This window comes from Larimichthys crocea, chromosome XIII, assembly GCF_000972845.2.
Source record: "Larimichthys crocea isolate SSNF chromosome XIII, L_crocea_2.0, whole genome shotgun sequence".
NCBI classification, from domain to species: domain Eukaryota; kingdom Metazoa; phylum Chordata; class Actinopteri; family Sciaenidae; genus Larimichthys; species Larimichthys crocea.
This window is the reverse complement of record NC_040023.1, coordinates 8514389-8634061: the sequence shown is the minus strand read 5'-3', so window position 1 is coordinate 8634061 and position 119673 is coordinate 8514389. Positions and strand designations below refer to the sequence as shown.

Here is a 119673-nt window from a genome sequence, read left to right as displayed (position 1 = left end):
CATGAAGAATGTGCTCAAACTTTGTGTGACATTTAAAGCCCAAATGCACTGAATGGTTCTGACACGTTAAATTGTGTAACTTATTTTTATTATTACGTAAACTCACAAAATAGTCAAACAAGTCCTGATGAAATTTCAAATTGAGCGGTCATGGAAGACAACTTTTAACAAACATGGAAATACCTATTGAGATACTGATATAATTAACAATGTGTCCTCCGTGAATCGAAATCACTTCTGGTGTGTTTCTGGCTTTATTTGTCGGGTTCACACGCTGTCTACGTTGTTATGCTTTGTCTGAAAAGTCAGCCACGTGTAGCATTGTCAACCTTTTAAAGATTTATGTATTACAACGTATAACGTACGTTTGGTGTATAAGTGTGTGAAACAAAAAGTATATTTTCTATATTCTGTGTGAATTACTGCATTGGAAAAGCTGTGAAAAAAAATAACTTTCTCAACCACAGTAATTCACGCTGCACTTTAAGAACGTATTTATTTATTTATGTATTATTTATTTGTTCGACTTCACTGGAAAAATATTGATCTTGACAAGTGATTCAAGTGATTTCTACTGAAGTGTTACATTCATTTGTAGTGACTCCCGCCTTGTTTTGACATTTATCACTTGACTTTAAAGATTTAAGCCTGGTGTGATGTTAAAGGGCTTGTTAAGATGAATATTTCTTACAGATTATGGTATGACTTTGTTGTGTAGTGCTGTGTTTGTGGATGATAGTGACGTGCTGTGTTTTGCACTGGGGTAGGTGTGTGGCACACTCCCGTCATGGTTCAGTGTTGTATTCAGCCTCTCCTGCAGGGTCTTGCTTCTAAGCTTTCACTGCTCCTTCACTATGGCACTGGACTAAAACCTACTAACACTGAACGTAACCAAACCTGCGTCAAACTAGGATTCAAAACACTTTCTAGTACTCAGCTTGCCCAGTCAGGGTTTTGCGTTTTGTGATATCACAATTTCAAATACCTCAGAGATTTGTACTCGGTGTAATGAAGAGGTCTCAGAGGTAAAAGTAAAGAAACAAATTTAAAATTGAAGTCACACCTCTATTCATTCAATCATCCAAAGTTAAAAACTTGACTTTACGGTGCCGACACCAGGGTCCAATCACACCTACAGCTTGTTTTCTCTGCTTCAAACAATTGGGGAAAAGCTACTATGACTTATTTGTTGGTAAAACTTTACAAAGTTGAAATTTAAGTCTTGATCTATTGCTGTTCGGTAGAGATTTGATGTCTTTATAGTTTGGACAAGTCAAGAAAACCCCCCATCCGGCCATATAAGCCAAACTAACTTAATACTGCAGAGTTGTTGTTGTTGGTGTGACTACACCCTAAAAGACGAGCTGGATTCAGCATTTTATCACGAAAAGTACGTGAAAGGATTTGAAGCAAACACGTGGACCCAGGTGCACACTGCTCCTCACCATAGCCATCTACATTATGCACAACTTAAAAAAGCCTCCACTCACTGTACAAACATAGGAGAGTATAAGTATTCATTTGTAAATATGTATTTTCTAAAAGAGTACTATTTATATGTTGACTTGCACGGTCATATGTGTGTGTTGGGATTTATTTTTTTTCCTTTGGGGTGCATGTGTTGATTTTAATTTGCTCGTCTCCTCTCTTTGGTTTTCATTGTGTCTTTTCTCTGTGCTTTTATCTGTGTGCCTGCTCAGATCACACTCAGAGCTGTTCATAGTAGTGTTGTCATTCCTTTTCTGCAGAATAACCAAACTACCGTCTAATAAACCAGGTCAAAAAATGTCACACAGGCTGGAAGAGAAAGTCCTTAACACGCTTTGGCTGCTGTGATCTTTGTCGGTCCTGATGTGTGTTCTAATCGTGTAAATAAATGTACTGACTGTACCGTATGTTTGAGTATCACGTACTGTAAGTCTGCTCTTCGTGCCTCTCTGCATTTACAGACTGTTATCCGACATGTTTGTGAGAAAGCTTCCCACTGCTTCTGTCTGCACGATGAAATCACTCCCTCCTTCACGTAATGATACGCACTCATCGGCTTGATGTGTCACATAACTGTTCTTCACACACCTGAAAGTCATATAAAGTGCAGGAGGAGCCGGTAATTAAGATGTTTAGGGAGTCGGATGACGTTGTTAATGAGTTTCTGCTGATGGAAATGAAGTGAACACATGACACATGTTGTAGCTTTAGTGTGCTCCTTCAGCATTTCTCTGTGCCACACCAGTGATGCACCCCGACTGTTTCTGTTTGTGTTTGTACTGTACATACCAGATATAACGTTGTTAAATAAAATATTCATCATGTAACAACACATGGTGCCAATGTTGACTCAAAGTTTGTTGTCTTTAAAGGAAGTTTCCCCAAACCCTGAGACACCTCAGTCCAAGCAAAGATAATGATAATCGTTCGAGTATCTCAGCGTCTGTGGCACCAGTCTTTAGCTTTTTTAATCCATCTCTCACTATTTAAATTGGATTTAAAGGACATTTTGCTCTCAAACTGCCCATAATCATGATCATATCTACAGTAAATTAGTATTCAAGTATAATCATCATCTATCAAAGTCTAATTGCTGCCAATACAAGTATGGTCTGTGTGTGTGTCTGTCAGTCTGTGTATTGCAGTATAGGTGTATTTGTGCTGACATTGTATTGTCTAAAGGCAAAGAGGTAGAACCTTTATTTTGAAGGTGAAAGGAACATTACATAACTTTTGCATCATAAAATAAAAGATTTTAAATTATTTTGACGCTCCATTGACTTCTAGTCAGGTAAACGGTGTCTCTGTCATTCCCACTCTGTGCCACGTACTTCTATTTCTATTTCTACACTAGCTTTGTGCTCCGGGTGCGATCACCTGCAACGCTTATGGTGAAACTGTCAGTGTTGTGCCAGAACAGGAGCAATGGGGCAATGTAAGTTGGGCTCTGCAGCCTCTAAAGCAGTGGTTCTTAACCTTGTTGGAGGTACCGAACCCCACCAGTTTCATATGCTCATTCACCGAACCCTTCTTTAGTAAAAAATAAAATATGATTTTTTTACTGGTGCACAAAATGAACCGTGCATTAACATCACCTTGTTCAAATAACAAAACTAACACAGTGCATGAACTCACAACAACTTACCTCAGTGTGACTTCTGCTGTTGCCTTTGAGAGACCAGTTCAGATATGCGTGGCTTCACCTTGGCAAGTGCCAGTCTCATGTCATTTTCACAGCAAAGTCTGTTCCTTTTCTTAGTTTTTATGTCCAGCATCCTCGAAAACGATTGCTCACAAAGATATGTTGTAACAAATGGTATAAAAAAATTCCAGGGCGGAGGCTCCACCGAACCCCTGAGACCGACTCCCCGAACCCCTAGGGTTCGATCGAACCCAGGTTAAGAACCACTGTTCTAAAGGCAAAGAGGTAGAACCTTTATTTTGAAGGTGAAAGCAACATTACATAAGTTTTGCATCATAAAATAAAAGATTTTAAATTATTTTGATGCTCTATTGACTTCTAGTCAGGTAAACAGTGTCTCTGTCATTCCCACTTCTATTTCTACACTAGCTTTGTGCTCCGGGTACGATCACCTGCAACGCTTATGGTGAAACTGTCAGTGTCGTGCCAGAACAGGAGCAATGGGGCAATGTAAATCGGGCTCTGCAGCTTCTAAAGACATAATGACAGAGGCGAAAAGAAAAGGAGAGATAAATAATTTATTCTGTGCAATGTTGCAACAATAAATAAATATAATAACACACCAGATATATATATATATATATATTTAATCCATAAAATCACATTTTGTCAGCATGTTTTAAAGTTTGAATTGTGTTGAAAAAATAAAAAACATGGTGTGCATATTAAAGTGGAATGGGTCATGAAGACCCTGCATGGCTCGGATGGGCTCGGATCGGCTCGGCCGTGGTCTGACCCAGTCCGATCCGGGGGAAGGTGTCCCCCTCTCTGCGTGCTGCTTGCTCCGTCATCCCGTCGCGCCGGAAAAGGCAGAGCAGGAGAAAAAGGAGGCGTTGCCCTCCAAACAACACATCAGCTGCAAATTTATGCAAAACAGAGAAACAGAGAAACAGTGAGAGCTGCTGAAGCTGAAGCTGAAGCTGAAGCTGCTGCTGCACAACACGGAGCAACAACTGCACGACCCGGAGGCCTGCTCCGCCGCTCCGACACGTTTTGCAGCGGGCAGCCGGTGCAGAGGAGGAGGGAAGGCTGAGAAACCCGGCCCCGGTGACGGTAAGGACGGACCGAGAGATCCCGTTAAACGAGCCCTGCAGACAGCAGCGGGTAGCGGGCTGCTGGGAGGAGTAGCCTCCGGTGGATCCAGTGTTAACTGGTCTGAAACATGGAGGCTTAGCTCTGTGTCTGTGCCTCAGATGGTTGGAGGCTGGTGGAGGAGGCTGCACACACACACTGCACACACACACACACACACACTGCACACACACACTGCACACACACACTGCACACTGTCCGTGCTGGGACAGTGTGCAGTGTGTGTGTGTGTGCAGGGGATGGAGGTATTACTGCAGGGTTGAATGCATATAATCTGAGATCCATTGCAAAGTTAAACTTGAATAAAAAATAAAAGAGTTGATGATATTAATTATGAGCAGGACCTCTGACCACGTTTGGTGTTTTTAAAGGAGCAGTGTGTAATATTTAGGAGCATGAATATTCAGCATGTGTTCTTATTAGTTTTGAGTTATTCACATCTGCAGAGTTCAGCATGTTGCACCTCGCTTTTTTGCTTTACTGTTTGTTTTTGTGGTCGCTGTATGGATATATGCATGGAAAGGGACACGGAGTGAGGCGAGGGTGTTCAGTTGGTTTCGATGTGCAATCTCGATTAGGCACTAAATCCTGCACACTAAAAAAAATAACATGAATAAATGTCTTGGATTTGTCTGATTATTTCATATGTAACACCCTTCACTTTGTTTATTTCATATGTTCAATAACCCCGTGTCTCAGACATTTACCGTGTATGTACATTTAAGAGGAAAAAAAAGAGATAAAATGGAAAGAAAATCCAGAGAAATTATTTTTTTTTTTCTGCGTATGTATTCATATTTGTTCTTTTCAGAAGCTTGGTTGTAACTCCAGACTTTTGTTCTCATGCAGTTTTTAAAAATGTGGATTTAAAAATCACTTTTGGCTTATCCGAGAAATTTTAATATTGGTGTATACATCAGTTTTTGTTGACACTGTCACAGAGGTATTCGTTTTACCTGGACTGCATTACATAGAGAGGTGTGTCCAATATTTTGGCCACCTTATTTACATACATGTTTGAAGCATAAAACATCTTTCAATATAATGCGCTCCTGCACAACAACAGCACGCACTAAGACCTGGATAATAAACCCTTATGACGCTGAGCTGCTGTTGTTGGAGCACATTGGTTTGTACAAGTGTACCTAACGAAGAGGCCTGTCTGTGTACGTCCGCCAGAAATAAATAAATAAATGACTATTAATAAATTCCAGTGCAAAAATCAGTTTGAGGTCGTTAGAAAATGTAGCGATTACGTACGTGCACGGTGTGTTCTTCCGCTCAGAAATTCTTTAGCAATCAAATGTGGGAAATCTTTATTAAAAATGTTTCTTTACTGAATGTGTCCATTTAAAAAAAAACAAGATATTGGCATTCATCCCCGTCAGTTTCGAACCGTCAGAGTCAGAAGTTGGAACTTCAGTACGAGTTGTTTGTTTGTCTGTTGTGTAATCCAGCATCAGTCATCACACCCCTGCAGCTACTGTTTGACTGATATATGGGAGATGATGTCAGTATCTGTTCTGTTTAGTGGATATCGTGCGAGTTATTGTAAAACATCTTTGATATTATGGAGAGCAGTTATCAGTCCCGGTATTTGTGCAAAGATTAATAACTGCGTCCTCTAATGCACACATACATACAAACAGGATCAAAAGTATGCAACGTGCATTTGTAATGCGCCTTATTAAAAACATTTGTTTTACAGGCTGCAGACTGTATTCATCCCATGTGAATTTATTGACATTTCTTTTATGTTCTCTGTGAATTTTCACACACAAATGTCACAAATCTTCTTGAATGAATATTGCTACTTCTGGAGAAATCAGGCTCTTCTGTTTTTATTATTGACAGTTGTCAGGAGCAGATGTAAATCTCTCTCTTTAGACATGCTGCAAAGACGTTTAAATTGTCTTTTCCTCTTTTATTAATTCATTCTTCAGTTATGCTTTTCATTTGTAATTTATCTCTTTTATTTAAAACCCCTTCTTCGCCCATGTACGACGGGTAACGGCCTATTAAATTTATTACATTTCCAGTGAAGATTACTGTCTCAGTTCTGAGTTCATTATTAAAAGTATCCTGGATCATTGCATATCTTTATCACGAGTGGCCGACGTACTGAAAGTGAATATTTTCAGGCTCTGCAGACTTACTCTGTCTACTGATGGAGAACTTTAGTGTCAGTTGTCTGTGTGACGCTGAAATATTGTGACGTGATGTCAAACAAACGGTCAAATTTAACGATGCTGAACGTGTCAGAAGAAAATGTCAGTCCCGGCACTGTATCAGTCATTGTTCAAATCACCACCCAGTGATGCATTGAGTCAGTGTTGTGCAGCGTCTCGGCTCAGAGGAGGACGGTGTTTGTCAAGAGCTGTGACGGGCCGTTTTTCATCAGCTGCTCTCTCACAGGGAAACTATAGAAGTAAGTGTGTGTGTGTGTGTGTGTGTGTGTGTGTTTGACTGATGGACGCCTACTCTTGTCTCCTCAGCAGCCATGGAGACGGATGGAGAGCAGAACCAGCAGGCGGCCTCGACCAATGGGAGCACTGCATCTGGGACGAGCTCCCGCCCCTCCCCGATGAATTCAATGTCTCTGTATGAAAGACAAGCCGTGCAGGTAGGTGTGTGTGTGTGTGTGTGTGTGTGTGTGTGTGTGTGTGTGTGTGTGTGTGTGTGTGTGTGTGTGTGTGTGTGTGGAAAGGGTGGTCCCCACAAGTGTTGCTCAGAAACTGGGTCCCCATGAAATATGGAAACCAGTATGTGTGTGTGTGCGTGTGTGTGTGTGTGTGTGTGTTCAATCATTCAGTCCAGATTTTTTTTTTTTCCTCCTGACAACATCATCATTGTCAAAAGGTGTCTAAAATATTAAATATTTCAGTTCAGTTAAACTTTATTGTCCCCGACTGGGGAAATTTGCTTTGGGCAGTCAGTGCTTTTTGCCGTGCAGCAACAGTAACAATAAATACAACAAGAGTGATAGACACACAATAACAACACAAGCCAACTCACAATAGAGTTTATTATCCTTTGAGTTTTGGCTCAATCAAACACCTCAATAATCATTTTTACTGTTTATTTATTAGGAAGACACTTCATTGTCCCTGAAAGTTTCTGTCCCCTGTGGTCACAAATTAAAACAATCATAACAATAAATTTATTTATTCCAAGAAGGCGAGTGTGCAAAACATAAAATAATAAAGTCTGTTATTTCTTGTGAAGTGAAGCCAATGCAGAAGTGCCAAAAGCTGCAGTTCCTCTTGTCGTCCACTTGAGGCTGGCTCCAGAAGTGAGTCAGTCTCCATAAGTCCCCATGTTCAAATGTCCAACTTCACAGCAGAAATAAACATGTTTACAGCCTGGTACAAAAAACAGTTTTGGTCTCTGTAGCTAATTTCCCCGTTCATGACAACTGTACTGAGGGTGAATTTATATACAACTCACCTGTTCACATTATATTAAGACTTAAAGTTATGCAGGATTAAGAGCGTGGCCTGAACATGTAAAGTAAAGTCCAACATTTTCTTTTTTCTTTGTGCCCGTCTCGTTTCAGTCTCAGACACGCACCAAGCTGTGCACGCCTTTCACTCAGAGGATCATGGTTCAGGAGCAGAAATGAGGATTATCAGTTTAAAAAAATCACTGGAACATTCAACAAGAACACAAATATGCTGCCTGCCTGGGATTAGATGGCACGTAACTGTGTGATCAAGGTCTCGATTGAACAATATGAGACTTAAATCTACTTCCAAAGAAAATTCTTATTATTTCTAGTCCTGAAATCTGTTTTAGGTAAAAAAAACAAAAACAGAGTTTGGATTGTCGCTGAAGTGTGAACGCAGCTTGTTAGCGTGTCTAAGCGAGATCAGGAGGACGCGCTTGTTTGTCTTTTATATTTCTGATTCACGTGGTGGGCAGAAAAGCGATGCATGGAGGTGAAGAGAGAGAGAGAGAGATGGAGTCGTGGCTCTGTGTGATTTTCTCAGGCTTCTGTCACCCTGCACAGCCCATCTGTCTTTGTCACCCTGCACACACTAATCCAGCCCGCCGCGCTCGCTTTCATCCCTCGACTTATTACTGTACGAGCCTCTGCTCATACATCAGGCAGCTGGCAGGAGGCTTTACTCCACTTTGCGTCCCTCCCTCTCTGCTTCCTTCTGTCCTCGTTCCTCTCGCCTCTCTTCATTTTTCATGCCGCTGCACTTCTTCATTCTGTCCTCCTGTCATCGACTCCGTCTCCCCTCTTCATCCTCCCGCTCTCGTCCTGTCTCTCCTTCTTGTACTTCTTTCTCTCTCTCTGTTTGATTTGTTGCCCCTTCATTTGTTTTTTTTTTTATTCACCTCCTCTCTTCTCCTCCTCTTTTTTTCCGCCTCCCTCCAGGCCCTGCAGGCGTTACAGAGGCAGCCAAACGCAGCTCAGTACTTCCAGCAGCTGATGCTGCAGCAGCAGATCAGCAACGCACAGCTGCAGAACCTGGCAGCCGTGCAACAGGTAAAGGTGTGTGCATGTCATGCTGTTCAAAGTTTTGCCTCCTTCTATGTCGAAATACTGTATCAGGTCCATTTTCATGACGCTGCATCAACAATAACGGAAGATAAGTATGCACAAAACAAACAAAGAGCTACATGCACGTTGGAGTTGTGCATAAAGGAATGTGATTTATTCTGACAGTCTTTGTAAACATCCTCTTCTCTCCTTCCTCTTCCTCTTCCTCTCAGGCTACTCTGGCTGCCAGCCGTCAATCAAGTCCTTCCAGCAGCAGCTCTTCTCAGACCACCAGCACCACCGCCGTACGTCCTGTCAGATACATGCTGTGAATTTAGTTTCAAGTAACGCATTAATACAACCTTGTTATCATTCGATAGGCCATCGTAACATCTGGATCAGGGTCGACAACCAGCAGCCGTCCTATGGGCGCCTCGGCAACGTCCACAATCAGCCAATCTGTGCTGCTGAGCGGGACGGCGGGGGGGCAGGGACAAATGTACCTGAGGGTGAGCGTCACTGTAGCTTTAAGAAAGACCGCATCATGTTTTTATACCGTCTGTGTGTTTGATGTCGTTTCCTGTCGTCCTGCAGGTCAACCGCTCGCTGAGGGCGCCCATCTCCTCACAGCTCATCTTTATGCCCGGCAACACAGCAACCGCTGCCGTGGCGACCGTCACCCAGCAGCCACAGGCTCAGCAACAGCAACAACAGGAAGTGACTCCGACTTCCTCTGCTAGCAGCCAATCGGATAACGACCAGGTGTGTGAGATGACGGATTGTGAGGAGCGGTTCACGTCACGCGGTGCCGATTCTTTGCCACGTTTATGTATTTGTTCTTTCTCTCCAGGTGCAGAACCTGGCCATGCGAGGTGTGTCCGGTACCAAAGGTGTTGGTGTTAAGACTGAAGCCCCAGAGAGGAGCGACTCAGGTAGGGACGCCTGAAACCGACATGTTGTAAATAGGCAACAGGCTTAATCGTGATCTGAATTTATTAACTTTTATTAAAAATTAATTAATTATTAATTAATAATTATTAGTTATTAAAGGTGTAATAAAAAGTTCATTAACGGTGAATTAAATAAAAACTGTCGCTTGTATTAATGAACCCACAGAGAATTGTCATTTCTCTTTTAGCGTCTTTCAGCTCATTGTTTTGGTGGTTGGACTTTCACTGTACTTTAATCTGCCTGGCAACAAGCAGCAGACAGACAAACTTACCGGAACTTAAACTTAAACCTAAACTTACCTGTTTAGCTGGTGAACATAATGGCCAGATATTTTTCTCAGGAGTTGGTGGAGAACCAAATGGAGCTAGATGGAGGTGTGCGTATTTGTTTTGATTTATATTATATATGATCAACATCTGGCGAATCAAGAACTTTGCCGACAGCCAAACATCAAGCAAGGTCGACAGCACAGGACATTTATTTCACAAAGTTCTCACTAACGACTAAAAGTTAGTCCCAGATTGACTCACTCTGTTGTCCTCTTCAGTCTCTTCACCTCTGCCATGCTCTGCCTCTGTTTGGCCCGGTTATGTTGCCCAGCTCCAGGTTCTGGTATCCATATACCAGCATCGCTCGCCCACTCCCGCCCCAGGCTTGAAAACCTCCTGTTTATTGACACTAACACTCCCCTGGTGCACTGAGCTCACAGTCCAAGTATCACGACTAACAAACCCCAAAGTTACATAGTGCGAGAGCAGGCGTGCAGGGTGCAGAGCAGGTTTAGTATCACAGTGATTTACACTCTGTGATTTTATGGTGGAAAAGTTACATAATCTTGCTTAAAATGTCGTAAACGTCTTTTTTTCCAGCTGCCTACTCACTGGTCCAGCCCTCCCACCAGTCAAACTCCCAGTCCCCCACCAAGCCAAACCAGCCTCAGCCACAGCCGCCCCACATCAAAATCCCCACGTACCCTCAGCCCACCAACCTCAAAGCCCACCCTTCCTCCTCTTCTGGTGCCTCCTCCTCGTCCTCCACCTCCTCCATCCCTCTCTCCCAGCTCTTACTTCATGGAACTCGGACTCTCGCTACAGGAACCACAGCTCCCACAGCAGCGCACACACTGGTCCTAACGTCCAGCGCGGCGTCCCAGCCCCACGGATACCCCGTCGGCACGGCGACCATCAAACCAGCGGTCAACGCTCAGACTCTGGTGGTGCAGCCCCTGCAGAAGACCTCACTCAGTGTGGAGAAATCCGGCCACGGCAATGGACCCATCCCCATCCAACCCAAAACTCTGCAGGGGCTCCGCCTGCCCCTTCAGCTGCCTTCCAGGAACCCTCCTCCCATCCTGCCCGCCCCGCCACCTGCCAGCGGCTCCACCCAGCCCCCTCAGCCGCCGCACATCCCGGTCCAGATCGTTGGGGCAAGGCAGAGCACACTTGGAAACACCCAGGCGCTGGCTCTGGCCCGGGGCAGCTGCTGCCAGGACGGAGCCGCCGTCCTGAGCAGCTCGTCCAGCCTGCTCACCATGGTGGCGTCCATCGCTTCCAGGGAGGGCGGAGTCGTGGGGCGAGGGGTGGGGCTAAAGACACTTCAGTCGCCCCAGGAGGCTCCTCCGTTGGCTCAGGTCTCTCAGGTGCATCCGCAGGCCAATCAAAGCTCTGGACAGAGTCAGAACGGACCGCTGGCTTCGAACTCGTCCTCCTCCCAGTCGCCCACCGTTTCCTCTCCTCCGGCCTCGATCCCTCGCGCCTCGCTCTCCCTCCCCTTGGCGGCTGAAGAGCAGAGGGGAGCATCTGCCGGTGTGACCACCAATGGAGACTCAACGGGAAGTCAGACGCCACAGGTCAGCCGATTGAAACAGCTCTTCATGCAGCCGTCCCGTTGTCTTCTCATCTGTTCGGCTGTTTTGACTTTGATTTTTGTCTTTTAGGGAAAGCAGCTGACCGGCTCCCTTAAAAGAAAATCCGACTCTAATTCAGCCAATGATGAAGATGGTCCCTCCCCTCCACGGCTCCAGCCAGTCAGAGATCACCCCTCGACACTCCTGACCATTCCCAACGAAGCAGGTAACACCATCGAGTTCTTGAAGGTGTGTGTGTGTAAGCAGACTCACTGCTGCTGCTTTTTAACTTCACTTCTCCGCCCTCGCTTCTCCACCAGGCTCTGCTGCTCCTCCCCCAGCCTCCTCCTCTCCCTCCCCGGTGCTGGCAGTGTCCCGCGGGGTGTGCGGCCAAGGGGAGCGAGCTCCACCCCCTCAAGCTGTGGTTAAACCGAACGTCCTCACACACCTCATAGAGGGCTTCGTCATCCAGGAAGGGGCAGAGCCTTTCCCTGTGAGTGCATGGGATTTGTAGTTTTTCTTTATCAAGCACAAGGCTCGCTGGTTTACTGGTCACCAACTGGTGTTTGTGTTCGATCCACAGGTATGTGGTTCGGTAAAGGACTCGACCGGTGAGGATTTAACTAACGACAGTCCGGACACTAACCAATCAGAGACCGTTACGACAGCGACAGGTAACAGCCAAACTGCTCTGAAAGTGACGCTGCCTTCCAGACAAGTCTGAGGGTGGAAAATTAAAAGTTATATATCTGAAATGAGACGTCGCACTAGATTTTACTTTGCAAAATATTATAAAACACAAATTAAACTCTGGTTTAAATCTTTAATTCACAGTCAGATGTGAAAATGGGCTGTGATGCCTCATTCCTGTCGAAGTACGTCGATTAAAAGTGCCACTGACAGGTTCAGATTATTTGAAGTGTCTGTCTCTGTAGGATAATGTTGTCAGACAGCTGCTGTATATCTATATGGAGATCACTCACAGCCTCCATGAGACATTAAGACATCAATTTAAACCTTGTACATCGTCGTTACATCGTAACTTCAAGTGGACAGATCTAAACTAAAAGTCTTTGTTAATCTTCCCGACAATCACCAACTCTGGTTTTTGTCAAAATAATTGTCTAATTCGGGGCGGTCGGTAGCGTAGTGGGTTAAGCGGCCGCCCCGTGTGTGGAGGTTATAGTCATCGCTGCAGCTGGCTCCGGTTCGAATCCCGCATCGGATGGCTAATTTACTGCGTGTCTCTCTGCCCCCTGCTTCCTGTCTCTCTTCAGCTGTACTATCAATAAAGGCATGAAATTAAAAAAATAAATAATAATAATAATAATAATTGTCTAATTCACTGAAGTAGATGAGAAAAAAGTAACTAATCTCAAAGCCAAACAATGTTCAGGGATCAAAACAAGGAGCCTTCACTCCTCTATGTTTTTACATGGGAAATAATTGTTTGCTGCTTTGTCAGTGTTCCAAATATCGTATCATATAACCTTTTAAAGTCAGAATAAAGTGTGAAACATGGTTACAGTTTCTCATATGGGTTGTTAAAACATTTACAATTATCATAATAAACAGAAACTGGATTTTTTTAGCAGCATATGCCTGAAATAATATCCTTGTTTGCTGGTTAACCTCGACATAACGTTTACATAACATGGACAGGATTTCACATTATGGAACAAAGCGACCCACGTTTGACCCCTTGTTTTTGTCCGAGCCTGCGAGCGTGGAATTTCCCACCTCTTGACTTTGACTTGAAGGCAGCATAACAACAACACGATGTGGAATGATGATGATGCAGTTTGAGTGTGTTGTGCAGTTCAGCTTTAATCACGTACCGACTCTCTTACATATTTATCGTCTGCTCTGTTCTTTTGTTTTTGTTTCTCTCTCCTCCAAACTCTCCCCTCAGTGCTGAAGTGTGAGTACTGTAAAAACTTTGCTCCTGCCAGCCAGTTCAGAGGCACCAAAAGGTTCTGCTCCATGTCTTGTGCCAAAAGGTACTTCAACATGCATGAAATATAATCTATGCAGCAGAAGCCACGTTAGAAATAAACCTCGCTGCGCTGCCGAGAGCTGCAGCCGCTGCAGCCTCGTCTCTCTCTCTGTTGAAAACAACAAATGATTACAACTTTCGCGATCGACGCGGTGCAGCGTTCTCTATTCTCACGTGGCTACAGCTGCATGTTTCACAGCATGTGTGTTTTCTGTTGTCACGTTTTAGTCGTATGTTTCCACTTTTCTCCACACAGACGGCATGTAAACGTGTGTTTTCATGTCAGATTTCAGTCCGGTTATTCAGTTTTTCTCCATATTAAAAAATAGTACGTTGTATTTATTGTGTTTCACGATGTAAACAATGCCCTGTCTGCATTGTTTGGACCAGTATGCTGTCAGCATATGATTTTTTTGAAACATTTTTCTGCTTCTGCTTTTGCATTTGTCCCTTTGCCCACTACATGCGTATGGATTATATACCGCGTATGGCGCAAAGAGACAAAAACTGTATGTGTTGCTCGTCTTGGCTTCAGTACCGTATATGTCACTCTTTGTCTACGATACAGTATGTATTGGTTCCCCAGGTACAACGTCAGCTTCAGGCAGCACTTCTGCATGCGGCAGGGTCAAGGTCAAGCTCACGCTCCGGATCAGGATCGGGGTCAAGGACACCTCTCCAACTCGGACGAGGAGGGAGGGATCGCCAGGCGACGGGTTCCCCGCAGGACTAGCTCAGAAATAGCCAGTGCCAAGATAGCAGGGAGACCCATACCTGTCAAGGTGAGCAGGGAGCGCGCGTGACACGCAGGGATCCAACAGATGCATCGTTTCTGTGTTGTTTTGAAGTTTTGAAAGAGCTGCAAGTGGGGAAATACTTCAGTTATCCTGCTCAGGGATGAATTCAACTTGCAACAAGGTGTATTACATGGCCAAAAGTAGGTGGACACCCATATGATTTTAATCACGGCCATTAATCTACCTCCACCCAGATTTTTGGTGTTCCAGTTCATCATGTTGGATGTAGGTTGACTTCAGGGCCAGTTACATCATCCACACTAAACTGGGAAAACTGAGGGTTTGTTCACAGGCATGTTGAAACAGGAAGTTAGGGCTGCAACTAACAATTTTTTTTATCGTTATCGGGAGTGAGTGAGGTGTTTGGGCCATAGAGTGGTGAAAAATGTGACGATGTCAATCTCAAATCTCAAAAAACAACTAAAGAAACCATAAAATATTCATATTTGAGAAGCTGAAATCAGAATATGATACTTTTGTTTTGTTCAAAAATGCCTTTAAAACAATGAACCGTTTACCAAAACAGTTAGCCATTAATCAACTAATCATTCGAGAGTGTTCCTCAAAATGTTGCAACAAGGTCAGAAGGACACTTTAGTGCATAGTGTGAAGTACAAAAACACATTATCATATAAAAACAGCCACTGAGGCTCTCGGCTGGGGATATTTTGAGGATCCATCAACAGCCATTCATGTTAATCCTGTCTGCCCCCTTGTGGCTGCATCTCGGCACCGCAGGCTCTACAACCAAAGCACATAACTAGAATCTCTTCTTCTCTCTGTGACGCTTCCAAACTGTTTTGGGTTTTTTATTTCAGTATTTAACTGAGGAACCACTGTGGGTTTTTTTAACGTCTCCTCCGCTTCTCCTCCCTCCCCACAGTGCCGCTCAGAGTCCAGCCATTCAGAGGAGGAGTCCAGCGGAGAGGACGATGAAGATGACCCCATGTCCCTCTCGCCCGCCTCCTCGGCCTCGTGCCACCAGCCGCCTCCTCCGCTCCCGACGGAGAGCTCGGCGCCCAGCTGCCTGCCCGCTAGCCCCGGCCAGTGGAGCGTGGAGGAAGTGTCACAGTTTATTTCCTCACTGCAAGGTTGGAAGATAATCTGCTTTAATCAATTAGTAAACAGTCAGACAGTTAATCAATTTTTCTAACCGATGAATCATTCATGTCTACATCTTACTGGTTTCACCTTCTTAGACGTAGATACCTGCTGTGTTTCTTTGTTGATGTCAGGAAATTGAATTTCTTTGGCTTTTTGGGTCAAGACAAGCCCAATTTGACTGTTTTCTGCTGTATTATAGACAAAATTAATCAACAAATGGAGAAAATAATCAGCAGATAATGGAAATAATGATTAGTTTCAGCGTCATTTCTTCTCTTTTTCCACTTTTACTTCCTATTTTGTCCTCCTTCCCCATTTTTCTTTATCCGTTTCTCTATTTATATCCCACTTTGTCCTCTCCGCAGGCTGCGAGGAGCTCGCCTCCCAGTTCCTGTCGCAGGAGATTGACGGACAGGCCCTGCTGCTGCTCAAGGAGGAGCATCTCATGTCCACCATGAACATCAAGCTCGGTCCTGCCCTCAAGATCTGCGCCCACATTAACAATCTGAGAGACTGACGTGTTTCCATTAAAAATCCACCGTGTTCAAAGTCAAGCCCCGGGCATTTACCCCGAAAAGCTCCTGGTCCAGTTGAGATATGGAACTGGTTCCAGAGCAGGTGAATGTATGAGGTACAGTTCATATTTTAGGGCTGCAGCACTTGAATCTGTTCGTTCACTCTTGGCCACATTTTCAAATGTAGTTCTTCTCGCACAGGAGTTTTGTTACAGTTCCTCTCAAACCTGTGACGTCTGTGAGTTTCAAACACCGCACACACGTTTTCTCTAAAACGCTCTTTCTGCGCAAACTCTGCTCTTGTAGTCAGACATTTTTATCAAGGGATTTCTTTTTACTTTTTAGATGCACAATTTTAGTCTTGCAAAATGCAGAAATTTGAGGTTTTGAATGTATTTTTTAGTGCTTGTGTAATCAGGGTTGGTACTTGCACAGGATTCCCACGTTTTTTCCGTACAAACAGGCTTTCACAGGTCGTTTTTTTGTTACATTTTTCTGCTGAAAACATTCAAAAGGAAAGACGAACACATTGCTTTTCATTCATTGTATCATATTGTACAGGAAAAGTTTTATTTTTGAAAGATCCGCCCACTTCTATGACTTTTTTCTCGTGTTTAAGAACAGCGTTGGTTCTCGTGTAGATTTCTCCTCAACTGATTTAAGCCACAATCAGCAAACCAAGAGAATTAGGGCAGAAATGCAGCAAAGAAACGAGCAGAATTTAGACTAAAATCAACCCAGTTATTATTTTCAAGACGTATTTTGTAAGGAAAGTGCGCAGGTGATGTAAAACTTACAAAATATGTCATGATCTGTTATTGAATGGTGGCACCTTTATTGTGAAAGCGTCCTGCTCTAACAGTTTACAGGGTACAGTTGAAGTACAGGGTACTGAATTAAACCTAAATCCCCAAAAAGGTTCAGAGAGCATTTCACATTTCAAGTGAGGCGATATTGCAAAAAATACTGATGTTGCGTCCAGTTTTCTCACGATGAGACGCGACTCCGAAACTCTTTTCACATTATGTTCACATTTGCTCAGGATCTCGAGGAGATCCAGTTTTTTTTAAGTTTTTTAACGGAGGACTTGCTCTTAAAAAAAACGACCGTAACCTGCAAAATCTGTGACTATTCGTCCTGTCTGAATTCTTTTTTCTTTTTGTCAAATGGTACAACCAGCTGCTCCTGGTCTTTACAGAAGTTACATGTGTGAGTGAAGGGTAACGTCACGGGCTTGATTTTGTGAAGTCGAAAATAAAAACAGATGAAGAATAATAAGAATTTTAAAAAAAGAAAGCGACGTGATAAAAGTGATGATAAGCTGTCGGTTTGAAGTGTCTTTAAGCTACGTTTGCAAACAAAAACCAGGACGTCCGTGAAGAAAAATGTGGACCTACGTTTAGGATGGATGGAGGGAAAACAAAACAAATCCTAGCTGTATGAATGAATGTGTGCGCGGATGAGAAAAACCTTAAACTATACTGTAATAAGTGTAAAAAATGCCTTTATATTTAAATGCACATTTGTTTGCTGGACTGCCTTGTTTGAGCTTTTTACCGTAGGAGTTTTTCTCATGTTCTCTCTCTGTGAACCTTGTGGCCTTTCTCACTAGTCTCTACGATAGGTTTAGATGAGGATTGTCTGTTTTTTAACTGCTTTTCATATCATTCCTTGTTTTATATATTAGTGCTTACTTTTTTACAATTTGTTATTTCAAGCAATGACATCCGTTGCCTTTCCCAAAAAGCGTGACTGAATAGTAGCTCCCTTGATCAAAGGAAACTTGCTGTCTTCCTCATAGCTTTGTCACATAGCGTGTTAACTTACCAACAGTATTTACCTTTCTAGCTAGAGATCTTTGGCTTTATTGTTAGTGACTGTGGCTATTACAGTAATTTTTTTTCTTTCAAGAAGGATAATAATCTTTGATAGCTGTGTGTTTATATGTCATAGTCGCCCCCAGGATTTTGGAGTGTTTTAAAAATCAGCATATTGTGAAACAAAAAAAAAAAAAAAAAAAAAGTGATGTGAGCCACAATTTCTTAGTCAAATCTGTGTAACGTTCGTTAACAAGCAGACTGTTTTTGTTCCCATCGTACTCGCACTTTTCTCACAAAGTAAGTAGATTTCTTTTTCTTTTGTTTCTTTTATTTTTATAAATAAGCTACTTCAGAATCAAAATGTGTTTGCTTGCAATAATCAGAAAAAAAACTGCAAAATCTTGGGAGGGACTGAGTTTGACGTGGAGAGGCTAATAATACTATCATGCAAATAAATAATCAAGGAACTGTTTTAAAAACTGTGACGCCCGTGTGTTTGTTTTACAAGGAACGGATGACTAACTCTAATATGTTTTTATGAGTTAAGTCATATTTTGATCATTTGCATTTTCATTGTGATGCGTACGGCATATTTAAAGCCAAATATTCGACAATGTAATAGAAGTGTGTTCATCGACAGGACTCACTTCTCTTCTCTGTGCTCCTCATGCTTTCCATCCTTACTGCCTGTTCTCTCTCTGATGCTGCAAAGTCAATTCAATCGTCACATTCTGACTTTACATCTCAGCCTGCGGGATGTCTGAGCTTTTCTGACCTGCAGAGCATCTCAGCAACGTTTCAGGCTTTTATCCAGTAAAGCATGGGGTGGCAATGAGCCAAGGAAAAGATGAAATGACTTAATTTCCCTGCAGATGAGATGCTTAAAGTGTTCTCTACCAGGAGAGGGGAGCATAATAATAATAAGAGAAGCTGAATTAGTGTCTGCTGAAGGTGTCTCAGACTGAGACGGAGCTGCAGAGCTGAGGAACTTGAAGGCTCTGTGGTACTGAATTGTGATGGAGGCCTGAAAGAAGATAAGGAAGGTTTCAGAGCAGCAGAGGTGACGTATAGGCAGAAGAGAAGTCTCTGTTAAAAGGCGTGATGAGATCTGCTCGGAGCAGGAAAAGCACTTTGTGGCGACTAAACGGAAAATGTATGAATCAGCAAAGAAACGCGGAGTCAGAGTGACATTAATGAGGAGGTGATATGTATTTAAACTGTCCTGCACTGCTCAAAGTCTTTTTATTTCTTTAGGTTATTTTAAGTGGTGTAAAATAATGGGAGGTTTCTTTCAGCAGGCTCCACTTTCAGCTTTGCAGTCTTTTAAAGTTCTGCATAATTAACATTAACGTGGCCTCTTTAAATGACAGGTGGGTGCACACGCTGTCCATTCTTTATAAGGTCAGTGATTATTTCATGAAGTGCAGGAAACATAGTTTTCTTTCTTTTTATATTAATCTCTTCGTGTCTTCAAACATATAAAGTGAATGTGCTTCACAAAAACAACAATGCATTGCAGTGTTCCAGTCTCTGTAGTGCATTAATCCTCAGCATACAGTCCTTCAGGTGAATTCTGAGGTAGCGTCAATGTAGTCCTGACTGATGGCACTCTCAGCCAATCAGAACACAGCATAGTTGTATGCCTCTCCATATCCCGCCTCCCTCAGGTACTTCTCGATGTCTAGTGGCTCAGGCACTCTGAGTACTGTCCTCCCATTGGCTGATTTCTCTCCCGCCTGAAGTTTTCCAATTAGCTCCGACACTGACAGACGCTGCTGCGGGTTCCAGCTGCAGCAGGACTTGATGATGGAGTATCTGCAGACCCGGGTAAAAAAAATATATATATATTATTATTATCTCTACCAAGTCTGGAAATATAGTCATTACAATATTTTACTCTTAGTTTATTTGATAAATGTTATTTTTAATGTGGGTTTAATTACATTTGAACTATTTCCAGCCAATTATTTGACACAATATCCAAGTTATTGACATTATTATCTAAATTTACTACCTTAAATTGACTAGTTGTCTAGGTAACATCAGCCAGCAGTTGATAATGTGACCTTAAGTTTATGTAAATTATAGTTTTAAAGTGTTTGTTAAAAGGAGAGCTATTATTTATCATTATTTGTGACGTCATATTTGTATTATATCCTTGATATTAACAGCTGAATACACACAGGTGTTTCCAATGATGCTAATGAAGGTCCAGTTCCATTTATTGCAGTGTGTGTGTCAGGTTTCTGATGATAACAAACAGACAGACACATGTTTTAAAGGGCTGCACACAGTTAGTCTGTGCTCTGTCTTACAGTGAGTTGGAGCAGGTGGCCGGCCTCTTGAGGTGCTTTCCTCTCTGTAGATGCTGAAGAAGTTCAGTCGCCATGAGCTGAGCAAATGGTGGGTCACCTGCACACATGGGAATATTTTCTATTACATTAAAGCCTCTTTCTTCTTTTTTTAAAAACAAATTAAGCTCTTACACAAAGTCACATACAATTTTTCTTAAATATATATTTAACTTTATAATGAACCCACTCCTGTTATATGAAGTATTCACCACCGTGGCTCTTAGTGTGTTGTAGTGTGCATATAATTTTCTATCCTTAGGTTACACAAGGTCACGTGTGGGCCTTGAGGTCCTCAGCAGTATTAGTTGTTTGGCTTTGGTTGGGAACAGTAGGTGCCAGTCTATCTCAACACTGTGGTGACCAGGGTCACAGAGACCTGTTGCTGTCTTCATAGACATAATAGATAGTTTGTTGTTGATGTTCCAATCTGCGTAAACAGACATCTGTGTCTCCAGACTAGAATATGTTGACAATAACACCTGCATGGGTAAAGACATTCTCTGTGACTAATTCTGGGCGTGTAGTATTTGTGGTGTTATCTTTGGGTTTAAAGTCGATCCACCAGGATGAGTTGGACAGAGACTGACTCAGGCACTTCTGATGAACTTTGACAGTGTCTCTAATTCTCCTTGGTCAAGCATCAATAAATAATACAGCATAAGACATCAGAGGCTCCTGAACACTTTCTTCCCTCCTGACCTCACCATTGACCTTTGACTTCAGCAACTTCTCCACAACAGTACTGAGTAAAATTCTCACATTTTGCTTAAACATTATGTATTCATTACATAAACAGCTCCTCTTGGAGGTAATTTCAAAAACACTCACCCAGTGTGACCATTTCAAAGAGCAGGATACCAAAGGACCACCTGTAAGAACAACAGGACATCATGTCAACTTAAAGGTAAAGGGTTAAACTATATGCAATGAGACTGTGTTTGTTTATCATTGTTGTGTTATGTATAACACACTTTATGTCTATTCTTCAAGATTTGGATGAAGCTTTGTGTTACAGGCAAGAAATTTGAATGAACTCAAACAAACATGACGGTGACTGTGAGTCAGGGTTATTCCAAACAGGAGAAGCAGGTGGACACTCACACATCGCTGCTCTTGCTGATGCCTCTCCTGCTCAGCACCTCGGGTGCCTGCCACTTCCTCAGCTCCATGTCCTCTGCTTCTCCCGGCGACCCGGGCCGTGTTCTCCTGCGGTAGGCCGAGCCCAGTCCCCACAGCTTCGCTGTCAGATCTCCACCGACCAGAACGCTGCGAGCTCCCACGTTGCCATGGATGCAGCCCTGAGCGTGCAGGTAATCCTGGAAGATGTTTCGGATAAAGACAGGGTTATCGGAGAAAAGCTGTATGAGAGCAGGGCAGACAGACTGTGAGATCAGCAGCAGGTAAACCAACCAGAGCAGAGGCCACTTGTCCTGCCATGATGAAGATCCTCTTCTCTGTCATGTCGCATGAAGACTCCAAACCAGAGTTATCCTTCAGTGAGAGGGGGAGAAAGAGAGAAAGGAAATATGTCATACTTATGCCTACTTATGTCAACCATTATCCTATTTAATATCTGTTGAACAGTATCCAGCATGGAATAAGATGATTTGTTTGTAGATGGCATTCAAATGTTTTAAAAATGTACCTGTCGACATCTCCACAGGAAGCCCAGCAGGTCCCTGTGCTGCAGCTCCTCCACAGCCATCATGACAGGCAGCTGCACTGAAACCACACCGAGCAGCGCGGGGAGGAACGGGTGCGGCCCCAGCCCTGACACGAAGGAGGCGAAACCCAAAAAGTGCTGCTTCTCCGCGCTGTTTGCCGTTTCTGAAGAAGAAGAGGTTAGACCACAGAATATCTTTGTTACTCTGATTTCACTGAGTTCATTTTTATAAGGATTTAAGCATATATATTTAAGTTATATTGTTTAGACAAGTCACAAAACAATCATCTCTAGTTTTTGAACTTGGAAAGTCACTGAAAAGTCTCTAGAGTCTGTAAACCAGCAATCAGGCAAATCCCAGTTGCTGAGGAGAGAGGAAAGTAAAACAGATCGAGACAGTCTTGAGACGACTTGTTGAAGGTCTCGTCCCGGAAATTAGAGAGACAAGACCACAGCTGAAGGGATGTCACGAAACGTATTAATTAACATACTTCTTGTTGTTGGCTTCAGATGCAGCCAATAACTTGAATGATCTCTAATTTAAAGTTCATGTCAACACCACACCCCGTCCTACTTCATTTGCACTCCAAGTGATTGAGAAGAAGCTGTGGCTGTCTGGGAGGAAATGACAAACCAAACTGGGTTTGGGTCCAAACTGGGTCCTGCAATGCAACTAAGGTGTCTGAGACTACATCGAACTTTCTCTGCTCTTTGTAAGGACGTGTTAGTGACACTAGTAGATAGCTGACGTTATCTTTAAGAGATGGGTCCTGTCACAGTCTTTCTCATGAGTCTTGACAACAACACTGATCTTGTACAGCTGGTTTACCTTTCAGCACCCTCAGGATGACGTCCTTGTCGTCCATGCGGGCTCTGTACAGGCTGACCGTGTCATTAGGCTTGATGGAGAAGGATAGTGGCAGGACGGTGACCTGGCTGAAGGTTTCATGCTGCCTCTCTGTGGTCGTCTGTGGAAATACTCCAGCCAGACTTGGCCTGACGTTCTGCCGCACTTGTTGAACTGCCATTGGCAGCTCTTCATGTTCCAGTGGGTTTATCCCTGGGGGAGCTATTGAGAGAGAGAGAGCCAGCGAGATCAGAGCAGAATAATCTTCATGGGTAGTTCTTCAGTGAAAAACATATGAAGAATAACGGGCACAAAGACGTATCCACGCGTGCTCACCATCTATGCCCTGTAGGTGTTGTCTGTGGCTGTGCCTTTGTGTATGTCTGCGCGATGAGCCGTTGTAGCGCTGAGGGACCGTGACCCGTGTCCGCCTGCGCGGAGGACAATACTTCTTTATGAACAGGAACACTAAGGTGACCACGGTGGCCACGAGGAGCAGTGTAGGGACAATGATCACCGCCTGCTCATGCTCCCTAACAACTGAGAGAGAAAGACACAAGTTAATGTGTAAATATAGGGTCCAGGTTAGATTTCATGAATGCCTAGCACGAGGTTGTTTGTGTGCAAAGTGACAAGTTGCTCTGATTCGAAAGACTAAACCCTCTTGTGAATTGTTTGCATGCGTTTAGAGAACAAAAATGTACACTCGGCCTGCAGGATTGTTTTCAGGACTCTGCGTGGGACGCTTCGATAGGATGAGTCTGTTGGCTGTTAAAAAGGTTGCACCTCGAGTGTTGACAGGATGTTCTGCCGTAACATTACATCATCCTCCATTTACACCAGTGTTGATAAGTTGATATATAGCTAGATGATATTGTAATTCAGGCAAGCATGTCAGTATTTGAGTGCAACTATCAGTATCCTCACTCTGTGTATTTTAAGATCTGTTTACTGCAATGACACAGGATAGGGCTGTCGATGAATATTCTTAATTTGATGATAAATGAGATTTTTGGAATAGAAAGCAGCACTGCAGCACTCAGTCAGCTGGGAGCGGTCCTTTACATTGAAAGCAAAGTTACAAAGGGAGCGTCACATTCATTGATTGACAATGACGTGCAGGTCAAGCCGAAACCAGCGCCGACAACAACCGTGACGGCAGAGAGTTCACAACAGAGCTCAGCTGCAGAGAGAGCGGCTTGTTCTCTGAGCTTCAGCTGTTTGTTTATCACAGGCTGCTGAACGTTTGTAATCTAATTCTTTTTATTCTATGTCTCTTGGTGTTGGTTCACCCTCTTGTTTCGAATGGTGAGAACCTGTGTTTGTTTGTTTTCCAGGTAACAAAGAATCAGGAACTTAACTATAACCTAATCATATATTTGGACACACTGTGATTTTATTTTTATATGTTTGTCCTCATTTATATATTACGTTGCTCAGCTTTTGTTCTGCTGCATTGTCAGCGTTGCACAATTAGGACGAAGGTGGACATGCCAGGATGAGTCACACGCTGACATTTAGAGGATCAGTGATTCACATGCTGCTGATTGTTTGAATATCAGCAGCAACAATTTTCCTGTTGGACCACTGAAACCATTTGTGTTGTGATAGAGGAAGTTATGTCTTTGATTTCATCGTTTATAATTATCTGTTTCCTCCACGTTGACGAACTCTGGGTGTGGTCCAGCACACCTAACCTTTATACAACATTACTACAATGCACGTTCAGATCAATCATTTCACACGCCTCGGTCTCGTTAGAGAGAAGAAGCTGGAATGTGAAGCCGCTGGTCTGTGTAAACCTCGTGGTCCGGTTTTGGCACATTCGTAGGTGTGGTGAGGAATATGTAGGGTTTGCAAAATATCATAAATCATTTGTTGTCATTCTCAGCAAAGACCTGCGTCTGCTCCACAAACGCTCAACACAAGTTCAACATTTCAGGCTGCTCACGCTCAGTCTTCTGTTTGCAGAGTTAAGACACCTTTTGATGTTAAACAAATATTTAACCGAACCCGTGAGGGTGAGTTTAAACTAATCTGAGTTTAAGCGAAACTTAAACTACGCTAACCCTCTGAGTGGTGTGTGTGTGTGTGTGTGTGTGTGTGTGTGTGTGTGTGTGGGGTATAAAACATGGACAGAGCTTCTGTGGAGTCACCCACAGGTTTCTGAGGAGCTCAGTGTGGCGGCTCTGACCGTCACTATCTTGGCATTGCCTGACTCGGTCTGGAAGTCCTGACTTATCCAAAAAAAAAATGGGCAAAGACGTGGTGTGTGGGTGGAGCTGAGGCGGGCTCAATGAAGACCGGTTACTGAAACCAACCGTCTGTGACAGCACCTACCTAACTTTAAGCCTTAATATAATTCGAACAGGTGAGTTATATAGAAATCCACTCATGAAGAAGGAAACCAGGCTGTGGACATGTTTGTTTCTGAGTTATAAATCAGCCTGTCAGTTTTGTATTTTCCGTATTTTTGAAGCACTTCACGGTCTCACAGCATACATGTCTCACATGCTTACATCTGTATGAACCAGAGCTTCTCCTCACAACGTTCTGGCACGGGGCTGGTTTTGAATCGTTCCAAAGTGCAGCTTTTAGTTTTTATGCCCCGAGCAGCTGGAATAATCTGCTGGAGGATCTGAGAGCAGCTGGAAGTGTTGTTCCAAATTTTTATATGCAACTTAAAACCGGCCTCTTGAGCCTGGCTTTAGATGTACTTTACTTTATCAGTATCATATTCTGCTGTAAAATTATCATGTTTTATCTGTTATTTTATTTTTATTAATAATATATTTATATTTTTCCTCTCAAAAGTTCTTCGGGCTTGTTTTGTCTTTTTAATCTTTAGTTTCTTTTGCTGATATTTAACTATCTTATCATATTTTATTATATTTTAATCCATTTAAGGTTTTAATGTAGTTTTTAAGTCGCTCTACACTTATTCTGTTTTATTCTTCAGTCTTCTATGAAGCACACTGAACTGCACTAACCTGTGTAAAAGTTGCTATACAGATAAAGTTTGATTGATTTGATATTAGAGGAAAGAAGGTATCCTGAACGTTCCAGTAACGTACAACAGATATCTTATCTTATCTTATCTGTAGCTTAAACATGCAAAATACTGATATGCTTGTTGAAAATCTAATTTAGGTCATTTATGTTCACAAAAACTCAGTACCAGTAACTGTGAGTCAGCAGCTGTTACTCCGTCTGAATCACACGTCATCTGACATTATCTGGAGGCTGGATGTTGCAACCTCGTCGTAGCCTGACAGCTTCATGGTTAAACAATAGAAATCATAATGATGTTATGAGTTAATTTCAGAGTTTAGAGTTAAGAGTTAACTTAAGTTTATTTGACCGCGGTGGCTTTGAATTAAAGTCTTCGTTTACTTCGGTTTTTTTGTTCATGTTATGTGAGAAAGTGATAAAGTAGGAAGAAAGAGATGAATGGAGAGACAGAGTAGTGGTTATGATGTATTAAGATGAGCCATTTTTCTATTTATTTTCTCTACAGGTAGAGGTTGTGGGGTAGATCTAACATAAGCTACCAAATACTAAAGTTTGTAGACAAAGCTCAGGAGGAGCATGAAGAAGGGAAGAGGAGTGAAACAACAAGGGAGAGGAGAGGAGAAGAAGTTAGAAAGTGTGAGAGATGATGAGGAGCAGTTGTCCTTACTGCAGAGGTTGTCGCCCGGCGTGCACGGATCATCCGTGGAGTTGGATGACATGCTGGAGGAGAAGAGAGGAGCACAGATGGATCAACATTACCTCTGCTCAGCAGCCACGCTAAATCCCCCGAGCTTAGACATCGAGGCATCGATAACTCCGGTAGCTGAACGGAGTTAAACTGCTTCAGGTTCAGTAAACAGCAGAGCACACGCCCAGGAGGATGATTAGTAATCAACTCTTAGAGAATAATGTAAATATTTACTATGGACTTCTTTTCTTTATCTCGACCCAACAGCAAATATGAAAAGGAGTGCTCGGCTCGGCTCGGCTTGTTTACTATGTGTAAAACTAATCTGCTATCAGTTACACAGATAATAGAGCAGCAGAGATCAGCGTTACCGTCGCTCAGGGCTGACCTGAAATCCATAAAAGCCATGAAAGGATAACCCGGCATTCAGCAGCCGGTTACACTTCTCAAATCACACAGACGCTACACCAGACGTATCTTATCTTTTAATATTTCCCAAGAACTTTAACTCATGTATTTATTCAGGTCATAGATCCTCGCATCAGTAGTGTTTGTTATTTGTTATTTGGTTGAGCTTCAGACAGTTTTGACATCTCTTTGTTTGTATTAATATAAAAAGCAGCTTTAAGGCAGCTCGTTGTTCTGTATTCTGCTTTTTCTGTTGAATCTAAATGAGTCTGAGCTCGTTTGGTGAAAGGCTTCTCTCTCTGCTTGTGACTATCAAAGAAAGACAGTAACTGTAAAGCAGAACATACATATACTGGTGGAAGTGAACACGACTGATGGAGAACTTCACAGTACAGGGGAAGTGAGTGTTTGTAGTGAGCTGGTAGGTTTCTGTTTCGCCGTGCTTCTATGCAAATATTCCCTAAGCACAGCTGACCCTCAGTTTGAGCGTGTTTCTCCGGTCTTTTCAACAACAACATATTTTACAGCACACACGCAAACCACGAGGTTAAAAAGAAAGACACCTATGCATTGTGAGATGAACTCGGCACGAATACTCTTGTCCTCCTTTCCATCTCATTTCTTTAACAAATGAACGAGTGATGTTTCTCTCCTCGGTCTGCTGGAACCAAAACACCGCTCGCCTGAGATTCACACGTTCACTGCAGTGTTTGTTCATCACAGGCAGCCTCCTCTCTGATCTTTGGCAGCTTCCAGTAAAATCCAGTCACTACTATCCATTAGTCCTTATACACACCTCATGGAGAGACAGAAATGAGGTCATGCCAGCAGATAATGAACCAGTGTTAAATGTTATCCACATAGGCAAATTATCGAGGCGCTCCGTGACACTGAGTAAGAAAATAAATATTGTTCAACCACAAACGGCAACAGAGAGACGACTTCCACATTCAAATCACGTTTGGTTGTAATATCAGTTTCTGGATTCACACATTTTAAAGCTGGGAATAACACTCTAACATTAAAACTGATGGTTTTATTTGGCCATGACTTGTTGAAATTCTGTGTCATGTACATCACTCCCTTACTCAACTAATCGCCTTGAAAAGGACTTGTAGAAATGAGCAGCTTTGTGCTGTCAGGTAAACAATGCCCTAAAAATCGTTCTCATACCTACCTCGTCCTTTTCCGTCAGCCAGAGAACTGTCAGGTTGTCAACACGACAGGTTGTTGTCGTGATGTAACGGCACTGGCATCAGACATTAGCTGCACAATACAGGTACTAAATGTGTTTGTGACTTTATCGGTCATGTGGTAATAATGCAACGTCATCCTCACCTCTCAGAGAATGGAAAAAATCTTATTATAGTGTTCTCTCTCTCTGTGTGTGTGTGTGTGTGTGTGACACACACACACACATGCATGCATGCATGCACACACACCCTTATGAAGTCACACCGGTATGTAGTAAGCATTTATAGGACGACACACACACACACTGACACTCTCGGTTAGGTTAGAGTGAGGAAGTCTGTCGCTGAACCTGTTTGCCTGCATAGTTACGTTACATTCACATGCAGTCATACTCGCCTGCATCAACAGACACCTGCATGCATAACAAAAGGCTGGGACACACACACACACACACACACACACACACACACACACACACACACACACACACACACCAGGAAAACTTCAATACGTGCTTAAAAACACACAGACACTCAAACAAACTGTGTGAATGCACACACAAACAAAATGTCAACACATTGCATGTGTCAGGCTTCACGTATGAAGTTACACACATCAATACCATCTACTCATACACACACATACAGTGGTTGGTTGTATTACATAATATAATATAATATAATATTACAGTGTATACACTGACTCTTGTTGGTGTGATATATACGTGTGTGTTTCAGTCAGACATCCACATTATTTAATTTCATTTAAATTACCTTTGTAATTAATCTTACCTGCCCAACTCTCTGGAACTGTTCAGGCATCAAAATCTTCGTTCTCCTCGTCTCCCAAACATGTCGCTTCCCGTCCCCGTCAGCCATGCACGTGTAACCTTTGGCTTCAAACTCGAGTCCACCTCCTCAGTTTTCATGTTTTTCGTTGTGAGTCTGTGGAGTATTTAGTTGTTTTGCTGTCAGCAGCACGGTGAGGTTCCTCACTTTGTGTGTGTGTGTGTCTCTTTCTCGTGCTCGCTCTTTCTCATGTTGGCCACACCCACCCCTCCAACTCTTTTTTCATTGTCACTCTTATCACCTGCACACACCTTGCAGTCAGTATTGTTTGCTCTGTGCATGTGTTTGTGTCTATGTGTGTTTGTGTGTGTGTGTGTGTGTGTGTCGAGTTTCCGGACAGCTGGCTGTATTTGTCAACCTGACAGACTAAGCGGAGGGGCACATGACACATCTTTCTGTCACGATGATGTGTTAATGTTGTCGTCTGTAATGGTTAAGGCGCGACATCAAACCAAAGAGCTTCTGCCCAAACGACTGAGCGTTCTCTTGTTTGCTGTGTCCAAAGGGCAAAGAGGAATTTCCCTGAAATAACAAAGATATTAACACAGTTGTAAATATATTTTTAGACACAGATATGTGATAACATTATATTCTGGCCTCAAAGTGGAGGGAAATGTTTAAATTAATTCAAATGTCGACCGTTTTCAGTTATTTCCCGTGTTCCTGCTGGCGAGATATCTAAGATCCATCTGATTTTATTTGAGCTGGAAGGTGTGACTGGCTCTGGTGTGAGTGCTGTACTGGTTAAAGTTAAATAATCATGACCTTTCACCTGCTGGGTCACCTCCACCCTCTTCCCTTTTAAAAAATTCACACTCTTGTGCTGACACACCCGCCGACACCGATAGCACTTTGGTCAGGTTTCACCATAGCCGCCATATTTTCCTTTATCCCTCTAGATCTAAAATGTTTTCACCGGGCTGATATGCTTCAACATTTACAGCGTTTGTGGTAGTGATGGGTGTAATCCGCCCAGCAAAGGTCACTGAAACTCTGATAGTTTCTCTGCTTTGAAACCCTTTCACCGTATTGTTATGTAAACTGGTTTAGCCACGGCAAAACAGAAACACATGTGACGATAACGGCTATGACGGAACAAATGTATCTTTCCTTTTTCTGAAGCATTTGGTGTTTTTAAATAATCCTCAGACAGATTTACTTCGCTCATTTATCTACCTTTACTATCACGGTAATATTAAGTCATATTAATGCATGTTTTGCCTTTTCCAACTCATGTGAAGTTGATTTATGTTCACTGCCTATAAGCAAGCAACTGCGTCCAATGAGTTAAGTCATGGGCCTTAGCACATCCAGGAATCTAGTAACAGCTTTTCTAACAGCTGGAATCATTTCTGGGCTGGAAACAAATGGAAATCCATTGGGTGATGTCAGGGACACACGTAGCACACTGAATCTGCTTCATGTTTAAACTATAAACCTTGAACTGAGCGTGCCCAGGAGTACCAAATTTTTCCATAATGGGAACTAAAAGCTGCTCTGTCTGGATTCCTAACAGCCAACCTTGAACATTTAAGCAGAAGTACCTGTTCTGCTGTTTACTTCAAGTGTAAACTCTGCACTTTCTGACAGGGACATGTGTCCTGATGTCTGTTAAGTCACCTGTCTTCTCTTCTTCTTAAGAACATATCCAGAGTTAAGGGCTTTATGTCCCAAACAGATCAGGAGAAGCTGATCCATGCTTTCATCTCCAGTAGACTTGACTACTGTAATGGCCTTTTGACTGGACTCCCCCAAAAAAGTATCAAACAGCTGCAGCTCATTCAGAACGCAGCAGCTCGAGTTTTGATCAGAGCACATCATCCCAGTTCTTAAGTCTTTACACTGGCTCCCAGTTAGCCACAGAATAGATTTTAAAGTTCTGCTACTAGTTTACAAATCACAACTGGAACAAACTACCAGCAGGACTGAAATCAGCCCCAACTCTGAGCACTTTTAAATCCAGGTTAAAAACTTTTCACGTGCTTATGGCAAAACTTTTAAAGAATTTTAAATCATAATCCAGTGATTCGTTTAATGTTTTAAATTGTTTTCAAATTTGCTGTTTTAATGATTTTAAATGACATTCTGATGTTTTTAATTATATTTTCTTCTCTTTTTAATTTTTTATTTCTATTTCTATTGCTTGTCTTAATGTCAAATGTTTTTCCTTGCCTCTGTAAAGCACTATGAATTGTGCTATACAAATAAACCTGCCTTGCCTTCTCACCTGCTGGCAGACTTGCACAGATGTTTACACTGTCGCTCAAATCCCATCCGCTCTCACACAGGTGCCCAGAACAGCCAGGAGGAGTTGCTGGTGCAACAACAGTGAAATTGTATCACTGGCTTCACATGCAAACCTTTAAGTTGTGTTTGATGGAGATCCTGGACAAGCCAGATTCAGGTTTCTGAAGCGTTTGCTGGTTGCCTCTTCCTCTCCACCTCCTCTGTGCCCCTCTTTGATGTTGAGCAATAACTATTTGGTGTCCAGTCATTTTTTTGAATCTTTTTCAACCAGTTTGTGTCATTTCATCTCTGTAGTCCACTGCTGACTTAACTTCACAGGGTGGACAGTGAGCTTGGGCCATGGAGGGGGTAACCCCAGCCGGAGCTAGTTTACACCATGTCTGAATATCTGTGTGAGAGAGTGAGTGTGTGTGTGTGTGTGTGTGTGTGCGCGAGCGTCCTGGCGTCCAGCGCGGTCCTGGTAATGCTGAGACAGACGGTGAGCGGGTGGGTTTATTTTTGGGTCAGTGACAGTGTGTCAATGGCCGCAGATGCGTCGGAAAGGAAGGCTCTGAGATACAAGCAAACCCTGGTCAGTGTCCCACTCTCGCCGCTCTTCTTCTTTCTGTCTCTGTTGCTCTCGCCGTCTTTCTCGGTCCATCTGTCCGTCTCTGCGTCAGACCTCACTGTTATTCCTCTGTTGTGTGTCGGCAGCTTCTTTGCCTGATCAGTCAAGTCATTCTTGCATGACGCACCTGTATTGGCAGTGATCTTGGCATGCACACTTCCACGTGCACACCGCACACACACAAGCAGTTGCTGCTTTCCCTGTTAGGCCACCTGTTCGATGCATCTTGTTCCTTAAGCCCTGATTGGTCTTAGCATATGTAGAAAGGACTTCTGTGATACGTAACATAATATGTTTGCATGTCTGTGTGTGTTCCCTTCATGAACATCTGTGTTCATCTGTGTGTGCATTCATATTTTTGCAACTTTGTGTGTGTGTGTTGAAGGTTGTTCATGTGTGTGTGTCAGAGAGGGGAAACCCGATCGTGCATTGGCAGTGGTGCTAATCTTCAGCATTCATGTTGTGACATGTATGTTTTCAGACACGGCGGCGTGAAGGGTGTCTCAGAACATCTGGAGGATTTTCCGTCATGGCTTTGGGAACATTCAAGCTTCTGTAACAGAACATCCCAGAGTTTCTTTCTTTGGGTTGTTTGTTACAGAACCTTGAATGTTCTCAGAGTTTTTTTTGGGCTGTGCATTGAGAGAAAGTGAGAGACTGTGTGAAACAGCAGCATGCTACAGAAACAAAATGGTAACAAACACAGACTCTTCCTCTGGCATTTCTAATGTTAAGTCTTTATTCGTTCACACAGTTATAATATCTTTCTAAAAGACATACAGTAGTAGAGCTAAATCGGGGCGCTGGTTAGCTCAGTGGGTAGAGTGTGTGCCCAGGGTTCGGCTCTTTGCTTCATGTCGTCTCTTCGCCTTTCTGTCCTTTTTTTTTTTAGCTGAATATGTCTGGGGGGAAAAAAAAGCTCAAAATTCCCCCAAAAACATCTTTAAAAAATAATAAAGCTAAATTAGATCAAACGTGTCGGGGAGGAGGTAAGCCGAGGGCGTGAAGTGTAATCATGAACAGAAGGATGGTTTCATTTCACAAAATATTAAAGGTGGGTTCCACCCTGAAATCCTCGAAGACTAATCCATACCTCTGCACAGCCCCTGCAGTGTTTATCTGCTGGTATGTGAGTGTCGGTGATCACGGTGACCTTACGGTGTAGAACTTAATGGCTGGTGTAACCCTACGCCTATGGGTAGTCCAGGAAGTGCAAAGTCATCTAACCTGTATGTGAGCGTGCTGTTGAAGGCTATGCGAGCCATGGTAACCACTCATGTTTATGCTGTCACTCATGTGAGGGTGTGTGTGTGTGTGTGTGTGTGTGTGTGTGTGTGTGTAATAATTGCTCCCTATACTGTGATCTGCTATAAAGACACTCTGTGTGTTGCTGCACAGTTGGCAGCCGTGTAGAGAATGCATGTAGTTAAACCTTCTCTATTTTAGAAGACCTTCATATGCATTAGGTTTGACTTCGGATGACCGCTTGTGACGACGTGCATGCACTCGCGTTCAGACGTCCACATGCATCTCTTTATGGACGTACGTGGACATCAAAGAGCCGACAAAGGACTTTCAATCCAGTGCATTCGGTCAACGCGATACGAGCCAGCTATAAAACTGTTGACATTTTGACAACGTCACAACAAATCGGTTGCCAGGCTTCCATCCAAGTGTTACACACATTTTAAACAAATGTCCAGAGATAACTCTGCACGGTGCCGTTAAACCATTACAGAGGAAAGGATGCTGTGATTAAAGGAGCTCCAGTCAAAGCTCAAACAGTTTAAAAACATTTTCTGTATTTCCCTTCGATTATTTATGCACATATTAAAAATGTGCATGACAACAGGATGGATGGAAACTTGTTTCCTACAGCTGACTTTATGTATGTGGTTTTCTATTCCTCAAGGATGAGTATATAAACGCTCCAATGCAGGCACAGAACTGAATCCCTCCATGGGGTATTGCACAGTACCTGATCCTCCTCTATAATCTAATGTCCGAGTCATGTGGTATGTAAATCAGTATCTATAACTGTAATTTGGTGTTAATACTCTGCAGGAATATCGGGGAACTCGGTCGTTTGAAGCAGTTTTATCCGTTTATACTTCCTCTCCACATTGAGGGACAACTGGAAGGACAGAGAGGCGTAGAAACTCAGGAATATGATGAGACACTGAAAGGTACACTGGTGATGAGAGAGAGGGAGAGAGGTGTGGGAAGTGTAATGAGGAATATTGAATCACACCGGTGCTAAATTTAACCCAGAGTAGTGTTTCATCGGCAGAGAGAGAGAGAGAGGGGGAAAGAAAGGAAGGAGAGAAGGGGGCGACGAAGGAAGGAGGCAGAGGAGTACGAGTGATTAGTGCAGAGTAGAGTTTCACTGGTCAACAGCGAAAACAGGAAGGAGAAGTGGAAAGATGCAGTGTGATTCCTGACAACACGACATACTCTGCGGCCATGTTGGAGCTCTTCTTGTCCTGGGCTGCATAGTCGCGAGCAGCTGTTTACATTTCCAAGCGTAACGTGGGCGTCTTGGCCTCAAAGCGATCAGATCAGTAATTAGTGAAGTAATTTGAACGTAGCTTGTGTCGCCGAGACCTAAACTTGGACCCCCCCTGCTGGAGCACAAGGCGCAGCCAGCTGCACTGAGTTTTGATCCAGTTCATTCTTGACCAACAGATACAGTAATATTTTTTTACTTTCAGGTCAAAGGCAACAGCCCTGAAAGCTTCTGCTGACAGCAGCAGTAATAGAGTAGTCACATAGAGCTGTGGTGCATGTTGGTTCCCTGCAATAAATGGAATTAAACCTGAATCGGTATCATTGATAACACCTGTGTTTACTCTAATATTTGATGCTGTGAAAAGGTTTATTTGTATCAGCATGAAGGTCCTGTATACCTTTCTGTCTGTACGTTTGTTATATGCAAAGATTTTTTTGGCCTTTTTATGCCTTTATTGAAGAAGAAGAAGATGAAGATATACTTTATTAATCCCTTAATGGGGACTGAAGCCTCTACACACGGGGCGGCCGCTTAATCGGTGTAGCGTGGTTACTCAAAGTCGCCTCTTCTTCTGTTTTTGAGATTTATTGGTGATTGGCGAACAACTGGTTTGCTTCAGATTTCCTTGACCGTTAGATGAAAAGTCATAAAGTTAGTGCGTCATGCGTGTTTGTGGTGTTGCATCATGGTAAGGTGATAGTTGTCCCCTTTTCCAGTGCGTTTTCATGCCCTCGCAGACTTTTAGGTCAAGTCAGGAACAATATAAGTATCACGAGAAAATCGTCTTGTGTCTTCTAAAAAAAATGAGCGCTTCTTCCAAATCTTGGATCTCATCTGAGTCTGCTGTTTCTGCTGTTTGTTAGATCGGCAGAACAGTGTGTCACATGTAACACTGTACACATGAGCACCACCTACTAAATTAGGGCATCTGTGCTGCGTCTATTGTTTGAGGCTGTGTTGTGTGTTGGCGTTCGGTTGCAGCACATTGTGTCTTATGCTGCTCAAGTTTCACTGTGGCATCGCCACCACCTTATGAAGAGCATATACTGTATGAGTGTGTCTGAGTGTGTGTGTGTGTCTAAATCCATCAATCTGTCTGTCCATGAACCTGCTAAATTAGAAGCTGGAAAGGTTACTGTGTGTGTCAGCACCAGACACAACTTACCGGTTGTATTCCTGGAGTTCTGTTGTCCTCTTGTTGATGGACCAGGAATATATATATGTCCATGTAAGCTCTGGTCCAATGCTTGTGGTACAGTGCTGGAATATTAGACAAGTTTTCAGTCGTGTGGATCAATAAATACTTTTTGATTTATTGTGGGAATGAGGAAAATGAAAAGGTTCTGCACTGACACAAGGATATCTGGGACATATTATTTGTATTTATGGGTATAAAATCATTGACAAGTTTGAAAGTCATAACCTTTTAGTTTCAGAATTTAACCTTTGGTGACCTCTAGTGTCCTCACATAGTATTGTTTCATGTTACTGTGGTTGTCCATATAAATTCACCAGAAAAAAGATTGCACCATTTCTCACACAAAAAAGTTTTAAAAGCAGGATACTGCACTATTTCACTAGAGGAAAAAAGGTAATTATTCAATTTAATAAGACAACAGCCTTCACTACGAAACACACGACTATATACAGATACGAATATTGTCTTTTTTTCATCAGAAAAGTTGTTTCTTTAAATGCCTTTTCATGTTTTTCCAAACTACACCAGTGATGTGTTTGAAAAAGAGAAGTGAAGTTTGTTGTGATAGCGAACAGAAAGGAGTTTTATGTCAGGTGTTTATTAAAAAAGAATCTTATGTTTGACGGGAAGGAGGAAGCAAATGCAAGAGGGCATCTCCTGCTTGAAAAAAGATATTTGTGCCAGTGCGAGACGGAGAATCTGCGATGAGAATTAATCTCTTCCCCAGATGTCCCGTGTAATTTTCATGGAGTCTGTCCAGAGGTGATAAATCTAGAGGCAGGGCCCATGTTTCCGCTTCCATTGGAGCTGTTTGGGTCAACACGTGGTCCCGTCTATTTTTAAACTGGACTCTTCTCTGCCTGGGTGCCAAAGGGAGAGTACTATCACACTCCACATTCTCACCTGTGCATGTTTATGTCTGATGAATGAATGCCGGATATTCAAGTGATTTGTCCTCTCCCGTACTAATTGATTGATAAATTGGTTAACCGATTGATTGACAGCTCTATGGGGAGTACCAAGAGAACCAAGGCGGCTCGGGCAGACGGGAGGCCACGCGCCTGCTGACAGAGAGACAGATCAAGAAACATGGCAGCCATCCACGCAGCAGCCACGGGAGGACACGACATGGCCGCTGTAGCCACGGTCAAAATGGAAACCACAGTCGACACGGACATCAGCACAGCTACCACAGCAGGCAGAGGAACAGGCGTCAGTCCAACATGGAGACGGAGGCTGCAGACGAGCAAACAGCCGAACCCGACCTCACGTCATCTTTAAAGAAGGAACGCTCCTACTCCAAGTGCAGAGGTGATGCATCCTTGGAAAGATGAAGCAGAAAGTGAATGTATCGAAGTTTTATTACTCCTTTTTTCTGAGCATGTGTGTGTGTTTGGTTTTATCAGACTGTATAGCACGGGTCCAGAGGTTCCTTGTGACCAGGCTGGGAGAAGACTGGATCTTCCTTGTTCTGTTGGGCATCACGATGGCACTGGTCAGCTGGACAATGGACTACGCCAGCGCAAAGAGCCTGCAAGGTAAGACTGCAGAACCCACAATGCCAGATATTTGCATTTCTTTAATATTTACATATTTCTTCTCATCCGTCTTTCTTTTCAATCCATCCTTTTCTTTCTTCCACCTCCCTCCATCCCTCCTTCAGCCTATAAATGGATTCACGGGGAGCTGAGGGGGAACATCCCGCTGCAGTTCCTGGCCTGGGTTTCATACCCCCTGATGTTCATCCTGTTCTCCTCCCTCTTCTGTCACCTGGTTTCTCCTCAAGCTATCGGTCTGTACTCCTCCTGTCCTCTTCATGTCTTTGTTCTCTGTGCTCATCATCAGCTTTGTGTAATCCAGAATCCAGTGGTGCACACATCTGGGTTTGTATCGGTCAAGGAATCTTCTGGGGAGAGATGTTCTCACATTGGTTTGGCATCAGCAGGTTCTCACCTCATCTCGCCTAATCAGTGAAATCAGATACTGTAGCGTTCGACTGGAGTGAAACTCTGCAGGGTGCATGATTACCTGCAGTACCTCACCTTCACAGGAATACCAAATAATGTTTTTCACATCAGGACATTACTTATAGGATGTTTTTCTCCAAAGCAAGAAACAGTGACACTGTTTTTCAACAGAAAAAAGACTTCAGGTTATGGACGTGCTTCAGATTGAATTGTATAATCAACGTCTAATGTTTTACATGACTGTTACTGTACAGCTGCTCCAGTGTCATCAGGGATTTTCCATAATAACACTGTGGAGCACACTTCCTCTTTCTGTCGTTTGAACCTCTTTGTTCCTCCTTCCCCTCTCCTCCACCTTGTGTTTCAGGTTCTGGTATCCCGGAGTTGAAGACCATCCTGAGAGGAGTGGTGCTAAAGGAATATTTAACTCTGAAGGCCTTTGTTGCTAAAGTCATCGGTCTGACTGCTGCCCTGGGCAGCGGGATGCCTGTAGGCAAAGAGGTGAGTGCACGCAGATAAACTGTGCCATCTATCACGGATGAAATGTCTTCTCTGCTTTCACTGGCTCTCTGTGGCCTCTGGTCTTGTGCTCTGTGTCCTGCTTAATAACTTTATAAATGTATTAAATGTTCCTGTTGTCTTCTTCTTCTCCGTCAGGGCCCGTTTGTTCACATTGCCAGTATCTGTGCTGCCGTGCTCAGCAGGTTCATGTCCTTCTTCTCAGGAGTTTATCAGGTAAGCTGATGTCAGGAAACAGATAGAAAACATGTACAGTGTACTGCAGGAGATATTCCTCATCTATATGTTGTTTTTTCTCTTGTATCAATGCTGTCTCCTCTTCCTCCTCTCTGGATCAGTAGAATCCATACTGTTACACAGACATCCTGACAGTCGGCTGTGCGGTCGGGGTGGGCTGCTGCTTCGGTACTCCACTTGGAGGTGCACAAACTTTTACCTTGTCTCATTTTCCCCCAAACTGCACGTTAGAGAGCCACGTCTCTGCAGCAGAAATTTGTATATTTCACCAGTTGAAATTCAAACTCATTGCACACAAACTGTAATGTGGGGCTCTGTTAAATATCTTTGATTAATAAAAACAATATATCTACAATGTTTCATATTTATTTTTGGATATTTGATTTCTCCTCTTCTTGTCTGTCTCCACCAGGCGTGCTCTTCAGCATAGAGGTAACATCCACGTACTTTGCCGTGAGAAACTACTGGAGAGGATACTTCGCTGCTACGTTCAGTGCCTTCATATTCAGAGTGCTCTCTGTGTTCAACAAAGACGCCGGTACGAACGTACTCGTCAAGATATTCAGCTTCATGTTACAAATATTGTGTTTGTGTCGGGAGATGCACTAGGGGGCGCCCTTACTTTAATAACCATCACCAAGCAAACTGTGACTTAACGTATGTACTATAGGCTCATCAGGCATTTTCCAGTAGATGGTGTCCTCCTCCACCATGTGGCAGGTATTTAATAACCTGATTCAGGTCCTGTAAGAATATTAAATTGAGTTCCAGACAAAGTAAGACAAACATATTTCCGTATTTCTTTGCCAGTGCTCTCCTGTGAAATACAGAGATGATGTCCAAACTTTTTACCTTGTTGTGACGTAAAGAAAAAAGTGTTATTATATTAGAAGACCAAATCTGTCCTGTGTTGATCACTAAGAGCTGTTCATCCTTTCTTCATCTGCAGTCACCATCACTGCTCTGTTCAGGACAAACTTCCGCATGGATTTCCCTTTCGACCTGCAGGAGCTGCCGGCGTTCGCCATCATCGGGTGAGCGATGACACACATGGCAGCATTTATGTGTGTGTGTGTGTGTGTGTGCAAACTTCCTAATGGACGAGATGGGAAACTGTTAATAAGTCAAACTTTATGCAAATGTAACATTTGAAATCCAATTAATAGATCCCTCTTTACCTCAGGGGAGGAAACCATGATACGATGATGTAATTTATCATCAGCCCTGGGATCAGAGTTCATGCATGTTGATGTGTGTTTTCAGCGTAAGAAGAACTATGTGCCATATACAGTACCTGTGCAACTACATGTGTTTTCTGTACAAACTCCTCGCATCACAGAGAGGTCAGTTACTGTACTGTAACAAAGTCAAGAAGCTACTTTAGAGGATGCAGCTTCCTAAATATACAATCTAATAATATCAGATCTCTCTCACATTTGTTGTTTTCAGTGGTACTAACTTTACTCCCTCACACCTCGTGTCTGTTCCCAGAGTGTTTCAGATGAATAAATGACTTAACCTGGCTAATGTGGCGTTCATCTGTGTGTGCAGGATCTCCTGCGGGTTCCTGGGAGCGTTCTTCGTCTATCTCAACAGACAGGTGGTGCTGTTCATGAGGCGACCCAACGCCATGACCCGCTTCCTGACCAAATAGTGAGTCTAAGTGTGTGTGTCAATAACGTAGATATTTTGAATATTTGAAGCTTAGTTACTAATGAGTAATCGTAGCTTCTGGATTTACTGTGTTTACATTACGTAGACGTTTTTGTTTGATTATTAAATATAATTGCACATCTTTTTTTCTGTTCTCCCTCCCAGCCGGCTGATCTTTCCCGCCGTAGTAACGCTGGTCATCGCCACCTTGACCTTCCCGCCTGGGTTTGGACAGTTCATGGCAGGAGAGGTCAGAGTTCACACCTTGTTATCCTTCATTCCTCTCGTGTAAACAAAGGAGAACCCGGGGCTTGTACTTCTGCATGTAGGAGCATGCGACGCTGACAGCTACAGAGAGGCGACGGACAAAAACCAGCAGTAAATTAAAAACCACACAGAAGCAAACAGTGGAAACTCATTTACATGTTTTAGAACAGAACCAGACACAGATAATTATGTTAAAGTGCGTCTGCTTCAGACCAACACACAGCAAAGAGCACTCAGCAACAATCCGTCAGATGTTTTATCTCTTTGGATTCCTTTGAGCGTCATCGCAGACCAGCAGATTTGATAAATATGATCCTGCTGGGTCCCCTTTGCTGATGCTACATCACAGGATTTTTGTGACCTCTCGCTGCCACCGGAGCCGTCGACATGAAGATGTTTCTCATGCACCTTTGAGAAGAAGTTTTCAAATCTCCACATGCATTTCTGCACAAAGCAACATTTTTGTCATTCAGGATATGAGCCGCATGCTCGGTTATTTAACAAACACAAATCTAGACTTGAATATTCTGAACACCATCAGTGTATTAATGTGCATCTGTGGCCTTACTGTGCTGTCAGTGCTCATGTTTATACATGAATGAATGGAAGCTGCACGTCTGCAGCGCTCTGTGCTGCATGCGCGGTACAAAGGGGCTTTTAAGGTGACGCTCGCAAATCAACAGCTCACACACACGCAGAGCTGAGAGCTAATCATGTGTTTCACAGACGCTCAGAATAGAGTGTGAACCAGGTGTGTGTGTATTAAATGTTGTTGTATTTATCCGCGTGCATATGTCGGTATCACCTGAACATGTTTTTTTTGCATGTCGTTCACACCCTGAAGCGATGTCTAAGTTTAAATCATCTCACTGACACTTTCCCTCCTTAAAAGAGTTCATTTAGCTTTTGTGGATTCAATTAAATCCTCCCAATCCAACATGATAGCACAGTGCTGAGTGACAGAAGGAGAGGAGATTAAATCCTACATGACTCGTGAACCAGACGTGAACCCTCGATTTCAAGAAGGCGCAGGAAAGCCTATTATTACACCGAGCTCCGTCGAGGCCGGAAGCCTTTTCACAGAGCGGCTCCTCGACACGATGAAAACTCGAGTAGGAAGTAAAAGTATTAAAAATTGAAAATGACGTTGGTGTTGTTGTTTTTTTTCCAGCAGTGGCGTTATGCAGATGCGGGAAGGCGCTGCGATTTGTGCCTCTAAGCAAATTCAGAGGCATCTATGCAAATGTGCAGCAGAATGGATGAAGTGAATTAGTCATTCATGACTCATCCAAAGAGAATGAGTCATTGGACACGGCCACCCGCACCCGTCTGCTTCCAGCTTTCTGGATGACTTCCTGCCTGTTTATCCCACTTGACTTTCTTCCTCCCTTCACTTTCTTTGTCTCTTTCTCCTCTTTCATCCACTTCCTCCTTGTCTCTTTTCCTCCCTCTGCTAAAATTCATCCTTGTCTCTTTGGCTTCTTTTCTACTCTTCCTCTCACATCCTTCCCTTTGCCTCTTCTTCTCAGTCACTTTTTCATTTTTCACATCTCTAATCCTTCTTTCTCTTTCCCTTCTTCACCCTCTTTTATCTCCGGTTTCCTTTACACACTTCACTTCCTCCCTCTTACATTCCTCTCCTCTTTCTTCCACTCTCCTCCACCCTTGTTCCCTCTTTGTCCCCATCCCTCCTTCCCTCTCCAGCTGATGCCCAGAGAGTGCATCAGTTCTCTGTTTGACAACTTTACGTGGACGAAGATTTCGGGATCTCCTCTTCCGGTCGGCCTGGGTCGCTCTGCTGCCTGGCTGCACCCCGATGTCAGCGTCTTCCTCATCCTGCTGCTCTTCTTCATCATGAAGGTCTGTGGTTAAACGGAAGTGTGTGTGTGTGTTTCTGTGTGTGTTTGGATTATACATGAGTGTGTGTGTGTGTGAGTGCAAGTGTCAGACTGAGTGTGTGTGTGTGTGTGTGTGTCTGGCTCCCTCTGACGTCAGCATTTTCGTCATCATCCTCGTCTTCATTAGGGACATTTGTTGCAGGTCACTCATGTTGTGTGTTGGTGACTGGGACATCTGTGTGTGTGTGTGTGTGTGTGTGTGTGTGTGTGTGTGTGTGTCCTTTCCTCCTCCTGTCCAAGGTCAACAGCAGGTTGCCAGCACTTTTAGTGTTCTTATGTTTTCTTGAAAACAGCTCTGCACACACACACACACACACACACACACACACACACACACACACACACACTGTCATTACCATAAAGACGCACACACGTGGTCCGGTGCTGAGTTGACTTGACTGTGAATCAGCAGAAAGTTGATGAAACTGTCTGTAAGAAATCCCATGATCACTGATTACATAATGACTAAGTCACAGTAACGAGGATAACACTACACAAACACCAGGTAACTGCTAAGTATGAAGTTGTCTGACCTTGACTGCTGTTAGTTATTGGTTTAATTAATGTGTATTGATTACTGACAGCGACTGATCGGGCTAATCAGCAGCTAATTGTATACGTGTCTTTAAACTCCTCTGAGAAAGACAGCGAGCGTTAATGTAACTTTAATATCAGAGCAGCTGCAGAGTGGAGTGATGCATGGAGCTAAAAATGTGTTTATAAGAAGAACTATAATAAGGAGCGTCATCGTGGGTGTAAATGTGATTGTTCAACGCAGCGTCAGGCTGGTGACAGAGGTTCAAAGAGACGAGGCAGCATGATAATACCTGCATCAGGTATAAAATCTGCCAAGGAACAGTCTAAAAATACAGACAATTACCTCCTGCAAAGGCGACGAATCGCTGCAGGTCGAAGCTCGTAAACTGGTGCACGGGCGACACAAAGATGCTGACGGCTGTCCGGTGGGAGTCACGAGGTCTCGTGCAGGCGCTGCGTGGTCATGTCATGTCCAAGCCCTTTTTTTTTTAAAGTGCAGTACCTGCTCTGGCTCATACAAATTAATGAGTGGTTTCATTAACATCCAGACAATGTCAGAGCAGAGGACCTCATCTGAAAACCTGATGACATTCAGAGCAGAGCTGAGAATAATTACACCTGATCCAAAATCGGATCAGATACAGAGAGAGCAGCATGATTCACCATCAATTAATGAGCAGCCACAAAATGCATATCATCTTCTCTCATCTCTGCGTGCCTCAGAAACGTTTCTCCTGTGAGTTTGATGTACGAGTCTGCTTGGATCCTCTCAGGTGTTCAGATATTAACAAACAGACGCAGGACTCACAGGAGTGATGTAAACCTGTGAAGGTTCGTTCAGTAGATCTAACCACAACTGCAGACAGTTCAGCAGACTAACAGGACAATGAAGGCCGAGGCTTTTAAAATCAATAGGTAACCTATTTTTATACTTTTCTAAAAAGATTACATGAAGCAACAACTTTCTGACAGTGAAGTCATCATCTAGTTTTTATCCTGACGACCAGACGAAAGCTGTCCCGAGGGCAAAGGCGAACTCCTATAGCCTTCCTATATTCATGCTGTTTTTGTCAATCTGTCCACCCGCGGTATTGTTCCAAGCTCAAGTTGTTTCATGTATGAAAAACCCAGACAGACAAAGTCTGATCTCTGAATACTCCGAGTCCCGACCCGCCTACAGTCTGCTGGCTGCTGCAGAAAACAGCACCAAGCTGTCGCTGCCTCCTGTCTGCTGAGCTCAAGCAGAGAAGAGAAGAAATCAAACTTTCTACATTGTGTTCATGCCCAGTGTTTGTTTTCGCAGTCTGCAGAACAGTCATGTTCAGGTTCTGCCCTGCTCTGGGTGACCTGTAATAGAGATTTAACGCACTGCGTCTGTAAAGGTGAATCCCCTAAAGACAAACGAAGAAAATACTGACCCCAGTGCAGCTTTTCTGTTTCTTTGTGACTGTAAAAAAGGCAGTTTTTCTTATCTCACCTGTCCGACAATGGACAACCACAGAAAAGAGAGCGCTTTGATAGCTTTTAAATCTTTTAGCTGCAGAAAAGCATACAAACGAGATTTTACCATCAAGAAGTGATCATACATGTATCTTTTTCATATATAAATGAATCCTGAGATTATTTTTATAGATTCCCTCTCTGTACAGTTCAGCACTAATTGATTTCCAAAATAATTTGAAAAAAGTTCTAACCATCATTTCCCCTCGGACAGTACCTTTTGTTATTCTGTGCTGTCTAAAGTCAAATGAGGCAGAAATGCCACATATTAAAAAAAAAATCCTATCAACAGGAAATTAAAGCCTGTCACTCAGCATCACACACTGCATTGCTTTAGTCATGGTGTTTCTCGGTTGAGCAGAGCGACTCCCTGTAGAGAAAACTTAATTCAACCAAAACTGAGAGCAGCTGGCTGGTAAAACTACTCTCTGCACACACACACACACACACACACACACACACACACACACACTGCTGCTGTCAGCCTTTCTCTTAATAGATACTCAAACACACACACTCTCTCTCCCACATGTGTTTATGCTTCTATCCCCGTCTCACTGTCTCCAACATCATGAGTCTCTCTTTGTCTGCAAACCTCAGGAAGGCTTCAAATCTACAGTAAGACCAGTTTGACTAAATGAAATAACCCTAACTGAATCCACACAGTGTGTAATATGTAGTCCAACTGGAGGAAATGCACATTGTGCATGGCATCTTGCAGAAAATGTGAGAGTCCACATTGGAGTATCAGTAGATAATAACATAAAAAAAACAAATTTCAAAATGTATAAATTTAATCATTTAAGTGGGTCCACCTGCTGCAAAACAAGCAATTATGTCTTTATTGGTGGTAAACATCAGCACTGTAATGAGAAAACCTACCACAGGTCAAAACAATCCGCTCAAACATTTAATGTTACGTAATCGAAGGTGAGATTTGCTTCAGGCATCAGGTGTCGTGGTGGAACGGGAACTATAGTCCCGAGCAGCTGTGATTAAAATGTCTGAAGGAGAAGATTATTATCCTGGACTGCATTTAATTTCTGCTGGGATTTCTCTGTTCACTGTCCATCATCACCAAGGTAACAGATACAATTTATGAAGTGCTACCTGGCACGAGGTCATGTGGATTATAGGAAAAGGTCACAGTGTTTTTCTAACAAGCAAGATACTTGTGACACCGTGTGATTCGTGAAAATCTAAAAGAAATATCAGAAGATGAGTGTGAGAGTCGTATCATCCTTGTCATTGACACTGGAAGTCGTAGTTATTTGACTTTACATCCATCGGTCTCTCTTTATCCGCGTTGTTCTCTGTCAAACAGCTGTGCTGACACTGTGTCAGTGTTGCTGCTGCCATCTATCTCAGCGTCCCTGACACTGATGAAAGAGTGCTGAACGCCGAGCGCGTGCCTGCTTTTAGTATGTTGTGTGTTTCTGCACGATTGTGTTTGCCTGTCAGGATTAAACGCGGAGGAGGAGACATCGAGAGCAGTCCTCTCTTGTCATCAGCGTAGCAGCCGCCCTGTGAGAGACGTGCTAATGAGTTTTTATCTTGTACCACAGTAATTAAGTTCTCAAACGATGATGACAAATGATGTGTGGAATAGTAATCCAGACTGTTAAAAAATGCTCATGCGGTGTTTCTCGCCATTCCCTTCAAATCAAAATGAGAAAGGCCCAGTATGTGGTGCCTGTGGAGGGGTGCTGGGGAAACACACACACTCCCTCACACACACACACACCAAAAATCCAGAGCGTGTGTAAAGGTAATCATTATCTCTGATGAGCGCTCGGCAGCCAGGAACAAAGTCTGTTATTAGGCGAGCTATTTTGAAGTTACATTCTGATGAACACAGAAATTGTTTGGAGACAAACATTGCCAAGCGACGTGCGGCGGCTGAGTTCAGCGTGCACGTTCGATCTCTTCACCCGCTCAGTCCTGCACGGTCACACGTGTGTCTGGGTGCCACCCGGCACAGCGACAGCACTCTGCAGCTACACTGGAGCAGCTGTTGATTAAGTGCCTTGCTCAAGGACACCCAAGGGTGATTGGATCCCCTCCCTCGCCACGTACACATGCACACGCAGACAGATTTTTTTCCGATTCTCCACTTCTCTAACTCATCAAGCTGTGACCAAATAAGATTTTCTCTCTCTCTCTCTCAATCAAAAGAAAAATCAGAGACTCAAAAGGGTGCAAGGACTTCACATCACTGCCATTGCTATGCAACGCAACATCTTGGAAGCAATCTAATTAGCGTTAGGTGGATAACTCGAAGCAACAAAGGAGATATTATTGTAGATGAAGAGGAGAGGAGAGAAAAACAGCTGTTGACCTGTTTGCTCTTGAAAGAGATGAAGAGACTGAAGCTTGTCAAACGGAGAACATCGACACTGATTCAACGTTTCCAGAGTTTCCTGCTGTGAACAACTAGTTCTTCTGATCGAGGCCGCGCCTCTGCCGAGTTTAAAGCATGCTCTGTTCTTATTTCAGTTCATCAATAGTTCCCTCGTCTGAAAAGCGTCTCATGTTTCTTGTCTTGCAGTTCTGGATGTCTGCCGTGGCCACCACCATGCCCATACCGTCCGGAGCCTTCATGCCTGTCTTCATACTGGGTGAGCAGAAACACCTGACACCTTTGGTGTCGCATGAAGACGAAGACTGTAGAGTTGTGCTGCATAAACTTAAAAAAAAACAAACTTTAATGAATAAACTTTTAATGTTGTTTGTTATATCTGAACGAACATTTCCCACTGTTTATATTTGATATCAGTTTCTTATTATTCAGATCAGCAGTTCAGAAATCTGAATGTTTATCTGCAGTAGTTTGCAGTTCATCTGTTGTTGTTTTTCCAGCACGTGACCTTTACCAACGCTCGACTTTAAATGCAAACAATGTCACAAACCGCCTCAGGAAATGCGACACACCGGATTTAAAATAAGAGTTATTTTCTAAATGTAAACACAAATCATAAGACATGCTGTAAAAGGACAGAGTGAAGCGAGCACAGGGCCAGGTGAGCTTAAACAGCTGATGACCCTCCTATGTCAGCCAAATGCCTGCTGAGGCTGGCCGGGACAGAGGGAAGGGCGTCACGACAACCTTTAATGAATAAACTCTAGGAGTGTGTGTGTGTGTGTGTGTCTCTGTGGTTTTAAACGTGGCCTTCAGTTTCAGCGAGCATCGGAATCTTGTTAAATGAGACACAAACTTTGTTTTTCTGTGTCTCGCTGACGTGATGTTTTGGACGTCGTCCTGTTGGAAGTGATTTTTCTTTCATCAGCCTGCCCGCCATCTGCTGCCACCAGAAACACTGATGACTTTACTTCTGTTGGCTCCGATGACAAACACAGAAAAATGCAGTTAAGAGACAAACCGAGGCTTTTTTTGTCTAAGTTATTCTTACAGATTAACGTGATTATTTCATTATAGTAACATGGCCCAGAATCACAGAATCTGACTCTAGTTTTAAGATGCTCTCAGTGTAGGGCGGGCGATTTTATCAAAGTTTAGTTTTAAATTATGATTTTGGCTTCCAGCTACGAGGAAAACAAGAAAATCTAGATAAAATGAATAATATTCTGCGTTTTATCTCCGGATATGAACCCAGCACAACACTTTCCTGTACAGTGGTTCTGTTTCGCCCCTCCCTGAAAGCCCAAACTCACTTTCAGCCACGCTATTCAAGCCCCTGACTCCCCCAGTCGGGGAGTTTGGCACCCAGAGGCGTGCAGAGGGTAACCAGGGGGGAGCTGCTGCACTGTGGGGACGTATGTGCCTGTTTGGGACAAGACTGTGATGATATAAGTCGCATGTAGCGCGAGGGCAACTGCATGAAATTTGAAATGAATATTTGCGTTAAGTAATAATTTTCTCAGTCAAGATGAGGATTTTGGATAAAAGAACCAGAGAGCGTCAAACTGTGACTGTCCTCTGTGTTCACATCTTTTATCTTTTATTTTGAAAGTGCATTTCCTTCTAGCACTTTGAAAGGTCACCCTTGTTTCCTCTTGTAGGAGCTGCGTTCGGCAGGCTCGTTGGGGAGATCATGGCCACGCTGTTTCCTCACGGGATCGTGTTTGATGGCATCCTTTACCGCATCATCCCCGGAGGGTACGCAGTCATTGGTCAGTCTCCCTCTCCTCCTCTCAGCCATCAGTGTATTCCACCTTAACACAGTGTGAGAACACAGAGCAGTCTGTCATATAATCCAGACACAAATAATCATCAGTGCATGTTTTAAATACCATGGAAGCCTTACTGTCAAGCTGTCCACCTCCCCTCTGCTCCTCCCTGTGCTCCTCTCTGTCATCCTTCAACTTGTCAGCAATGGTCAACTTGTCCTCTTCCTTCTCTCCTGTCACTTCTCTCATCTTCCTCCTCTTCTAACTTCTCCTCCTCCTCTCCTGTCAACCTCTCCGGCCCTCTAGTTGTCAGTCGTTGTCAAATTGTCCTCCCCGCCTAATCTTCCTCATCTCCCTCCTCCTCCTCCTCCTTTGTCATCTTCTCCCTCCTCCTCTTCCTCCTTTCCATCAGAGCATGTGGCCACTTTGCACTGACAGTTAAATGTCACCGTGGGTTCCCTCTGCTGTCCTCACCTCAGCCACTGACCCAGAAATGTAGCTTTCTTTCAAACCTCCCTCCTGTTGCCCTACAGTCCCTCCTCTTTCTCCCTTTCTTGCGTTACTCCCTCCCTTCCTGCTCTGTCCTGTGTTTCATCCTTTTTATCCATCGCTCTGTTATTCTTCTCTCCGGTATTTTCTTTTGACCTTTGTCTGCTTCCTGTCTCCCGTCACGTAGCTTCTTATTCATCTATTGTTTTCCTTCTGGACGCTTTCATGAAACTTTAGTTTTTTCACTCAGCAGTGTTTTCTTTTCCCCTCATCCCTTCATCATTTCACCTTTTCATTACCTACTTCTGTATCTTTCTTTGACCCCATCCTTCCCTTCTCTATCCAACCTTCACCATCCCATCCCGTGTCTCTAACAGGAGCGGCAGCCTTGACCGGGGCTGTGACTCACACCGTGTCCACAGCGGTTATCTGCTTCGAGCTGACAGGTCAGATCTCCCACATCCTGCCCATGATGGTGGCAGTAATCCTGGCCAACATGGTGGCTCAGGGCCTGCAGCCGTCCCTGTACGACTCCATCATCCAGGTCAAGAAGCTGCCGTACCTGCCGGAGCTCGGCTTTGGCCACATGAGGTTTGTGTTGTTTCTCAAAACGCTCAACGATTAATGGATTTTTTGGTTCTTGAAAGCTCCTTGAAGAATTCATCAAGCAAACCTGACTGACTCATACGATGTGTTGTGTAACTAGTGTTTCTAAGTTGTGACAGTCCACCTCTGCCTCTGTGTGTCCTACAGCCAGTACAACATCTTTGTAGAAGACATCATGGTGACAAAGGTGAAGTTTATATCGTCTCAGTCCACGTACAGAGAGGTCAAACTCCTGCTGGACTCCTCCTCGCTCAAATCAATCCCACTGGTCGACTCAAAAGGTGAGAGAGTAGATTATGAATTTATGAAAGAAGCCATGAGAATAAGCATGGTGGTTCAAGTCATTTCTCCTCCTGCTTCCAGATTCTATGATCCTATTGGGCAGCATTGACAGGTTGGAGCTTCTGGCTCTCTGTGATTGGTGGCTGTCACCAGAGAGAAGGCTCCTGATGCAGGTGAGAGGCCTGAGTGTGTCCACACTGTGTTCAGTGTCTTATTCAAGGACTACCTGAAAAATATTATACAAACTTCATGTTTACACTGCTCATCACATCCTGCGGCTTGTTTGCTTTGCAGACATGAAAGTTATTGTTCATGCAGTTACATTTTTAAGCCTCGTGCCTTGTTTGTGGCTGTTTTGCCCGTGTTTCCATAGAAACACAGATCATGATACCAAACTAAAAAGGTGTTAAGATGTCGTGGTTTAAATCTTACATACTCTCCTGAATACAATACCAGGATCTCATCCTGCCCTCAGACCCCTCATCCAAACGATAAATAAGGTTTCATACATGTGGCTCAGTTTGCCCGGTGAAAGACCGCCCGACATATTTTAGTGTAAGCAGCCGACGGATACAGACTGGATTAACTAAAAGTAGCTTTGTCAGTGTTGTCAGACAGAGGCGGGCGTAACGGTGAGACACAACAATGTTTTTCTTCCAGAATCAGAATCAGGCTCATCGCCACGAATCTTTTCACGTCCAAGGAATTTGTTTTGGTGAATTGATGCCCAACAATCATAATTACATGTCTTCTTTCCGACTAGTTGAAATAAAACGCCCATTTTTATTTATTTTATTTATTTTTCTTCACTTTGGCAGTATAATATTGTGATGTTGTGCCAACGCCGGTTTATATTGATCTGTTTACCTGGATTTGGATTCAGGGTCGGAGCCTGCAGGAGCAGAACCTGCCTCACAAACACAGCTGGGAGTCCTTTGCTTTCGTTGATGAGGAGGAAGAGGAGGATGGGGAGAAGGTAGAGCTTTGATCTGAGCCTTCACAGTCCAATGATAGATGTCCTACTGTCACAGAAAACACCTGAGCTGAAAGCATTTTTATCTCCTCTGTTCACCTTTTCTCATTGTTTGGAAGGGTGCTTTATAATTAAGACTTACTTAGTCATGACTATTTGTCTATGTCTGCAGGGCAGCCCGGTGCAGGAGGAGAGGAACGGCCCTCTGCCTCCTCCAAAGCCTCAGGAGCCTTCCTCAAACCACACTGCTCCTGTTCCTGGTGAGCTGAGCGTTGTTTTATCTCAGCGGAGGTCTCATAGTCATACATTATCTCTGCACGAGCTGCCTCTGGGAAAAGGAATACAAGAAATTAGCATAGTCTTAATGCCATGTGATGAAAGCATGCACGGTTTTTCAGGTTTACTTTCTGCAGTTCTGTGTACTTCAAGTTCCTGTAGAAGTTGCGAACCACCTGAACGTCCAGATAAATGTAGAAACAAATCAAACTTTGGAGGACAATTACAGTTTCTGATCTCTTTTCCTTCTCTTGGTTACACTTGTGGATCTGTCTGACAGGGAGTCCAGGCCGGGCAATGAAAGCCTTATGGGGCTTGTCATCGTAATATTGATTCCTTAAGACAAGTTTTGCTCAGTCGGGTGATGTAAGAGGGTTTATTCTTTGCTCGGTCTCTCCTCCTTCTCCTCACAGAAATATGTCAACTGATATGACTAAGCATTTAGTCAGAGCCCAGATGGTCTCTGAAGCTCAGCAGGTTCTCATATGTGTTAAGTACATTAGTGCCCGGAGGACACGGACACATCTCGTCGGTGCTTATGAAATATGTGAAAGAGAAAATATGGGATTGTTACACAATCTGCAGAGCAACAGCCGAAGTTTATTTAAGACGCACGCCTCACGTTTTCTTCCCTTAACACACCCCAACACTAAACTAAAGGTTAAAATCATCAGTTTTATTAATTAGTCAGCCTTTCACACTGTTCGTCACGTTTACTTGAACAAGTTTTTTTTTGTCTCGGACCTCAACAGATGTCAAACATTGCAACAAATAACTTTGTAACCCCAACAGCAATGAGGGACGGTTTGGCAGCATGTTCACCGCAAGTAACCAGATGGGGTGTGTGTGTGTGTGTGTGTGTGTGTGTCACTTGTGGCACAATAAACTCTTCAGTAGCCTATCACACATAACAACAGACAGTCTCCCACTGAAACGGTATCCAGGCAACAACAATAAAGAGTTGCTCAGGGTTGTCACAGTTTCTCAAAACCTCCATTTGCAGTTTGTTTTTTTCTTGCCAGAAGCTTTAAGAAGCTGCGTTCGTATAATTTATCGACCTTCACCTGCTGCATCTCCCTCTCCACCCCTCTCTGTCTCTCTCTCTCTGAAACAGGTCATCTACAGTCTGTGAGGAAAACACTCAGGAATCTCTTCACCTCTACGAGCAGACAGACAGAGGGACAGTCACAGGTGTGTGTGTGTGTGTGTGTGTGTGTGTGTGTGTGTGTTCATGCTCTTTCATTGTGTGTCTGGCCAGTTTTAAGTTGGGATGTGTAGTCGAGTACTCGCGAAAAACACCGTGGGACGGGAATTTGCAGGTTAGTCCTCGGTGTCACTCCCTTGCTCTTGTAGTTGTCGTTCACTGCGATAGTAGCTTCTTAGATAGATAGATAGATAGATAGATAGATAGATAGATAGATAGATAGATAGATAGATAGATATACTTTATTTATCCCAAGCTGGGAAATTATAGTGCAGCAGCAGCATTACACAAAGTGACAAGTGACAACATAAAATAAAAATATACTGTAAAGCAAACTATACATAATAAAATATCAAAAAAGCAATAGTAAATACGATAAAATAAAATATATTGTAACGAACCAACAAATAAACGAAAGTTTAAAAAACACGACGGGAGCTGCGGCCACAGGCTGCCGCCTCGCACAGCGCCAGGTGGCTAGAAGAATACTTTGTTGATCCCTCGAGGGGGAAATTCACATATATAAGCTCGAAATACAACCACACACACACACACGCACACACACATGCACAAAAGGCTCATAGACATGCAAATGTGTGGAGATGTTGGAGTGAACGGCAGCCACGCCCAGGGAGCAGTTATGGGTTTGGTACCCAACAGGTGAACACCCTCCGGGCTCCTAGCACAAAGTTGAATCTACTTTTCTGAGGTACTTCCAAACATCTTTTCAGATGAATGTGTGACTGTAAGCGTTGAACTTTTCTGTACTCGAGTACTCGCACCCATCCTCAGCTCTGAGCATACTTAAGCAAAAGCCCTCTTAGCATTCTGTGCCTGCTCGGGATGTCGTGTCGCTCTCGTGTTTTATGTCTTTGTAAACCTTTGTGCCCTTCTCTCTGTTCGGCTAACTATTTAGGGATGTCTGGAGTGTACTCAGTCGCCAAGAAATCTTCCCTTGTGCTATGAATCATTGAAATGCAAATAACCCCCCCACAACCATTTGGCAACGCCATCCCAAAACCACGTCCTCGCACTGGCACTGCGAGGGTATAAATATTTATCCATTATTTTTGCAGACTGAATTTTTCATTATGGGTCTGCTTTCTATTCAGACGGTCTCACGCTTATCTGATTGACAGGGGCACATGAATACACAACTGCTCCCTCATCCTCAGACAAACTCCCCGGGGTCGAGCTTCTTTTCTTTTCTTTCCCCCCTCCCAACTATCTCTCATATGGAAATGGAGACGCCAGATACTGGAGGTAGAGTTGTTATTCAGCTTGGCAGTGAGCCTGGCTCGCAGGGAAAGCAATACATGTCATCTGTTTATTCCAGGAATGAAAACCACATTGGAAATAAGCATATGCTTGTAAGCTTGCAAGATTACAATTTGATTTCTGCCGTGCTCACTGCTGCGGCTTGTGAATTACCAGTCTGATTCCCTATTATGTTTCCGGATTCAATCCTATTCCTGCATGGGGATTGTTTTTACAGCTGCGTGCCACATTTCCACAGCCCTGAATATCAAATAGACTCCAGCAATCAAACCAAACCGTGGCTGTATTCTGGCTGTGAATGAGGTATTTGTCTCCTTGCGGTGGCAGGTAACCAGACACTGACCTTTAGAATATTATCTGGCTGCTGTAATAACGTCCACATCTTGTTAATTCTTGCGTTACCATAATCTCTGCAGTTGATAAACAATACAAGTGTCAAACCTTCACTTCATTCATTTAAAAAAAACAAAAGTTAGCTCTGTTAGTAAGTTGTCATTACCGCTGTTGCTTCAAGGACAGAAGCAGCTGCCCCGACAGCGAGTGAACGAATGAGGGACGCAGCGCTGATAAATTGAGTTTCACAAAACAGGTCACAGCAGGTGTCGGCCTGAGTCTCACCTTCTGCATCCAGTTTACTCACAAAGCTGCTGGAGGTGAAAGATGAGCAGCAGCCGGATTACAAAAAATGTCTTATTGTAATTTGTCACAATCGCTGTGAAAAAAAAGCCGAAATACAATTTGAGATATGAAATATTGTATTTTAAGAGTAAAACAAGCAATATTCAAACTATATTTCATACATTAAAATGTATTATTATCTAGTAATCAGACTGTATAACTCTGAAGAAACATGAAACAGATTGTACTCCTCTCATGTTAGATTCAGACGAGGCTTTGTGGATTTAGAGGTGACACCCAGCCCGGCTCAGAGGGACACGAGTGACACAGGATGTTTTTATAAAATCACTCACAAACATGTCTCATCTCTCATCTGTCTCTTCCTTTTTTTGTCTCCAGGAGCCCTGTCCTCCTCCCCTGTCAGACACCATGACACCAGAGGAGGTATGGTAATGACATGAAATGACATTTACATGAAATGTCTGTTTAATTATTTACAGCGTGCTGATCAAACACAATCCAGACTCCAAAAGAAGTTGGGACGGTGTGTGAAATGTGTTTAATGTTAAAACTTTTTTGTTAAATATAAACTCATTCTGCAACATGTTGCAAAAAGTTGGAACAGGGGCAACAAAAGACTGAAAACACACCTAAACAGGTTAATAACAGGTGATCGTATCATGATTTAATATGAAATTCACCACTTTGTGAAAACTTACTTTGATAAATAGTCAAACTGTTTTAAGAACAATGTTTTTTAACACACAATTACATATTTACAATCCATAAAATCAGTAAAATATTCAGAGAATTCATAAAAATCTTAGTTTGTAAGGGCGGGGGGAATCATCTCTGTCATTTCCTTCAGTTTTACATTTTTAAAAAGCATCCCAACTTTTTTTTTGGAGTCCAAGTAACAAATGTGTAGCTCCTCTGATGACTGACAGCAAAGTCTGTTGATTATTATTCAGTGCTGTGAGCATCAACATTTAATTTCCTTTAGTTTAGTTTAGTTTAGTTTAGTTTAGTTGGGGTAGCAGCAGGAATCTCATAAAGGACAACCAAGAAATATAAACATGACTAAATATGAGAAGACATTAACTCGAGTGAACCGGCTGAGAGAAAATCGCATTTTAAAAAATGACAAGGTTGTGTCTGTAATAGGACATGACGTGTGTTTCAAGCTTAAAGCAGCTGCTCTGAGCTCATTTCAGTTAAGATGTGACCTTTGAGGTTTTCATATCATCTAATCAGTGCTGGCAAATCTGAATATTAGCATTCAAATCTGTGGCACGTGTAGGTCACAGGTGTTGGAGATCTGTGTCACATTTCAGGAGAGATGAACTCAGCCAGAATTGTAAATGAGACATCTCTCCTTTTTTTTTTTATGTGAAGAGCACCAGAACAATATTGTGCCCTACAGTCCTGTTTTGTCTGCTGCTCTCTCTTTACTCTTCCTGGCACTTTCCCAAAATGCCCCATAACATCGCCCTGTAAATTCTCCGAGCCTGTTGGCCCCGTCACAGCAGGCTGAGGCTCGTAGGTAAAATCCATAGAGAGGCTAAAAGGTGTCAGACATCCTAAATCTCAGAGGGGAGAGCAGTGACATGCAAGGACGCAGCTCAGGGTTTCAAGGTTTTTCACAGCTGGAAAACTCCGTCATAGCTAACTACCTTCTCCCTTCTGCAGCCACACACACACACACAGTGTTACCCAGACACAGTAATTAATTTAATGGTGAATAATGTTTTAATCATGTGCTACACTGAATATATACGAGCCGTCACACTGTAAAAACAAACGCTTATAGTCACCTCTGGATGAACTTACACATTTAAATGGAAGCAGCGATTTCTCCCGACTCTAACCGATGCCGGCCCGCCCACCTCTCTGACCTTGTTTGTTATTTGCTGCCGCAGATCAAAGCGTGGGAAGAGGGAGAGACGGACAAGCCGATGGAAATCGATGAGATACGAGTGGACCCTTCCCCTTTCCAGCTGGTTGAGAGAACGTCATTACACAAGGTTGGTGGGGAAAGATAAACAGACGTCGTGGAGGTCAGCAGATGTTTGAATCGGTTTGAGAGTTCGAGAGGATGGTGGGGTTATTAAAATAACTGATGAATCTATTGGTTGAACATTTAAAGGTTCAGTGTCTCTCATGGAAACACACTGAGGCAGCAGACTTGTTAAACTGTGCTTATTTTGCATAGCAGGAGCCGGTACTTTAAAACACCACGTGGTACCTTTTTTAAATTTCCTTTTCCAAAATAAAGTCAACATTAAAATATTAAAACTATCCTGCAGTTATGTTATTTGAATATAGAAGTTATTAAAATTATTAAAAAGTGGTTTAAAGGACGCTGTAATCGTGTTTATGCAAAGGATACTTTTGCTAAATTAGTATTAAAATTATAATTTATATGACCATCTTCACTGGAAACATCAGTTACGCTCGTCCTTGCTGTTCTTCCATCACTTGCTGCTGAAACATTAAAGACAAAGTGAGCTCCGCTCTCAGCAGGAGGTTTCCCGTTTCATAAAGAAACATGCTCCTCTGCTTTTCCGGTGTCATGCACAGTAACAACATCTGCATATGAGCCGCAGTCAGTCCTTACACATCTAACAACCTCATTTCCATCTCTGTTTAAATCGAATGTAAAAATATTTCATTTCAATCAAATTTTAGCACTAAATCATCACAGAGGTTATCTGTTATTACATCATCATTAGTATGAAATTACTGAGATGGACAGCATCTTTATTTCAAACCATAAATTCCCTGTGGACAGGAGTTTATTTTGTTTTTTATTATACAAGCAAAGAAAGGTATAAATGGAGTTGGGCACATGGAGCAGTCTTTTGTTGGTGTCCTCGCACTCAGCTCCTCAGCTTGTTTACTTCAGTAACGTCTCATTCAGCCAAGGACGTGGGTAACCTTGACAGAGGAGCACATGAAAACACTCAGTGAAGACTTATTCACACAGTGTCGCCTGTGACGGGTGTGTGAGGATAGTCTTCACAGCAAACAGGTAATAATGAATGCAGTTCAAAAACAAGCTTAAAGTCCAGCAAGTTGAGGAAATCCAGCGATGTAGCAGCAGGATGCCAGACAGAGATCATGGCTGGAGACAGAAAGCTGAAGAGTTTACAGAGGCAGGCAGGTTCGGCAACGGGAGATCAAACGCTGGAGAGTCTTGCATGGAGGCTAAGAACAATCTGGCAGTGAGTCTGTGAACCAAAGAGTCTGTCGATGAAGGAAGATGTGATTTGTTAACAGTCATCGTGACTTCCAGTTAAAAAGAAAAAGCACACAAAAACAAAGAAGTAAGCTAAAGAAGCATTTTATGTTTCACAGTTCATTTTCTTCCTGGGAGCTGATCAGTGCAAACACAGAGACGCTGCTCAGAGAGTCTGTTCATGTCACATATTTTATACTTTCCATATAAATCACAGATGACCTATCCAAACTTATCACCAGCTCCTCGTCTGACCTCTGACAGCATGTTTTTAAATGAAGGAGGATATGAAGTGATGTGTTTTTGCAGAAGAAACATTAGTTTAGTTGTTTTTGGGGTAATTTACTTTAACACTGTAACACACAGCAGTCACACGGAGTCTGCTCACAGATATGATGTTTGCTGGGGAGACAGAACATTTAGATTCAACGGCTTGAAGTAATATCGGGTGTCGTCGACTTACAGTATGAATACCTCAAAACAAGTCATCAAAACGATTATTTCTATTTTTAATCCTACGTTTAATCTGATTCAGTCATGAAAAAAGTGAATCTGAATCAGATCGTTAAAGGAAATAACCGCTCTGTTTAACAGACTTGTTTGATTCAGACACCTCAGCAATTTGATATTATTTTATTCTTATTTTCACTAAACTTCATTATTGTTCTTTATGTTTGGACTCTGCTGCGTGTCGATGTTGAGCGCTTTCATCTGCACATTATTGATCCACCTGTGTAATTTCGTATTGTTGTATTTTTATACTAATAAGATCCTCCTTTCATTTTTCTTCCTGTGTTGTAGAATTGCTGCTCACATCCGTATCATGACAAATGTGAAGCTGATCCAGGATTTGCAGGATCCTGAAGCGTGTAAACGGTTCAGAAGCGTCGCTGTTTGCTTCTGTTGTCACGAGTGTAATTTCATTCTCATGGTAATATCCAGAATATTCTGCTCATTCATGTGCAAAGGGTGAACCTGCTGGTGAAGCTGTGCTCATGCATACAGAGAGCTCCTCCAAAGCTTTGACCTTGAACAGAATATGAACAGAAGACTCGCTCAAGGACTTTTTTCTGTGGTTCTCCTGAAGCCGGCCCGCTTTGATCCTTCTGTGTCTAGACAGAACTGTCGGAGAGTCTGTGAACTGTCTGGATTCACAGACGTGTGATGTTAAAAAAAAAAGTCCGTCCTGGTCTGAGAGGAGGAACTTTGTCGTAATTTGACCTTTCCGCTCTGTCTCCACAGACTCACACTTTGTTCTCACTGCTGGGGCTCAGTCATGCTTATGTGACCAGTATCGGCAAACTGGTGGGAGTAGTGGCGCTGAAAGAGGTAAGAAGTTTTTATGTTCAAACTGTCTGATGGTCACCTGGAACCAAAAGCTAAGCAGTGAATTTAATCCAGCTCACATCAAACTCAGGAAAAGCCTTCTTCCTTTTTGATGCACTCAGATTTGGAAGTCTTCCCCTGTCGCCTTTGACTTTGGATGGAACTAAATTGTTTTTGGCTCCTGATTTGTTTTCTTATGAAGCTTTTTGAATTATGTATGAGTGTTTTGTTAGTATCCTCTCTGTACGTTGACTTCATTTCCTCCTGTCTTTACCTGTTATTGTCTCCGTCTCCTGTCATCCCCAAATCTAATTTTCTTCTGCTTCTCCATCCCTTCATCCTGTCACTCAACAATCTCTCTCTCTCTGTCTTTCCGCCTTCTCTTCTCCATCACTCTTTCTTTCTTTTGCTGTCTCCCTCTTCATCCATCCTTCCATCTTTTATCTCCACCTCCAGCTCCAGAAGGCCATCGAGGGCTCCACGCGCTCCGGCGTCCGGCTCCGTCCTCCTCTCGCCAGTTTCCGCGACATCAGCAAGCACAACTCCGTCACCAAACCTCCAACTTCTACTCCTTCCTCTCCGACCTCTGCATCCTCTCCATCAGCTCCTACCGCTGCCCAGCCTCCTTCCTCCTCTCCCCCTCACCATCACCACCACCACCACCACCACCATCATCATCATCGTTGCCAGGAGAACGAAACGGAGGTGCGGATCGAGGGCGTGAAGCAGGAGGTGGAGGAGACCAGCATCTGCAGTGCGGGGAGCGGCGGTGGCAGCAGCACGGGGGCCTGCACTTCACTCAGTAGGAGTTGTAGCTATAACAGCAACCTCAACCTTCCTCCTTCCTTCACTCCTCCCCCAGTCCCTTCCTCCTCCACTCCACCTCCTCCTCCTCCTTCTTATCCACCTCCCCCTCCTTCCCCCTTCATCCCTCTCTCCACCCTGAGACCCACACAGGGACTCTTTGACAGCGACGATGAGCCAATGGTGTAGATCAGACAGGTGTGATGGTTATGTTTTTTATAATGGAAAACTTTTTTAATGGTGTGAGTTGTTGTTTTGTTTTTTTTCTTCTGTTCTTAATTTGTGGCTCCGGTCTTTGGAAACTCATTTACCTCTTTCTGTCACCACCAGAGCAAACGCTGTGTTTGCTTGAAGCTACGCCGAGTTAGGGAGTTTATCCCGCCCTCACTGCTCCTGTCTGTCAAACCTGCTCACCCCAACCTGTCCGTCACTTTCTTAAGAAGTTGTGTATGTTTTTTTTGATACGTGTCCGGTCGCGCTTCCTCCTCATTTTCTCTTTCTCATTGATTTACTGAACCCCAGACTGAAGTTGCTGCTAATATCCCCTGTTTTAAATATTTATACCAAAGATTCTTCCACGATTATTTCCCTGTGAGCGGGCGATCGCGTCCAAATCAGCATTAAAGGGAAACGTTGCTGATTTCCAACCTGCTTTGTGTCTTAACAATGTCTGGATGCAGTGATTGAAATTGTTACTGTCACTTACAGTCAATTGATTAGCTGTGCGTTAAGAGCAACAGAGCAGGGAAAGGAGCGCTGCAGTGTTTCTTAATTAATGCTGAGCCAAACAGCATGTAAGAGCAGAACACCTGCAAAAACCAAATGTGATATTCATCCATCTGTATTCTTGTGAAATACATTATAATACATTATAATTATGAAACCGTTAGATCAGGATTTTTCTTCGTGCCACCAAAATCTATAATGGATTTCACGTCCCTTCGTGTTGCCTGCACCCAGAGCTTCACTTGTTGCTGTTCAAACTGCAAATTGTCCTTTTGAATTTTTTGGCACGCTGAACTTCACCGACAGTCGGATTGAGAGAAGAAAGCTGGTTGAAATTCAGCGACGTTTCCCTTAAAGGCAACTACTGTTGAAACTCTGAAAAGTAATTTGTTGCTTGTGCCATCTTGAGCAAGATAAACCCGACCGTTAAATCGTAGATAGAAAACATTACTGAGGAATAAATATACAACATGCTGCGATCATTTGCATCGTGCCAGTTTTGATTTGGATTAATTAGACTGTGTCACCGTGTCCTCCAGCACAGTGAACCCACTGAACCTCTGCACAGTAGCTCTGTGTTTCCCAATCTTTTATGTGTCTTTTTTTAAAAAAGGGGTTTTATCAGACGAGAGCAGGAGCTATTGATTTTTTTTAACTGACAACAGACCATCTGGATAGCAGGAGACTAATGGAGCCGCTCAGTCCACTGTGGAAGATTGGCTATAGCCCCAAAACAACCTTCAAATTGTGAGCTGACCTTGCGGATGCAGCCTTGGAGCTCATCTCATCACGCTTAAGTTGATAGATGGTGCAGCCAAAGGCGGCTGACTACGGGCAAACCCCACTGCACGGGTCCTGGAGACTGTTTATTCCTACAAGGGTGCCTGTAAAAAAATACATGACTACTTTAAATTACTTCATGATGATGATGTTTCACAAAGAAATATAAAATCGAAGCTTTTCATTCCAAAACGAGAGGAGCCCGTCCAGGTACTGCTCTTACGCCATGCCATGAGGCCAACTTACTATCATGAAATCAGAATACTGTATTGCTTTTTTAACTATTAGAAGAATCATACAGCCAGTGACACAAACAATTGTTATTTTATTGCCAAACATCGATCTGCGTCTTTATATAAAAAGAAAAATTAAAGAAACAGGTTCAGTCTGGATGAACCTGACTGAGTCTCCAGGTTTCTGTTCTGGTCTGCCCAACGTGACGTCACTATAAACCAGCGTTAAATACATGATAGCAGTTTGACCTTTTACTAAGAGAAGCAGAAAACAGGCTGGTTCAGGCTCCACTACCCACATCACTGTTTACAAGGTCCGTTATTTGAAGGCAGGTCAGCACAGTTTCTGTGAATTATCAAGGTTAAATACTCTCGGTGGTCTTTCAAATGGACAGACTGTCAAACTAAATTCTCTTTTAAAGCAGGCGGCAACTTTAGCTCCACCATCAGTTCGACTCTTTTCTTATTGGCTTCGATTTACAGCCACAGCTCGTTTGCTCATTAACATCAGTAACTAACCTGTGATGAAGACGTACACACACATCGACTGACTTATTTCACCCTCTGTGCAGATGGTGGTTTCTTCTTTGTCTGTCGTGCGCCTGCTCTCGTGTATAACAAAGCGACTGCTGACAGTGAATGACGGCTGAAGATGAAGATCTATGTTGACAGGTTAATTAATTAACTTAATAAACGACCCAATTTGAAAAAACTATTAAACATAAGAGCCGTCATGACGATGCATTACATGGAAAACAGAAAGAGTTTATTAAAAAGAAGCTGAAAGCTGTGCAGAGGTTCAGAGTTGGCGCTTCCTGTCGAGTTCACTTCATTTAATGTCACATGATTAAACTTTAAACATGAAGTCTTCACTCCAGCCTCTCGGTGGACGTCTGATTGATGATGAACAGATGTGCCCCATCTTCTTAAACCAAACCATCTTCTTTATTTAATGGGAAGAGATGCTCTGTGACGACCTTAATATAACCGCGTTCATGTGTTGTTGAGCTTTTCATCTATCACTCCGTCTCCTCTTACACTCTTCTTATCTCCTGGATTCAGTTTCTCAGGTGCTGCCTTCTTCAAAGTCTTTAAACCTGCAGATTTAACGGAAAGCCTTTTCTTTACATCTGTGAGAAATCTAACGTGTGTGTCTGTTTCTTAAAGGGGCTCTGTATCGTGGTTAATGTTTCTATTTATTTATCTTTGAGTAGAGTCAAATGTTATCTCGAAATTTATAAAACTGTGAAAGATGTAGCCAAATAAAGTTTTATTAAGTGCTTTAATTGTTTTCTCTCGTGTTTGAATTTGATCTTGATTTATCCAGGTCAGGCGCACTGTAGAGGCCAGGACAGGGGAAAGGCAGCGTAGTTACTCAGTTACCTGGACCAAGACCTGAACTCAATGAAGGTAGGAGAGAAAGAAATCACATGAAACAATCAAAAATCATTTTTTAAATATTACAATAGCAGAAATCTTTACCTGCATCATTTCTTCTCTGATTCCATGAAATAATGAAATATCCTGAAGTGTTGATGGTCGTGTAAATTAAAATTCTTAAAGTGCTCCGTTTTAGTATAACCACTAAACAGCCATAAAATAGTAATAACCCCAGAAATAAAAATCTCTGAGCAACAAAAGGACGAACAGAGGACGGATGATTATCACAGCAGGAGCATGGAGGGTCTCGATCAGTGGAGTGTGAGAGTGTCTGTGAGTAAAATCTTCTTTAGAGCAGATTATGTTAAATGTGCTGTCACAGTGATGCTCGATTCCTTTTTTTTTTTAGATTTCTACAGTTCACAAAGTTGTAAAATACGCCGTTCATTTGCATCCAGCAGAGATACTGTCGTCATTTCTCACAACTTTATACACGGAACAAAATATAAACAAATGCTTTTTGGTTTTTGCTCCAATTTTTTGACTTTTTTTGATGCAAAATCTCTCAAATCCATGACAACGAGCACCTGACAGGTGTCAAATCAACACGCTGAATAAACAGCACTGAACACGCTGCATCCAGAACGTCCCAAACATGCTCAATAGGTGACACGTCTGGTGTGCATGCAGGCTTTGCAGGAATTATGTACACTGTACAGCTCCTTCCAACATGTGTCTGTGCATTATTGTGCTGTACGTTAACACGAGGCGATGGATGAATGGGCCTCGGGGTCTTGTTGCAGTATCTCTGTCCGTTCATATCGGCATCAATAAAATGCCGGGTCACTCTGTTCACAGTGGCATTAGCAAACCGCTCACCCACACAATGCCATGCATGTTGTTTCCAAATAACCCGACTGTTGTTCATGAATAGAAGAAAGCGAGTATTTGCCCTCTCAAGTTAGTTACAATGATCTGCAGTCAGGTCAAGAAGACCTCGCTGAGGACTCAGAGCACGAATGAACATTACATTTAATTTCAACTTGTGAAAAATGAGGAGAAAAGTGTTTTCAGGTGAAGGCATGTTTCTTTGAAGGACTTCTTCTATTATGCAGCATTTATTTATTAAAATGTTTTTTGAATTTCTTTGAAATGGCATTAACAAAAACACGCCGCTCGCCTCCTCACCTGACTTTGTGAACACGCAGAAAGTCTGCAAAAGAACTTTAAACATTAAAGGACCTGAACGCACAAGGGCACGTCTCTGCCTCCAGACAGTAGTGAAGTCTACACGGCTCGGTTTAATGAATGAGGCTGTTTCTGTGATCGGAACAGTTGAAGCGTTTTAATGGAATAGATGACTACATGAGACTGAAGACAAACGCCTGACCTTCACGCTGTGAAATAAACTGCAGGACGTTCAGGTTATGCACTTTCTTTTCATTTCTATGCTACTACGTAACACTGTGAATGTTGGAGAGTTGTGTACTCTTCTTCTGTGTCTGTGCATCGCCGTATTCCACTGCTGTTTCTACTGTAGCCCAGGACAGACAAACCAAGCCGTACTGTAGTTTATCCTTCATGCTAGAGAGACAGGGTGAGGCGAGGGGGATGAAATCACTGCTAGATGTTACACACTAGTCCTTAAAACCAGGGCATAAATCCATGTGGGTGTATAATTCTATGTTAAATGATGTTTTGACCTATCATTAGGTCCTGCAGTGAGTATCAGGCTGTGCTGCCATAAATCAAGCGCGCCCTCTGACAGGCTACACTGTTCTCTAACCCCGACCTGACGTAGCAGATACTCTGCATGGCCTTTTTAATCTCAACCTTTTTTAAGTACATTCACACACTGTAACTGAGGATTTGATTGTAATTCTTGATCTTGGATTAGCCGGACAAATTGGCTTCACAGCAAACGTCATGAGTCTCGTTTGAAGGTTTGTTCAGGTACGTTAGAGACGAGGCAATGCGTTAAACAAGTACAAATGTGTGTCATGTATGTGTGTGTACTTTTGCAGAACAGAACAGCAGCAGGAAGAATCTGTTTCCCGGAATATATATATATATATATTTTACACACAAAGCTACATTCATACAAACATACATACATACGTACAGTCTTACATTCATACAAATACATATCGGTTTATTTGATTTTCTCTTTTATTATAAAAAGCAATTTGATATATTATTACTTTGTATACGATGTTATACTGTTAGGGCTAGGTCACTGTTAAAAAGCATGCACTTTCTTTTGGTTGGTTGTTTGCAAACGACTCCCGAGTGTGTGCCACAGCTCGCTCTTGAGCATCGGATCGGATCGGATTGGGTTGGGTTGGGTTTACCTCAGCGAGAGAGCATTTCAACTGACAAGCTGTCAATCAAAGCAAAATACATCATTTAGCAAATCAAAAGGAGTTTTTGTTTGTGACACACGCCTACGTCTGCTGCTAAAAGCAACTTTGAACCAATCACTCTGAATTATTTGCACGTACTGTTTGACTCGAGTGTCCGTGTTTGTTGTATTGCACTGAATTTTCACTACTCCCTTCGTTCCTCGTCTTTTTTTAATTTTTGTTCTTTCTCGAGAGTTTCATGTCCATCCGTTATCTGACTGTTCGGCCTTCAGTCCTGGTTCTTTGGTCCGTTTAGTCCAAACGTATTGTATATCCATCTTCTCCTCACACAGCTTGTTTCAGCAGTCTCTGCCTTTTTTATGTGTTCATTGTCCCACAAGTAATATACTCCACATTTCAGCAGTAACTTTGGAGGGCTTCTTGGCATTTAGTTAGTGTACATTACATCCCGCGTTTCGTCTGGAAAAGTCTTCTCGCCTCGGACTCAAAGTGGGTAAATAGTGGGGAGGGGGTTTTGGGGGGGTTGGGATAGAATAGCTTGATTGATTATTGAAGTATTTATTTCCTGTTTTCGTCAGTTTTTCTGGCCCTATGATTCAGTTGGTCGCGACGACGACTGCTTCTTCGTCCTTCTCCAGCAGTTGGACGACGCAGGGCGTGACGTCGAACGGTATCCTTTCCGCGACAGACTCGCCGAACTGTGCTGGCAGTCCCGGGCTTGAGCCTCTGGTAGAGGGGACCTCCTCCCTCAGCGGGGACGGGGTCAAAGAGCATGGCTCTGGTTCCAAGGTTAATGTTACCTCTTCTACCTGTAATGACAGGACATGCGTGTAAAGCGTTTAAAAGACCGTTTGGGATGCTGAAGCTGGACAGAAACCAAAAGCAAAAGATGAAACCGTTCCAGTTCAGAGAAGACTTGTTTTTTTGTTCATTTATGATCATCAGACTTTGAACTCACCTTTGTCAGCTCCTCCTCTTCTTCATGCTGCTCAGCGATGTCCTCAGAATCGGGCTCTGGCTCCTCTCCGACTGTCTCCACCACTCCTCCAACCATTTCAGCCATCTGTCCACTCAGCTGGCCGACGATGTCCACCTGTAACCAGTCGAGTTTTCTGATTTAATTGCTTTTCTTTGTCTCTTTCTGTTTTGTCGCACTTGTTTTTTAAACTGGTGCCTTGGCATTCTATGTTTCATCACAGGCTGACATCAACTCTTGTAGTTTCAGTCACAGAAAGAAAGAAACAGACAAAAAAAGACAGGAAGGGAGGAAGGAAGACGGACAAGCAGAACATGAGCTCCCCTGCCCTCACCACAGTTTGCTTTGCCTGTGCTGGACACCAGAGAGAGAAGACAGATACTTAGGCAGGTACAACAAACACAGATGCTGAATCCAAATGCTTAGAGTTGTAAACTTGCGGACTTTACAGCATGCTACTCTGAAGACCGGGCAGATTTAAGGTTGTTCGTTGTCAAGACTCATCAGGTCCACTAGAGGCTGTCATGCAGACTTTTGGCAGTGCTCCATGCAGGTTTCCAGCCTGTCTCCTACCTTGCCGACTTCCCTGGCAGTTTCTCCCATCATTCACTGCACTGTGCTAAATATGCCTGCTGATATAAACAAAGCCAGATCCAGAAGACAAAAACAAATTAGCCAAGATGAATGTCAGACATGATGGACAATGACCAAAGAGGTTATTCCTGTGCAGAATATTAACATCAGCTTCATGTTGCTATGATTAGTGCACTCTTTATTTTTCACCTTTGAAGACACGTGCCTGAGAAACCTTAGCTTCCTACAACACTGAGAGTATAATACGACATGCTGAGAGTGTTACGAAGACTGCTGTGGACTGCTAAATGGACATGCCAGTCCTGTGTGTCTCATAGCTGTTCTATCAGAAGAAAATTAAACCAGCATCTAGTCCGCAAAGTCTGTAATCTGACCATTTGGATTCAGCAGGCCAATGCCTACGTGGTGTGCCTCGACCTGCGCAGCTCCCCACAGATCAGCTAGCCGAGGGTGGGTGGGAGGACCGAGACTGTGGATGGTGCTGTTGGGGGTGGCTTGGAGGGAATGGGAGGCACTGTGTGGCCTGTGCTCCATAGACTGTGGTCAGAGATAGGAAAGGGAAAAAAGGAGAATTAATGACTTATATACATACATATATTACAAACAACGCCTGGCTCTGCCACCTGTACGCTCAGGGCAATCCAAAATTTCCCGTCTGTTGGTGGACTATCCTACCAGCTCCTACCAGATCAGGGGCATCCCTCTCTACCTTCAAGAGACCCAGCTCTTCAGAGAGGGGACATGCTAAATCTTTCCCCTTCTGGAAAGGTCGCTTGATTCTGTGCGAGCAGTACGTTTTGCCGTCCTTGTCGCACTGATTTAGATGTTGATAAATCTCAGTGACTCACCAGTTGCTGGCCAGTGGCCACGTTTCTTTTCTTTTCTTCATTTTAAAACTTTTTGTTTTTCTTTGAAACAAAAATGTCACCACCCACTAAAGATTTAAAACACTCCTGAACCCCCCCTCCGGGCTCCTGACATTTTCAGCAGCTCAATAATGGACAACAAAGCGACGGCGAGACGCTGCATCACAACACAGCACGCCAAAACAAATGACAAAGCAGTTTTATCCTGTAGGAGGAGGATACTTTTGTTTTTTAACTTCCTTCTGGTCACTCCTGCTTTTAATACCCCCTTTTTGAATTATGAGTCAGCGATGTGCTGCAGGGAACAGCGGGGGACTATCTCAGGCTCGTATGCATTGACTGATGCTCAGAAAATTGGGCGAGTGATTGAAAAGCTTTATTATAAATGTAATGTAATATATTCAATACTCCCCTCCGCAGGGGAAACCATATAATACACACAGTAAAGCTAACAAGCTCATTTCCATTGAGGTCTCGGATCAGTACACCTTTCCTCAGACACAATCCCTGACCTTTTCAAGTTATTATTTCATAACCCTCCATTATTTAATGAGCTCTGAGATGTACCAATGCGAGAGCAGCCGAACGGAGCTGGAAAAGTCTTAGGGTGTCACAGTTCATCATGACTCACTTCATTTGCAGAAAACCTCCCAGCAGCCCGAGAGCTGGAAGTCAGCCGCCGAGTTACACCATTAAAAGCCACACGGCCACACATCCGAGCAGTCTGAGGGAAAGTTATGTAAGCGCTGTAACAGCAGAGCTTTCAGCTCAGTGCTGACTTCATGTTTACGATGTTCAGCATCTTAGTTTAGCATGTGAGTGTCCTGACGGTCGGCTACTCGCAGCAGCTCATGGAAACGTCATTATTTACTGAGGAGGAAGATAAATCATAATGTTGATCTGATGATGGCGCTAAACGAAGTCAGTGCACCGGTAAAAAACGTGGAGCCGGTCCCAGCTGACTTCAGGTGAGAGGTTTAGACGTAAAATGTTTGAAATGCTCCTTTAGGTTGATTCTTAGTGATGTCACAGCCACTTAAACATCAGATATAGTTAAGCAGCCTAAGGAGCAACATAGTTTTTTGACGGTTTGTTTAAGATTGAATCTTGTAACTTTGTTTTTTTGTTTTTAAAGTAAAGTTGCTTTGTCGGAGGATTCATTACCAGTCAAGCTTATTGCCGATTGGTTCGCTTAATAGTGGCGGTAAAGAGGATTATTGGACCGAGAGAAGATTGTCGCTACAGTGGGATACACCCGAACAAGTCGCCAGCTCGTCACAGCATTCACACCAACAGGCAATTTAGAGTCACCAGTTAACCTGCATGTCTTTGCACTGTGGGATGAAGCAAGAGTACCTGGAGAGAACATGCAAACTCCACGCAAAAAGACAAACCAGGAACAACTGCACCACCAGAGGAAAACTCTATTTATCTAAGTCATTAGGATACATAGAGAACCATGCATATCTGTGCACCATGGTATATTTCACTCGATCAATAAAAACCTGAACCTACTGATGGCGCTAGAAAAGTCAGGAAACCACCGATTGTTAGGATTCATCAAATGCACCAAAATCTCATGACGGTCTAATCGTCGAACATCTGATAGTTTAGGAGATTCTCAAATGAGAAGATAATAAATACGCTCGAGTGTCAGTAATCTGGTACTTACTCTGTGTAAGCAGTACAAGTATTCTATAGTATAAATACTTTGGTCAGATTTCGATTCCCAGCTGTTGTTGGTCACTTAGTGTTGCATAAATGAACAGTCTGAGTGCTACTGGCCTGTTGTTGGTACTGCAGAAGCTGTTGCTGCTGGTAGTGGTGAAGCTGTTGGAGCTGTTGGAGTTGGTTGTGCTGCTGCAGGGTAAAATGAGTCTGGTGCTGCTGAAGGTAACTGCCTACTGTTCCCTCGTAGCCCTCACCAGGTGTACCCCCTGCTCCACTGCTGCCACCTGGAACAACCATGAAAACACTTAATGCTCGGAGACACAGTCAGATATTTGGACGCGGCGTGAGAGAGAAGAGTCAATCCTCACCAGCAGCCATGATGTAGGAGCCTGCAGCAGGTGAGGCCACGCCCGAGGGCTGGCTGGTGATTGGGTCCCAAGCATCTGAGGACGACAGGCAGTACAGGCCCTGTGAGACGTAGGTGTGAGGCCAGACATCTGCAGAGGAGTGATGGAGCACCTGGTCTGTACGGGGAAACACAGACAGGTGGGAGGAATGAGACATGGGAGACAATTGGACAAAAAGAGGAGAGAGGTGTGCAATGACAACAACAACTACAAGAAGAGACTGCAGAAGAGTTTTAAGGATTTCCCTGCTCACCTTTAAAGACTTTACTGTCGTTTTCTTCTTCGGTGAAAGTCAAAGGATTCAAAATGAGCTTGTTTTTAGATACCACAGGGTCTAAAGCCTTTATATAAACTAAAGTAAACTAAAGGATTTGGACAAAGTAAAGTCTATTTTTAAAAGATCTAAATAGCAGCACATATGTGGGCCATGTTTGAGACAAAACCACAAGACTCAGAAAAGATAAACAGAAGACAGAAGAGGAGACTTAAATCCAAACCTCAGACCCTAAACTGCTGATTCAGTCATTAGCAGAATAATTTAGTTTGCCTCAGCTCACCCCAAAGAAACAAACTGTAATAACTTTAACAGGAGTCTGATGAGACTATCTGTAGCTGAATTAGTATATATGCCGAGTATTATTCATGCAGGGTGGATAAACACACAAACAAACTGTGGAGGAGAAACATCCCCTCAGTCCTAATGCTGATATCAAATACTTCTTTAATTGTTGCTGTGTATGTATTAGTGTGTGTGTGTGTGTGTGTGTTGGTGTTGCATGCTAGATAAAGCGCTGGGCAGAGCCCATATGGTGTTGTTAATGAGAGCAGGGCTAAGTCCTTGTGCTAACCTACAGCATCCCTCAGGGTTTGGACAGCGCTCTGCTTTGCTAAACAGAAACAGTTTACAGCGTTCGTCTGTGTACGAGTGGGAGCAGCTCGAGATCCAAATGAACTTTGTTCTTATTTATGAAGAGTCAGAATAAAAAGTGTTCCTGTGGTTTCCTAAATCGCTCTCTTCCTTTTCTTTCTCTGTGTTTTTAAACTGAACTGACATCTCACCCACCTGAGGCTCAAACACAAATTCAGAATATGAGTTTATTTCCCCCCAAAACTGTTTTTGGTTTATTCAACCAAGCGTGAAGTGAAATCCTCTTTAACTTGTCGTGCAGTTCATTTCCTCATCTTTTTATATTCGGGGTAAACTCTCTTACCCGGGCACTCAGGACATCAAAAAAAACGACAGGCCGTCGTCTGGATTTGTCATTTGGACGTTTTTTTTGAGTAAGTGCCCGGTAGCAGTGAAAGGCAGAAATGTGCAGCTGTGCGTCCGCCCTCCAAAAGTCCTTTACAGCTGATCTGCAGAATAACTGACGTGGCTGTTTTTAGTTTCCAACAGGGCTCTAATTTTCCCCAAACTGTGCATCTGCACATACTGTATCAGAGAACATGAGAGTTTAGTGTGGGAAGTGTTTACACAAGTCACTTTATCTGTACTTATGCTCTCACTGTGTTATTTAGGCAGGTAGGCTGCTATGTGTTAAAACTACACCCCCTCTTCTTATATTATATAACTTCTGACTGTTGCTTTATTGCAGTTACAAAGCCAGATCCTTCCACACTACACTGCAGCAGTTTACAACCAGAAGCACAGAGCTTAACCCATAGCCATTTGCAGAAAAACCTCCAGTACCTCTGCTGGTGATGCTCTCCTGGTTGACCTCGCTGAGGTGAGCGACGCTGCCCTGGTTGGAGCCAGCTCCCATACTCTCCCCGTCCATCGAGTTCCAGCCGAACAGAGTCGCCTCAGAGATCGCGAACTGCTGCATGATGCCTTGAAGAAGGGAGCGAGAGTAGAAATCAGTGCTGCTCGTTTTCTTTTTTAACTCACTGAAACACAATTAACATAATGCATAAAACAAATCCCGGTGCCAGCATTGGTAGCACATACAGACGTTAATTAGTGATAAAAACAAACAGGAGGGAACAATCGTCATTAACATGGAGGAACAGGATGTTTTTGGGGGGAGGGTTGCACACGAGCAGACAAATAAACGTGTGTAAATAACTGTCGAAAATTATTAATTTAACTTTACTCGACGTACCAGAGGGGCCAGAACCAATTAGTGTTCAAACTTCAGTGAAGAAAAATGTTGCGCCAGCGGGAAGCAAGAATTAATATTCAAGAAAAAGATATCAGGGTGATAAATCTTTGCAGGCTTGTCCTTTTTGTGACACTCTCAATAAATAAATGCATGTTTCAACTTTCCTTCCAACCTCTGCAGCATTTAGAAATGTCAGAGATGCTTTTAAAGCATGCAGCTGGCCTCTGCGTGACCTCGTCTTCTTGTCTTTATGTGTCGTATTTAGCACCTGCACCCTCACCTGCAGCAAAGCGAGCCTCCTTCTCGCCGTCGCTGAGGTCGCTGTAAGCGTCGTTCTCCATCCTCCGCTCCTTTTCTCTCTGCAGGTTGGTATGCCCCGCGCTGCCCATCGGCCCTGCAGATGGTTTGCCCCAGCTCTGCCATTCGATCATGTGGGCGACGCGACCCTGAGCCATGGCAGTGGGCTTGGTCACTTTGTCTTTCATGGAGCGACTCACACCTACACACAGGTATGAGGGCAAAGCACACACACACACACACACAAACACTGTCAAAACTACTTCTGAGCGACACCTCCAACTGAAGATCAGGGGGGAGTAGAATGATGATGAGAAACTGTAAAATAATACATGAAACTATCATAAATGATGAGGGACTAAATGCGTGGTATGGATTTAGAGAGATGGTGTGAGAACATGGTGGTGATTTTGCAGCTACTCTGCAACAAAAGTAAAATGAAAATGCTTCTAGTAGTTTAAAGATTGTCAGATTTTAAGTTTCTTATTTAAAATGGTAGCTTCTTTGAGCATAAATTGTCTTTTTTATCAACGGTATGCTCCATATTCACACCTAAACCTCAGTCTTGTTGGCTGCTGGTGGAGTTGGGGGCAGGTTGGGTGGTGTTAATATTTCTCTGCCTGTGGGAAGCACCTCCCTCTCACCTTTAAACCACTGCTGCTGCTCTCTCACTGTTTCTGTCAGTGAGGCTACGCCACACAATATCTACCTGTCACATCTGCAGCGCCCTCTTCAAATCCTTTCAACTTTCAATTATTACTTGGACGCTAATCATCAAAACGGGTCTGACAGTCGCCACTCACCACTCATCTATTCATGTCAGTCACATCGTGATCTGCCATTTCAGATGACAACGATGTGACTGATACGAACGAGCAGAGGACGGTGTAGAGCACCAGTCAGACAAATGTCACACAGAGGTGAACCGAGTGCGTCTTGACGTGCCTCTGAATGCGACGCAGACTGGTCTTAGAAACCTCTCAGGAACCTAATTAACTAAAAAAAGTCAAATATTCAGAAAACATACAACGTATGACTCATCATAATGTGAGTAATTCTTGTATAAGCAACTAAATCTGCTGGATAATAGTGCAGAGCTTTGCTAAATCTTCCTGAGTGATCAGGTCTGAGCTGACCGCTGTGACAGATCGAACAGGGTCGGCTCTGTGCTCCTCAGAGTCTGTCGAGCTGACCAGAAAAAGGACAAGGATGACGGCTGAAACGCTGACAAAGCCATATTAATAATTAAAGCCATTACTCATCTCCTGGTAAACAGAATAAATGAGATTCATTAGACTCTGCGTAATTAAAAACGTGTTACAGAGACTGAAAGAGGCAGAGGAAAGTAATCCTTCGGTGTAAACAGAACGTTGAGAAAGGTCCACCGGCAAATCTTTGCCCAATTAAGATGCAAATACAGGATTCAAAGTAGGGGACATATACACTGAGTCAAACGCTTTGGAGAGAGGCTGATCGATATTAAATTAAATTAAAATCAAACAGGCATGAATAAACAGAGACAGCGCTTCAGAAATTGCTTCCCCCGGTCCAGGGGGCAAGTTACAGGCTGAGTTATAAATAGAAACAGTTTTTCCCCTTAGACAAAGAGAGCCAATCTCATTTGAAAATCAAACACTCCCTGCAGAGTCTAATTGGGGATGGAAATAGGAATGGAAAGGATGAGGCATGAGGGAGGGTGTTGGGGTCTTGGCTATTCAAAGACTCAAAAAAAAAAATAATAATGCTATACACTGTTAAATGACACCAACAGATATATTCAAAGTGCACCAGACACAACGACAAAAAACACTTTTTACACAAACACCGAGCTGCTGTACTAGGAAGCACAAAGCACTACAGTTAAAAGCACAAAAGCACAAGATAGCACACAAGAGGCAGCGGCCGCTTGAAAGTCACGACACTGCACAGAGAGAGTCACTGCTTCACAAATATCAGGCCACACCGCCTGCCACAGCGCTGCCACACAACAGATACACCACTACATTACCCAACACGCCTGTGGAGATGCTTCATTAAATAATTAAAGTAAGTAATCTCACTTACTTTAGTCTCTTTGAAATCAAAGATCTGATTGGGTTTCCGTCAATGACTCTGCGAAATGTGTTTGTCATTGACGTCTGCTGTTGATATCAATGGAAGAAAAGGGAAAGTAGGGAGTGATATAGGAAAGGGGCACCCACAGGGGCGGCCATGTTGGTTCCTCCTCCTCCTCCTCCTCCTCCTGCCGCTCTAGAGAGAAGTTGTCTGTTGAGGCAAGGTTTGATTTACAAAGTCCGCCGTTTTACGGCAAAGGTGCAAAGATCATTCCTGTTCTTTTCAAGTGTGTCAGACGGTTCTTTGGCCTGCGAGCAGTGCAAGAACCAAGCGAGAGCGGAAGCAGGATGGAGTTTCTATTGTACAAACTGATTTTTCTGGTTTAGTTGAATGAATGTGGATCCTAAAGTCAACATTTCTGGTAGCTTTCTGCCGTGTTGAAATGCTGCAAACTGGCACCATTGAATGGTATTGGACGTGTGTTTAATATCTCATGATAATGACCTTTGTCCGATTGTGGTTGTGACCTTCATGATGTTGTAAAGTCTTGAACACAACGACTCTTTGGAGCTACATCAAACTTTGCACACCGAGCTTCACCATCAGGGATGGTTTGAATAATAGATTAATGAGTTTAAAGGCTTATAAATCATGAAGTTGAATACTTTATGATACCACGAGGAAGGACTTTACTGTCAGCGTTCCTCTGTCTCGACAGTCGAGATGTAAACAGTCTAAGTACTTAACACAGTGCATTGCTAGAAGAAGTTGGGTTAGATTCAGTGTTTGGGGTTTCCTTTAAACTCCATTCTGCAAAGTATAAGTGGTTTGTTTGCCCAGCAACGGCCATATAAACCTTAATATAAAGAAGCTGAAGCTAAATCAATGGTTACAGATTGTTTGGTGATTATCGTTAAACCAAACCACACATTGGACATTTGGCTGCTGCACCACTCTGGCACCAAATCACCATCTGAACATCACACGAGAAGAAACCAAGGACGATCTTTTACACAACAGGGAGCGGAAGTCGAGCCCCTGTCAGTTCTCAACAACAACTTCTCCCTCGGCCCTCTGTGGAGCAAGTGGAGGCAACATGGGGGCTGTTTTACCATCTAGCAGCACAGACACACACCTGACACACCTGTCAGAGAGGACTTAGCCAGGGCACCGATCCCGTAGGAGTTGGCAGACTTCCTCTTGAGACGAGGCAGAATGGAAGTAGTGTCCTCCATGGACAACTAAAGAGAGAGGAAAGGAGGTGAGGTGTGGGATGCGAGAGGAGGAGGAGGAGGATGAAGATAAAAGAAAAAGAAAACAAGAACAGACGAGAGAGAAAAAGATAAATGCAAGAAATGGAACAAAAGAAATTGAGGTGAAGAGAGCAGATGATTCAGAAGATTCAGAGAAAAGTTTGAGGGAGAGAGAAGAAGAAGAGAAAAGAGGTTGTAATGGAGGGAATAAGAGAGGAGGGTTAATTATTTCAACACCTTGTTAAACGTCTTACAGGGATCATCGATTGAAAAGACGAGAATCAGATTTATACTGTAGCTGAAAACTGGAAACAACAGAGAGCACAGCAGCTGGTAACTGGCACAAAATCATCAGGAAAAACTGAATTATATGGAACAATTATTGATGGACAGTGTTTTCACTGTAAAATGTAAAATACAGACAGTAAATATCAGACGAATAAATAGTGGAAACAGCAGCAAACAACTTTTTTTTGTACATTTTAACGAGAGATGTTTACACGATGAATGGAGGATGTGTTGCTTTCTTTTTAAACCTGTGTCCTTTGCTCTGAAACCATTTTTGACCCCGACACGGCTCATCTTACCCATCTCAAATGTACTTGTGGTTGTGTAAATACATGCAGAAAAATGAAGCGACAAGTGAAAAACCCCATTCATAATCATCATCAGGCTTCAGGGTGTGACATAACGTGTGATATTTCTCTTGTTCCTAAAGAGCTGAGTCGGTGTTCGAGGAATTAAGAAACTATTTTTGGAATCCGGATTCAAACAAAGCACGAACGGGTGTAAAGCGCACCAACCTGAGATCGCTCATGCTTGTGTGATTTCTACTGTACGTCTGGCGCCAGCGCTCATGGCGAACCGACCAGCAAACTAATGAACGCAGAGACAGGGCCTGGCTCTTAATGAGGTCCTCCCAGCAGCTAATTACAGTGGGAAATAGAGGGAAAAACATGTGGACTCTGCTACACCGAGGGACTGTGTGATAGATGTGATGTAATATTTGGAGTTAAACTGCATTAATTACTGTATAAAGGCAAACTGATATCATCTGGCCCTTCTGTGGAGTATCATCACAGCGTCATTCTATCTGCTGTATACCCTGTGCATACACAGTAACATTAGATGGTGTAGTAAAACAGCAGCGAGTCTGCAGGCATTCAGTTATTTTAGCAATCTATGATCCTGTGCTCCTCCTCTGTTGAACATAAACATGTCTCAGTTTTTCTGAGAAATCTTGCGCAGTCACAATAATAACGTGTAAAACAAAGAAACAGTTAGTGCAGCAGCAAGAGCTAAATATAAGTTACTACATGTGAGCTTATCTCTACAAACAGATGTCTGCAGATGAATGCAAAGAAACCAGGATGTTGGCAACATTCTGGTTTTTGCTTCTAGTCCGACTAGTGGTGATCAGTCACGTATGAGCGGGCTGTGGTGGCATGCAGTTAAACAGTCCGTGTGGAGAGCAGACGAGGCAGAACACAATGACCAAAATGCTTTGTTGGCACCAAAACATCAGCCGCTGTCCCCAGGAGCAGATCACAGTCTGTGAACGTGACACTGGTGCTCAATGTTAAACTGCAAAACTGTTACCTCAATAAATTCTGTATGCAAATGTTTAAAGCTGACCTTAAATCAACTCTATGTGAGGTGAAATGTGCTCACTCATCATACAAACTCTAGCACAGTTCAGTCTCTTAGCCAGTCCCACCAGGATTTCGCTTTTTTGAAATAGTTGCAGCCTAAAAAATGCCTGATGTTGCATGAGGTTTTCAAAAAAGTTGCAGTGCTTTTTACATTTTTGTTGCGATTTTGTTGCGGGAGGGTGTGAAAGTTGCGATAAGTTGCAATTTGACAGTCGCGCCGGGGGCCCAGAGAGGGCGCAGCGAGCACTAAGTCCATGGCCCCGGGAAGCGGCGAGGTCCGGGCAGGCGAGCACTGTAAAGCTTGCGGCTCACCTTCGCCCTCGAGCCTTGAGGAAATGCACCCGGCGGGGGGCAGCCAGCACTGGGGAGAGGTCCCACGAGGGGATCCTCACGCATCGTGCGGCCCTCTCTGACCCGCCGAGTTGAATCCCCCGGGCAGACTGCGCGGAAGTTGCAGAAAAATCGCGGTGATTGGTTAAAATTGCAACACCGCCCTGAATTCACGAGGATTCACTGAAGTTGCAAATCGCAACATCGCGAATTCCTGGAGGGTCTGCTCAGCTCTCATCAACAAGCAGCAATCTCTAACTAACCTACTTGACACCGTCTGCACAGCACCACATTAGTGACTAGCTGGTGAGGAAAGAAGAATATCTGAGACACTGTGGAGACCAAACCAGAGCTAAAAGGAGAGGACAGAACAATGCCACACTAACAACTGACTGATGCTGAATCACAGTAAGACGCGTTCGCTTCAATAAAAAGGTTTCCCTCTCTGTGGGTAAAGAACGACAGGCTGCCAGACAAGATCGATAAAACTTTTATTTGCAAGCGACTTTGCTGGCATGTGCAAACTTAGTCCAGCTAGCTAGAAAACCACACGCAGGAGAATTCAATGTCGACCTCAAAGTCAAACAAAGCTCAGCGTTCCTGTTGCTTGAAACAGAAGTGTGCCTACTTGAGATTATTTGCCTCCCAGAATATTTGAGTCAACAAAATTCCCATCGTGCGGATAAATCCTACTGAAGGTACAGAAGCCGTCGAGAAGCGATGCACTTCATCATGCAGAGCTCTCGGTAAAAACTGGGACTTGTACGAAGGCTTCAGCTGTGGATGAGATAAGCTTATTACAGCCTGTTATCTGTGACTCTATATATATGAAGCTTGCAGTACAGTAGATTAGCAGAGGGCCAAGAGAGGAGACGGATGGGAGGGAGAGAGTTTATGGGGAGAAAAAGACAAACCGGGGGGATAAAAGAGAGGGAGTGGGAGAGAGAGATAAGACAGAGTGGCAGGAAGAGGCAGGAAGGGGCGGGAGGATAAACAAGCAGGATGTCAACTTACGTACTCAAAGCCCAAACTCAGGTAGCGGGTGAACGATGGAGGGGGGGGGATGACAAGAAGAGCAGATTTAGGAGGATGAAAAGAAGGAGATTTAAACAAGGAGACTTACATTGATTCCTTCCCAGGAAAACTCGGCACGGCCATGCTGGGGGGTGGGAGGACAAGGGAGGAAGGAGAGGGGAGGAAGGTTAAGGGAGGAAGGGGAGGAGAAGAAGTACAGGTACAGCAAAGGCGGGAAGAGAAGGAAGGAGATTTGAAAGAGGGAAGACGAGTTTTGGGACATAGAAACTGAAACCTTACTGCACCTGAAGCACAATAAGTCGTGCATTGTTTTCTTTCACATTCACTTTTGAAGGTCATGGTAAAGTTCTTTATATTTGAAGTGAGTCTTTAACGTTTGAATAAACCTCGAGGCAGCTGCATGTTTGTGATTGTGGAGTTTTATCCTGAGGCGTCATCAGTCATTTTAGAGTCTGCATAGTGTGTGTGTGTCATGAGCTCACAGCAACAGCTTGACACTGTACCATGTCGATGCACGTGCAGTCTGAGCTGTAAATACACAAACCAGGAGCCTAAAATCACGATATTCTACATTTTTTAATCAGCTGAGTCGACGTGCAGAAAGACACGAGAGGCAGTTTGTTTGGAAGAGGAAGTAGTACACGATTGTGTAATCACAGTGTGTGGCGCCGTGTTTGTGTGTTTGTCAAGCTGCACCGTCCCTTTGTCCATCTACACTGCTCACAATGTTTAGGTAACCAATGGATACCATTCAGCGATAACCCTGTTGCCGATGGGTGGCCAAACCTGGACCAGCGTTTATTGTTCGTCCTCACACACACACACACACACACACACAATCATGCATATTCATCATACTGTACAATAGACACACACAGAGGGAACATTTTGGACACTGTGGTCCTTTCAGGTTTGTTTTTTTTTTTTTGATTCTCCGCTGGCACTTTAAGCTTGTTATCACAGTCGTAGCGTTGAAAGCCACAGATCACAGACTGCATGAGAGGTGAAATGGAAAATGCCCTAAACTCGATGTCAAAGTAAATGCCAAACTTTATCTCCTGTCCTCACAAAGCTGCTGCCGCCACAGAGGTCAGATTCTAGAAACATTTCATTTCTGCTCATGTGAGATGTGGAAACGTGTTTGCACAGCTTGAATGAGAAAGTCGTTCCTTATTGTCCTGCTCTCTGTCCTGAGAAGTAATTAGACAGATATTTGTGCACTGCAGTGCCTCCTACTTGTAATGTGACGGCAGTAGCTGCGGAGCAGAAAGTACAGCACGTTCACCATCTTTAAAGCGGTCCTCAGCTAGTTCTTCAGTATTTGCTGCCCGTGCTCAGCTTGCTTATGCAGGAAAGAGGCCGAGCGTCACGGAGCAGAAAGCCGACCTTGAAAGCAAAGCTCGATATTTCACAAAGCCAAAGAGCTGCTCCTGCTGCTACAGCCGACTGATATGTGTTTATATTTAATGCTTTGTTCCAGTTTTTTTACAAATAAATTGGTGGTTTATTAAATTCAACAATAACATTTGCAGCCTTCTGAAAAAGGTCACTCATTACAAGGACGCTTCTAGCAAATGCTAAGCCGATTATATCTTTATTTATTTAATATTAGTTAACTCAAACTAAATGAAAGTGTCGAACGGAGACAAACAAAGCAACAGATATGCTTCTCGTGTCCTCCGCACCCACAAATGGACTCTTGGAGATAAAAAGTCATTTCAGAGAGGAGAGAAGCTTTCATCTGTCGGGAGGGTGTGGCATCAAAATCCAATTTCAGGCACTCAATGGGCTTTTATCCTCCAAACACTGCAGCCATATTGCAACTGGTTTCTTGTCTCTGCTATCGGGCCAACTTCGCTCATCATTCATCGAACTTAACAGTTGGAACTTCACCCAAAAGTCCCGTAAGCCGCATATTTAACTACGATGCTTCATACTAAAGGGGAAGAAAGACCGAAAACATGCTCTCATCATTCCCATGTCGTCTTTTTGTTTCTGTCAGAGCGATCATAGCCAACAGTAATAACAAATTCATGCCACAAATAGATTGAATCAGCCGCATTTCACCGTGGGGGGATGATGCTCTTATTGTAGCCGCAGCTGGGCGGTTTGAGATGAGTAAGAGGTGGATTCTTCCATAAAAATCTCGTAAAGGTGCAACCATGTGTTTGTTGTTGCCCATGAAGAGGCTTTAAAGAGAAGAAATACAGTGGAATGATATTATTATTATTATTATTACTCCTAAGGTCTGCTATGGACATGGAAACAAACCAAACAATAAAAAAGCTAATACAGTAATAACTGGTGGAAGATAAGGCGATAAAAGAATAAGAGCGGAAAGCAGCGTAGCAGTGGTAATAAAAAAATTAAGATGGACCTCGGCCTCTGTATTTATTCAGCTTTAATCAGCAGCTGCCGAGTTCAGAGACTCTGTAACGAGAACATCTACGTGAATTACTGTGAATTTAGTTCTGACTTGGTTAAAGGTCTTATTGGCCTGATTAACATCCAGCAATAATACGGCCTTAAACCGTCTGCTGTCAAATTACAAGAAGGGGGTTTGCAAACTGAAACCACGAAACCGAAAGCGAGAATGAATCCTGCCGTCCTGCGGGCTGCTTTCACTTTCTCAGAAGCATCGATGTGATATTGATGTCAGAGATGTTTATCTTTGTGACATGCGGATGAGGAATAAGAATAATCCTCCTCCTGACAAAGCGGACTCTGAGATGGCTCGAGGGATTTAAGTCAACCTGTCGCATTGTCGGGTTTCTGCCTCGAATCCGCACGAACGGGAAAGATGTGCAGAAACATTCACACCTCAGACAGAAGTCAAATATACTTGAGTGTATATTCTCCTGAACAAACACATTGTTAATCGCGAACGCTCGCTGTGTTAAACGCACACAGCTTGACAGACTAAACCGAACTAATTGAATAACGGTTTATTTAATCTCAAAAGCTAATGAACATGCTCGGCACTTGGTGCTGCAGCTCGGACTGAAGCGAATTAATCTTTCAATATTTAGAATAAATCACTCAGAGATCCTCTGGAGAAATCCACTCAACAGCAATATATCATCGCGTGCTTGTGAACGGTTTGAGTTAAATATTAATTCATTCAAAGAGACGTTGATTCATTTATATTCTCTGTCGGCGGCTCCTCTTTGCGCGGACGCTCTTATACTTTCAGCTTCTAACAAATCACCTGTTGTACTGTGTTTATACTTTTTAACTAATGCCTTTACTTATAGGTAATAAAGGATTTACATACGCCTCTAACAAGAACAACTTTTGGGTTGATTTAAATCCTCCTGATATGATACTTGCTTTATGTTTTTCTCTTCCATCCATCAGGAAGACGATTTGCAGAGACTTTGGACCATAATTAGTTTATTTAATAACTTTTAACTTTAATTGGATGGTAATAACTTCTGTAACAGAGTCCTAAAAATTATCTGTTGGGTGTGCAGATGTAATGTAAATGTAAACATAAAATACCTTTAAGTTAATGATGGTGGTAAATAAAAATAAAAAATGTCCTTCAGCCTCGAACGGCCACTTCTTTACAGCCGAGTTTTGGTCTCTGTAGCTAATTTCCCCGTTCATGGACTGTACGGAGGATGTATTTTCATATAATTCACCCATTCAAATCATATTAAGGCTTAAAGTTATGCATAATTAAGAGCGTGGCTGCTTTGATTGACAGGTGGGTGCCGTCACAGGCGGCTGGTTTCAGCTCCAGCCCACGCTCAACGTCTTAGCTTAGCTCATTTTTGGATTAGCTGGGAGCTCTGCCAAGATGTCACATGTACTACACCTGTACATGTTTTATAGTCAGTAGTGTGAACCGGATTCCTGTAATCCATCCAGTAGCTGTCGAGGCGTCAGCAGGATTCTTCCTCTGGGGAACGTGAATTTACTAAGCGTCTGTCCAATCACAGTTAGTCTAATCGTTCAGTCTTTGGTGTTGATCAATGAGCCTGTTGTTATCATTTTGTCCTATAGAGCAGAAAACTGCTATCAGCTATTCAGGAAAAGCAAACACAACAGGGTTCAGGGTCAGTGTATATATATCACATAAAGAACTAATAACTGTGTGCAGGATGTGGATGATTTATAATGGTCAAACGTGCGAGGAGGCGCAAATAGTGTCATCTGTGTCCTTGGACCGCGTGTGTGCATGTGTGTGTGTGTGTGTGTGTGTGTGTGTGTGTGTGTGTGTGTGTGTGTGTGTGTGTGTGTGTGTGTGTGTGTGTATTATTAACACAGCTTGCGTCAGAGGTCGTAGGATTTGGATTCAGAAGCAGCACTCAGTGTGTGAACGTGAAGCTCTCATGGTCAACCCAAAGACGAAAAAATCAGGCGTCACCTCCGTCTTTGTGATGTTTTTCTGTGTGCACAGTAAGTCTTGCTCATATTTTGTATTCAAATCGACTCCGTAGAGTATATGACAGCGCTCAGGAGCTCGTCCCCCTGTAGCCTCATCGTCAGAGATGCAGTCTCTCCGTTCATGATAACATTGATATTCTCTCAGCTGAACATTGAACTCTGTGCAGCTGCTGAAATCATAACCTTACCTTTTATTCATCAGTACATTTCTATACCTGTTCATCCTGTGCATGGTCACAAGGTGCTTAAAGTTTTGGCAGCATGCACTGAAGGAGAATGTCACACCGCGGTGAGGTCAAGCTGGGTTTTTGTCATGTCTTGTCATTTCCTGTTTTATTTTGAAAGATAACTCCTCTCGTTTCAGGTCACTTGCCCTTCCTCATGTGTCACCGGTCTGATTGTCTCACCTGATCCCTGATCGTTTCCACCTGTTCCCCATTACCCTGTGTATATATTGTCTGCGTCTTCCCTTTGTCTTGTGCCAAAGTGTTTCGTCTTGTCCGTTCACCTAAGCCCTCTTTGTCACAGTCCGTTTGCCGAAAGAAAGAAATTGTTTTGTCACGTAAGTTGTTGTCTTCTTCCTCTTTTAAGAGCGATCTTTTGTTGATTAATCTTTTTTAAGTTTAGTGTTCTATTTTGTTTTCTGTTGTTACAGTTTTTTTGTCCTCCCGCTTGTGGAGTGATTTTTTTTGTTAGATAGCTTTAGATATTAGTAGAGTCCCTGTTAGGTGAGCCTTTTTCTTTTGATCCCATTTGTTTAGATTTGGTTTTCCTCCTTCGGGAGCGTTTTGTGTTTATTATCTAGTGTTTTATTTTCCTCCTTGTGAGAGTTTCATTTCTAGAATAGACTTCTGTTTTCCTTGTTTGTGTATAATCTTGTTCCCTCCCCTTTATGTGTTTTCCTTCTTTTGAGATGTGTTATGCCCTGTCATATTAGCCAGGTCTCTTAAGAATAGACAGAGTTACATAGCCCTTTCATTTCATCACCCTTCTAAGAAGATCTTGACTTCAATAAAGTGTGCTTAATTGTTATATCCTCTGCGTCTGAGTCCTCCTTCCCGTCCTGGTCTGACAGAACTACTTTCTGTTGTGGTTATTTAGTGTTTTTTGGGGTGGAGAAGCACGCTGTTGATTGAAACTGAAACATTTCTAAAGTTCCCTATAATTCCCCTTCTAAAGGGTTGAAGGGTGAATTCTGGGGCTCGGGTCAAGTCTTTTAATTTGATTTCTCGTTCTTGTACAACATAACAAGTTCGGAGGCCGCTTCGATTAGAAAAGGTTAAAGTTTATCAGTCGCTCAGCAGGGCAATAAATCACAGAAAGAACCAAATAGTGCATAATAGAAAGCAGCGATAGGGTTTTGTACAACAAGCAAAGATAAGCAATTAATTTGAATTTCACGGCCGTGTGATCATCTCGCTTTAAACAGCTGCTAATCTTTAAAGAGTTTCTTTAGTTTAAATGTGGAAATTCGGCGTCAGGAGCTGTTAGAAATTATTCAAATCCTGGTGGGGAAATATTAGAGTTTTATCGTGGAAACAGAAATTGATAAGTGATGAAATATTTCGCCGCAGCTTCCAAGAAAAACGTCTTTGTGGCGTCATCTTTCAGAAAACTCATTTGAAGTCTAAACCCATTTACCGTGGAGAAAAACACTAATGGCGATAAATTAAAGTCTTGGAGTTTAGTTGCGGCTGAATCTCAGCGAGATGTGTTTGTGTTTCCCATCCTTTTAGTCAGGCCTGTGTGAATTTGGAAGGCATATATCCTCAGAGGAGATCTGATCGCAGCACTCTCTGTATTGATCTCACTTTTAGTGGAACCACAAACAGGCTGATGTTTCAGCTAATGTGCCTTTCACTGAGCCTAATGCTACAGGGATGTTTCCTCACTTCAGTCTGACAGCCTCTAATGTGAGGCCAGCATGATGAGCTCATACATTTGATTCGTTAGTAATAAAACTTTGTATCCAAACTTCTTCATTTTCTAGGAATCTGTTATTTTTGGGGCTGAAATATCTCAGCTAAAGACGGGATTGCATTGTGATTTGGTTCATGGTCCCAGATTTCCATTTTTAACTCAGTAAGTTTTGGATACATTGCTCCGAAATTTGATAAACGCATGCAAGTCTTTTAATTTTTCATCTAGCACCATCATCAGGTCAAATTCATCCAATACTACCTAAAAAACTAAAGACTTTCCCATCAACTTCAGCTGTACGAATCAGAAAATATTACCAAGCACCTCTTGGACACCTCTTCAAGCGATGTGCTACAGGTGCGGTTTAACACTGCGTGTGTCAGGTATTAAAACAACAATGGTGGTTGTTAAAGACGTTAACATAGCGTTGGTTATATCAGAACTGGAGAGTATTTCTTTCTCGGAGAACAAAGAACGACGCTCATTGGAAAAGATCCACCAACTGGTTCGTTGATCTGATTGTTCGCTCATTTCCTTCAACTTTTCTAATATTCTGTTTGTGTGTCTGATCCTGCGTGGTATTTATTCTGTCTGTCAGTCTCTAAGTTTTTTGTTTGTCGTACTTCCATCGCCCCATCTCTGAATCATCTCTCTGAGCTCCTGTATTATATTTCATCAAATCCCCCTCCACCTGCTGCTGGCCTCTCTCGCTCTCTCTCTTTCTGCAGGTCTATAAATTTAGGCACAGGAGTCATATTTGGGGAAGTAAACAACTCGAGGGCTGCCGTGGGATCAGCGCTCGACAGGAACAGCCCACTCAGAAAGAAATTCTGATGCAATGTCAACCAAACCTGTGCAGTGTTTCAAAGTTTGTGTCTCTGGCAGAGATGCAGAAATCACTTCCAGCATGTTCTCTGCAGGGAGGTGACAGTCACTGGGATTACCTGCCGCTTATCTTCATCATAAGCTGTAATTAATTTAGCAGTAATGCAGTGATGTCGATAAATATACCTTTAAAATCATTATGCAGTAAAACTACGGCGCATGTCGGCCTTCCAACCTTTGTGCCTCCTGCAAATGACAACACACACACACAAAAAAAGAAAGAAAGCAGCAGCCAGCGATGGAAAAACAATAAGATGGATGTCTGTGTTTTTGTCTTTCTTTCTACCGCTCTCTCTCTCTCTCTCTCTCTCTCTCCCTCCTCAGGGCCCACAGCTGAGAAGTGATACATGGCTCAGTAATAGTCTGAGCCCTGGGGAGAGCAGCTCTGTGGCCTTGGTAAGAGACTATCAACACACACACACACACACACCTTCACACCCAGTCACGCACAGCCAGTCACGAGAGCGCGTGCACACACACAGGAGTACACAGGTTTGACTAATACGAGCTTCTGAAGGCTGAGACTCATTTTCTCTCGGCGTGTTCTCGTTTTTTTTCCACCCTTATTTCAATTTTCTTGCCAGACGTTGAGACACGTTGAGTCGTTATGATTAATTCTTCTCGAAACAGCGTTCAGATCTTTTGATTGAAAGAAAACTAGTCGGGGATCATCGTATTTTTAAAGCAGCGTGATTGTGCATTGAAGATTTCTCCATTCATCAGGAGAGAAACTTGTGTGTTACTGCTTCTTAAATTGAGAGAAACAGCGTGGTCAGACAGTAATACAGTAATGCTGTGTTGTCTCTGTACTGCAGCACTTTGGATTTAATATGAAACAACGTGGGCAAAGCTTTCAGCTTTAACTGACGGCGTTTCATTTACATCAGTGAAGCGCGTAGGAACGAGGGATGGGAATCGAGAACCGGTTCTTGTTGAGACGCTCCAAAGTTTGGCTGCATTTCACCGAAAAAGACGACAACAGGGCGACTTGCAATCGTTGCAAAACGGAGATAACAGCGTCGGGAGGGAACACGACCAACATGCAGAAACATTTGCGCACGCAACATGCAATATTTTTAAATGAATGTCGTGTTTTTGACACGCTTCGGACTGGAGATGAATCTCAACCTTACACATCGTTACTATTATCCAGACTGTGGGCCTCTTTTGACCTCGCTGTTGGTTTTGTAAGGTCGTGATACTTGTAACTAAACAAAGTTGATGCTGATCAAACTGTTTGTTCTCCTTTTTTTCCCAAATGAGATTCGATAAAGAATCGAATCGTTAAGCAGAATCGATAATGGAATCGTAAAAATCTTATCAATTCCCATCCCTAGTAGGAACTGCATCCACTTTTATACTTCGCCTCCGACTCTCCCGAGCTAAAACTAATCTTTCCATTCGCTATCCGCGCCTGCAGGAGGGTCTTAGCTTTTCCCTGCTTGCATTGGGTGGGAGACGGGGTACACCCTGGACAGGCTGCCAAGCTGTTTGCAGAGTTTCCACATGCAGACAGACAGACATTCACACCTCGGCCAATTTAGTCGCTAATTAATCTGGACTGTGGACTGAGGGATGAAACTGGATCACATGCAGACTCAGGACAGACACACAAACTCCAAACTCCAGTTTCTTGGATAGATGACATGTGCGTTGTTAAAGCTACGACAGGTGTGTGACGACCACTGAGACAAAGTTGCAGCTGTGTTACGCTCGAATCCTCGAGCAGAAATTAAGATCGGGCTGCAGAGATCACTTCTTTCTACCTCCACGCTTCTAGAGATTCAAACTTGTCTTCAGCTCCAGCTCAAGTGACATCATGTGAGGCAGTTTAGCAGCTCCCTCTGAAGCCACCAAAGGCTTCATACAACAGACGCTCCTTTAATTCAGCTGAATTCGAATGTGCTGGAGTACAGAGAGAAAGCAACAAAAAATGTGACACCATCCTGATGTTTTCTGACTCTACACACACACACACACACACACACACACACACACACACACACTGTGAGAAGAAAACAGACTCCACACATCGTGAATCGTTTTTCTTTTTTTCAAAGACTCGGGCGACCTTTCTCGAGGCCGAGTCCTGGCCGTCTAACAGCAGGAGGCAGTTCTGGGTGAGTAACGGCGCGTCTTTTTCTCACCTCCGAAAGATTTGAGGAGACAAGAAACGACACTCTCTCTCTCACACACACACACACACACACACACACGCCATTTCTGTCCGGAGACTGTTCAGATGTAAGAGGAGAGCTGAGGACGCCAGCGCCAGCCTCTTTTATTTTCAGCCACAGTGGCTTTCAGCAAAATGGGGAAATAGATTAAAGTGTGCAGAAATGGTGGCGGCATTAAAAAAAAAAAAAAGAGAGAGACAGAGAGAGAGAAAGAAAAGATAATAGCATATTACCTGATCCCCATCTTTCCGTACCGGCACAGCATCCACTGCTGGAGAAAGAAACAGAGAGACATGAATTTAAGATAATTTCATTATCACAGGTGCTTCAGCTGCTGCACGTAGCAAACCGTGTGCAGGAAAGCAAACAGAAAAAATATCAGCCCAGAATACTTAAACGCTTTGTCTCAACCACCCGTGATAGGAGAGGGCAAGCGAGGGAAGGAGGGAGCGAGGAAGATGGAGGAGTGAGCGAGGAACACTGACAGAAAGAGGTGGACGGGAGATAACAGTATGTCAGACTGATGCAGCCTTCAACATGCTCGCTGAGGGAAAATGACAACGCTGTCCAGTATTTCTCTCTCACACACACACACACACACACACACAAACACACCGCGCTAAAATTAGATCAATTATCCACGCCAAGCTTTGGCGCACAGAGGGCACGACCAGCGTGACTCACGAAGGCCAGAGACGATTCTAAAATATTTGAGGATGATGAAAGGGGGAAGCCGCTCTGCTCGTTATCGTCATAAATAATCAAGTGCTGCTTTTAATAATTTAGTGCTAATGAAAAAAGCAAACAGAGGCTGACCAGAAAAACCTGAAAGACCACGAGTCTGACCTGAACAGAGGATCGGATTATCAGGTGCACGCTGTGATCTACGGAAGCTCTAAAAGGCCATACATACATACATTTAATTCCACCCATTTTCCTGTGATAACGAGATAATTAATTTGAGATCTCGAGAAAACAAAACAATAGTCTAGTGTATTTAATCAAGTGCGCCTGTATTACAGAATGTACGGCAAATGCATGTAGTCCATGATACGGAGCGAGCAAACATATTACTCCACTTTAAAATCAGTTTGATCCATAATTTCTGACAAAGGTTGATACACTCGATCTCAGGACCATCCTGACTGTTCACTCACTCAGTATAAAGCACATTTACTGAATCATTTTGGAGCAATTCAGCCTCAAAGTTCATTATTTTGAATTGAAAAGGGCATTATGTGCAATATTTACTGTACTTATTTACTGGAAAATCTCTTTGATCTATAATTTCTGACAAAGGTTGATACACTTTGGCTAATCCTCACTCCAGTCCTGAGATCAAGTGTACAAACCTTTGTCAGGAACTATGCATCAAAGGGATTTTACAGTGGCGTAATAGGTTTGCTCGCTCCGTATCATGGACTACATGCATTTGCCATACATTCTGTCATACAGGCGCACTTGAATAAATACACTAGACTATCGTTTTGTTTTCTCGAGATCTCGAATTAATTATCTCGTTATCACGGGAAAACAGGTGGAATAAAATGTATGTATGTATGGCCCTATAGGGCTTCCGTAGTGAACGCATCAAAAGGACAATATGTAAGATTGGGTAAGAATTATAGTCCATCCAGTTGTACTAAGCAGTCAGTATTCAGTGACGTATCAAAGCGGCAGTTAACTTAATGTTTGTCATGTCGATCAAAGAAATGTGACAATTGTATGGATTCACTGATTCACCGTGAGTCCATCAACCTGTACAGCCGGGTCGATCTCATCTAATTTTCCGTCTTACGCACGAAGAGATGACCCATCGTTAGTCCGCCCCACAGAGCTCTGATTTGCTCGATTGATTTTCCAACTGAGGAAACATCTTAATGAGCGGCGGACCTACGATTTATTTGAATCTCTGAGGACGTGAACAGCAATTTAGAGCTTTGTGTTCCGACTCCAGTAATATTCCACCACTGAAAGTAAGAAAGCAGATTTTATTTTCTGCTATACATTGTTGGTGATCGTTGTTACATGAGCTGTAGAATCACACATTATTAAATCGTTCCCTCACATTACTTAATTCATTCCCTCCACAATAAAAGCTATTACAGTCATTTCCAACTGTCCTTCTTCCTTGGTGCATCGTCGGATGTTGTTCACTTTTCAGTTTCAGGTTGTGGATATACTTCTGCATTCTTTTATCTGTGACATCTTTTATGTATTTTATCGGATAACAATTCATCCGAAGATTTGCTGCACGCCTTTCTCTAATGTGAAGCCGTTACACTTTACTTCTCCGTCGCCGAGCTCACAATGAGCGAGCAGCACTTTTATTATAGATGGTGAAGACAGATGGTTAGTTCTGCACAGTCTGGAGAAAATGACACCAGGATTAGTGCGCTGTGTGTTAGCCGTGCAGAGATAATGAGTAGGCGTCGGTGGTGGCTCAGACAGTGGAGCGGTTTAAGGTCACTGGATTCTTAAAATGAGCAGGAAAAAGTGAAGCAGGAGAGCAAGTGGAGATCATTTAATGAGAAGAAAAGCGAATATGTGCGCAGGAATACTTAGTCATAGAAACAAGGATCGGCTCAGTTGCATAACGGGTTTGATTCTGTTATTGATCGGTATAATCTGCAATGAAAGTGAACATCTAAAGCCTGTAATGCTTCTGTTTCACTGCTGGACAGACCGGTTCATTATCAACAGAGATGACAGACCGCAGACTTCAGAACTTCAAATCATATAATCAGAAATATGAAGAAGTCTTTTGTGAGATCTCTCCTGCTCCAGGTATGATTCATCACCCCTGGGAGGGTTGTCAGCTGATGGTTCACCTGTTCATCCTGACGGCTATTTAAACCGTCAGCTCATCATCTGTCTCACTTCCAGCTGACATCCACCTTGTATTTCTCTCTCGTTGCAACACCTACACAGCACATATCTCACACATCCATGCATTTAGTTAGTGCTATGAATAGCAATATATGTTGCCACTGCTGATAAATCTATGAATTCTTCTTATCTCAGTAATAATTATAAGGTTTATTTGAAATGCCAAAACAGAAATGCACAAAACAGTCAACATCAATTCATGACGACGCAAAAAGAGAAAATCTGAAACACGTTCGAGAAGCTGCAACCAGCAAGGTCGCGTCTTTAATCATTTAAAGAACTGGTTCTCAAACTGAGATACAAGGACCGCCGGTGAGTCACGAGCTCCTTTGAGTGGTTCATTCAGAAACATTTAATACTAAAAGAATCTGAAAGAAAACACTTTGAGATCTTCTAAAGCTTTGTTCATGCAGGTGCATACATCCATGATTAGTTACGAGCTAAGATGTAACAGTGAGATACTCAATAGAGGTCAAATGAACGGTTCAAAAACTGGGAACTATAAGGAAGAGAAGAGCAGGAATATCCCTTTTCTACCAGAGCAGCTCTGGTTCTTGAGCTGGTTTCATTCAGGATTCAACAACAGTCAATGATAAAAAAATTTCTATTAGGAATAAACCTTTCTCCTGCATGAACCGTCTGTATCTGAACAAGGTCATCTGTTACTGGTGGTACTCGGAGAGCTGAATATATTGAACAATCGACCCTACATGCATTTCTCTCTCTGCCTTTATCTTGATAACTTCTTTTTGTTTAATTGTTTCTCTGCTTGTAACAAAAACAGGATATGACTCATCGCGTGCATGTAAATATACCGACTCTCCTTCTTGTGCATCATAAACAATCAGATGCTTTCTTCTTCGATTCATGTCCTGCCCAGTGTAACACACAGCCGGCCCTAAAATTAGATTAATTATCCCCACCATGCTTTGGCACAAGGGGGGCATGACCAGTCAGCAAGGCCTGAGATGTTGAAGGATATTAGATTTAAGTGGCGATGAAAGGAAAGGGCCTCCTCCCTGTTAACACGAATTATCACCTACGTCTCCAAATTCTCGTTAGGAACTAAGATAAAACGCTGCTCGGCCTCCCCGCAGCTCCCGCTGGATCCGAAACGCCGCAGGAGACGCTGAAATACTTAACGCCGAGTGCGATGAAATTAGTCCGACTTCAGCTACGAATGACAGAAGTCGAGATAAGGGTGCTTGTGTAGAAAATTGCTTAAGTTGTCGAATATCACTCCAAGATTGTTTCAAGAGGGAACACTCTTGAGCTTTCTACGATCTCATCAGTCCATTGTTCAAAGCTTAAAAGTCCTGCTTTAGCCCGTCACCTCTCCCTCTCATCTGGCTTTTGATGAAAGGCTGATTGAAGTGGATTTAACAGCTGAAATCAATAAGGCAGCCTGGACTCACTTATCAGTCTGCTTCGCACTAAGAGCCGATATTTCTTATGTATTGTATTCTCAACATATGGCCCAACATCCACGTCGATGCCGCCTGCATCGATTTCATGCTCTCTGCCAGGTCCCACCCCCCACCCCCCCACCCGCTGAAGGGACGGCTGCCAATCGACAGCAACCTAAAAATACCCCAGCCTTCATACTCCCTTCAATGGAGACTTAAGCTTTCCATCCAAATCAATATCAATAAAACCCTTCTAGGCGAAAGGTGGAGAGGGTAGGAGAGGGGGGTGGAGTTGTCGTCACTGTTCAGGGGTGGAGGATACAGTTTGGAGATGCTCTTCATCTCGAGGGACAAGAAATGACAGCTCTGTAGCAGAGTCGCTCCGAGCGACGTGGTAAAAGAAACCGCTGTTGTGGTTTCTTCTATTCTTTTAAATGCGTCTAAATGGGAAAAACTCTTTGCATTTCTGGCCCTATGTTGTTGCTAAGTGATAACAGACTAAATGTCCCATTATGTCCGCTGCTATTACAGATAACAGTGGGGCTGCTCTGCCGTGATATATCTTCTGTTTACCAGGCGGTTATTCTATTTTTTTTCTCAAGGAGGAGTCCTCCTGGGTTTTAAGCTACGGAGGAAAGAAATGTTTTAGACATCAGCAACAGTAAATGTTTCGGTTTCAGTTCCCCTGAATCAAAAGAGCAGGGAGCTTCTTTCCCAAGTTAGGACTAACATCAATAACAGAGAAATCCATCAGCACAGGAGATAAACAGAGACAGCAACAGACACAGGAAACAGACCAGCATAAAACGCAGGCACGAGACACGGTGGCTGCTTTTTAATTCGCTGTCTTGTACCCAGCGGCGCCGGATAGGGGGGAAAAGTTAGGACAAAATATTGTTGACATATGTGCAGCTAAGTTAAAAAAACAGGTGTTTTCATTGTTTTGAGAGGATGAATTTAATTTATTATGACTGAAAATTTAATATATCTTTTAAGTTCGTTCTCTTTTCTTTTTTTAAACCGTTCATTAATGTTGAGAGAATTTTCCATTTTGAAATGTTACAATAAAAATACATTGATACTGTAAAAAAAAAAAAAAAAAGGCCGTTACCACATTTTTATGGTGGCTTTTAATCTTGCATCACTGCATACTGTATGCAGACTTGCATGCATGTACAAATCACCAGCAGTAAATATTGTGCTAGTACTAGTATTGAACTACAAGACGCAAAACAGTTGCAAGCCTTTGATTAGAGTTATGTAAAGCTTCTGATGGGATAGTTAGGTCCTAGAGATGTGGTGACAACAGCTGCACAGAGGAGGGGGCCCAATTAGATTTTTTTTTTTTTGTCATGGGGCCCAAAATTCCTGGTGGCGCCCCTGCTTGTACCTATAGAGATTTTTAAACTTGCTTATTATTAGCAGAAACAAAGCGTGAACACACTGACTCATCATCGAAGTTGATATAGTGAATATTGGCTCCTTTTTTGGTCTCTACCAAGTATATCAGGGGGAAAAAAGCTTCTAAATGCTCCTCCGTGTTCACCAGCTGCTCTCTCATCGTGCCTGTCTGCTGTTCGGTTGCAATTAGTGAGTGTGTATCTCTGCAAACGGATAGACTCTGCAGACTGTCGCTGAAGTTTTAGGTCTTCAGATCTACAGCCACACATTTATACCATGAACAGATTCGTCAGGCGTGACCCAGTACAACCTTTCACTGTGCGGAGTTCGTTCAGCGGACTTATTCGACTTTGTTCCCTCTTTCTGGGTGTTAATGAAAGGAATGCAGTCTTAGTCATGACTCTGCTCTCTGTGAGTACATTTGAGACTCGACCCAGGGGATCCTGGAGGCCATTCACTCCACACAACACACCCACCCACAAGCATGGAGGCACATACAAACTCCTTTCACATACACAATCAAGTCAGCAACACACACACACACACACACACACTGGAGACCTCTGGAGTTGATGGAGCTCTCTGCCGGAGCCACGGGGGAGGAAGGAGTGGGTGAGAGAGCCACAGAGGGAAGCTGAAGGCTCTCGAAAAAAAAAAAAAAACAGAGAGAGGGGGGAAAATTTTGAAGAGGGGACGGATGAACAAAAACCCAGAGACTGATCGAAGCTCCAAACCGCAGGGCAGAGGGTATGTCGAGGAGAGAACAGCAAGTGCTGCTGGGAAAATAAGATAAAGCTAAAAGCTGTAAAGATAAGAAAAGAAGGAGGAGTGGAAGAAGAGAGAAGAAACTAAAGGAAGGAACACTGATGCAAAACGAGCAAAAAATCTTTTAATTTTCAGAAATATGTTTTGAATTTTTGTGTAGGTTACACACAAAACTAAATTTGTCCAATTAGTTTTTCATACACGACACTGATAACATGAACAACAATGCACCTCCTGCCCCAAACGAAGCAGTCCAAGTATCTCCGGGTCGTGTTCACTAGTAAATGGTACGCTGTACCCGACTGTTGTGAGGAAGAGGGAAGACAAAATTCTTGATTTTCCAGTGCTACTGCGTTCGTTTCACGGATACAAATGAGCTTCCGCCGTGAAGCGGCCGGGCTCAGCCTTTAGCAATAGGTTGAGGTGGTTCAGGCATCTGATTAGGATGCCTCCTGGGCGCCTTCCTTTCAAGGTGTCTGGACACGTTCAACTGGTAGAAGACTCCGGGGCAGACCCAGAACACGCTGGAGAGACTACATTGACACCCTATTAAACCTGCTGCCACCAGGTCCTGATCCCGGATAAGCAGAAGGAGAAAGACGGATGGATGGACATCCTTTATTTCTCTGCTATTGTCTGAAAAAGTGCCGACGGTGGCATCCTCTGAAACAGCAGCTGTTTGGACTAATAGGTGTAAGTACAAACAGCTGGCAGTATCACTGATCACTCAGTTGCCATTTGATGGACGTTTACCCAGAGTTCCCTGCAGTACCTGGAGGAAACGCAGCCTACTTCACAGTCATTACTGTCACTCAGCGTTAGGCGACCTAATGACCATTTACACTCTTAACTCTGGATGACTTTCTTTATCATTTTTGTCTGAGTCATCATCAGTGACATTTCATTTTAATTTGACTCTTTTTGTGATCACTGCACTTCCCAGAGGTCTCCTGTCAATCAAACCGTCTCCTTTCAAAGACTGAAGACTCAGTTTCCATAGCTGGTTTGGTCTGAATGGGAACGTTAAACAATTAGCTGGTGGAGAGGGGAGCGGCATATAGCGGCAAGTTTATCAGAACAAAGGGTCGAATGATTATATCTGATGATGTGGAACACACAAAGAACATCCAAACACTCCACATGCAGCACCAGATTTACCAAATGTCACGTCCTCGTATGTCGAGTTTTGGACTGCGTCATGATCCGCAATGTTCAACATAACAATTTCACAAAGCCATAATAAAACGCTGGTGACGACAAACGTGAAAATTTCTAAATTGAGAATTAAGTTAATTGGGATGCATCGATTGGGAGATCCTGGGCTGATGCCACACGTGGTTATTTTTGTGCAATTTATGCCAGTGCTGCTGAACAGAGGTGACTATTTCTCCAATATCCAAGTTGAAAAATAACCAACATGACGTTTTGCCAGCTGAAATATGATGCGATACAACAGATTAAGATAGATAGATATCTTATTTGCCTATATGTCAAACCAGACAACAAGGTGTTTCTCCAATAACTCCCAATCCATCCCAATCAGTCCAAAGCTCAGAAATATTCGGTTAAAGTATTCACAAACCCTCAAAGCTCGAAAACAACATATAAATGACCAAATTAGTTGCAGATAAATTTTCTGTGGATCGACTAAATCATAATCAAACCACATAACTTCTTGTGCAGCTGAGGATTTTCCCCACAAATGAGCGCTGGGGGTTCCTTTGTAATTATGTGACCGATTATACGGCCGTGACACTTGGCATCATCTCTGACGTGAAACATGCTGATTCTGAGTCTGATTCTGAATTGTGTTTTCTGAGGCTGCAGTGTAATGTTTGCTTGTTAGACTGCGAGACACACAGCTCCGAGCTTCTGTGGTTTGGTACAGTATGAGTGTGAGGCTACTGACCTTTGAGGAAAAGGTCGTGTCTGTTTGTGCACGTAACCAAAGAGTCTGCGGCCGAGTCGAACAAAAACAAAGAACCCTGCGATATAAAAGGGAAGGCCTTCTTCTTCATGACCTTTTATGCTATATATAGTAGGTTTAAAACAGTTAAGAGCTGCAATTTCCATTAATATTATAAATATAAACCAAAACATCTGTTATTTGTTTTCCCCATAATGTTTACCATGGTCAATTTCTGTGTCGTGTCATGCATTACTCTGCACAGTGATAAAAACCAAGAAAATGCAACAAATTTAACATTTAATCTCCAACAAACAAAAGAAACAAACTTTCAAAAGATGCAAATTAGTTTCCAAACTTCCCTTCATACACTAGGTAATTAAAACGAGGCAGGTAAGGCTTCCTGTGCAACGTCTCCTACAGTTTTCGATGTCCTTAAAAAGCCTCTGCTACATTTTCCTCGGGCTATCTTTCAGTAGTCTGTAGATTACAAGGCCATCGATGTAGATGTTGGAGCTGCGCGGTCTAATCTGTTTGGCAACAAAGCAGAAGGTCTCAGGAAAAAAACGAATCGGAGACATCAAAGTATGACAGAGAAGCGCTGGCTGCCAAATGGCCTGCTGGAGCTGCACGCTGCGTTCAGCCAACAACAGACTTTCTACCTCAGTCGATCTGCTGGATAGTTTTGGGAAGGTAGTTATGTTTGTTTACTTTGAATCCAATGAAATTGAAACCGCTCTTTGAAAGAGAGAGTCAGGGAGGGATTTAGGACTTTATTTAGTCTTCAAAGCTTCACCAGCAGAGAGATTTATGTAGAAATACACCGGTTTTATCAGCATTAAACATGAAGAGGAGCAGCAGTATAGACCGTCCCGTCTCCACAGGAAAAATACAGCAAAAATCCAAAGTGTCTTCTGGTTTGTCCACAACAAATATCTTTCAGTGCCCCAACAAATCTTTATTATTCATTCATCTTAGACTGTTTGACAGCATCAGTAATTTTTCAACACAACATTTGTTCACGTTTCAGCAACAAAGCCCTCGAGTGGCTGTAGTAATTATGACTCTTGTCTGTCAGGAGGAAACTGTATCATGCAGGACCTGGTGGGTGGGTCAACAAACATTGGATCTTGATGGAGCTGCTTCCCTCTTACAGAGGCTGCCGTCCTGCTGATAGATCAGCCTCATTTGCACCTTACAACTTAAGAAAAATCTGCTCTTACCTGACTTAATATGCTACCCAACTCCTGATACAGGCTGTGGTTATCTCACCAGCCTCCCAGCAGCTCGCCTCCAGTCAACCCAGAAAGGCACGTTAACCCTCTGCTCATCGAGCTCCACCTGTAGCCACCCACGTTAAAATTCAAAACACTAATCCTTGACTACAAAGTAATCTCCGGTTCTGCACCCACCTACTCAAATGTCCTTCAAACATGTTACCTCCTCCAATGAGCGACGCCTGGCTCTGCCCCCTTTACGCTCAGGGAAATCCAAACTTTTCTCGTCTGTTGTTCCCCGTTGGTTGAACGTCAAGTTCCTACCAGATCAGGGGCGTCCCTGCTGAAGACCTCCAGCTCTTTAGAGACGACCTCCAACTGGACTTTGTTGTAGGTTGCTTTGGAAAATGTAAATGTGGTCGTGTTTTCCATCATAACTTCTCAGAGCCAAGATGTTCTTTTGTTTTGTGCAACCAGCAGTCAAAGACACAAAGATACACTATCTACATGATATAAAACAGAGGTTCTAACATTTGAGAAGCTCAAACTAGAGAGTGTTTGGCATTTTTACTTGAATAACAACCTAACTCAACTGTTTCAGCCCGTTGCTCGGTTTTCTGTTTTAATAAACATAAATGTCCTTGCTTTCATTTGGGTACAAAATTAGATCCATTTAGCAGGTGGGTTAGGTAAAAAGAAAGCAATAAAAGGGAAAACACAGGAGGACGGTGAAAGGCTGTGGGAGAGGAGGGGATGAAGAGATGGAAAAGGGAGATTTGTGGCAGAAAACCTGTTCCATTTAAAGCACTGCCTTGCATTAACCGCTCCGCGAGGACCAATAAAGCTGCATTACTGCACCACAGGGACACAGGTGGAAGAGGGAACGGGGAATAAAGGAAGGCAAGAGAGATGAGACCGAGGGAAGGAACGAGTCGAGGAGTTGGTTAAATTAGGAAGAGAAGAGGAATCCATTGCTTAGGCAATAAAAAAAAGAAGAGAATATGGAGGGCGAGGGAGGTGGATTGAGGGTTAAGTAGGAAGATGATCAACAGGGCGGGAAAGAGGAAGCTGCCACAGACGAGTTATTTCCACAACATGCTACACATGAATACATAAACACACATGCACCTGCACACACTGCCACACACACACACACATTCCTAAAAGAGTGACTAAGGGAGGGTGGCATTGTGGGACACTGCAACAATAGGTCCTGACAGCTCTCTCTGGCAGACCATCGCCTGTCTGCTGCCATCGCTCTGGGCACTGGGTGTGTGTGTGTGTGTGTGTGTGTGTGTGTGTGTGTGTGTGGCCTGTGACAGTGATCCGAAGTGAAGTCTGGAGTCTGACTCACCTCCGCTTCAGCGGCGGACGCTCTGAGCCGACACCAAACACTAAGGGAGTCCTGCTCACTACGGCTTGTCGGGGTAATACCTTCATCCATCCATCCGTCCATTCATCTGATTCTTTGTGTGTGTGTGTGTGTGTGTGTGTGTGTGTGGCAGTTTATAAGTTGTCTTGGGCCACCCCATATTCCCTCGAGCTTCTGGGAGGTTTCTGTTTGGTGCTTGATGTCCTTCATGGTTCAATCAAAGACACAATGTTCTTTCTCTCTCCTGTGCTTCCGTATTTTATGTCCTTAAAAGAAGAAAGACTTGTATTTTCATTTTTCTACCACCAACTAATATAGCACATTAGTTATCCAGATAACTTTAACTGCCAGCCATCCGATTAGCTGACTCTTGGAGCTCAGAGCACCGAGAGTGTTGGTGAAGCTTTGGACTGCCAGTGCCTCGAGCTCCTCGAGTCTGTTGGCAGTGGCTCAAGTAGTTAACCGCAAACATTAACAACAAGTAAAGCTAGATGTCCCTCTGAAGATCACCTGGAGAAGCCAGAGGACATCAGAGGGGAACCCAGAAAATGTGTAACTTTACTTCACAACCCGAAAAAAACACTTTCTGCGAGACTAACTGTAGGCCTGTTCAGTTCTACGGTTTCTAGAACTATTGAGCTATTATAATAACTTTTACATACGTTTGTGCTTCGGCTACGTTTAATCAGAACATCTAACATTGTGACATCATATATATGGGACATAATAGGTTGTGTTGTAACCTGTATTGTGGCTGCATGCTGGACCAAATTAGAAACGTGACCCTAGGAGACACAAAAACATGGAAAAAGAAGGTCCGTGTTGAAAAGTGAAGTGAAGAACAGTGAGCTACCTCACGTCTACCTTCAAATAATGTCCCTCAAAATACTGTGAATGCTGTTCTGTGGTATTTTTGGTCGAGACTCTAATAAAACTTTCATACAGATGGTGTCTCTAAAAAGCTAAAAAGCTGAACCGTCTTCCTGTGTCTTGTGTCCATATACTAAAATATATGTACCGGATAGTAAAATATTCTCTGACAGAATGCAGTTTTTTTTAATCTACAGCTACATCTGCACACAGAAGCCTTGTTTTTACAGTTTGACTACAATGGCTCGTGTGCTAACTCCAGGTCAGTCGCGTGTCGCTGCCGTGTTAGAGCTCAAACCTCCGATAATGTCGTTTTAGTGTGAGATTCTCAGCTGCACGGAGTAACACGCAGATGTTAAGCTCTGCGATGGCCTCCAGTTATACCTCTGTAATGTGATTTTGCCTTGTACACTCTTCTTAGCGTGAGGTACTGTACTGTAAATACATCTTCGCACCCATGGGGAAGATGCAGTTTAAGGAAATTTGTCTTCCTAAGTTGATGTTTCAGCCCGCTGTGCAGCCTTCCCTGAGGCGCACTGTAATTCTGTTTCTTAAACTCACCCCCCTAAAAAAAAAACAGTACGGCTTTAGCCAGGCAAGCAGCTTAAGAAGACTCAGAGAACCGTGCTGATGGCTGAGCAATCTTGAGGGGTTTCTATTAAACAAAGACTGCTTCCCAACATGGATTATATTGTAGGAGACAAGGGGAAACTTTGCAACACTTGTTTGTTTCAATATGACGACGCCCTTGTGCACAAAACCAGCTCCAATGAATAAGTGGGTTTCCCAGTTTAGTGTGGATGAACCTGTACAGAGCCTCAACCACCACCCAACACGGACTCTCGGAGTTTGCATCCAACTTTCTTGTTGCACATCATTCTGACAGACAGGGTCATCAATCTTTAATGATAATAAGACATACAACATGTTTAACATTAAAAACAACTCAATCCCAACAACATTAAACGTGTGCAGAACTTACAGGTCCTGCATTTCTAAGGGGATCGACAGAAAAGACGAACATCGGTCACTTTTGATGTCAGCACCGCTCGTAGATGGATGATTTTTTACCTCCTCGCTGCCACTCGCTTCCCCCTTAACATTAGCCGCTGCTGTCTGATAAACGTTATCAGCGTTACTCGCTTGTCCTTCATCCTCTAACGCATAAATCCCTCGTTTTCCACCTCATTTATCATCCGACATTTCTATAGAAACCGGAGACACTCTGCCGCCGTGACATTTCGCGATAGCCAGACGACGAGGTCGTGCGTGAGATCAAAGACAACTTCTAAACAACGGCTAATTAATGAGCGCAGTCACCGCCAACTTTAAGAGAGGAGGTGGTTACAGCGGCAGATAAATGAGTTTGGAACGAGATGTTAAACAGTGACATGGGTGTAACGTGTAGTTACAGGCAGCTTTTCTTTCTTAAATAAGATAAATGGAGGTTTCATTGTGAAACTGTTGGATATTGAATAGTTCTCTCTCTCTCTGCCCTTCAGGTCAGAGATGCTCATGGCCACCTGTCAATCAAATTATTGACCACTCGCCTCACTCTGTGAATCCGTCACCTTCTGACTCGCTTGCAGGATCACACAATCCATCTACAAGTGTGTACGTGTTTGTCTACACACACACACACACACACACACTTAGTACACAGGGCATCCATCAGTCGGTGCGTCAGCAGAGATAACACAGTCAATATTTTGGACTTGGGGAGGGAGGAGGGTTTTCCTGTGTAAGGCGATACCTCAAACACACCTGACGGAGGAGAACAAACACACCGGAGTGTTAAATAGTTTAACTGGAAAGCAGCTTTTGGAGAATATCTGAATCCTGTCAGAGAAGATCGGAGCTTTGTACGCAAGACGAATGGGTTTAAAGTTTTAGTTTCTGTCTCTGTCACTGAGTTATGCTGTATAATTCATTGTGTTGTTGTAGAATTCATACTTATGTGTCTTCTAAATCGTGGCACAAGAGTACCACACTATTGCACTGGGTACAGGGGCGTACATACACACAGTGTGGGGCCCATAGCCTCCAGCGGCCTTTTGGGTGGAGCACAGGTGAGTAAATACTTATTTTCTTTGGTGTTTTTATCATATGAAGTTGCAATGATGACATGCTAGAACATGTATGCTTATGTTGCCCAATGTCAAAGCTTTAGTTGGTCATGTGTAGGGCTGCCACGATTAGTCGATTAGTCACGATTATGTCGACGAACAAAATCGTCAACAACTAATTTAGTTGTCGACGCATCGTTTTTTGTTTTTTTTTACTTTGCTTTTCTCTCAAAACTGCGGCTGCAGCTTCCACTGCCGCGTCTGCCTTTCTGTCACATACACCCACACACACCTACACACATGGCAGTAGTGGTAATCGGCGTCTGGGTCGGCTTGGAAAGGCTCGAGGGCGAAGGTGGCTCGCGGCCCTTTACACCTCCCGCCCGCCCGGACCTCGCCGTTTCCCCGGGCCGTGGACTCTCATTAAAGGGTTAATGAGCTATCATCTTAATTGTTTTTATTTTCAGTTAGCTCATGCTTCAAGCTGAAAGCTAATGATCTGATCAGCTGCATGCTGGTGCGATAAGCTGTATGTTTTACAGTCAATTTACGTATGATCCGATTAGTCGACTAATCGAAAAAATAATCGGTGATTAGTCGACTATCAAAATAATCGTTTGTGGCAGCCCTAGTCATGTGATGACACAATACAACATACTGGAGCCCATCATAACTACGTTACAGCACTTGTTCCTTCATCACACACACGCATTGTACTTTATTTTGACTGTGGATTAATCTGCCACTGAAACTAGTCCTAAATATTCTTTCCTAAGAAGATGAAACCATATTTGTGAGGTTTTTTAAAAGTAGGGAACTCAGAAAGTTTGACTAACATATTGTTAGTTTTAGTCTTATCATGGGATTGGTTGAGATAAAGAAAAATAGAGAATAACACCAACCTTATCCTTCAATGTAAAAAAAGCTATTTATGTTATGATACCTAGAAAACATATACGCTGGATGATGTTTGCTGTTTGGATTTTGAACAAAGGAATCCAGGAGAAGAGAAGGCAGCTAAAAATGTGAAGCTTTCGGGCACTATTCATACCAAAAAAAAAAAACAACCCGTTCCTATCTGCTCCGTGCCCGAACTCTCCTCTAACTTTGAAGCCTAGTATGCAGTTTTTGCAAACTCCCAGTCAAGTGGGACTGAATCTCCTTGTCAGGAGGTAATAAGTGATAAACAGACCAGACCGTATGACCGAGCGGGACACTTGTGTTATCAAGTCATGTGAGACAGCCAAATAGAGACACTTGAATTTTATAAAAGGACAACGTGTGCTGGGACGGATTCCAGCCCCGCTGACCTTGCAGAGGTTAAGTGGGTTAAGACCATTAATTAATGAATGTGTGAGGACAGTGTTTGGTCGCTGAAACCTGCAACTGAGGCAAAACTTTATCCCCGCTGTCTAAATTTAGATGCATAAATCTTATAGACGTCGTGCAATTTGCTCAAAGAAATCCAGTCAAAAGTTAAATGCGACCTACTTCAACTTTTTCATTTCAGTCCACAGACCAGCTGAGTCAGTAAACACGAGCTGTGTGCAGTTCACTGACATCTCCTAATGGGAATTTTGAGTATTGAAATTCGAGCGGTTTCGTCTGAATGCCATTTAGAAAAATGTGAAATTGCCTGATTGCCTCCCAAGCTGCTCGTCACGTCTCTACTAAAAATTCATGTGGCCCTGACAGCTTCAGGCTTCCATGTGGAGAACCCGGAGCCCGGGACGTGTACACAGAGACACATTATGATGCAAATCCAGAGGTGGAAAACTGGAAAACGAGCAACAAGCCTGAAGGAAACATCACCTTCTTTTTCCATTACTGGCCTGAATCGATTTGGCTAAAAATAAAACCAGCAGGACTCCTCTCTCTGATCGCGTTGCATTCACAGATGACCACACAGGCCAAGTGTCACATCAAACGCGACTTGCATTATCCAGCCCTGCGTTTATTTATGTGGAAATCGAGCTGCTGTCTGCCAAACCGTGGAGCCTGTCCTTTACTCTTTGGTCGGGGCGTCTCTTCCTGCCAACTGATACACGGAGGCCAAAACAATACTACACTTACAGGCGGATAAGATTACAACCCAGGTGGCACAAACATTGACACAACAAACGGCTGTATAATGTATAGATTTCATTATTAACACAGACAGTAAATCTGTGCACGGTCATGAGGCGACTTTAACTTTAATATAACAGCTTTTGGTCTGATGCACCATTCAGCACTATGAGCATGTAAAATTGTGGTTGAACAGCTAACCTCAGTGACACAGCAATATTACTGCTCATTGAGTCATCCAATGCTGTATAATGACCATGGCGAAGCAGGAAATCTGTTAATTAAGAGCTCCAGGGCTGAGACGTGAACCAAATATTCAAGATTTTCACTCAAAGGGTGACCGAGTTCTATTTATTTTAAAAGGCCCTCCTGGTAAAATACTAAAAAATAATAATTGTTCAAATGATCTACAGCTTATGGTTCATTAGGGTGCTCTATGTACAGAATATAATATGCTTAGCTTTATTTGTGTTAGTATAATCATCTGAAGATATCTACAGTCAGACTTAACTCTGCCTCTAGATCAGAGCTTTCACCTTTAAAGACTTTTAAAGGATCAGGGTGTTGGGTTTAGTGGCAACTAGCTGTGTAGTAGCTGACTGCATCCCCGTCACCTCACCCTCTCCTTCCTAGTGAAAAATAGGGGTGTCGCGATAAACCAGTACTTTTGATAATCGTCATATTTAATATGATAATATCATGTAGATTATTTGCCGCCTCTTGAATCATTTCTGGTTGCCGGGATTAAAGTTAGGTGTAGTTTATTTGCCAAAAAAGAGACAAACATATGGTAAAATTAAAAAAAAAGATAAATTTGAGTGATGGCATTGAAATATCATTTTCCTTAATATGATTGCCTCAGTTTGAGCCGTCTGGGTGGATTTGTGTCCGCTGTCATCTTATTTTTGCAGCATCTAAAGTTTGTCTTGCATCCATCAAAATATCTAAACTTCTTTTGCTCTCTACAAACCCCCGGAGAAACTATTTTATACTTTTGCTACTAAAGGCTCTACTATGTTCACCAGATTATCTTTATCTAACTTTATCTGATGTTTGATCCTCGGCACCAAACATGCAGCAGATTTTTTAAACTTTTCAGCTATTTGCTGAATCGTTTTGTGGAAACTGCTGCAAAGCCAAAACAATCAACTGAAAGACACAAAATCAGTCAAAGACGTCTAACTTCACGGCAGTTGAATTCTACAATGTCTTTAGTTCGATTACCAAGACTGGTGTGCAATCTACTATAAACTGCAAACTTAAGTGTGAAGTAGATAAATAGAGACCGAACCATGAAGACGAGCAAAGAGCAGAAACTCTGGTTTCATAGTAACGCTCTGAAGCGCCAAAGAGATTCACAACGCCCCGACTGTGAAACGGTGACACCTGCTATTAGACCCTCAGTGAGAACAGGCAGTCCCACTGCGCTGCACTGTGCGACCTTGTGCTTCCTTCAGTACGTCGTACGCGTTTTAAAAACACAAACAGATGTTTTGAATGAACGTCTCGATGCGACGGCGGCCACCACCTCATGGCCTGTTTCTGCAAGAGTCCGACTCCAGCTGCACTCACTACGTCAGGACAATTATTGTAAACAAGACAAACAGCAGCAGCCTCAGACAACCTCTGTGCCGCTCTGCCCATTGTCAGCCTCTGCCTCGGATTTGGAGCGAGATCTGTTGGACTGAAAACAGTTGCTGGAAGCTGTTCCTCCGGACAAAAAGGCTTAGAAGGAAAGAAATGACAAAATCATCTCCAACATGTTTATTGTGCCGAGGCTCCGAGAGCTCAGTGCACTGCAGCTGAAGAAAACATTTTACCGCATTCGATGATGACGATGTCAACGAATGAATGAACGCCTGGTTTTCTCTGTCATCTCCATAACGCCACTTTAAGCGCTTAATCTGAACATAAACAGTGGAATTATAGGCATGGCATGGCAGACTGTGGTGGTGCCTGTAGGGGGTGCTAAATGATGTTTTGATCCACGATCAGGCAGCAGTAGGTATCGGACTGTGGCGTCACAAATCTGCTGAGCCCTCTGACAGGCGACACCTGTCTCTAACCCTGACCTAACACACCTGCAAGCTGCCTTTTGAATCCTTCACTCACCCGAGCAAAGCGCAGATCCTCGGCCTCTGAATTCCACGAACACACTCAGTTGGATCCCGTCATTCATACCTTTCGAGGCTATGTAAGAGAACCTCCAGACCAACTAAAGATTGTAAATGAGTGATTGACGGTGTGCAGTCAGAACCAGTCTGCACTGACCTGACACACCTGTTCATAAGACCGTCTGATGTGCAAGAGCTCTGAAGTAATTGTTCCCTTTCAACGCTGAAATTACCCCCATTTTGTCAAACGGTGCCTCGAGGCAGCTACATCAAGTTTCCCGATATGACGAATCCTGAGACGTTAGCCATCGAACAGATATATTTAGGCACAGTCTAGACTCAGCTGCATTGCAGTACAGATTTTGTTTCCCAGGTAAAGCAGTCTTAAATCTCTCTCTCTCTCCGCACAGTGGATGTGAAAAGGCCTGAGATGACAGCTTACAGCGTTTCAGTGCATCAGGCGCCTCGATCTTCTTCGGCGGTCATTTATATTAGTGCAAGCTTCTGTCAGCTGCAGGAGTTGTCATCTTTTTCCGGCCCTGATTGTAAAAGTGTGGAGATGGAAGTGCGACTGTCGGGCCTGAAAGCCTCTCTCCGTGTGACCGTCCTGCTGCCTGAGCGATGACTGCCAAACATCAGCTCCACTGTAACTGAAGGACGACTGAGTGTAGTGTCAGGGCAGTGACGCTTTGGTTAAATTGCACACAGCTGAAGGGAACAAAGTGATGTAAGTCCAAACTACTGCAGGATCCCTGAGGTAATAGAAAGTGCAAATGCAATAAAAAAAATACAACTGAAACAATCTTTTTTAGGGGGGTCCTCTCTGATTCATTGTACTATTTATTTTCCAGAAACAAGACTTTGCTCGGGCTGATCCAACGTTTCATTCACTTGCACAAAGTCAAGGGTGAGATGTGAATGAGAGAGGAAGAAATACAAGGAGTGAGAGAGAGAGTGAGAGAGAGAGAGAGCTGTTGACCCATATTTACTGTAACATTTTCCCTTCCCTCCCCTCCCTCCGTTTCTCATTGACCTCCCTCTTTTACCCCGGATCTATTTTTAGCAGCAGCCGCTCTCGCTCAGGCCTAATATAAGAATAGATGCTCCTCGCAAGAAACGCAGCAGGAAATATTCCGCAGGCAATAAATTGGAGTGATTGGGAGGAGGAGGCGGGGGGGGTGTCGTATCACCCTGACCGATTTTAACAAGCTCTGTCACACTGAACACTGTTTCCAAGTTTGTATCGTGATCCCTGAAACACTTTCGCTGAATCCCAGGAGCTGAATTTTAGGGCCATCCTGGACCTTTTAGTGTAAGAGGAGGTTTTATTGAACTATAAAACAGTTAATTTGGGGAAAAACACTTGATGATGGGGCTCTGTTCCCTTCTCTTTCCCCAACAAGACCAACTTCTACATCGTGTACCTTTGTTGATGCTGAGGTTTGTTTGCAGCATTAGTATTCTTCCTGTAATGCTGACTGTAAGCTTCCAGTATTCTCTATTTTCAGAATATAAAGCATTATTCTCTCCCTAGGAAATATCTTCTGAATTACTGTTACTACAACTAAGTTGGTGAATCGTTAAACCCACAAAAAAACCTAATTTGTCTTCACAGAGCTGTGTGTGGAAACAAACCTACGGGGGGGCACAACATTTAATGTGTTAGCAAATAAATTGTAAGTAGGATTAAATGTGTCTTTGTGAGTTTTATGAACTTTCAAGGACATTATGACCGAGGTTCCTTGTTTGTATTCTGTCAATTTAAGGAGATTGCCGTTTGTTCCTCTGTCAACAGGATTATGGACAAATTACTGTCCCATTTTTCATGAGACTTGGTGGAAGGCTGTAGGAAGATCCCATTAAATTCTGAAGCAGATGCAAATCACGCAGTGGATGGAAGACTGGACTAACAGCCTTGGTGGAGGTCTGTCTGAGTGCCCTTGAAGTTTGACCTTGTGTTAAGTGTTGTGTAGGCAGAAAGCAGCAGAGGTAGGTGTGTGTCTTTTATTCTGTTGGCTCATTTCCAGCACGTTGATGAAGCATTTTCCATGAATCAACGTCTTTTAAGGACGTTTGGGTGAACGCGTATAAAAACGACCACCGTCTCTACACACTTCTTCAAAAAATGACCCTTTAAATGTCAACAGTTTTAGTGCATATCTTAACACATTACAGTCAACTGCACATCAGTGGAATACTGTGATGGTGAATACAGGAGGAGGTTTGGATTGATGGTTTTTGGTCTGAATTAAAACTTTCCGTCTATTTCACTGAGTTTTCTCATGGACAGTGTTCGTGTTTTGAACCACCAAAGAGTGGAGGTTTTCAAAACCTGTGGTGGGGAATGGTAATTGGGGAGTAGAGCTGATGTCATGCCAGAACCGGAGCTAGAAAAGCGGGCAATGTAACCAGGCTTAATAGCCTGTATAGACGTAATGACAGAGGAGAAAAAACAGCAGAAGACATTGTCTAATTTCTACACAATGCTGCTTTAAAGTGACAACAGATATGTGTGAAAAGTTGCTGGTTTGATGCTCTGGACGAAATGAAAAATGGAGGGTGTGTTCTTGTCAATGTTTTGCATCTCGAATGGCGGCTTTCCTCCTTTCTTTGGTGTCCTCTGTACCTGCGAGCCAATCCCTCACTAGAACAGGTGTTTACCTTCAGCTCCTGCATGCACTGCTCCCAACAACGCTGCCTCCGTGTCCCTGATCAAGGTCGCATAAAACCAAAACTATAAAAGTTGTTTTATGTCTTCATCTCTCTCGCTAAGCGATTCAGTGACTTTCCTCCCCTGCACATCCGAGAGACAACCCTCCAATTACAGCAGTGATGTCTTCCACCTTTGATTTCAGTTTCTGTAGGCGACACTTTGTTCAGTGATGGTGGCTGTTGCTTATCTGTGCAAACTACCCAGCTAAACCTAAAAGACGACAAGAAAGACAGACTGGCAGTCATCATTAAGTTGGAGATAGAAACAAACGAAATGTGCAAGTTTTAGCTACAACAACACGACAGTCAGATGTTGGGCAGACTCCTCGAGCAACACTCTCCTGTGTTTAGTCCTAACAGAACCGAAGCACTGCTGCAGATTCAATTTCAGCTCGCTCCTCACAGCGTCTGGACACATTTCCAAAACTGAGAATATCAACTGGCATGAGATAATGTGCCCGGCACATAGCAAGCGTAATATGCTTTGATCTACTTACGACACTGCAAATAATGGATAGAGAAGAAGAGAGAGAGAGAGAGGGAGAGAGAGAGAGGGAGACAGCCAGAGGAGATAAGATGAGAGCAGAAAGCTGAACATAAAAGGGAACACACCCACTTATGAAACCAAAAAACATCAGGACGTTATGTTAGCTCCCAAAAAACCTCCCTCCTCTCTCTCTCTCTCTCTCTCTCTGCCTTTCCTTATCGTTATCCTCACCAACCATCCCTCCCCCGATCCCTCTCCGTCCGTCCGCCCAGCTCAATGACAATCAAAGGTCAAATTTTCCCTCCCTTTATTTATTTAAATCCCCCGGCAGCCGCTGTTTGCTCTCATAAAGGAGCTGATGAGGCTTTGATGGAGCGTTTAGGAGACAGAAGGAGGCGATCGTCCTCTGGTACAATGTGTAAAGTCTGCATACATGAGCATGTGAAGGCAGGACACAGCAGCTGGGAAATGATGATACACTCACACACACACACACACACACACAGTGGGGTGACCATGCTTTCCTCGAACAGACAGCAGAGCAGTTTGAAGTGTGTCTTTCGGGTCTTAGTGTCTGTAGTGAAGAGGCTTCTGTGGAGGATTTAAAGACTCGTGTGTGCTTCTGTCTTTGAGAGGACTCATTGCAGACCTTGAGAGTGAGGACATTTTGTCCTGATCCTCATTTCTTTAAAGATTGTTTGATATTTAGAGTGAAAGTCTCCTCAGCGTTTGGATTACAGACGTTTTTTGGACATATCTGTGCAGATGTTTTGAGAGCTAGTTTGAAATCTTCCATACAGCATGACGTTCATGTTGTAAATCATGATCCTGCTTAGAGTAACACAGACGATGAAGCAGGGTGCGCTTTAGGCCGGGCTACTTTGTGACTGACAAGTCATTATCGAGGAGTCCATCCAACACACCGAGCGCACAAGCTCCGATCAAACTAGGCAGCGCTGATCAAATGTGGTCAAGACTCTGTTACTGCACTGACTGTTCCTCTCCTCAGACGTGTTCAGAAACATATTTTTAAAAACCAAGCACAGTCCAACTCGCAGGATTTCCCCCAACAGCTGCACGCTGTCTCCAGATGTGGTCACTTCTGGTTCTGAAAAACCAAGATGCCAAACGTGAAGCTTCGAATCGTTGCTCGTTTATAAATTCTGAATGTAGACACGTGATGTTTTGTTGGTTATGCACTGTTAGTTCATTTAAGACACCTGTCCCTCTAAAACATTCAACAATTAGCACTGATTACCTTTAAGACCCCGGCAGCTCCTGCACACTCATCAGCCAAGGCGCTGGCCTAACCGTAGGGTACTAGTTCAGTGTCTTGCTTGAGGAAAATCCAGAGGCTTGAACCACAGACGACTGCAATTAATGGAGGTGATCTATCTGCTTAGCTACAGTAACACAAAGGACGGGGATCCAACTAACATCTGTCTGTTTCATGGGCCCAGTTAGAGCCAGGTTCGTCCTGTAACCTGTCTGTGATCTGTCTATCTAGTCACAAAGTGGGTGATTTAGAAAGGTAGATCGTTGCCGATCATTGCTCATCAATTGTTGCATTTGTGCGATACGGTATTCTTATTTTATTCTATTAAACAGGCGAAGACCTCCAGGTACTGCCGTCACCTGAAAGCGTACAGGTGCACGACACAAGGTCAGTACCTGGATGGTTTCAGTGCCCGTCCACACAGATACTCCACCAATCAAATGACCTGTTACTGAGTCACACAGAGAGACTAATGTAGGGAGGCAGGAGGCTTCCAGCTTAATGCATGGTCTCAATGACAGGTCCTCACAAGTATAGTAAAGGATCATGTTTGTGTATGTAACTTTGCAGGATTGACCTACATGTGCAGAGCAACAGACTCACACCTGAGTTCACCCGGCCCGGTTCTGACTCATCCTGCTCCGAGCTTCCTGTTCATATCAGTGTGTGTGTGTGTGTGTGTGTGTGTGTGTGTGTGTGTGTGTGTGTGTGTGTGTGTGTGTGTGTGAAACCCGGTGTGCACTGCCTGCGTCTTCGATTTATTACGTCGCTGCATGACGCACAGTATAGAGAGACAAGAGAGAGGTGAGGATGGAGGAGAGGATGGAGGGGAAGAAGGGATGATGAGAGGAAAGGAAAGGAAAGGAAAGGAAAGGAAAGGAGGAGAGGGGAATTTTCCCAGACACCCAGCACACAATGACCTTAGTTTCAAGTCAAGGCGGAGGTCTCTCTCTCTCTCTCTCTCTCTCTCTCTCTCTCTCTCTCTCTCTCCCGGTGTCATCCATGTGGAGTCGACACCGTCAAGCCGCATCTTATTCCGCTCACATCCCTGCTGCTGCTGCTGCCTGCCTGTCTGTCCCGCCTCACCCCTCCGCGTCTCCGCTCCAACACACACACACACACACACACACACACACACACACACACACTAATGTAATCCCTATAGTAAAGTACACACACACTACACCTTCCAAAAACACTTCAAATCGCTGCAAAAAGTCTTTTTTCGCGCTCCGGCTTCTTCTTTTGACCCTGCATGCCTCCATCTCTCCATCCATCCATCCATCTCTCCATCCATCCATCCATCTATTCATCCATCCATCCATCCATGCACATGGCAGAACATGAGCGGTGTGTTCTTACTGATCGTCCGGGATCCTATGCAGCCCATGTTGTCTTACAGAGGCTCGTGCAGCTCGGGGAAAATAAAATCCATCCGTCCAGCGGGCATTTCTCCCGGTGTCCCCTCTTCTTCTGTTTCTTCTTCTTCTTCTTCTCTTTCTGTCTCCTCCTCCTCTCCTTCACTGTTCTCCTCTCCTCCGTATGTGAGAAAGAGAGAGGGTGTGTGTGCGTGTCATCCGCTTCGCCTCCTCTCTCTCTCTCTCTCTCTCTCTCTCGTCGTCACACACTCCTGTTTCCTCCTGTCATTGTCGACGTCGCTCTCTCTCCTCTCTCTTTTTTTGGCTATCACGCACGCGCACACATTCACACGCACACACACACACACACACACACACACACACACACACACTGTCTTACACACACACACAAATACAGTGAAGCGGTCAAAGGTAGATTAGATATACTTCTAATCACACATGAACACACACACACACACTGAGTGGACTTTTAAAGCTGTTGCTGTGTTGGATGTGCTTCTTTTAAAACTGATTTTATTCCCTATCATACATTCATACATTTAATTTCTCATGATAACGACTTAATTGAGCTCTAGAGTTATATATAGATATACAGCATGTATATTAAAAAAAATATTATCCCATTATCCTGAAATAATGGGATAGTTTCCTCGAGAACTCGAGGTAATGAAATTTTGTTTTTTTCCCGAGATAACAACATAATTCATTCAAGTGTTTCTGATTCAAATGTTTTATTGAGTTTTATACATTTTACAAGATTAAACTAAGAGAACAGCGGAAAAAAATAAATAAATAAAATAAGGCAAAGTCAAGATGCACAATCTTATTTTCACAATAAAACAGAAAAATAACAAATAGAAAATGAAATACAATAAATCGATAACAAGTCACAGACAGATACATCAGTCCATGCTCCAGTGAACAGATCCCTGCATAACATCCAGTCCACCTCCACCTTTGTTTCCATCCCGCTCCCCCACAAACAGCCCATTATGATCAATGTATGCAGAAATATTTTAGATACCCTGTAAAGAATACAGTCTTAAAAACATTTCCCATTTCTCGTTATATTTATCAGTATCATTTGTTAATCTATAGGATATTCTTTCAAAAGCAGCTACTTTACCTAACACCTACTCTGCCTCTTTCCACTTTCTCATTATCATCTGCTTTCCAATCATTAATCAAGTGTGTTCCCTAAAGTCCAGTCTTCTCCGTAACTTTGGTTTGGTTTTTCCAAAGAAGTTCTCTAAGGACACTTGTGGGCTTCATTTTTGGGGTAACGACGGCATGCAACTTGACATATCCGGCCATTTTTCAAAATAAAACATCTTTCAGACTGTTGTAATGAATAAATGACCCGCGGACCGGTACCAGTGGTTGGGGACAGCTGGTGTAGTGAATTAAATTATTGCAGGAAACATCATTCAAGTGTAGCAATGTCAGAGGAGAGAGGAGAACGTTGCGTTTACAATAATTTAATATACTTTTGTTTTCTTGAGAGCCGAGATCCCGAGTTAATTATGTCGTTGACTCGGGAAAACAAAGTCTCGTCATGTTGAGATATCGAGAAAATGATCCTATTATCCCAGGATAACAACATTTGCTATTTCAAGATAATGATATAAATAACTCGAGATCGAGAAAACAAATGAAATTAGACAGAGGAAATAAAATGTATCAATGCATGGCCGCTCAGGGCTTCCGTATGAATGGAGGATTCATTGCAGGACTGTTGCATTACGCTTCTTTAGTTGAAGCAAGCCGATAAACAGGTAACAGTGTATATCTACATGCACCAAAATGTTTCAGTTCTCAGTAACTACAGCACAGACCAGCGTAGAAAACTTTGCACCTTCTGGAAATATCCTGATGTCGTGTTTCTGGTTACTTGGTGTTATTCTGCAGATACCTCATTATCTCACCATGCCGAGGTGTCAGCTCATGGCCGAAACTAGAAGTAACTCCTGAGCTCTGACAGCAGCAAGCTGACTCATCATTTGCCCTCAGACGTCACCCCCCTGATGAACTGTCTGATTTGTAGTTTTTTATATTAATCAGTGGGGGGGATTTTTTTTAAGTTTTATTCTGCTCGAGTAAAGGAGAGCGAGTGTCGATACGAGCGATATCTGATGCATGTAATATGTGCCTCACGTCAGTCTGTTTGAGTCTGCAGCTGGGCTTTCCCTACCCCTTCCCTCTCATCTCTCATCTGTCTCTCCCTAACAATGCAGTACAGCTGTTCTCCTCCTCCAAACACATCCACCCTCGCCTCCTCTCTGCCTCCCCCACCGGTTCAGCTGTAGAGTACAGGCGAGGAAGGATGGCGCTCCCGACTCTATTAACTCGATCTCTATTAACTCGATCTCTATTAACTCGATCTCTATCTCTGATGGAGAACAGAAGCACAGCCGTGAACCCCACACTAAGCTGCAGACGCATTAATGACTCCAAGATAGAGCTTCTTTCTTTCTTTGAACAGAAACAGACTTTAAAACATCTCACACTTTGACCAAAATCCTACCAGATGTAGAAAGACTTCTGAGTAAGACAACAACTGTGTGTGATGTCTGAAAACAGGGGGCGGCATTTCACCTGCTCCAGACACGCGTAAATGTTGGGATGTCCCCAGAAATGTATAGTGAAGTTTCCAAACTTACTGAAGGCGATATGACCAGTAAGGTTTATTTACGACCTGGTTAGAGTTAGGACAAGATGATGATGGTGGTTAGAGAACAACGGTCAGTAGGAAATATAAAATATGTCCAACACTCCTCTTAGATCTAAACTCCTATATTTAGTGTCTTGTAACTATGACCATGACCTTTCTAAGAAGGTGGACAGCGACAAATTTGATGTTTTGTTCTTAAGTTCGGACGACTTTTCAGAAAACTTAGAGATTGGGTCCAACCTGTGTGATCGTCGGATTCCCTTTAAGAGACGCAAGATCGCAGCAATTAACTCGGTGTGTAATATTATCATAACTGATAGAAGATGACTAAAGTAAGTCCCATGTTGTAATAAACTGGAAATACGCAAGTAAATGCAGTCACTGGTTATCCGGAAACACAGGAGTCACTAAAACTGTAGACACATAGTGTAACGGATCGAGGTGTATTTCAGTTTGTGGCTTGTTTGGTTTGATATTAAACTGTCGACATAATTTAGACTGCGTACAAGGCTTGTGTCGCCTTCTAATGACTGAAGAATGGATTCGGGTTTTATTCAGGTTTATAACACTGCAGGATAAATCCACATTATTCATTTTGAAGATTTAATTCAACAGGAATAAAATATTCTGACTTCACTTTGCATGCACCAGCACTTACATGTCATCCTCCGAGAATCTTAATGGAAAAAAAGCTGCATCATCCCCCTCAGGTTTTTATTAAAACCGGCCTGTTGCCGTGGCAGCTCTTCACTTTAATTATAGCTGCCCCATCAGACCAGGCAGTATAATTCTCTTAAACACCAGTACACCGTGCCAAAATGTGTCATCCTTCCTCTGCAATCAGAGTTGTATCAGCACAGCCTGAGATGTTTGAAAGATTTATAGCCCTCGCCGCAGTCCTGACGTCATTGAATGTGGACAAAAAAACATAATTACTCGCTGGTGACCTCAGCAAACAGATAGGTCTAAGATCTTCTGAGCAGCAGGTGAACCAAAGCTTTGCTTTACCTCCATGAGCAGCAGGAAGTTAAATTTTCCAAAAGGTGGGTTATCTAATTTGAGTAAATCAGTTTTTCAGCTCAATATTCTGTACCCGTCCTCCTTATTTCAGTCTATCTATCTTTATTTTGAGCTCACGGCCAAGCAAAACACATTCAGCAGTAATAGCTGAGAATTGCTCGGTGGATTCTTGGCCTTGTGGATGCTTCAGCTTTCCCCTGCTGGCTCATTGTGACAGCTGAGAAGTTGACAGCAGGGCACGGTAATGAACAACCCCCACCCCTCCCCCAGCTGCATGGAGTGGTTGTAAATGTAGTTTTGCTGTTTGTTTTTCTTTTGTGTTGTTTCTTTAACCTGGATGTCCTCTACTGTGTGTAGAAACACAGCAACCTAGAAGGGGAAACATCATAGCAGCACCCACACTGTAGTAATGATGTAATCATATACAATACTTTAGCTCCACCAATGGTTGTATCAAGAAACTGATCTATCAAACCAAATTAATGCAGTTTCTCAATTCGTATACCTCCGTTAGCCGTTACTACTCTTTAGTACACTGTGTATACTATGTACTTCCCGCCGTACTGCACTAATTTCAGCAGGGTAGTCTCATTTGGAGTATGGCAGTTGGCGGTCCAAAGGAAGGCACCCAGGCTTCATCCTGATCAGATGCCCAAACCACCTCAGCTGGTTCATTTCTCTACTCCAAACTCCTTCCAGATGTCTGAGCTCCTAACTCTGTCTCTAAGGCTAAACTCCGGCCACCCAGAAGCTCATTTCGGCCGCTTGTTTCCGCGATCTCGTTCTTTCGGTCACTACCCAAAGCTCAAGGTTGGAAAGTAGATGGACTGGAAAATCGAGAGCTTTGCCTTCCGGCTCAGTCCAGTTTTCAAACATGATGTGATCATATCGTCATACAGTTCCACTAAAAATTATCGAATCATCGTCTCGTGGTAGCAACATCAAGAATATTTCTCTATGTATATAAAAATGTCATTCCCCACATGACACCGTCAACTTCACTCTTAACTGGAAAGATCGACCTCATCTGATCTCAGCCGGTCTTTCTCAGCAGCACACGGCAACTTCCAGAACTTCATAGAGACAAAGAAGTTAATATTCGCTTCAGGCTCTTGAAAGCAATCACACTTTCTGTACCTGGTTTTCGAGAGCCAGTCACTGACTGCAACTGTCCAAGACAGAATGAGTCACTTCACTTTGAGCTTAAGATCTCAGAGCCAAAACTAAATGTATTGGATATTTGTGAAATGGGTGCGTTGGCATCATCATGTCCGGACTAAAGTGTACGCAGGTAGAGGTAATTATCACAGGATTACAGAGTGTAACGTCTGATGTGACCATTTAAAATGTATCATAATTTATCACATGATGCATCTGCAAACACATTTTAAACATCACCATGACAACACAATGTCCTGAGACCCTACACATCACCACCGCAAGAATATTTGCAAATATATCAAAGGAAACATTTTTAATTTAGATGAATTAAAGCTGTGCTTGGGGAGGAGATGGAAAGCACGCGGGTGGCCTTTGCTGAAGAAGTGCTAACAGGAAAAACAGGAGGAGGAAGAGGGATTGGGAATTAGAGAGAAAGTAGGGAAGTATAGAAAAGACCGTGGGTGCATTCGGAATAAAACTCGCCTGAGAGAGTGAAGGGATGGAGGGATGAGGAGGAGGGTAAAGTCTATGAGTCATGCTGAGCGACGAGGACAAAGAATTCAAGCAGGGAAAATTTATGGGGAATATGAGCTTCTGTAGGAATAAAAAAAAAACTCGAGATGGAGAGGGGAGGAAGGAGGGATGAGGAGGAGGAGGAGGAGGTTTATTAGTATTCTGGCTGAGAGAGGAGAAGGAAAGACAAGACAGAAAAGGAGGAGTTGGGAGGAAAGCTGAAAAGGGAGACGGGTGAGGTAAGGTGAGAACGAGGGAGGGAGAAGCTGAAGAAACAGAGGGAGCTGACAAGAAGGAGAAAATGTTATGTATCTGCATATGAAGACAAACACGTAGCTTACTATTTATAGCCGTGTGTGTGTGTGTGTGTGTGTGTGTGTGTGTGTGTGTGTGTGCATGAATGCATAATGGTACAGCTGGTTGGTTGTCTGTTTGTGAGGGGACGGATGAGGACAAAAGAAAATGATGAAAGCCTCCTCAGTCCGTTTTGTTTGTTTATTTGGTCCTTTGTCCTCACAAGGATAGAAACAGGAGCTATGTCACCCATGGTTAAGTTTTAAATGACTTGGGTAAGGCTGCGCTCTGTACTTTTCATAGTGAAGACCAAAACCAACAACGCGTCAGCTTCGTCTCTTAATGCAGTCTGACTTTGTGTCTGCAGCTCCAAGCAAAGACTTTAATATCTTTAATCTTTAAAAACACTTTGCAAATATATAGTTTCATCTTGTAAAAAAAAGTTCAGTAATTCTCTACAAACAGTTACTCGCTGTAGTTTTAAGTAAACTGTTGGGGACAGTGGATTAATCTCCATTTGGTGCTTCATGGTAATGAAGGACCGTGTGGCCCGGTTCTATATACAGTTCATTTATGTGTTTTCAATCGTTTTTGGACAACAGTGGAGCTCTGTTAGTGTTTTAGGGGATGCTGGAAGCATCAACGTGTTTGTTTGAAGCACGTTTACATTGAAAATTCATAATGAGACAAGTTGAAACTTGCAACTTGGTTTACAACATCAAAACCTGCCAGTTTTACAGCGCTGAGACTCGGATGAGTTGGTATGCTTGGACCAATGTAAAGTCCAAAGACTGAACCGGGCTGGCTCAGATCCGCTGGACGTTTTCCATGTTTCACAATCAAAGCCTTGACGTTATGAAATATTAGAAGGCTCTTAATTTGAAATAGATACAGGAAGTGTAAAATCAGACACTGACCCAACCCTATGAGACGGTGTATTGTTTCCATAGCTGCGACTCTTAACCTCAGTGTGTCACTTTCAATTTTCTATACCTCACGTTTATAAAATTTCACCAACATGGCGTCTACTGTGTCAACTCAGGAAAATGGACTCTCTCTGTTTCTTGGTATTGCCCATGCCCATCAAATATGTCAGTTACACCACACTATTCAAATGTATGGGCATGACTGCATACAATAGCTACAGCACATAATTATACAGTCAAAATAAACATAAATAAACTTTTTTTTTCTGCTACCTGACAGCCTGAGTCACAGCAACACCGTCAGCCTTCGTGCTTCCAGCTGAGATGGAGATGCTGACACCGCTGCAACATTTCTCTGCCGTGTCCGTGAATAAAAGGGAATGTGAAATACCAAAACATGGAACATTTACCAGCTTTATAGGCTCGTACTTTCGAGAGCCTATAAATAAATCATGAATAAATATAATAAACATATCTAGTTGAGCAGGATTTACAGCCGCAGGCCGTCCAGTAAGGGCTACAGTCGCTTGGACTTGATGGCTTGAAGCTGAAACTGACTTCTGTGCGATCTGCAGTGAGGAAACTGTCAGAGAAAAGAATTAGACTTCAACCACAGACACACAAAGGGCTGACAGACATGCAAAGAGAGATGGTGGAGCGATGGGCGGCCACGGCGAGCGGCACCCTGGGAGCGGTTAGAGGTTCGGTGGCTTGCTCATGCCACCCTTCGTTTCCAGACGGACTTTCTGCCGCCCAGGACATAAAGTCCCTTTGTGGGCTCGAACCACCAGATGTTAGAAGAGAGCAGGGACTTTTAAATCATTTTACCTGAAGTTGAAAATCCTTCATCTTTGGTAGGCAGCTCTTATTTGACATTTCTGATCAGCTACTTTTTTGTCATAAATATAATTTCTGTTGCTTTTCGGCTCCGTGGGAAACTAATGATAATTATATTCCAGCTGTCCGGTTAAATCAGACCTGTTATTTGGCAGTTACATGCTTTTCTAACGATATAACACCGGAACAATACAACTAATTGGAATAAAAAATCAAAATGAACATTCAGGGAAGACAATTAGCCAACATTGTGTTTGACAGCGGGGTCGCCGGATAAAGGATGAGAGGCCGCTGACCCAGAAAAAGCATTAGCTCATAGTTTACCATCCATAATCAGACTTCCTGTTGTTACCTGTTGTTGCTATACATCATGGCAGACTGACTCAGTGACATCCAAACACACACAGTCACCTCTGGCTGCTACGTGGAGGGCTTTAAAGGATTAGCTGCAGGTTAGGAGCTGTTGAGCGAAAGGTGTTATTGTTGAGCATCCTCGGAAGAAAAAAAAAAAAAAAGTGTCTCCGTTGGAGATGTGTGTGTGGATGAAGAGGCGGGTCAGGACAAGGTGAAGGCAGCAGTGTGGCTGTCTGCTGGGTAATCCTGTCCTTGGCAGCCGGAGATGAGGACTCACTCCTTAACTGCTTAAAGAGGCGTCCGCACACAGGGTCTCCTCTGCGGGACAGGAGGGGCAGAGGCAGACATAATATATGATTAAATATATATGTTACAGTGGCAATGATAACATACAGTATTAATGATACTGACTGAGGAGTCCTGACCTGCAGACAGACTTAAAGATAGATGGACTTCCAGGCAACATGAGGGGCATCAAAGCATCTCCATAATAAACACACACACTGTATGTGTCACCTGGGCTTTGTGCTGTCTCAGGCTCTGTCAGATTTTTCTGCTGAGGTGTCGAGGAGCTCGTCACCTCAGCAGCTTATCTGCCGTCCTCTCCGACGACGGAGGCTCAGGGCTGGTCTGAGGTCTGCTGCTGTCACTCACGTCGCTTCTTCAGCCTCCGAGAGAACAACAGCAGAAATATCACCTCT

The 119673-nt window shown here is 43.3% G+C and overlaps 3 protein-coding genes across 11 annotated transcripts; 2 read left to right on the top strand and 1 right to left on the bottom strand.

Moving 5' to 3' along the window:
- The first annotated feature begins 3897 nt into the window (after positions 1-3897).
- LOC104939427 (polyhomeotic-like protein 1) lies at positions 3898-18279 on the top strand. Of its 5 annotated transcripts, none has more exons than XM_019253149.2 (15): positions 3898-4243; positions 6781-6905; positions 8667-8783; positions 9005-9076; positions 9152-9280; positions 9366-9533; positions 9622-9703; positions 10592-11571; positions 11659-11794; positions 11889-12061; positions 12152-12242; positions 13481-13568; positions 14133-14346; positions 15245-15452; positions 15831-18279. In XM_019253149.2, exons 2-15 carry the CDS (start codon positions 6783-6785, stop codon positions 15980-15982), a joined length of 2733 nt encoding a protein of 910 aa, XP_019108694.1. In that variant the 5' UTR covers positions 3898-4243; positions 6781-6782; the 3' UTR covers positions 15983-18279. The 5 variants fall into 5 exon arrangements, with proteins under 5 accessions (XP_019108694.1, XP_019108698.1, XP_019108708.1 ...); XM_019253153.2 differs by having other exon boundaries at positions 6778-6905; positions 8667-8777; XM_019253163.2 differs by having other exon boundaries at positions 6778-6905; positions 14151-14346.
- Positions 18280-19520: 1241 nt separating this feature from the next.
- Positions 19521-60506, top strand: LOC104936377 (chloride channel protein 1). Its single transcript, XM_027286795.1, has 26 exons — positions 19521-19627; positions 20118-20203; positions 21818-21995; positions 36380-36686; positions 36782-36913; positions 37039-37167; positions 37710-37843; positions 38000-38077; positions 38203-38281; positions 38511-38636; positions 39048-39132; positions 39650-39751; positions 39917-40001; positions 41723-41878; positions 46502-46571; positions 47974-48084; positions 48948-49161; positions 49324-49457; positions 49540-49631; positions 50342-50434; positions 50604-50691; positions 51822-51898; positions 54207-54251; positions 55727-55831; positions 58288-58374; positions 58828-60506. The coding sequence occupies exons 2-26, from the start codon at positions 20166-20168 to the stop codon at positions 59362-59364; spliced, it is 3282 nt and encodes a 1093-aa protein (XP_027142596.1). The 5' UTR covers positions 19521-19627; positions 20118-20165; the 3' UTR covers positions 59365-60506.
- Positions 60507-64449: 3943 nt separating this feature from the next.
- Positions 64450-111348, bottom strand: LOC104936378 (uncharacterized). Of its 5 annotated transcripts, none has more exons than XM_019254818.2 (11): positions 111180-111348; positions 87503-87540; positions 77984-78019; positions 74761-74866; positions 71554-71772; positions 70862-71002; positions 69133-69288; positions 68879-69048; positions 66630-66764; positions 65616-65750; positions 64450-65466 (listed from the first exon to the last, which is right to left on the bottom strand). In XM_019254818.2, exons 1-11 carry the CDS (start codon positions 111205-111207, stop codon positions 65254-65256), a joined length of 1377 nt encoding a protein of 458 aa, XP_019110363.1. In that variant the 5' UTR covers positions 111208-111348; the 3' UTR covers positions 64450-65253. The 5 variants fall into 5 exon arrangements, with proteins under 5 accessions (XP_019110363.1, XP_019110378.1, XP_019110373.1 ...); XM_019254833.2 differs by having other exon boundaries at positions 66645-66764; XM_019254828.2 differs by having other exon boundaries at positions 74770-74866.
- Positions 111349-119673: the final 8325 nt, after the last annotated feature.

Coding starts and splice junctions, on each gene's coding strand:
- LOC104939427 (XM_019253149.2), top strand. CDS start 6,783: ATGGAGACGGATGGAGAGCAGAACCAGCAGGCGGCCTCGACCAATGGG. Junction 12,062..12,151: donor AAGGGGCAGAGCCTTTCCCT/GTGAGTGCATGG, acceptor TTCGATCCACAG/GTATGTGGTTCGGTAAAGGA. Junction 13,569..14,132: donor TCCATGTCTTGTGCCAAAAG/GTACTTCAACAT, acceptor TCTACGATACAG/TATGTATTGGTTCCCCAGGT.
- LOC104936377 (XM_027286795.1), top strand. CDS start 20,166: ATGCTGAAGAAGTTCAGTCGCCATGAGCTGAGCAAATG. Junction 38,078..38,202: donor TCTTCTCAGGAGTTTATCAG/GTAAGCTGATGT, acceptor CTGGATCAGTAG/AATCCATACTGTTACACAGA. Junction 39,752..39,916: donor ACCCGCTTCCTGACCAAATA/GTGAGTCTAAGT, acceptor TCTCCCTCCCAG/CCGGCTGATCTTTCCCGCCG.
- LOC104936378 (XM_019254818.2), bottom strand. CDS start 111,207: ATGGGCTGCATAGGATCCCGGACGATCA. Junction 71,773..74,760: donor CTCTCTGACAGGTGTGTCAG/GTGTGTGTCTGT, acceptor ACCTGTGTGTAG/GTGTGAGTCGCTCCATGAAA. Junction 69,289..70,861: donor GGAGAGCATCACCAGCAGAG/GTACTGGAGGTT, acceptor TTCCCCGTACAG/ACCAGGTGCTCCATCACTCC.